Source organism: Ambystoma mexicanum, chromosome 6q (assembly GCF_040938575.1).
Source record: "Ambystoma mexicanum isolate Mex_15411 chromosome 6q, UKY_AmexF1_1, whole genome shotgun sequence".
Lineage (NCBI taxonomy): Eukaryota > Metazoa > Chordata > Amphibia > Caudata > Ambystomatidae > Ambystoma > Ambystoma mexicanum.
Window position 1 is genome coordinate 1,129,381,467 of NC_090937.1, and position 144,179 is coordinate 1,129,525,645.

The following is a 144,179-nucleotide window of genomic DNA, read 5'->3' on the forward strand; positions in this document are numbered from 1 at the left end:
TGACGAATAGTTCATTCGACACGTCATTCCCTGAAATAGTAATTTCCAGAAATTTCAAATTGGCTCTGCTGTAGGTTGATGTGAAGTCAAGAAATGTATCCTGAGTATTGACCCACGTAAGGAACTGTAGTAGATCATTTTCTGTACCCTGCCATATGACATATGTACCACTTCATCAACAGACATGACGTCTATACACACCCGATCCCTGTCTGAAAATAAGTTGGGGCTCAACATCACTAGCATAAAGGATACCTGAGATGCTGCTCCATCTACACAGTGGCTTCCCCTTTAACCACTCCCACCACAACATCCACTCTCACATCCACTCGTCAAAGCCAGTGAGCCAGAGGATCTGTTTTGTTCCGTACTGAACAAAAAAAGTACAGACAACAAAAAGAAAATGAACCTAAAAGACATAAAAATTGCAGAACGATCTTGAGGACCTGGGGGCCGGTTTTCATGAAGCCACCCCTGGCCTGTTTTTTTGCAGGTGTTTTTTTTGTTGAAATTGTTTCCGTGCGGGTGCGTGCAGTGATGGAACTGGGCTGGGCTGGCCCTAGGCACTGCAGCATTCATCAAAGCAAGGTAACCACGTGTGTGCTGGCGCCAGTCAGCAAGGCCATGCGAGCAGAGAGAGACTATAAGTGGCACTTTTGTCAATTTTCTCGAGTCTCGAGACAATTGACAAAAAGTGCAACCTATGTGCAATCTGAATCTGACTGATTTTAACACCGGGGCTAGGGCGGGCTGACTGCTGGGCTAGACTGAGGCCATAACAAAATGTTTGTATAATCAAGGTGGTTGGGAAGAAGGTTATGGGAGGAATAGGGGTTAAGGAAACAAAGGGAAGGTGAAAAAACAACAGTGGTACTTCTCCATTAAATTGCTTTCAACTTTGCAGGAAGTAACAACAGATTTGTTGCATTTGCATGCAAAGTTGAAAGCAACTTGTGCCTGGGCCGGACCCTGGGGCTGGGGGCCGGGGCCACCCGGGAAGGGGACCAATACAAATGCAGGCAGCGCCCACACACAGAGACTCTGCAGCACCAGGAGGAGAGTCAACGTCACGTGAGAGTATATTTGCCTTTTCCTGCACCTGCTGGGCATGATTTTGCACTGAGAGACAGACAGCTTTGCACACACCGAGGCAGCGTTGCAGTGCAGCAGTAGGCAGTGGCACTGGCAGGCAGTCTGTGTGCCTGGAGGTGCAGACAGCCAGGCAAACTGCAGCAGCAGCAGACAGCCAGACACTGAGACTGCAGTAGCACCGGCAGCGCCCCGGCCCGGCCACCGCCCGCCCACGCCACGCCAAGTTCTTGCTTCTTGGGCTGTTGGTGTTGGGCACAGACACCGCTGCACCGCAGTAAGCAGCACCACTGCACCTGCCAGCTGAGCCATCTTGAGCAGCAGGACGGCACCTGCTGTGATCTGTGGATTCTGGACCAGGGACCACCACAAACCAACAAGTAAGTTTACTTGCGCCAGAAACCTCTTAGTTTGTGCCCATATATATGTTTGCTTTCAAGATTCCCTCTGACGTGTTTGGCCTGCATAAAGCACTGTGTAAGACTGGGACTACATCAAAAAATGTAATTGAATAAAATATGGTTTGAGGGCCACTTTTTTGAGGCGAGGGGTGGCCCACTTTTTATTGGGTGTCCGGGCCTATTTCTTGTCCCAATTCGACCCTCGTGGCAGTTCCATGCTGAATTTGACAGGTGCTCTGAGTATCCTCCATTTTGGGATACCCGGGCCTGCCATTGGAATCAGTTGATTCCTGATAGCAGACAAGATGGCCCCTGTGGCCGCTTGTTTTCTCTTGCCTGTTACCTTGATTTCCCAAAGTCCTGGGAATCCCTGACTCTGTCCGTTCCCTTGACTGGCTGTTGGGTGGAAGTTACATATATGGTATTGCGCAGAAGTCCAGCCTTCCCAATGACTGTATGTTGTGGGCACACCCTTGGGGTGGGACCTGGGTGAATGGAGTCTGTGACCAATATACATTTCATGTTATGGGTGTCTGGTTTCAGGTGTGTGACACAATGAATGAGACAGCCCTGGGGTGCTTGCCCCAATCCACATTCCTTTTTGTGTGTGTCTGGATGGAGAAGAATGGCCTGAATGCACTGTGCCCATCTGAATGAATGGATGCTTGAGCCTGGCTCATCAGTGTGAATGAGAGACAGAACAGTATATATCGGGGGACCTCTTACTTACCCGAATTGTTCAGAAGCTGAAGTCAAAAGTTGATGCTTAACCTTGAAGCCCAGCGGGAAGAAGAAGGCTCTGCTGCTGCTTTCCTTCAAAAGAAATCCTAAAGCTGTCGTGTCTCCAAGAACTGATCCAAAGCTAATCTTCTTCAAGGCGCCCTGGACGTCAGTCCTTGAAAGGCTGCCGACCGGAGACGGGGTCTGCCAAGAACCTGAAGTGAAGCACCCGGACATCGAAGTCCATCGTCGTTGACCAGGGTTCGGAGGACTGCTGTAACCGCTGGAAGCCCGTCGAGTCATGTGGCCAGAAGCAGGGACACTTTGAAATCAAGGACTCCCTTGCTATCACCATCGACCGATTTGTCCCGCCAGAGAAAGTTGAGGTCGTCAATGAACCAAGGACAATCTGCTGGTGTGTTTCCCGCCACCCGAAGGCCACAAAGATGCTGATGAAGATTCGAAAGCCAGCCGTAGTCGAGTCCTGATCGTCGACACTGATCCCCGACGACTGAACGCCCTTGCTGGGCCTACTTTATTCATTGATCTGCCTTGTGACAACAAACTCTTGTCATCGAGGTGCACCGCATGCCTCACCTTCACAGGATGTCCATGACCGATCGCTGACGAGCACCGCAAAGTTCGAAGCTGCTCCCTCAACAACAGTGCTCACATTTCTTTGTAGGAATCTCTATGACCCGTGGCTTCTGCTTTAAAGGCAGTCCACTCAAGAGGGATCCGTCGACGAACCATCAAAGAACTCTGCTAAACCATGTACATTGGGGTAGTAGAACATTTTTGGCAGGAAACAAGACTATTTTAAACATATATGGACTGCGCTTGTTAATATACTTTATTTACAGGCTGCCCAGGTGGGGGGATCCACTCACAGAACTGTGTCTTGGGTAGGGACAAAGTATTCTGCAATTGTTTAACTTAACTTGTCTTCCTTCCTATTTCTATTTTTGATTCACTTTACTATTTGATTTGTATGCCATTGTGCCCAGGAGTTAAGGGTTCATGTATTCTTCTGGTTGGGTACATCTGCAAGATGAAGAAATGCAAGAACCACTGATTCCATGGAAGCCTTTCAGGACACTTCACAGGTTGGAGATGGTCTCCACACAAAGGTGATGACAGGTGTCCTTTTAATCACAGTCACAAAGGCTGCTTCAGGACAGGATACTTTGAAGCTGGGATGTTGAAATTTGAGAAGATGATTTGTTTCACAAGCTGTCAACCAACAAAATTCCGGGTTTGAATGCGGAACGGCTTCTGGCGAGGTAGCCCATGACAGAGATGGTCAGTCCACTGGGCAGTACAGGGAAACATCTGAAGGCTCAGAAAGGCAGGATCCTTTATAAGGCATCAAGACTAGTTGGGTCCCAGTCCAAGGGCTAAAGTACTGCTCAGGGTCTTCAAAGATCAGGTAGAGGAGCAGGAGTTTGATGGGCTGGCTACTGGACAGTATGCTGGTACACTTCCGGAGTTATCTTCGATTATTCAGCAGGCTGCTCTATTTTGAGGGATTCTTGGCTGCAGCAATGATTGAAGAAATGGCTGCAGAGGTCCGTTTCTTATCCAAAATCCCAGCTGGAAGCAAGTCGAAGCACACCAGAGGTAAGGATCTGCACCATTCAAACATCCATTAGTTGTCCAATCAGGGAATACTACTGGTTTCACATTGACTCTACACAGACTTTCTGGCACCAAGGATGTGGGGAGTAACTAGTCAGTCCCACCCCCTTCTTGGGCAACACACGCACAAAGGCATCACTAGCCTGTGAAAGCAGCAGCTTTCCAAGGCAAGTGCATGACTTTATAAGGGATTTTCTGACCTGGTAAGGCAGGAAGAAGGCCAGACACCAATATGGCTGAAGAAGCAAGCAAAATCTTGTGACATGCCCATTTTAGGACACTAGCTACCTTTAGTAGCCATACATGGTAATTCTGAATGTGCACACGAAGAATAATGCAAAAATGGTAAAAAATGTATCTGCTGTCATCAGCTTGTCTTTAGACACATACAAATAGCTACAAATCCCATGTGTAAGTAGCTAGGGTGATTCAATATCCCTGTTGCACTGCACTGTAAGGTGATATGTGAAATATTAAGAAGTACATACATTTAAAAGTGGAACAAGATTTCACAGTACTGATAGTCTGAATGACTGATCAGTTTCCGTATAACAATGGGCAAAACGTAAGGCAAGTGAAGCTGAAGGCTATCATTTCCTTAAAAAAGTCAGATCAGGATAAAAACAGAGCAAAAAGAATCAAGAATGGGGTTGCATAGAACAATATGGAGAGGATGTTGCAAAAAGAGAAATATTTCCTAACACCTAGTACAGTTTTATGGGGACAGCCAGACTTGTCTTATTAGGTTTGGAAAGATTACGCTGCTCCCCAGCCAGTGTACAGAGCCTTTGGTGCTGCCAGGGCTACTCTTGTTTGACCTCAGAAAACACCCCTCTGAGTCCCATGTCAAAAAGCTGACATTCCTTTAAATTAACCAACATCCCATTACAGCAAGCTGAAGCAAAACATCTCCCTTCCAAGCCCAGCAAGACACATGATAAACATCCAATACAGAGGATTGATTTTTTTGTCCAATAAAGCCAGGGACGGGCATGTGTGGTGGGGTTATGGGTGGTGATACTGATAGCAGGAGTGTCACTGGTGGTGAAGGAGCATGATAGAAGAACAAAGCTCAGGTTGATGACAGTGACGTTTGGGATGGCTGTATAGTACTCTACACAAGTCTAGCTAGGTCTTGAAGCTCTTCCAATTCAGTTGTCCAATTAATGTTTTCGCCGCTCTCTCACAGAGATGAGCTGCTCCTTCCATTTTCTGGACTGGCCAGCAGAGCCACTCCCTTTTTGTCAACTTCTCTTCCACTTCCTCAGTCTTCATAATTCTCTGATAGAGATGAGCCACTGATGCAATGTACACTCTTCATTCTTGGTGGACTGAAATACTGGCAGCTGATGGGAATTGTGGGAACATGCCTGAACCTGGATTTTCATATGGACTTTAGTGCCCACTTTGCTCCTATGCAACAGAAGGCTGAGTCTCTTCCTGAAGCACAGTAGCTGAGGCACCACTTCCTCCTGAGTCCCTTCAACTCATGAGGATCCTGCTCCAGTGCGTTCTTCTGATCTGCATCATCTTCCTGATTCTCCATATACTCCTCTGCGTCCAGAGTCCTCACCACAACTACCCGAGACACAGATTCCAACTACAAAGACACCTCCTACACTATGGACCTGAGGTTTTCTGGATCCATGTTCACTCCATTCTGATTCATCAAAGCAGTCACAGCTTGTCCCATGAATTGTAGCAGAGACTGCTCCCCTTGAGTCTGACATGCTGTACTATGATAAACACTGTTCTCTGTGCACCTGCCAGACCTGACCCCAGACATCTGATTGGCTGTACCGCTTCGTCATTACACACACAAAGGAAGCGGAGGGAGTGGTACTGCCCACTGCTAACCAGCCCTCATTAAGGTTCTTCACCTTTATCAACAAACATTAAGGTTAGGCAAGCTATTGAAACTGTTTTCACAATGAGGTACCATGAACGAGACCAGAAACCAACATGATCATTTTTTGCTAACTGTATATTAAATTCAGAAGCACACACCGGGTCTAACTTAAAAAAATAAACAATTTTATTAACATATAAAAATAAATACTTAAAAGGTGCCGACGGTCACCATAAAAGATTCAACGCAAAATGGAGATACACAATTGAATCAATAGTGCTAACTGAAATAGGTATAGACAGTGCAAAAGATGTTAAAGACTGTAAAACGTTAGGACAAAGGTAATGATTCACGATGGCCTAAAGGGTCAGTGGTGTAATGAAAGTGTCATGTGCTGTGCGAATTACGCTCGTAAACTTAATCTAACACTCCATTCAAACTCACCATTACTCATTCATCCACATACATACAAGTCATACCAACACGTTTCTTTCCAAAATGTAACAGGTGCAAAGATTGTGCAAGGAAATTCATCAGGGACTGTCAACATCAAGTAACAAACAAAACACTGTTGTACAAATTCAGCTAAAACAAGACAAGGTAAAACTCCTGTAAGTACCAATAACAATATTAGTATGGCATCAACACTCATAAGAGTGTTACTATAAACACATTTCACAAGCCTCAAGATGCTTAATATCGGGTTGGTGATGTGTCCACAATGTGGCAGCTAGTTTCACCACGGATTACCTGAAAACAGTAAGTAAATAGGAAAAGTTACCATTTGTCAAATGCAATCATGTCCAATAATCAACGTAAGATTGCTTTATACGGTCTTAATACCGTGCCTGTAAAAAAGAGGGCAGATAAATGGCCCAAAAGGCTATTGTTGTAAGGAAGGAAGCACGCAGAAACAAAAGAGGGAAATGAGAACCCACAGGCAGGAACAGTAGCAGTGCGGATAGGATGATGTACCAACACCAGCCACAAGTGAATAGGTTCCCTTCGACAAGAGAAAGGGGAGCCCCAGCACCATCCACGTGGGTATTAGTCCAACCACAATGGCATGCTCAGAGGGGACAAGCTGGAGACTATCCAATTTCAAAAGAACCATGTGAAAATGTCCCAAGTGCACCAAAGGTTCAAACCGTTAACGTTATACAATACGGTTTATAGTGATTTTGTCGAATGCCAAAATGTCAAAAAAAAAAATGAAAAAAAAAAAATCGAATGTGTTTTTTTAAATTAATGGGTGGGTTCCCCCCAAGCCCTGTTTATATTTACTAGCTAAACCAAAACAAAACACATACGATTTTTTTTCGCCATTATTTTTTTCAACATTTTTGCATGCAATGAATTTTTTTCGACATTATAACTGGATACCATTCAATTCATGCAAAACTCCTTACCATATGCTGTTCAAAGCGCTATAAGCAGTCAACTTTAAGCTCAGGGGCATTGGTTGTGGTTTGTCATACATTCGGCAATTGAATGCCAATGGGGGAGGTTAATCTAGATCCACACAGGTCAGGCTGCTTGCAAAAGGGAAGAGAGAGAGAGAGAGAACGCTGCGGTCACTGGAATGTTATCAGGGCATGGACTAATTTTTGTCGTCTTGCATCCAGTCAGGGGATAAATAGACTTCAATATCTTCTTTAATTGAAGGAGCTGATGCCTGAGGTTAACGCTTCTGCCTAAGGCACAGGTGTGGCTGCTTCACGAGAGGGTGGGTATGGTGGGGCCGCCCAGTGCAGTCTCAGTGAAAGACTGTGTACGCCTGAAGGCTTGCATGAAAGAACCGTATAAGATGACGGTCTGTATGAGGTGCGAGCCACTGCGAAAGAGGGAAAGATACGCTAATTGAGATACCCATGATTCCGTTAGGGGACAATGTCCAGGAAATGAAAACTACTGGGATCACAGTTCAAACAGTCCTATGTCTGTACGCGGGACCCAAAATCAAACTCTGCGATGCAAAACTTACCCATCACAAGTACGCGGTGCAGCGGAAACGCAGTGCTGCACGGCTGAGACTCCAGTGTGGCTCGGTCTGGAGATATGCGGTCATGTGTCCTTTCAGTTACCTTAAATGCAATAGGAGCGCAAAGAAGTGTACCATTCAATTGGATGACGCATTGGCCAGTGGCTGGACGAAGGGGACAGGTTAGGAGACACCACTCCCACTGACAAATCAGAAGCATAAGCTGTATGCCGTCCTCACGATCTCAGGCAGGGTTTAGTCTCAGCCGGGGTTTAGTAACGAGTCAGAATGTGGCCAACTGCAGGCTGGTACATGCAGCGTTGAGTGGCAATATTAATGAAGATGACAATGAGTGCTTGCCAAATGAGAAAACCAATGGGCACGAAATGGAGGCTTTTTAACTCTTGGCTCCTGCTGCTGGCCAACAGAAGAGTAAATTACACGGGCCAGCAGTAACATAGTAGTAGGGTGTTACGCTGCATAGCTACATAGGTCACTCCCATTAGCTCGCTGGAAGGTATAGTAAGCATGAATTATATTTGGTGCCAGTCAATTTTCTCATTAAGGCCGGTTGATGCACTTTTAGTTCGAAAAATAATTTGTTGCTCTTTGCGAAACACGGTGCGTTTATCTCTGTTGATATTCATAATGGGTAACAGTTTATACAAGACTGTCCATTTGATATCATCTATTGAGTGTTGATTTTCCACCCAGTGGTCTACCAACGGGGCATTGCTAGTTCTCTTTTTCAGGCAACTCCTGTGTTTCCCAATTCTTAGTTTCACTCTTCTTTCTTTTTTTCCAACGTAGATCTTTTGGCATGGGCACCAGATGGCATAAATTACCATTGCGGAGTTACAATTCGTATGTTTGCTCTGTTTCCAGGGGGATGATAAACCAATGCCAACCTCTGTGCTTTTGCTGGTAAATTTGCAGTAAGCACATTGTCCACAGGGGAAATGGCCGATTATGGGAGGCATATTCCAAATTTCAGTGATGGTTCTTTGGCTCTGTTGCCTAATGGTTATGTCATTCCGGGTGACAAGATCTTTAATGTTTTTGCCCCTTTTAAAAGCCACTGTAGGTCTTGGTACTGGCGTCTCACTTTTGTCAAGAACTGTCCAGTTTTTTAAGATGATTTTCTTGATTTGGTTTGACATATTGCTGTAAGTGTTCACAAACACTAATTTGTCCTGTTGACTAGAGGTATTGTGTTCTTTATATTCCAAAAGGGCCTCACGATGATTGTTCTCGGCCCTTTTCAACGCTCTGTTGGTTACTTCCTTTGGGTAACCTCGTCCTGTCAGGTTTTCCTGCATTTTGATGGCATCTGTCAGAAAGTCATTTGTATATGAGCTGTTGTGTTTAAGTCTGAGAAATTGTCCCAGAGGCAGGTTATCCCTCACGTGTTCCGGATGGAAACTATCGTAATGAGGCATAGCATTTCTGTCAGTGGGTTTGTTGTGTGGTCTGACGAATAGTTCATTCGACACATCATTCCCTGAAATAGTAATTTCCAGAAATTTCAAATTGGCTCTGCTGTAGATTGATGTGAAGTCAAGAAATGTATCCTGAGTATTGACCCACGTAAGGAACTGTAGTAGATCATTTTCTGTACCCTGCCATATGACATATGTACCACTTCATCAACAGACATGACGTCTATACACACCCGATCCCTGTCTGAAAATAAGTTGGGGCTCAACATCACTAGCATAAAGGATACCTGAGATGCTGCTCCATCTACACAGTGGCTTCCCCTTTAACCACTCCCACCACAACATCCACTCTCACATCCACTCGTCAAAGCCAGTGAGCCAGAGGATCTGTTTTGTTCCGTACTGAACAAAAAAAGTACAGACAACAAAAAGAAAATGAACCTAAAAGACATAAAAATTGCAGAACGATCTTGAGGACCTGGGGGCCGGTTTTCATGAAGCCACCCCTGGCCTGTTTTTTTGCAGGTGTTTTTTTTGTTGAAATTGTTTCCGTGCGGGTGCGTGCAGTGATGGAACTGGGCTGAGCTGGCCCTAGGCACTGCAGCATTCATCAAAGCAAGGTAACCACGTGTGTGCTGGCGCCAGTCAGCAAGGCCTTGCGAGCAGAGAGAGACTATAAGTGGCACTTTTGTCAATTTTCTCGAGTCTCGAGACAATTGACAAAAAGTGCAACCTATGTGCAATCTGAATCTGACTGATTTTAACACCGGGGCTAGGGCGGGCTGACTGCTGGGCTAGACTGAGGCCATAACAAAATGTTTGTATAATCAAGGTGGTCGGGAAGAAGGTTATGGGAGGAATAGGGGTTAAGGAAACAAAGGGAAGGTGAAAAAACAACAGTGGTACTTCTCCATTAAATTGCTTTCAACTTTGCAGGAAGTAACAACAGATTTGTTGCATTTGCATGCAAAGTTGAAAGCAACTTGTACCTGGGCCGGACCCTGGGGCTGGGGGCCGGGGCCACCCGGGAAGGGGACCAATGAAAATGCAGGCAGCGCCCACACACAGAGACTCTGCAGCACCAGGAGGAGAGTCAACGTCACGTGAGAGTATATTTGCCTTTTCCTGCACCTGCTGGGCATGGTTTTGCACTGAGAGACAGACAGCTTTGCACACACCGAGGCAGCGTTGCAGTGCAGCAGTAGGCAGTGGCACTGGCAGGCAGTCTGTGTGCCTGGAGGTGCAGACAGCCAGGCAAACTGCAGCAGCAGCAGACAGCCAGACACTGAGATTGCAGTAGCACCGGCAGCGCCCCGGCCCGGCCACCGCCCGCGCACGCCACGCCAAGTTCTTGCTTCTTGGGCTGTTGGTGTTGGGCACAGACACCGCTGCACCGCAGTAAGCAGCACCACTGCACCTGCCAGCTGAGCCATCTTGAGCAGCAGGACGGCACCTGCTGTGATCTGTGGATTCTGGACCAGGGACCACCACAAACCAACAAGTAAGTTTACTTGCGCCAGAAACCTCTTAGTTTGTGCCCATATATATGTTTGCTTTCAAGATTCCCTCTGGCGTGTTTGGCCTGCATAAAGCACTGAGTAAGACTGGGACTACATCAAAAAATGTAATTGAATAAAATATGGTTTGAGGGCCACTTTTTTGAGGCGAGGGGTGGCCCACTTTTTATTGGGTGTCCGGGCCTATTTCTTGTCCCAATTCGACCCTCGTGGCAGTTCCATGCTGAATTTGACAGGTGCTCTGAGTATCCTCCATTTTGGGATACCCGGGCCTGCCATTGGAATCAGTTGATTCCTGATAGCAGACAAGATGGCCCCTGTGGCCGCTTGTTTTCTCTTGCCTGTTACCTTGATTTCCCAAAGTCCTGGGAATCCCTGACTCTGTCCGTTCCCTTGACTGGCTGTTGGGTGGAAGTTACATATATGGTATTGCGCGGAAGTCCAGCCTTCCCAATGAAGGCACACCCTTCGGGTGGGACCTGGGTGAATGGAGTCTGTGACCAATATACATTTCATGTTATGGGTGTCTGGTTTCTGGTGTGTGACACAATGAATGAGACAGCCCTGGGGTGCTTGCCCCAATCCACATTCCTTTTTGTGTGTGTCTGGATGGAGAAGAATGGCCTGAATGCACTGTGCCCATCTGAATGAATGGATGCTTGAGCCTGGCTCATCAGTGTGAATGAGAGACAGAACAGTATATATCGGGGGACCTCTTACTTACCCGAATTGTTCAGAAGCTGAAGTCAAAAGTTGATGCTTAACCTTGAAGCCCAGCGGGAAGAAGAAGGCTCTGCTGCTGCTTTCCTTCAAAAGAAATCCTAAAGCTGTCGTGTCTCCAAGAACTGATCCAAAGCTAATCTTCTTCAAGGCGCCCTGGACGTCAGTCCTTGAAAGGCTGCCGACCGGAGACGGGGTCTGCCAAGAACCTAAAGGGAAGCACCCGCACATCGAAGTCCATCGTCGTTGACCAGGGTTCGGAGGACTGCTGTAACCGCTGGAAGCCCGTCGAGTCATGTGGCCAGAAGCAGGGACACTTTGAAATCAAGGACTCCCTTGCTATCACCATCGACCGATTTGTTCCGCCAGAGAAAGTTGAGGTCGTCAACGAACCACGGACAATCTGCTGGTGTGTTTCCCGCCACCCGAAGGCCACAAAGACGCTGATGAAGATCCGAAAGCCAGCCGTAGTCGAGTCCTGATCGTCGACACTGATCCCCGACGACTAAACGCCCTTGCTGGGCCTACTTTATTCATTGATCTGCCTTGTGACAACAAACTCTTGTCATCGAGGTGCACCGCATGCCTCACCTTCACAGGATGTCCATGACCGATCGCTGACGAGCACCGCAAAGTTCGAAGCTGCTCCCTCAACAACAGTGTTCACATTTCTTTGTAGGAATCTCTATGACCCGTGGCTTCTGCTTTAAAGGCAGTCCACTCAAGAGGGATCCGTCGACGAACCATCAAAGAACTCTGCTAAACCATGTACATTGGGGTACTAGAACATTTTTGGCAGGAAACAAGACTATTTTAAAGATATATGGACTGGGTTTGTTAATATACTTTATTTACAGGCTGCCCAGGTGGGGGGATCCACTCACAGAACTGTGTCTTGGGTAGGGACAAAGTATTCTGCAATTGTTTAACTTAACTTGTCTTCCTTCCTATTTCTGTTTTTGATTCACTTTACTATTTGATTTGTATGCCATTGAGACTGTCAGCAGTTGGTGCATTTTAAAGGAGTCAAGAGTGAACGGTGGTACCACATAGACATTGTACATACTTACCATATTAGAATTGCCAAAGTACAATGTGTGTTATTGATTGTATATATTTTTTTATTGAACCTTATTTATATAAAGAACTGTGTTATCACATAACATAGTGTGTGGACATTCTTTTGTGGGGGATTGGGGACTACACTGTACTTAAGAACCAGCCCGTATCACCTCCTGAGAGCTAAGCCTTGATTGCTCATCAATTGCTACCAACAATAGAGAACCTTGGCTGGGGTGCTCTGTGCTTCTACTCTGCCATATGGAGGGCAGGACTCCAGGACTAAGCCGGTCAAGTGGCACAGCGAGTAGAGCGCTCGCTTTGACATCTGTGCAGAGCCTGCTGACGCAGGTTCGAATCCCGGCGGGGCCAAACTCAGCCTTTCATCCTTCCGAGGTCGATAAATGAGCACCACACACCGTGGGTAATAATAAGCAGCGCTCAGATACCTGAAGGTTCGTAGCGCTATATAAATGCTAAATTATTATTATTATTAAGAGAGTGGGATGTGCATGTAGACAGACTCACCATACACCACTTGGCCAGCGACACCTTCCAGGACCAGAAACACAGCAGCCCCACAAGACACATCTTCACATTAACATCGGCAACATATCCCGGGGAGGGGTTGGCGGCAACTTCCAATTCAGGAGTGTGTGACCGCCACCGGCCCATGGAGGCCGGTCCTGGACCCTGGCTTTGCCTTCGAGCACCCACCCAGCACAGGTGGTGGGCGGTCAAGGCGTCCTCACGGCACGGACACAGGCATCCACGTCTTACACAAAACGCATGGCAAATCAATACTGTTTCGGCTCCTACTGTCCATGTAAAAGATGCATTGTACAAAATCAAATCAAAATCTGCACAGAAGGAAGGGTGAGAGGTGCTCCTTTGGCAGTCAGGGAGGGGGGAATTAATAGTAGGCTACCTACTCTCAGGGCACGAATGGACTGCAGGTCATCTGAGGTGTCCTCCCAGTCCTCTCCGCTGCTGCCGGCTGTGCAGGGGGGCCGGGCCAGCTGCCTACTGCACACACTGGCTGCTGCTGCTACAGTGGGAGTGGCCTGAGCGAAGCTATGATGTAGCAGGTGCCCAAGTAAGAACTTGGTGCCACGGGCCGGGCACTATTACTGCAGTCTGCTTCAATGTGCAGACTCAGACTGCCTGCTGCTGCCTTGCCCTCCGTGTGCGGCTGTCTGCTGGCTGTGCACCCAAAATCATGCCCAGGCACAATATCCTCTCCAGATTCGTCATGTCACGGAATTGATCTGGCCTCTCCTGGCGCTGGCGGCACAGAGTTTGTCTGTGTCCTGCATTTTCATTGCCCCACACTGTCATTCCCTGCTGGCCCCCAGGCCCCAGGCACACGTTGCTTTCAACTTTGCAAGTGCAACAAATTTGTTTTTGTTACTTGGCACCTGCAAAGTTGAAAGCAACTTAAATGGAGAGTGTACTGCTTTTGTTGTGGTCCGCATGCCTCGGTGGCTCAGCCCTGCAGGGTGCAGCCCAGACTAGAGTCCAGCCTAGCAGGCAGTGTGATAGGTGTTACAATTCGCACTTGTTGGCTCGCTGCTCACACAGGAGTGCGGCCTGACTGGCACCAGCCATGACGTCGACTGATGCCCAGGCCTGAGGCTGGGCTGAGGAGGCCAGGCCACACTGAGGCAGTTCAGGCAGGCAGAGTGAGCACCGCACGGAGGCCTCTGGAGTGGCAGCCCCTTTATGCATGCTGATGATGATGCATGCATCATAAAAATCATCAAAGCAAGGTAACATTTGATGCCATTTCCAACACCGCTGCTGCTGCTGCTGCTGGAGAGCTGCTTGGGCCGTGGACTGCAGCATCAGCCAGAAAGTAACAACAACAACCATCATTTCATTTGAAAACACCTAAAAAAAACTGGCGCTGGGGTGGCTTGCTTAAAAACCAGCCCCCAGGTCCCAGGCCCCAGTGGCCGAATGACCGATACCCCCAGTCTGACCCTGAATATGATCTTAAGAGCAAAGTTAATTGTCTCATCACAAGTTGAGTACAGTGATTTCCCTGCTGAGACCAGAGTATTTTGGTTGTCCATTGAATTGCTCTACTGGAAAAGGACTGGGGATACTGACAGTCTGACCATAGAGTCTTGCTGTACTGCACTCTCTTCCCTCTGATCTGACAGCTCCACAGCAGCTTGGCATTTTGAAGGGACAGGCAAGGTTAAGCAGCAAGTTATTATCTATTGTTGTCAGGCCAGAGCCATTTGCACTTAATTTGTCACCATGGTCCTCACACGGCTCTTCACTCGTAGCTTTAGCGGTGTCCAGTCAACTGGTCGACGACAAACTGGTCGACTGCAATTTGGTCGACACCATTTGGTCGAATGCCAAATGGTCGAATTTTTTTTTTTTAATATATATATGTGTTTTGTGGGTTTTCGTGTGGGGAAAAAAAATAAAAAAGAAAAAAAAGGGGGTGGGGGGGGACCCCCCCAAAAAAAACCAAAAAATGGGTAAAAAAAAAAAAAAAAAAAATTCGACCATTTGGCATTCGACCAAATGGTGTCGACCAAATTGTCTGTCGACCAAATGTTTTCGACCATTTGACTGGTAACCAGCTTTAGCTTGTCCGAAATAGTTGGTGATTCTCCCCAGTGAGCACATAGCTTGTGCAGGCTCAATAGGGCAAAGGCTTGATGCGGCCACATGAATTCCATGTTGGAAGCTTTTGTTGTTTTCTCCCTGTCAGTCGAATTCCTACTCCACAGGTTATAGTTCTTTCTATCCAAACGTTTTGTCATACTTGGCTCAAGCCTTTTCCCTCTAGTCGATGTCCAAGAAAATAACACAGTAAGGGCCTCATTACGAGTTGGGTGGTATTCTGGTGGTATATTCCACAGAATACCACCAACCTGAATTACTGTTATCGCCTCTTGGTCTGGCAGAATTACTGCTAGATTGCAAGTGGTGGTATGGTGTAAAACCCCATTTTTTATGAGTCCATAGGACTCTATGGGGCTTTTTGGCCGGAATTACTGTGGTGGTAATTCCACTGTGGTAATTCCACCGATTTTGCCAATTTGTCAGTGGAGAGTTGGAGAATTTACCTCCAGCATGATTTTATTCACCCCATAATAAGGCTCCTTCCGCCAGCTCCAGATATGTAGAACTATGGCAGAGATTATTTCTGTTAGTCTATCGGGTGTCATTAGGTAGGGTTTTAATTGGTTGGACTTTTCCAACCTCATCCACCAGCCACAGCCAGCAATTTACAGCCTCTTACAGGCTACAAGCTGCAGACTGCTGCCTATGCACATTGCTGACTGCTCACTCACCCCCTGCATTTAGGGCCTGTGTCTCATTTAGTCAATCTGAACGCTTCCACCTTCCCCCAGCCCTATTTAATACAAATGAATCTACGTATAACGGGAACCTTTCCCTACTTACAAAAAAACAATAGTAAGGAACTCAGTTCAAAGCATCCCTCTAACAGAGGGACCCTGCATTTACTGAGCACTATCCTTACCACCAGTTATGCATGCTTATGTGCTTGTGGCCAATGACGCTGCAACCCTTCAGGCACCAGCCCCCCCCTCGCTTATTGGGGGAGGCATGCCTCACACTACAGAGGACCTCCACACCTGGTGGCATAACCCAGGTCTTCACCAGGATCAGCACCTAAAATGTAATTGAAAGCCGGGCTGTAGCTCTTGCCACACTCAACTCACTGGCATCTTGATGTGATTCCGTGATCCGTGTACCACGAGGAAAGGACCTTGGTGCATCCTCAATACGTCCTGCACATCTGCACACTCGTCAAGCCATACCTTGCTCTGAACATAGGCAGCTTTCAACAAGCTGAACGTAATCAAGTCACATGCACCAGTAGTAAATTAAACAGCCTGCCAGCTTGGAAGTTCACCATATCCCAGCATAGTGTGGTGTAATACTTAACAAACTCCTCCATAATGGCATCTTGATGCCTGTGCTCGACTCCTTACACCACTATCTCACTAACCAGCATGGCTGGGTTATCTGTTTGTATGACCCATGGCAGTAGCCTATCCAGTCTTTCCCCTTCACCATATCTCCAGGACGAGATATTCTACCCCAAAAACCGAAACTCCCTGCTGGCTGCTTCCCTGAACTCGTCCAGCTTGTCCTTCATTTTGGCCATAGCCCATTTGGATTGCTCCCTGGCGTATTGCAACTCCAGTTCCCCAAGGTCCCGCTCTATGTACCTCTCGGAGCCCTGAGCACCCTGTTCTCTTTAAATATGCAGGTATCCCTCAGATAAACTTTATTTGTCTCCCACAACATAGCCATCTTCGCAACCGATCCCTTATTAATCTCTAAGAATCACCACATTTTGTTTAATAGCTCTCACCACATCTCGTAAGGTATCAGGCTTAAATCTCCAGCCTGTTCCCATGTGTCGTACATTAGGAAGATTTAGTCCCATTATAACAGGAGAATGGTCCCAGAACGTACATAGCTGTATATTACACTGCCTCACCTATATGCCCACCTGCATGGAAACCAACCATTTGTCAATTCACGAATGTGAGCCATGCAGAGAAGAGTAGAACGTGTATTCATTGTGATTTCCATGCACCTTCCCCCATACGTCCACCATTTTTCACCCACAGAGACTACAGCGGCCTATTCGACCTGGTCAGCGATCTGCATATATCTTTGGATCTATCTAGGGAGAGATCTGTAACCATGTTCATGTCCCCAGCTGTAATCATGGCATAGTCATCAAATTCAATCAGCTTATTGGAGATGCACTGAAAAAATCTCGGGTCATCAATCTTAGGGGCCTAAAGGTTAACCAATACCATGCGATGTCCCAGCAGCAGACCGCCAGTATTACATATCCCCCCTCCGATATAGCACAGCCTTACGATGCTGGAACTCCATATGGAGTGTGTGGTGTATGTGGAACACCATTTCAGGTGTGTCCTACCTTTCCAGTACTTTCCATGTCCTGCTTGAGATAGATGAGTATCCAGCAGTAGAATGATAGAGCTGACATGTCTGTTCAGGTATGCAAAAACTTTGCTCTGCTTAACAGGGTTAGTCAGCCCTCTCAGATTCTATGTGACCAGTGTTAGCACTGATCACCATTACAGCGTACCCCCTGATTTCACAAACACAGCAAGATATCTTAACATTCTAGCACCGTGTATTACTACACGATAGTAGCAAACGTCGATGGGAGTTACATGAGTACAGTGTACAACGCTACCTGCCCCATATCCCTCTAAGCCCCTCTGTATATATCCCCCTCACCCTCACTAGATAAACCCCAACCTCCAGTGCACCCAACAATCTCCCAAAAAAATGAACCCCTGGTAACTCATTTGAGACTTAATCGATTCTTGATAGGTGGAGGGGGTGGGGGGTGCATCTGGCAAGAGCCCACCGGGGAACCATTCAGAACTCTACTTGACGTTAAGGAGTCCAGATAGCATGAGCTCAGCCTTGCAGACAAAATGGACTACTCATTCGTAAATTAAACATTTACTCAGGGATTTCTTATTTCATAGTGCCAAGAAACTTAGAGGCCTCATCCGTTGGCATAAAAACGTGCGCTCTGTCACCCAAGATTATTTTCAGCCTTGCTGGGAACAGCATCTGGTATTTCACATTCTTAGCATGCAGCCTACGCTTCACATCGAGGACGTATGCCTTGCTGCTTGTACCGCCACACTGAAGTCTGGATATATGGACACCACTATGTTCTCTCAGCTCCCCTCTCTCTCTGGTGGCTTGTAATATTCAATCTCTGTCTCAGTAATTTAGCACCTTAGCAATAAAAGTGTGTGGGGGGCATTCATGAGCCAGTCTGGGGCCAGATGTACAGTGTGCCTTTTCAATTAGAAGATGGCCAGTGAACAGTGGGTGGCAAAGCATTACCAGCAGGTTCTTTTTCAAGAAATATCTCAAGTGGGTCTTTTACCGATGTCTGCGGTAATGCCACAACAAGTATGTTACTACATAGTAATTTGGATTCAAGATCATCATTCTTGTCCTGCACCAAATTCATATCTTTCTCCCATTGTGCCACCTTCCCTTTCAATATGTCCACAGCATCCTCCACAAGTCCAACACGATTCTCAGCCTCGCTCTTGCATCAAAAGAACTGTTTTATCTTGTACTGTCAGCTTTCAAGGCGCCCTGACAGCCCGTCAATCTTCTGATCCAGTTTCTCGCATTTCCATTATGTCACTCTTAAAGTCGACTGTGGTCATCTCTTCCATGGAGCCAGGTTCATCATGTGTCACAATGGACACCGTGGTATGCTTCACCTGGCCCCCCTTTAGATAGGCATCTAGACGTCTCTGCTTCTTGGTAGAGGATCGGGCATCTCTAATACAGTTGTCGCCCCCCCCTTTATCCATATTCAGGGCCTCCACACCTTGCCCTGGCTGACGATTGCTGGAGCACAGGTCCATCAAGTGCTCGTCTCCCTGTTAAGAGCTACAGACCTCGACCTCTGCATGTTCATCAACCCCTCAGCTGGGATTTAGGGTTTGAAATACCACACTGCTGCCCCCAGTTTCTGCTTCGATTGAGTCCCTTGTTCAGGCTCGACCTCACAGCGGCTCTGCCACTATCACTTCCCCACAGGTGGCCAGCTACCCCAGGCTGGATCCTCCAGTTGGCTTAGCCTGGCCTATTGTGCTGCACACAGGGCCTGTATCAATTGTTCAGGCAGGTTAGTACAGGGTAACAGGCCCAAGAGGTACTCCTCCCTCTGGTTACTCTCTCAGGCCTCCTCATGCTCACCATGCTCCATCCAGGGATCTGTGACCTAAATACTGCACCTGTGAGCTATGTCTCATGTTGTTACTGTTTGGGTTACATTCTGTCCACATCGTTTTGTAGACGGTGGAGTTAGGTCGGGAGTGGGACCAAGAGAAAGGGATGCTACGAGGGTTCGGGGAGAAGGCCGTTTTGTTGAATAAAGGAGTTGAGACGGGTTATGCCGGGTGGGCCTCCTCATTATTGTGCTATGTGGGAATACTGACACGCCTGCAAGCCATGTGTGTGGAAGTCCCGCTTCTCCCAATTAATACTATGGTCTCTGCGACTCCTCTGCTCCTCTCACAGGCTCCTCCTCACATCCATCCCCTTACCAGAAGCGGGCCCTGTAGCCATCAGCAGACAACAAGTCATTTAGTTTTGCAGTAGATTATTTTTCCGGTTTGAGGATGACAAATTCAGTCATTTTTTGTTATATCGCGGAAACAGAGCATGATAGGCATGGAAAATGTCATTTTGTAGTACAAAAGTGAAGATACTGTAAAGAACATCAACTCTGACTTTGACCTACTGAACATTAAAAGATCTAAATTAATTGGTCTATACTTTCCGTTTACATTCAATTCCGGCAGGAGGTAGCACAAAAGAGCTCAAAATCGGTCTGTGTTTTCTCTACATAAGAATTCAAGCAAAAGCTTCGGCTCAGATGTTATTGCGATGCCCAATTGATACTAACCATAGAAGGGCAGGGACACATTGTGAGGCACACATCCCTGTGCTTACACCAAGCAATCTTGCGTATCCCCATCCTCATCAAACTGACAGCACATAGAATCTTATATTGCACTGCAGCATTAGCCTAGACGAAAACAATGGTCCTGAGACCATTGAAATAAAATATTTTTTAAAATAATTTAGCAGGCTTTGGGTAGATCATGGAGTCAAAACAAATCCACTGAGCCAAAGGTGTCAATGTCCTCTATGGCAATGACACATTCACCAAATGTCAAATAAACAGATTTCCTTTACCTATGGGTTAAGGCCAGTGCTGATAGCCCAGTCCATATGTACTATACCATCAGATATGTCACTTTTCAGTAACTCAATACTTTCATCTGAACTATGCTTTCGTCTTTACTTACGCTACCCAAAATGCCGCTGGTTACATAAGAAAAACTACTAGCACTCAAGTGCTATCCTGACACTTTTGGTGAGAATGCAATCAGGTGTTCCTACTCGTACTGGTAAATACCTTCCAGGGAATTATGCCTAGCTATCCAGACACAGTCGATGAAAGATATAGGCCATCATTTCCGAGACAGACTGTAATTGTATTTGCTGACTGGAAAACCCCAGCGAAAGTAACAAAAAGCCCCGAAAGGCCATTTTAATATGGTCCTGGCAGTACTAATGTCTGCTGGCAGTCCTAGATGGGTGAAGCCTGCCCAAGATAGATGTAAACATCTTTACGGCTCACATGCCAGGACTGGTGATTTGATCTCTCTTTTTTGGTTGGGGAAGTATTTTTGGCACTGAAGGCACAGTCGAGTAATGAGATCCATTGCACAGTTTACATTCCAATGGATATTTTTTAATTAGATATGGCACTATAGGCTCCTGTTTTACTTTGTGTTTTGAATGCTGTTCATTGGCCAGCAATCATTCTCCATTCACCAAGTCCTTCTGTTATTATTCCACCATTTAAGAAAGGGGCAAGAGGGGAGTCAGCAATGAATGTCCTATTTACCTTCATCATGATAGGGCTGCAACATTGTTTGTTAAATTATTGCTGACCCTCAGTGCGGATGAGAAGGGGCAGGGTTTGGAACTGCATTCTGAACCAGTGACCTCGGTATTAGGATGTCCATGATTGTGGGCAACTATGATGTGGGAAATATGTCACTTAAAGTTTGTCTTCCAAACCCATATATGAATCCATGGGACGCCACTCTCTCTGGAAAGCCCCTGGGAGGACTGCAGAAGGGGCAATGATAAAATACAAAGTCACACTACAACAATAGGTCTGTGTGTGGGTTCGGCGGGTAAAACGGGCCCATGGTATTCCATGCAGGATGATTTAGAAAAGGATTGTGTGCTTGTCTCATTGCTTTTTAACATCTTTTTAAATGCCCTGCCCAGGAGTGAACTGCTAGTCTATGGATTGCGGGGCAATGCATTTGTATTGTCAATAGATGCATCTTGTTGATAATGTCCCTGAATCTTAGATAAGGCTGCTGGGGAAAAGATGTCATTAGAGCAACATGTGCATGATTAATGATAACGCCCTGAAAGTGGTGATGCCCTTCTATGAGCACCTCGTTCTGAATGTTGTGCACTCTCCCTCCCCTGGGTCTCACGACATTAGGCAGTGCTCACCTTTAGTAAGAAATGCAGGGGGTCTGTAGCGGATTATGTAATGTGGGTTCATCACCTTGGTACATGGAGCTGAACTGTGGGGCTCTGCCAAGCTCCATTTCCAAGCTCCCTCTGAGAATAGGTTATTATGCCAATGTAAACACACTGCTTTTGGGAGACCCTTTGCTTCCTTTATGGTGTAAAGTGGAAATTGTCTCTATTGCAGACCATGATATGATATGGCATTTATACATGCCTCCATGAGACCATTTCTTCGCTAGGTCAAAATGTAGGTGAATCTTCATGTGACTATGTACCGAAGTAACCTTAAAGAAATTCTGTCCCTAAAATAAACACCTATATATTCCGCAGCTACTGTATACTCCATCAATCATTTTAATATTGGCAGGTAAAGGATGCCTCTTTTCTGGGTTGTCTCGTCGAGTGACCTCTACTTGATGTTTTAATTTTTTCCAATGATAGCTAAGGAGAAACTAACTTTGCCTGGCTAGTCCTTAGTGTGGCAATAGACAGAAACAGTAATGCACACGGAGAAGGTTTTGACTGAGGCCACAGCATTGTGAAGTCTGAAATAAATAGTTGAAGCCTTGGCCCCACATAACCAACTCTAGCCCCACACCATCCCTGACCACCATTCCTACAGTAGCTGGGAGCAGCCGCCATATGTCTGTTAGGGAGTTGGTTGAAAACCATTGGCAACCACAATGTCTTTGAGAGGTGGGGGGAGCAATGATAGTAATGTTAGCGATTGCTTTCATGGGACGCCATAGGAACACCTAGAGTACCTTTGAATTTTTTCTTTTGGTCAGTATTGCGTGTCGGCGCACCAGTCCTATGGTGATGTTAACTTCCAGCAGCGTGCTTTATACTGCTCCTGACCACTTGCATGATGCTTGCACTGTTTCACAAAGGGCCAGAAGCTGTCAGGTGTGAAGGGCTGAGGAGGAGAGGTAACACTGCTTTGGAACGATGTAGTGGTTTGGTGATCTATCAAAATATGCACTGCACAGTAGATTGTTTCTATGTGTGTGTACAATATGTAATGTAACACATACAAGCATAACCCATGCATTCAATATTTACTGGAACAATAGGAGGGGAAAAATACAATGAATAAACAGAAACCAGTAACAAAAAACAATTTACAGATCAGCCACTACTTATTTCCGATGATTTCCTTAGGCGCTCCAATATAAAACTATATACAAATGCAGTAGATAAATGAACGGCCAAAAAATAAACGAATAATACATTAATGCCATACGTGGAAAAATCATGATTTATTATTTCATTTCGTCAATTGTATAGCGCCTTTCACCATGGCAATGGTCCCAATGCGCTGTCGGTTGAAAGCCCTCGGAGGGACCGAAGTCTGAAGTATGTGAAAGTTAAGAGGTGCTAGTATGCGTCTGTGCATAATGGTCATTAAAGGTTATGAGGGCTTGGCCGAGTCCCTGCTAGCCACGCATGTCTAATTGGCCTGTGAATGTGTGGAGAGATGTACATTAGGGAAAGAAGCTCGGGTGGGTGTTTAAGGAGTATAGTCAGTTATGTGTGTAGCTACAGTTCAAGTTTTTTGGTCCTGAAAGTTAGCTTTGTGTTGTGCAAAGTGTCATTCGAGTTGTATGTGAAAGCAGATGTGTGCGGGAGTGTGGGCTAATTCCAAAAGCGTAGAGTGAGAGAGGAAAAATGAATTGGTAATAATCAAATGAAAGCCTGGAATTGGCACATTTGGCAAAATTCTAAAACATCTGGGTGGATACATTATGGTAGATATATACTACATGCTTCCAGCTATCACCAAGTGGCTACATTCAAGACCCCACTTAACCGTAAAGGCAGCATTCTAACAACACCTGCATTCCCTGTAGTGGAACACATTTTACAATCACCTAGACTCCATAGGCACATTGAAAGTGCCAACCATGGTGTAGATTGAATGTTGGAACCCAGATGATTAATGGGAATCCAGCCAGTTGAAGAGGCCCACAAAAGGTTAAAACCCAATGCCCAGTCTATCAGAGGTGCGATAGGTAGGCATTCAATTCCACAGCTAGCGTTGCTATGTAGATCAATGGACATCTGAGCACCTATGTGCTTGAGTGCATGCCTACATCATACGCCTGTGGCCGCCACTGCATGAGGCTGTAAATGCCTGCACCCCCGTTCAATGGCAAGGAGGCGCCTAGTGATAAAATATAAACAGTGTAATGTGATCCTATCGGCGATGAGTATTGCAGATGCATTGGGGCCAAAATAGTGTGAGCTGTGTGAACAATATTGTAGAGGAGATCCCAGAGACGGCCAGCACCCCAACCCTGTATTTCTAGGTACCTGAAGCATACTCGCCAAGGTATGTGACGTATAAGGAGCAAATAAACCAACAGAGAGCCACAGTAGGGCTCTGTCCAGTACCTATCAGAAGGACCTGTATACCTATTGAAGCACCTATAACCAGACAACCATGGCTGCACAGTATCCATTGAGACAACCATACCATCAGCTGACACGAAATGAAGACTACTTACAGACAGGCCCCGAAGAGGCACACAGAGCCTTAATGGAAGGCAAATGGTGACAACATAAGAGCCAGACTGACGTGACATACAGATAACCATAAACGACGATCAAAAGATGATACACAAGGACGAAATGTAAAGAAAAATGATGTGATAAACGTATAAGGAGATACAACGTTGCAGCACAAAGAACGTAACCAGGATCAAATTGTGCAACTACCAAATGTATGTAAATAGGCTTGGAACGCAAGAAGCTAAGCAAACAGTACTGCTTGCAATGCTTAGTAGAAGAATAGAGCGGCAAGCGCCAATTATATATCTACCTCAATGAAGCACATTATACAAGTGCGACTCCATTTTGTAAAAGCAGAATTAAGCTCAGGCTACAAGGCAAAAACAGGCCAAGATTCATATTCCAGCCAAAGCCGAAGGAAGGAGCGGAATCAGAACTCAGTAAGAAGCAGCTCAATGCCTGGGAATTCGAGGTCAACTCCAGGAAGGGAGGAGAGAGGCAACTCCGGAGAAACGAAACCTAAGAGCATACCAGGCAGCCAGTGAAGGTTGTGATAAGGAGGCCACAGGCAGGTGGCGAGGCTATGAAATAATTAAATACACGAAAAAAGAGAAAATGAAGTAGATTCACGGTGAACAAACACGTGACCAGCCAAGGGCAAAGAGGTACCAACGTCTGATGTCACCCAGAACCCGAGGATGCCATAACTATTCCTGATAAGAGCTACAGTTTCGAGGCCATCCCCAGCCAACTAATTGACACATGGCCCTAAAGGTACTGATTGATGGAAGGGAGGCAGGGCGAAACTTGGGGCACTCTGCATCTGGGTTTCCATTCTGCATGCTGCTAATTAAAGTGGAGGTTTATGCCTAGGGGTGTAACCCACCCAATCACAATGGACCAAATAATCTAGGGTCCTATAGCTTGTAGAACCAATTAGCGTTGTGCATGTAGTGATGCCTATCACAAGTGATGTAGTGGGATGGGCGTAGACACCCAACTGTAGCGCTCACCTGACTCCCACGGAGGTGCTGGTCTAGTCTGGGTTGCTGTGGCATTTTCGAGCGTGATGCGCAGAACTCGGAACACCGACTGAACAGGACCCTCAAATCTTGCTTGTCTGGCCCGTAGGAATATCCTTCTGCAGATGAGAAAGGGGATTAACAGTCTGCAGAATAGTGTGCTTGCTCCCCCCTTCCCCTCTTCGTTCTTCTCTAACTTCCTCCGAAATCCCCGGTTGAAGCTCACCTTATGGTTTGAAAGGATGAACTCTCCATCCTGCTTCTGGTGCAGTGGCGCGTGTTTGTCCAGTTACTTCACTGGTTTTCAGAATGGCGCTGACAAAAGCCACTTGACTTTTCCAAGCGGAACGCTGGAAGTATGAAGATAAGAAAAGTTCAAGTGTAGAGCCTCCTTTTCTGTTGCCTTCCTAACCTGTGATCTGTCCTTTATTTCAGGTGCAGAATGAAGGCGATGCGTTGAGGGATTGAATTGCCGATGGTAAACTCAGGTGAGTTAGCGATGGGGGCGATCCCTCTTAATGTCATTATATTCCTCCAGTAATGTCTTTTGTCCTTTCCCCTTAGGGGCCGGGGTGCGGTACCTGCCAACGAAGTGGCGCCGACCCGAAATGAGGAATGGTCCACCAACAGAAGACCGGTAAGTGTTATGGCGGAAAATTAGGCTTTCCTCATATGTTCCTTCTGCTCACCCCGGTGCAGACAGTCGCGGTGGAGCCAGAAGAACTCCCGAGGACAGGTGAGTGAAGCGCGGCGCTGCAGTGAGCAACGCTGTGCTTTTAAATGAGAGTCTTTTCTCAGGAACGCTGGCGTGAAGGTTCCGGATGCAGGTAAGAAGTTTGATAAAATTCTTGGTTTTCACCTTTCTTTTCTCTTCTTTCCTTACAGGTGTTCTAGGATCGAGGCGGGCGTGGCTGGAGACCAGATGCAGGAGCAGACACAGTGAGCGTTCAGCTGCTTGGATGCAGAACAACGCGAAGCATGAGCTACTATCAGGGCGTGGTTTAAATAGCCCCCAAAGTAGTTCCAGGTAAGTATCCTTCCGCGGCCACGCCCGAGTGGCAAAATAGCCCCAATGAAAAAATAGTCCCTTTCAGGTCTCAGGGAGGCCTGAATCTTGCAGCATGGTCTGCATCAGGTAAGTGCACTAAACACCTTCCTTTATGAGCCTGGCGCCAAAGGCGCCAGGACTGATGTCCAACATGAGCCTGGCGCCAACGGCGCCAGGACAGAGTCCAAAGAGCCCCTATAAGGGGCCCCTGGGCTTTTACCCGGGGGCATGATGCCTGTTCCCGGGGGTGCTGGGCCTGGCCTGGTGCTCCGGGGGTAGGTATCATGACACCAACCGATAAGAATTATCCAATCCTCATGCTTTATTACCATATACAGATATAGCACCTATACTTAAGTTACCTTTTCCAACCAATAGAATTGCATGTCAAAATTATGAGTGTTACACGTCAATGATGACCAATATTTGCTATAACTATTGCTGTCTGAATGAAGAAGTTGGGAGTTGAAGCGAGACAGGCGATCCCAACACTGCTGATTTCCATTTGTTTCCCCATTCCTTGTACTTGTCATTAAACGGACTTCCCTTTGCCAAACCTTTGAGTTGTCCTTATTGATTTGTGTTAGAGTAAGTGAATCCTGCACCCCATCCTCCTCAAGCTGCAGCTATCTTGTTTTAAGGTGCCGGAGGGTGAGCTCTGAATCTCAATGGGCCCGTTCGTAAGTCGCTCCGCCCTCCAGTACACTTGGTAGCGAGGACGACTGTGACCATCAACTATTGATTCATTATTAAGACACCTATTGACCCGTCGACACGAAGCAAATCTAGGTCTTCAGCAATATCACAAGTCCTTCGCCATTCGTCCAAAGTAGACTGAGAAGCTTCCCATGGATAATGATAGTATAAGCCAATAAAAATGCAGTGGGTCTGAAGGAACCTGCCTTACAGAGCATTAACCCTTCTCATTCCTACGGGCAGCCTATCGGACGAAAAGGCTGAAGGAGGTGTAAAAGAGGGGCCACGATCCCGAGGATCCAGAGAGGCAAGATGCGAGCGGTGAGTGCAACAATAAATTCAACATTTTGGCAAATGTTCTGTTAGATATTAGAACAAGTAAGGGAAAAGGTAACGGGGGAAGCGGAAAAAATAAAATAGTCGGAAGTAGAGAAGACTGTATATATATAAGGAGATAATGACTCGAGCACAATAGAGAAAATAGTGGTTACCTGGAGAACACCTGAGAGAAAATAGTGGTTATCGGGAGGACACCCGAGAGAAAATAGTGGTTAACGGGAGGACACCCAAGAGAAAACAGTGGTTACCGGGAGGGGCACCCGAGAGAAAAACAGGGGATACCAGGAAGGACACCTGAGATAAAAAGTAAGAGGATTCGCTTTGTACCTGCGCTTTAATAGAGCGGTCAGAAGAAATGTGAACTCAGACCCCATATAATAGGGGACAATTAGGCTACTGTGACGATTATAGACGTCACAAAAGGAGTTTGTTTAAACTCCATGTCAGGGTATTGATTGGAAGGCAGAGATATATGTGTCCAGCTGGTGTCTGTCTAGTCTGTCAGGTATCTATTGTATGTGTTCTGTTGTATGTCACATATGAATAATTGTGTAAATCATTGATTGTATGAAATGAAGTTGGGTTTTACGCGATTCCGAAGCTGAGAGGGAATCGCACACGGATTGATGTTCTTGAAGTAGATTAACGGTATACAATTTAACAATAAAAGATTGGATTGGAGCTTGCGGTATTGGTGCTCACTCAGACTGTTAGGAGTGGTGAATGTGCGTGAAAATATTGCTAGAATCAGAGTACAAGCATGGAAGAGATAACCCCACACTCCCATCTGTGCAAGCAATTGCCCAAACATGCACCCAAGCTTAAGAAGTATAGTGCAGAGTGGGTTAAGGGTACCGCCCGCAAAATGTTTATGCCATGGCATCAGAACGGGTCTTTATCTAAGGCTGTTTTACAACATATGACAACCTATTTACATGCCACATATACGGGCAAAAAACTAGAGAAATGTCTTGCTGTCCTAGAATTGTGGAAAATGTTCGAACAGCCAAAGGAGGAAGAGCCTCCCGCAGACTGGATATTAAATGTATGCACGGAGGGGGGTGAGACGCCTACCGCGCCACCGGCCTCACATGAGATAGAAATCGAGGAAAGTAAGTCAGAGGGACTCTACCCGCTAAGAGAACTAAAGGCAGCTACGGGATATAGTAACCCTGCGTATGAGTCACTTACGTACAGTAGTGACGAAATCAAAGAGAAGGAGCAGGAAATTAATATTACCTCTGCAGTCCCAAGGTATAAGGAGAGACGCAGTGATGAAAGGAAGGAAAGACAAGTGCACCCCTCAATAAAGAGAGAGAGGGAACGGGATGGAAAGGAAATAAAGATAGAACTGATGAGCTAGCATTCGCAAAAGACAAATGGATGGGGGGACAGACTCTGTTGAAACTTGATGGAAAGGGAAGTGATGATGTGAGACCGAGAAAGAGGTCTGATGAAACACGAGGAAGGGAGAAAGAAAGGGATAAAGTAACAAGGGATGAAAGGAAAAAAGGAGAGCTAGGCTGAGGTGAGAACAGCTATACCACAAAGTGCAAGAAAACCAGCTCAATAGCAAACAGAAGACAGCCTTTGACCAGTACAGACAGAATCAGAAAAGGTTGGAAGAGAGCAAAGAGTACATGAGAAAAGGATAAAGAGGCGAAAGGATGAGGCAAATCAAAGGGCAGATGAACGTAGAAATGAGAGGAGAAGGGAAGAAGATAAGGTCAGAGAAGAGGCAAGGAATTGCAAAGAATTCGACAATGACATTGAACGAAAGCGTAGACAGAGGGCACGCGATCTTGAATATCTGGAGCGGGAAGTTAAAAAACCTGGTCCTGTTGTAGAATGGGAAGACATTGAAGAATTCTTCCCTGCCAACGAGTCAGTGTCAGGCATGGACGGGGCCAATATCGAAGATGACTTCGACACCAGAAGCATCGGAGAAACGATCGATAAGATAATTGATGAGATGGGTTAGAACGAATATCTCAAGGAGAGGGGGAAGACGAGCGCTTGGAGAACACTCAGCTGTATGATATCACTTGAAGTAGTGGGATTGTCAACAAGAGGTGCTATACATAGGCAAGCTAATCTCACATGAAGGTAAAAAGATAACCCCAGAAAGGGCTGAAGCTATCATGAACATGGCAAAGCCGCTCACGATAAAGCAAATGCAGAGCTTCCTCGGCCTGTGCAATTATGTTAGAGCATGGGTCTTCGACTACAGCTCGTATACTAAGCCCTTGCTCCAGGCCCTAAAGAAGGCCCATACAACAAAGGAAAAAATTGAATGGATTGAGGCTATGGACAAAGGGTTTACTGAACTCAAGAGAGCAATTTGCACGGCCCCAGTTCTCAGGATTCCCAATTATGCAGAGGAATTCTACCTGTTCTTGCACACAGATGGCAGAGATATGACGGCAGTGCTCGCCCAAAGAACCTCGTTGGGGTACAAGCCCCTGGCGTACTACAGTGGAAACCTGGACCCACTCATAAGAGGCCAGTTCCTGTGCGAACAAAACTTAGCTGCCGTGGCGTTCGCCATAGAAAATGCAACAACCATTGTAATGGGATGCTCCATGACGTTATACGTCCAGCACTCATTATTTGCCATATTAGAGAAACCTAAAGGTACACTGACATCTCAAAGGGCCTCTGCCTATGAGGTAATTATATCAAATCAATTGATCAAAATAGCTTGATGTAAAACAGTGAACCCAGCCACGTTCATAGCAGAGCCAGTCACTGAAGGAGAGCCGATACATGACTGCGCAAACTATGAAGAATTCTATGATGAAATCCCCAAGGTGAAAGAAAATGCCCTGGCGGGTGGTGAGATCGTTTTCATTGACGGTTCTTCAAGAATCAACCAAGAAGACGGACAAAGATACACAGACGTCGCTGTAATGAAACACATAGCAAACAGAGAATTTCAAATACTCGTTTGTGCACGAATACCATCTCATTATTCAGCACAGGCTGCAGAATTATTGGCGTTGATACTCGCCATTGATAATCATGCAGAACAGGAAGTAACGGTGTACAGTGACTCCGCCTATGTGACGTCCACAGTGCATGCAGGACTAGCGCGCTGGAAGAGGAGGGGCTACCTCCGAGCGACGGCACGCCAGTGCAGCATGCAGCCTTATTGGACGGGCTGATCAAGGCACTACAGCTCCCAGTGGACATAGCGGTCGTGAAATGCGCCACCCATACTCACAGGACAGATTTCGTGTCACGTGGAAATCACACAGCAGACACGGAAGCCAAGCGTATGGCATCCAAAAATGAGACGATCATGGAAGTAGAAGTGGCACGCACCCATGAACGTATGACGATAGCTCGAGCCACAGCAGAGGCTATAGTAATATGGGGCAAACTCAATTGATGGAGCTTCAAGGGGAGGCACCACAGGATGAAAAGAACCTGTGGAAGCATAGAGGGTGTTCTTTAAACCCCTCAGACAGATTGTGGAGGCGAGACAGCAGTGGTAAACCAGTAATGCCTGTAGCCCTACTAAAGATAGCATTGGAACAATTACATTACCCTTTCCATATGACAAAAGAAAATCTAGCTGCAACGCTCGCAGAAGACTGGTTTATACCGAATTTAGCAGAGCATGTTGCATTTTTTATGGTGAACTGCATAATCTGCCAGCAGTTCACCGGGTACAGGTACTTAATTGTAGTGGTGTGTCCATTCTCTAGATGGATAGAAGCAGGTCCCTGTACACACCCAGACTCAACCTGTGCTGCCAAATTCCTGGTGAGGCAAGTGTTCCCTAGATGGGTGGTGTGTGAGGTAATGAAATCAGATAACGGGGCCCACTTTGTAAACTCGATCTTTGAACAGGTCAGCTTGTTGCTTGGTATAAAGCACAAGTTCTCGTCGGCGTATCATCCAGAGGGAAATGGCATATGTGAGAGGCTCAACGGCTTGTTAAAGGAAAGGATAGCCAAGTTGAAGCTTACTCTAAAGAAAGGATGGCTGCACTGTCTACCACTGGCATTGTATGCTCTTTGGAACCAACGAGGCTCTGACCATCATCATACGCCGCACGAGATAGTCACGGGAAGGCGAATGAGGACCCCCTTTACCCCTCGAGATAGAGCTAGATGTGATGCCAAGTCCACTCGAGAGGTCCTGGGAACCGAGTTGTCGGAATATCTGAACTGCATGACATCAAGCCTTGCTGTCATTTCAGACCAACTGCAGCGACGACGAAAAGGTAGCAGCACAACACCAGACCCAGCAGGAGGTGCTGAAACAGACACAGGTCAAGGTCTATGTGCACCAATCATCTTCCCTGGTGATGCAGTGCTGGTAAGAAACCACACAAGGAAAAAGTGGGACCAGCCAAGATTGAAGGGCCCGTTCATCTTAGAGGACTGCGCTCCCTCAGCCGTCAAACTGCAAGGCAGGAGAGCTTGGATCTTCCTAAATGACATTAAACCATATATCAGTTTGATCCCTTTAGCTGCACCCCACCACGAAGAAACCACAGACAACAGGGAAGAACCTCAGCACGTGCAGACAAGATCCATGGCGAGGAAGAAGGACACATAAGCAGCAAAGGCCAAGAAAAGGAACTCCTGTGCAAGTTGTGGCTTAAAAACAGGGACATTTCCGGTGGAAAAAAGGGGGAATAAGGACATAATACGGACACTCTATGCATCATAGTTGTAGGGTGAAGAAGAGAATCGCGCATCTAAGCCACTGCACACTGACAATACGAACTTTTGAATCAAGCCATCCTTAAGCAGTGCTAAAAAACAAGACTCTGATAGACTGTGAGTAAAAGACTTTTCCGGTTATAAGCAAAACAGTGTCCTGAAGCAGCCAATACCAAGACTTTGTTTCACAGAATACATGGTATCTCCCGGCATAAATCTCACATGGGATGTATTGAGCTACTTTCAGTTAGTGGTAATTTCATATCCGTCACTTGTAGGGAGAGTCTCCAGTGTCACAGACTTTATACAAGATCCTGCTAATAAGAAAGTAATCTGGCAACTACTGACTGTCATCGCGGAAGACCTCGCTAAGTTGCTCGAATACAGTAATAAGGACACAAATGCTTCCACCACAAGTGATCATCGATGAACTGGCATACACGCTTTTCTTTCGCATTATAGAGGAGGGCCCAGGACTCATCGGGAGAACCACGGATACACTAACATACATTAGAGATCCAAGAAACAATGAATATCTGAACCAACTGTGGATCAAGCTCAACTACGTGGTCGCAATCCACGCCGCAGGAAGGTGCAAAGACTGTTCACATCAAAAGAAAGACCTGTGACCCACAATCCAGCCAAGCGGGACAAATGTCTCTGTCACCAGAGGACAGCTGGCTGGCACACAATGTCCTGTTCCGTCTAGTCACTGACTATCCAGAAATGGTGGGAAGGCCTGCAGAGGTCGACATCATCACCTTCCTCAGAGATCCAGCTAACACTGCACACATGGGAACACTCCTCCACGGCATCATTCTCCAGGTGGAGCTGTCCAACTTTCAAAAAGAGCACCTAAGGAGATTCCAGTGAAAACCTTCCGTCGAGGGACAGATCGAAACCAGAGCAGTTCTTCATCTTTCTGCCAAGGGACAGATCGAGAGAGCAGAGACGAGGACTCCACCGTCTATTTTATTTTTTATTTATTTTATTTTTCTGACTCTGACTTGAAGTTATTGCTATTCCTTCAATTTTGCATTGAGTAAAACCCGGCATGTCTTCCGGACTAAAGTAAATTCGGGGGGTGGACTGGGAATTGACCGATTTTGACTATGCTCAATGAATGTGACTCACCAAAGAGGATAATCTAATTTTTTTCCATAGTCTAGCAAGGGAACTGCATCCCATAACCAGAGACAATTGTCACCCTCGAGAGGGGGGGACACTTATGAAGCACAAGACACTTTATGTTACAAACCTTCTGAAAGACAATAATGGAGTAAATGAAAAAAAAGAATAGCATTTTATAGAACTTTAACAATTGATATGATTGAAATGGGGGCCCAGAACAGTAACCTAGTCCTCCCACAGATGGAGGAGCGCCCCCACTTCCCTGGAAGGAAATGCTGCAAATTGTCCTATCGAACGATAATGTGCATATGTATAGTGATTATTATTGTTTTTCTGTCACTAACAATCAGAACTGCATTCTTTATTGGTGGACAAAGCGTTCCAATTTCAGTGCACCCACCAGATAATGTACGCATGAATCACACATTAAGTACTCAGATCCTATATAGTCATTCCGGTTCCAAGAAAATCTGATGGTAAGGTGAACAAACTGAAATTGAATGTAATTAGCAGTGATACATACACACTTGAGTTAACGAATGAAGAGAAAAGCTGGAGACAGGGTCAGCAGGGAATAAACGAAAACGTATCACTGACCACTACACACACACACACATTGAATGCACATGGACAAGGGCAAGTGTCAATGGCTGCAGAACCTCGAACAAGGACAGCCGAGAGCACACGGCTGCCTATCGAACTATCAGTTCCCAAAAATATTAAAGGTGACTGAGGAAAAGCAAGCAAAAAACAGACAAAAGAAGATTTAGCAAAAGCTCTCCAGAAGACAGAAGCAGCTACAAGAGAATTCACTGCAAGGACACAAATGTTGATAGACCATTTATTCCCGGTTATAGCTAAAGCAAAGAAGCCAAGAAACAGAGCCCATACTAAGAATCATGTAATCAGGCACGAGAACCCTGGAGTAAAAGGGGCTGGAATTAGATGGGAATTGAATTAGAAGCTAAATGTCCAAGGAAAAACTCCAGAGGAGGCTCTAAGTTGGAAGAACAGAGGCCAAATGCAGATTTTGGGGACAGTGCTTTCACCAGACGGATGGGAGAAAGGAGTGGTGATCTGCAGAGCCTGGATGGTCATAAGTCAATATGAACCTACCATCAACATAGTGCGGAACGGATGTAAGCCATTATGGCCAAAACTTGCAAAATTACTCACATGGGTTGAAGACAGAGGAGGACCCCTGCAGATAGTACCACTGGAGAACCCATAATTATGCTTCAGAAACAATGGTACGAGGAAGATGGGAGAGAATCAGAACTGTGGACGAGTCTTCAACGCTCCAGGAAACGTACATGGAACCACAGTGATTATGGATTATTACTGGGCGCGTGGATCCAAGGCATACATAAAACTGCTGAGAAACTGGGGAGGCATATGCACAATAGTGAATGTCCGCGTTCCTGCACTGGTGATCCCAAAGAGGGACCTGAGTATTGACAGTTTCCCGAAAGCAGATGCTCAACTAAGGAAAAGGAGGTCTGTGGAACTGGTATCCCGAATGCAGAGAGATAACTACTTTTCTGCTAAATCAGAAGAAGCATTTTATGCAATCCCATATGAACACAGGCTGTTTAGCCTCACCTCAACAGTTTTCACAACACTACTCTTGCCGCACATCCAAGTTGGAGTAAACGCTAAATGGTTGCAGATAACCAGATGGGAGTTACTGCAGACCAACACCACCATAAAAGGATTCAACGCAATCAAAGAAGAACTAAGAGCAATCTGATTGATGACCCTCCAGAACAGATATGTACTTGACATGATCACATCGATGGATGGAGGTGTTTGCGCAAAAATCGGAGAATCGTGTTGCACATTTAGACCTTCGCACGATGAAGGAAATGGAACCTTAACAGAAGCCATAAGTATGCTGACAAACTTGAAAAACCAGATGACTGATGAAACTGATTCAGTAGATGATGCTAGCTGGTTCAGAGAATTATTGTCATGGGTCCCAGAATGGATGGCGGACATATTCAAGTTTCTGGGAGCCCTGCTACTGATGATGCTATTAGGATGTTGTGTTATCAAAATAATCATCACACAGTGCCAGAAAACTGCGAAGAAACCATTGGGATGAAGATCATGGTCGATGTAGAACCAGGATGGAAGCCCAGAGATCTGATGGATGAAGAAATAAAAGACCTTGTGAAGGCCAGCGAATTTGCGCCAAAAGGAACAAAGTTTGCGTATCCCAGAAAACAAAGAAAATATGAAGGAAAATGGATCTACTGTAGCCCAAATGGACAATGTCAGCTCATGACCTGGAACAAAGACGAACATGTAAAAGCAGCAGGAAGCTTGAAAGGAGTAATAATGATATGGACCCCAAAGAAAGATATGTTTACACCATTGTGTTCGAACCCACAAGATGATGAACAAGATACAGAAGAGCCAATTAAAACGAACCAAAAGGAGGAAGCAGAAGTGGTCGATGAACCGACCAAGGGGGGAGTGTAGAGGAGGTCCCAGAGACGGCCTTCACCCCAGCCCTGCATTTTGAGGTACCTGAATCATACTCGCCAAGGTATGTGACATATAAGGAGCAAATAAACCGACAGAGAGCCACAGTGGGGCTCTGTCCAGTACCTATCAGAAGGACCTGTATACCTATTGAAGCACCTATAACAAGACAACCATGGGCTGCACAGTATCCATTGTAGACAACCATACCAGCAGCTGACATGAAATGAAGATTACTTACAGACAGTTTCCGAAGAGGCACACAGAGCCTTAATGGAAGGCAAATGGTGACAACATAAGAGCCAGACTGACGTGACGTACTGATAACCATAAACGACAAGCAAAAGATGATACACAAGGATGAAATGTAAAGAATAATGATGTGATAAACGTATATGGAGATACAACGTTGCAGCACAAAGAACGCAACCAGCATCAAATTGTGCAACTGACCGAATGCATGTAAATAGGCTTGGAACGCCAGAAGCTAAGCAAACGGTACTGCTTGCAATGCTTGGTAGAAGAATAGAGCGGCAAGCATCAATTATATATCTACCTCAAAGAAGCACATTATACAAGTGCGACTCCATTTTGTAAAAGCAGAATTAAGCCCAGGCTAAAAGGCAAAAAAAGGCCAAGATTCATATTCCAGCCAAAGCCGAAGGAAGGGGCGGAATCGAACCTCAGTAAGAAGCAGCTCAATGCCTGGGAATTCGAGGTCAACTCCAGGAAGCGAGGAGAGCGGCAAATCCGGAGAAACGAAACCTAAGAGCATACCAGCCAGCCAGTGAAGGTCGTGATAAGGAGGCCCCAGGCAGGTGGCGAGGCTATGAAAGAATTAAATACACGAAAAGAGGAAAATGAAGTAGATTCACAGTGAACAAACACGTGACCAGCCAAGGGCAAAGAGGTACCAACGTCTGATGTCACCCAGAACCCGAGGATGCCATAACTTTTCCTGATAAGAGTTACAGTTTCGAGGCCATCCCCAGCCAACTAATTGACATATAGCCCTAAAGGTACTGATTGATGGAAGGGAGGCAGGGTGAAACTTGGGGCACTCTGCATCTGGGTGTCCATTCTGCATGCCGCTAATTAAAGTGGAGATTTATGCCTAGGGCTGTAACCCACCCAATCACAATGGACCAAATAATTTAGGGTCCTATATCTTGTAGAACCAATTAGAAGTCGTGCATGTAGTGACATCTATCAAGAGTGATGTAGTGGGATGATAAGAATTATCCAATCCTCATGACTTTACTACCATATACAGATATAGCACCTATACTTAAGTTACCTTTTCCATGATGACATACTTTTGCTATAACTATTGATGTCTGAATGAAGATGCTGGGAGTTGAAGCGAGACAGGTGATCGCAACACTGCTGATTTCCATTTGTTTCCCTGTTTCTTGTACTTATCATTAAATAGACTTTCCTTCACCAAACCTTTGAGTTGTCCTTATTGATTTGTCTTGGAGTAAGTCAATCCTGCACCCCGTCCTCCTCAAGGTGCAGCTATCTTGTTTTAAGGTGCCGGAGGGTGAGCTCTGAATCTCAATGGGCCCGTTCAGAAGTCGCTCCACCCTCCAGTACACTATTGCCGATGGACCTGATAAATAAAAGCAATATGTACAAACGTCACCGACTGGTAATATAGCTGATATTAAAGGAGAATATGTGGAATGTTAGATTGTACCTCTTAGTCTAACCCAGAAACATGTGGTAGTAGTGTGTACTAGTCTGTAGGCATGGATGATTCATTTGGCATTGCCAGCTCTTTCTCCTTTTCAGAGGAGGCTCCAGGATCCATTCCATCTGTCAATGTATCCAGCAGACAAGTCTCAATCCTGTCTTTCTGTCTCTCACAGGACAACGTTACCTCTACTTATATCTTTGTATGTTATGTTGAAATTGGGATTCTTCTACTGTCCTCCTCTTCAGCAGCATGAAAGGGTTCCCCCAACTACCTTGGGGCCTGTTATTGTTATCTGGTTACGAAAGAAACTCTTTACTTTTCTGGCCCACCCACCACCACTGCATAAACAAGTGGATAAAGCCCTTCTCTAGCTATTTCAAAATGAACGACTGAAGATCAGTGTTTTTCTTTGCCAGACCACATATCCTCCCTGTATCTGATGAGGCAAAATATCTCGTGGCGACAAGTCAACCCTGCCGGAAACAGTCTGCCAGAAAGGGCCCAGAAAGGCGCCAGACCTTCACCGTGGGCAGAAGTGCTGCTACCGGCAGAGTTCACCCACCGCTGCAGTTTATAACCATTAGCACCCTCAAATAAAAAATACAGACGCAGCAGACTTTGTTTAATCCCAAATAAACTTCTTTTAAACAAAATAAAAGTTAAAAGAAACTTACTTTCGGCATTAGGAACACGGCGGCTCTTGGCTTTGGACCGTTTTTTGTTTTGATTATGCAGACGTAAACAACACAGAAAATGGATTGCAGTCAACTGGAGCAGTGTTCCGATGCCAAAGTTAGGTTTATTTTTCCGTTTTTGGTGTTTGGAATTTGCATGTTCTGATGGAGATTCTGGCAAAGCATGGGATAATGGACATGATGGGCAGGCACAGACATCACTCAGGGTACTTGGAACACCAGCTTGTACTAGTGAATACAGCCCACGTTACATACCTCCAGATTTGCTGTTTAGCTTGCTCAGGGTTCTAATTTGCAACAACACAATTTGTTCATGTGGAATGTTGCATTAGACAGAGATACCTTAGGTTTCTATATCTGTAATGGGTCATCATTCCTTTCTATGGGTGTAGTGTCCAGTAGATAGGCAACTGTGCGGCAGATTGCCCACTGTCTGTTCCTGTTGAGGACCTGTCTGTATTCATTCAAGATGCCCAAGTCACTGATGATAGTCTGTGCCTGCACTGCTCCCAAAGTCTTTAACTGATATCAGTTATGTACTGCCAATTGATGCTGCCCTCATTTGCGAGTTTGCCATGCCTGTTGTTGGCATCATTTTGGGCGGATTGGTGTTCGTCCACCTGTATTCTTGCTCCAATATATGTTGCTCGTACTCCTCCCTGTGATGCATTCAGCAAATGTTATTCTTCCTCCTCCAAGATCTGCAGATGAAAAAAAGACAATGGGCCTCATTACGACCCAGGCGGTAAGTTACCGCCTGGGTCGTACCCTTACCACCATGGTGTAAACTATGTTTACACCATGGTGGATGGCAGATTTACCGCCCCATTCCAAGGTGTGTGGGGCGGTAAATCCCCATTTCCCCTTTTACCCTTCCCCATTCCCATTTTTGCCCCATAGGGCATAATGGGAGTGGGGAAGGCGCTAATTACGCCACCGTAAATTACGGTGGCGTAATTAGCACCATGGTCCCTTAGCGCCATGGATTTTAACGCCTGTAAAAAGCAGGCGTTAAACTCACCATGGCGCTAAGGGACCTTGTAATCAGGCGTTAAGGGTCGGCGCCGTTTACAGCGCCGTTAAACCCTTAACGCCTGACTCGTAATGAGGCCCAGTGTTTACTTTAAAATGTGGGTCCTCAAAGAATGGCAGCAAGTACTCAATGTTACCTTTAAATCAAACTACCCTTGGAACATCAGCTATGGTTGAATGTAGGTCCCACAACAATTGTGCTGCATCAATGTCACCTGCCACGGCACATGTCCTCCCCATGTTGCTCAGTTTGAGCTCAATCATGCAAACCAGAGGGAGAACTTAGATGAATTGAGATAACTTGCACTCTGAGGTCATAATATGCTTTTGTTTCGAATCATTCCTCTTGGTCAAGGACTTTGCTATCCTCGAATTAAACAGCACTAATGGCTGAGCGATGAGAAACATCATTTAAAGTGAGACAAATAAAATATGTTGAAAACAAGATTGAGTAATCTTTGAATGAAAGTGGAAATATTAAGGTCGACCACACCTCTTCATTGAATCATTTTTCAGCCAGTCATTAGTGATAGTCAATCAGATGAAACTGCAGGGAGAACCTTACTCAGGGAGGTGTTGCGGCAGCTTACCTGTTTGGTTGCCACCTCAAAAGATCATAGCACAGAGCAGATATTAGACAGAAGATGTCACCATAGTTTTTCTTAATATAGCTCCCTCTAGAGCTCTGCTGTGAGTGCTTCAATAATCTGTGATGTCATTGCACTGCTCATGTAGCCTATACAGGACGTGCAAAGTGGATTTCCAACTGGTGACCACTGAAGTCTTTAGGTTGGCCGGTCGGAACTTGTGGTGCACTTGTAGTTGGTGCAGTAGATCAATGGCATGTGGAAAGCCCAGCTGTAATGGGAGCTGATCTTCTCAGCCACAGCAACCATGTGTTTCACAGGCTCACACTTGCTGATAAAGCTGAAAGGCAGGTGCAAAGCAGGGGACTTAAATTGTCGTCCAAGTTCATAAGGCAGCAAGTACATATTGTGATGAATCCCAAGGTATCCATGCAGCTTCTGATGGGGGATCCCCTTCCCATGAGGCCAGGCAGGTGAGGCTGCTACCCTGTGAGGGTGGTACTCAGTGGGAGGATTTCATGGGTCGAGGGGAACCCATTGAGAGTAGTGACCACTCTGAGAGAAATTACAGTACCCCTTTACCCCGCCTCACCTTTCCTATAAAGTCCTCTCTTACCCTTCCATCAGCTATCTCAATGTACTTCTGTTGCACATCTCAGGTAGAATCTTCTGAGAAAGAAAGCATCCATTCAGTGATCGTACTGACATGAGAAAGAGGCCAAGAGTATTGCGGTCGATACAAAGAATAAATGCCTGCAGTCTAGTTGTTTCAATCTACCGATTGGCCCACTGTAGCTTAAAACGGAGGAAGTAACTAATCGATGGCATCTTCAACCTGGCAACAAGGATTGGGTGCTCGAGAAGCAACGCGGAGAAGAGCAAATCAAAGAAGTAGGTGGAGACGGGGAGAAGAGAATGGCTGTAGATGTCCCGAGGAGCAGGGAGCTAGCTGCAGAGGAGGAAGTGCTCTCGCCGGGAATGGGGGCTGAGGGAGCACAGAGACCCCCGTCAAGCTGCTGCAGAAACTTGTGGCAGATTGGAGGATGCTCCGAACAGCAGCCGTAGGAGGTTCTGGGAGACCCAGAAGCAAACTGGAGACGAGTGCCAAAATCCTACAGGTATTGGTGTGGCAAAGCCTGGGGTTGGGGAGACCAAGAGATAGCAGGAAACCCTGAATAAAATAAGGACTAAAGTAATTGAACAGTTGCCAATGAGCAACAGCATAGTGAAGGGTGTCGGGGACCCTTACTGGGAAGAAGCATCCCAAACAATACTGAGAAGTGACACAAAAACTATATCTACAGGGGGTGCTTACAGACCTCGGCAGTAAAGTAAACCAAGGCTGAGGCATGAAAAGAACTGTAAAGTGGACAAAGGGAAGAGTGTCTGAGAACCACACTGTGGGTGTGCACCCCTGATAATAATAAAAAAATACAAAGCATATAAACCCGAATAACGGTCAGAGACCTTGGCAGGAGAGTAAAACAAGACTTTGGGTGAGTGCAGGGTCAGAGAGAGGAGGCGCTGGCAGCGAGGACATTGAATACCCAACTTGGCAGGAGAGTGGCACAAGAAGGGGCTATTGAGTAAGGGTAAAGGACCCACAACATAGCTTAGAAAAGGAGTCCATGCCATTCTATCTTTCCACAGGGCCTGGGAGTCAGGCCTAACAAGAAGGTTGGAAAGATTCTGGGGAAAGGGAAGAACCCCCCACCCCGCTCCCGAGTCTCATGGAACTTTTATCTTTCTTTTCTCACTGTTGTGAAGGAAACTGGAACGACTCTGGTGAAAGGGAATCAACCCCTTGAGCCATATGAAACTTTGTTTGCTTTTTGAAACTTTCATTTTTGAACTGCAAAGTGGGGCTGCAGGTCAGCTTTTTTAAACTTTCATTTCTGAACTGCAAAGCGGGGCTGCAGGTCAGCTTTTTGAAACTTTCATTTCTGAACTGCAAAGCGGGTTTGCAGGTCAGCCGCGAAAAGACATTTCCCTTTTTCACCTCATATTTAGTTAAGTTTGTGAGGGACAGGTTAGTATTGTGAGGGGCAGGTTAATATTTGGACACAGGATGGAGAACTTACTTTGTAGATTCTGACACTGACAGTTTCATGAGCTAGTTTTGTTGAGGCAATGCTGCTGCATCTACTTCAATGTGTTAACCCCCTATTCTGCAACCATCCTTGCCCCAACATCGAACTCCTCCTCATCCAAAAGAGATATGCTGTCAAATAGAACCAAAAGCTTGAGTCCTATTCATTGTATTCATTTATTTCATTCATAGTAACATATGGGGGGACTAAGAGAAAGGTTGCCACAAAGGTTTTCATAGTTCTATTTTTTCTTCTTTCCATGAGGGAGGAGGGGTAACGGTAGGGTAATAAAACATCCCACAACGGTGTGCCCAAGAGTTTATTTCTTTATGTTTTCTGTGGAAAAAAGGAGAGTAATAGAAAGGGTTAAAATGCATTCGCAAAGGCATCCACATGTGTTTCTAACAAAACATGCCTTTCTGACAAGGGGTTTCAGAATAGGTTTCTTTTTGTTGTCTCTTTTTTTGTTTTTGTATGAAAGGAGGACAGGGAAGGGAAAGTGATCAAAAACAATAACAACATTTTCTCAAGAGGGAGTAAGAATCTAAATGACTTTAGAAAACGAGCACAATAATAGATAAAATAGCACACAAAGGCAATGAAATGTAAAAAATGACACAACTATTTCTTAATTGCTAAAGCATAAGGTCTGACTGTCCTTGAGCACACAACCTATCGAACCTCTAACAATCACGCACATGCCACAGAAAACCAAGACGTAAGCTGTGACATCCATATGGCCACCAAACCGCCCTAGAGAGTGTAGGGCTCTGATTGGTCAGCTGAATATCTCAGAGAGGTACATTGGTTCTGAATTGCCTGCGAAGCTCGAGCCCACCTGCAAGCGAGTTCAGACGAGATTCCAGCCTGCGCTGAATCTCACTAGAGCCGATTCAAGAGTTCATCGAACAGAAAAGTCACCCAACACTATTATTTCCAATCAATTGTGGCTGCCTAACACCATCCTTGTACCTGTATGATCTACTGACATAGTGGATGCTTTTTAGTTATCTCCCATTTGTTCATATTTAATGGCGATCTGCAAATATGTGGGAATGGCTAGGCTGGCCAAAGTCTGACTGATGGTTGACAATGTTTCTCCATGACTAACATAGACCCCCGCAAATCTCGCCCTGTCAAAAATGTTTACAACCCCATGTGGCATCCTCGCTGACCAGTCTCTAAGCGTCCCCACTTCCATTTCATGTCAGAATTGCCTCTGAAAAAACAAATGTGATTCTGGGTTGAACAGCATAGGCTAAGTGGCTTGGTGTTGTAGCATGCCTTCACCACCCTGGAGTGCAGTCACATTAACAGCATATAGTGTGGTCGTAAGAAGACCCTGGTCGCCCCTGTTTCTCCAAGTATAAGTACAACAGCTGCATCGTAAAGTTTATTTTAAACCACTGGATGAGTGAAATCATTTTGGGTGTACACATCCAGCGTGATGTTTTTCCCTCTCTCTAAATCCGCTGCTCTGCCAAGGAGAGCAGTGCAGTGTTTGCTAAATCGAAAAGGCCTACAGACATTCACGTTATTTTGCCATCCAACCTGAAGGCCAGCTTGAGATTTACAATAAAATGCTGGTTTCAGTCGCTCAGATATTATTCCCTGAGACAGCCTGAATGGCTGCGTACCGTATCCAACAGCAATTGATCGGTAAAATAAAAGTCCAGCTTTTAAAATGTGACATGGTTTAGGAGCAATACATTTCAAAGCAATCTATGAAACGTTTCCTGAAAGACTCATCCTTAATATCCTACAGAGGCAAGAGATATGATCTGAACTTTAGTAGAATAATGAAAAGAAATTGAATCACGGAGCAATGGCTTTAATGGATTCTTGAGTCCCCCCTCTGTCATTCGCTGGTTACAAATAAAATGTGTGGTCACTCACACGAACAGAATAAAGAATGGACATGGAAACATACATCTGGTGTGAAAATTCCAATGGCTTCAACTTTAGAACCAGCCAGAGCTGTTCCAGCAAATCGTTCACACAATGTTCAGCATGTGGTTTCACCAACAGCATATATAAGCGCAAACAAGCTATTGAGAGGACCCCTGATCACAGGTCCATTCAGCAGTTAAGAAGCATTCTCTCGAGCATTATCCTCCATCTCTATTGCATTGTTCTGCTGAGTAGAAAGACCAGCAAGACCCGACAGCTACCAATGCAGTGTGGTGTGGTGGGGAAGCTATGAAACAACAAGGGAGATAGAGACATGTCTGTTAGGTTAGGAAAGACTGAAAGGGGAGTTCACTTCCGGGGGTAAAAACAAATGTAATCATTAAGAATTTCAACATTAAACAGCGTACATTAGATTTCATAAAAATTTTATCAAAACCAACACTAGTATTGGTTTCTCATGGGTTAGACACATTTCCAAATTACCACGTATGTGGCAAGGGTAACTTTACAATATCCATTGTACATTCAATTGTATCATAGTTTTCAAACATATTGAAACAACATAGGCTTATTTTGCAAATGCTTCTGTAGTTATTTGCATCTGTTTGAACACTGTCTTAGAATTAGGCAATACAATTTTTCAACATGTTTCAGTTCACAAAACAGGTGTTAAATCCGGAACATTCATCAGGAGAAAAACCTTGGTTCATGTACAACCGTTTAGACTCTGTTGTGAGCTGGATATTTTGGCCAACGTGAAGTTCCTTATCTTCCTCTCCCTATCGGAAAAAACAGACTAGTGTGAGCTGCTAATTCTCCGAATACTGGTCCAAGGAGTCCACCACCTAAATAGGTAAACAAATTACCTGTGTCTGGGTGTTAAGAGGGCGAGGCCAAGCATCGTTGCTGGAGGTCAAGTCTCTGTGTGTCCTTCCTTATGCCTATTTGATAGAAAAACTGATATTAGGTCAGCCTTTCTTATCGCTAAAAACAATGTCAGGGGTGCCCCCCATATATAAGCTACACAAGACAAAAGGCAACCCAAGGTGTGGGGCTCAGGTTAGTAACTCACCTCTCAGTGGAGGATCAATGGTCCCATTTCTAAATATGAGATGAGCGGGCAGAGCGGACGTCCGTTTAGGACTGTAGACTCAAATCCTTGTGGGCACGGGCCATGGTTCCGGGCTGCATCTATTAAAGGAGGAGGTACAGATGGTCCGTTTGTACGTCCTTTACCCTGTAGTGAAGGCATAGTTTTGAGCTGTACAGAAGTGTAAAATACCTTATTGACTGATGCGTGATGGGGGGAAAGGATCCCCTCGTCTTTCGAGCTGCTCATGGCGAACGTTGCTACTCGCTGTGGGGATAAAACAGGAATACCTGCAATCCCTAATGCTGCCATGCTGTCAGATATACAGTGTAACCAAGTGATGGCGTACTTTGTAAGTTGGTGAAGTTGATGCTGGAGCTAGCAGATAAGATAATACAGGTTTAGACAAGCTTCTTCGCTGCCTCTGAATAATGAGACGTTGTGTGTTTAAGCTCGGAAGTGCAAACAGTCAAAAGGTGGACCACAGACTCAACTTTTCTGCATAGCCTCTGCATGAACAAAAACAAGCTTACCTCCGTTTTTCTCAATTCATTTTCAATCACTGGCAAAAGAATACAGAAAAGCTTAGTAGTTCTTTCTCTGTGCATTAGTTAATTCACACAACAAAACATGTAGGACACTTCAGTTATCGTTATAAAATAGTTTCTGCACTTTTTTCCACTATTCTATTACAATAATTACTGAGCAACAATGTGCTTAGTCTGCAGTGCATGCTTTTTTGACTCAATCCAGCCGGAGAAAGATCCATTTTAACTATGGCATGGTCTGCCAAAATTACAGGTTCTATCATGGGCAAGGAACCAGAGAACATTTTGAAAGTAGAATACAGCCTATTCTTGAGAACAACTTGGGTACACCTGTTAAGGATTTCAATCAGGCACACACCCAGGTCTCGCCTAGCATGTAATGCACAAATGAAATACTTATTTATTATGCCTATAGGTTCAATATTCTGAATGATATACCACTCAAATCACACCCATATCAAAATAGCCCCAGGTCACACTTGACCACAAATCAGGCTAGTTGGTAAAAATAAATATGTAATTATTTATTTAATATTCAAATCAAACACGAAGATGTAAGTAAGCAGCAGGTATTCAGGAATGAAAGAACAATGTCTAGAGTTTGAATGCAATCTTCCCTCCCGTAACAAGAGAGGAAACCATTTTTGGAAATTGACACTTTTTAAACTGATAGTTGAAAATTGATTTTTGAAACAAGGAAAAGTGTGCAAAAATGTTTAAATTGATAGAAATTCTTTTGAGAGCAACACTAAACAGGTCCTAACACACATGAGCTACATGATGAACAACAGTACACACTTTAGATCAGAATGGAAGTTAAGAAACACTTTGGATGGGAAAAGACACATGTAAAACCTTTCACTATGCGATTATTAATGAAAACGGGTCAAATCCACTGTTCGATTTTTAGTTTTGGATGTAGCTACAGGTCGTAGGTTTCAGTGAGAAGAGAGAAATTAAGTCTCTAGCTATAAAATTGAAGAAGGTATGGAAGTTTTAGTGAGAGGCGTTTTTGAAAAAAATAGGCGCAAAAATGAAAACAGAAATCAGTTCTTACAATGACAATTATGCTCTAAACTAGGGTATTCAGGCTGGTTACCAGTTTGAAACACAGTAAGCCCCAGAGTGGTCCACGGAAACCAACCCCAGCACCTCCGTCTCCGCCTTGGAGGACTCAGTCGGATTAACCGTGGGATGATACAAAGGGTTTGGGATTTTCAAAAGACAAAAGGATTTTCAAGAAATTATTACTATTACAAGAAATTAAAGGAAGGTTTCAACCTGGTTGACACTACAATAAGTTTTTAAGTTAAAGAGAGGATGGGTTGAGATTGGGATAGGACAATGCAATATACTATGGGTTACTATTATTCCTGTTGATACTTACAGTCCACTGTAATTAAGATTGGACCGTCAGGGTTCTGGTCATCGGATCGGGTCTAACAGCTGCAGGGCACCTCTGGTGGAATTGGATCAGCTGTGTGGTTCTGATCAATTTGGACTGCACCTCAGACTGGATTTGGATTGACCCTTCTGGTCACTGGACACAGTAGATTAGCAGGATGGCAAGTTCAGACTGGATCAGAATCAATTTCGCTTAAGTTTGAGCCTAGCTGAAATAAGTTCAGCAAATGCTGAGATCTGGGTTTGCGAAGAAGTCTGGAATCAGCTGCAAGATGAAGAGTTCTGGAATAAAGCACTGCGCGGAAATCAGGATGTATCAGGAAGCAGTCTGTGTCTATGTGTGGTGAAGTTCCTATATTTGTCCTACCTAGTGACATCACAAAGTTTATGCTAGGGGCAGAATTGCAAACCGCCTCCCCACGGCTGTGAGTGGTCATAGGCACTTGGCTTGCTCTGGTTGGAAGTCAGAAAAGAGATGTCATCTCTATGATATGATTTGGGAACTCCCACATAGATTTGAACCACAATTTATCTTTTGCACGAATGTACATTTCTAAAAGTATGTCCCCTAATAAAATTGGACATGTACATTACATATTGAATGGGTTATTTTTACATTCAATTCCCATCTCTGTGAGAGCTGTCTTTGTCATTCTGTGGCATTTTATCAATTTTAATCATAACAGTTTGGCCTAATAATTTTTAATTCAGTAAATATCTGGGCAATTATCACTAGACCATGAGTATACAATATTAGACTTGCAGCATTCATAGTTTTGCTACAATTAGGGTTTTCCTGTAACTTTGGTTCCTTATGTAGAACAGGGTTCATTAAAGTCTTCAAAGGGCCTCAAATTAGATTAACAACTACCAATTTTTAGATTTGTCCTCCTTCATTTGAAAAGTTAAAGAGTTTCAAAACTTAATCACAAATAGGCATTTAGACAGCAAATGTTCTGGGCAGTGTTTTTTCTTGGTAACTTTCCTTTCAACAGGCAACAGCTGTCACATTCCTTTGATCAGGGAGGGGTGACCTCTTCCTTGAGAGGGAAACTCCCCTGTAGGGATCAGTAGGCAGATTGTCATTGTCCTTGGCTGTGCCAGAGACAAAAGCTCATTGTTGTCAATATGCGAGAACCTCCAGCATCAATTACCTTCCTGTGGCAGCGGAGTGTCAACCTTTCATCTTTCCCAGGCTGGGCACTGTCAAGTCAGAATTAACCAGTTAACTCCAAACTGGGTTACTTTAAAATTCACTTGAAGGTCGTTCATTTAAAATATATAAAACTGAACACAGTTTATAAGGGAATTGGACATTTAAAGAATTAAGACCTTCACAAAAACATGCTTTTAAATAGGTGAATTTTGCAATTTCTTCAGGGAAAAAGCACATTTAAACTGAGTCTTTTACCTCAGAGTTTCCTTTGCATCATACACATCTATTCAGCGCCATTTCTGTCCTTGAGTGCTGCAATTTGTTTGCAGCCTGGAAATAAGTATTTAGCCTATGCTTGGAGTTTTCCCTGCACAGCTGAAATTGTTGTATGTTGCTACTTTTATCCACATTTTTCCTTTGTAAATGAAAACAAACTAGTGCTGGGCTGGTTTTTCATAAAATACATGTCTTACCTGCTGTCAGTCAGTGAGGCCCAGTTGCTCTCAGCCACCTGGAGGATCTCTGATTTCATTACACTTTTAATTTCAATGGTTCACTTGAAAAATGACTGAATTTAGTGCCAAAACAGCACTTTGAAGGTTGCATTTTTTAGGTGAAGCTGCACTTTAAAGGGCATTTTCAGTTTTTAACCCACTTCTGTGGCCTTGCTTCATGTTACATGTACAGCACCCACTGGTATTCTTCTGCAGTAATTTTTGTTTTTACACCAACTGTGACTGTGTGTGGCAGGGTTGTGCAGCCTTTTGTGATTAATGTACCATGCGTAATTTTCCAGATGTCTGCGCGCACAGGGGTTAGCGCATCCATTTGTGGCAGTTTCTTTCCCCATTGTACAGGGGTGCAGTGGGGCTCATCGGCATGGGTAAAAATATCCCACACACCAAAGACCCTTTTTGTTGGGGTTACCACCCTCCGTATGACCTTCAAATAAAATTCAGACAACATTATCTTAAGTATGTGTCTTGTTGCCAAACACCTACTTTTCTCTGTTATGTTTCTTCCTAATATTTGACAGCGGCAGAGATTAAAGTCTCCCAAAAAAGTCACAAAACATCAATACATTAAAAGTCTTTTTACTTTATGGGAGAATTGTGGCGAGGCAGGGTAAGGACTCTTACTAAGAGGTATCATTATTGGGGCTATAGACATGGATTAATTGAAAAAAAGACAAACCTATCTTTCTCTATTTCGAGAGGGGTTTCCCTGCCTCAACCTAGGGAAACTTGGGTGCCCGTCAGGATGTCAGCCAAAAGTAAAATAAATGCTGTCCCCTGTCTCAAATCCACTACTCTGTCCCTGACACTAAACATCATAAACAATGTTCAGCCAAATGCTTCAAGCAACACCAGGAGACTGGCTCCCTTCACCTGGAGACGTGATCCACTTTTGCGTAGTTTCCACAGCTGTCTCTTGCTTTAGGGTCTGGTTTACCAATGTCTTAAGACCAGGAGAATGACTCCCTTCTCCTGGTCAACATGGAAGAGTTCTTCAAGCTGACCTTTGGCGATTCCTTCTTTGAACCACACAGAGTTTTTTCAGTTCTTCCCACAAACTTCTAAATGTCAATGTTCAGCTTGTATTCCCCTTTTTGTTAGTCTCTAATTCTTCTTGAGGCAATCTATCGTTTGCCAATTCTCTATGAGAGAAAAAAGGGACGCTAGTTCCCAATAGGCACAGGAGCATTGTAAGGTAATATACACTGTCCTACTTTATTCTAGGAGAACTGATTGCATTTCTGTTAGTGTATGATGAAAGACTGGCTGACTTCTGCACAGATAAAGCTTAGTGCTTATAAAATAGAATGTTAAAATCTACCCATGTGCATCCCTAGACTGATTAATCAATGTAGATTATAAATCAAATGTATAGGTGCATAGTCTCATGGAGAGCTAAGGCATGATTTGTCACATGTGGAGGCATATATAATATGAAACGATTTGAAAATGCAAGGGGAGTTTCGATTTGTTTTTTGCCAGTCCATATAAAATGATGTTAAGATGAAATACATCTACGCCTTATCCTGAAGCTGCACAAGGGGACTCGTGAAGTGAAAGAGGGTGCCTGTATCTATTCATTAAAATCAGGAAACATTCTCTTACATTCGGTGGGTAAACCAAGGTTGTGTACACTCCCCGAGAGTCTTGTTTTGCTAATACAAACCTGTAGGAATCAGATGTAATTTTTTCTTGTCTCCATTTAAATCACCTGCACATAGCTAATACATTTGCAACCCCACACATATGTAGGGGGCCAAGTGGGATGAATATGTCTAGCAACTTTTCTCTGATACCATACTTGCCTTGGTATTGGGGATAAATCAAGATGTTTGAGGAATTGTGCAATGGTTAATAAAAGTGGTGTTTGTGATTGCAATATAAATACATGTGGCTGATAAGCAGCAATGTTATCATTGAAGTACATTTCATGAATGACAGTGTATGTATATATTGACAATAGTGGGATTTATGCAGGCAGGTCAATTTTGTTTATTTAGATAGGTTGCCTGTTCTTGAAAGTCATGGAGACATGACATTTTCAATTTTATGCAAAAGCTGTGATTAAGTAGTATTATTCTTTTATTGAATTAGCTGTTTACTAAACTTTACAATATTAATTCATGCAACAAAAATATCACAACCTAAAAACAAAATGTACACTTCTGACTTAGATAGACACACCAAAAGAGGAGCAGAAGACTAATCAAAATGCAAAATATATAACAAAAGGAAAAGAACAGATAAAGTTAATATTAAAGAATTCATTTTCATGCATTTCCTAGTTTTTCACCTGATAAGGTGCAAATACAGCTTCAAAGAAATTTACCACTGCAATACAAATTGAGACACGATTCGAAGAGAAAAATAGGTTCCATATATCATTTTCATCTAATGTAATAGATTATATAGTATTTAAACAAATACAATTCTCTAGCTCCCCTCAGTGCTGGACATTTCAACATGACGTGTGGTGTGGATTCCTCCTGATTAACATTTTCACAGAACCTACAAAAATTCAATGTGCTACTGATTAATTGCCGTTTTATCAAGACCGCTCTCGTTGGCCAAATCTAAATCTGAACCGTATAAAAGCGGACCTGAACGAAAGAGATGGATGTAAGGTCAGGTACGGTTCACACATTCCAAGCTTTTTCCCTAGGAATGGATTGGCTCTGAAGTCTTTGTATTTACAACATTGATACCATGTGTTAATCCAATCATGTGAGTATACCTTTTCTTTTGCTCGATGTGGATTTTCTAGAAGGACCTTCAGAGTAAAGTCAGCAGCTGATATACCTCGACAGGGCATGTTGGCAGTTTTGTAGACCCATTGGCGTTTTTGACATAATCACCAAATCATTGGCGTAAAGAAGGGCTATTATTTTTTTCTGACCCAATTTTGGAGCATCTGAGAATACATTGTCAAATGTATCTGGCTTGTCAGATAACATTTTTTTGATGAGGGCTAAGGCCAGTATACACCCCTGCCTCAGTCCTCTCGTGGTTCCAACTGGGGCTGAAAGCATTCCCTTCATATTTAGCCTGGCTTGTAGTGATGTATCACTATGCAATTCACTTACGATGTCAACAGTTGTTTCCGGGCAAGCGAAGTTTGTTAACAAATATCTGCCTTTAGATCGAATCAAAAGCGAGTGGAAGTCAATATATGCCAAGTATAGTGGTTGTATTGTTACATGGCACTGATGTTTGATAGAGTATAATTTTGCCAAGTTAACCACTGTTCCCATCCCAGATATAACCTGGTCTGGTGAGGGTCACACTTCCGACAACTCATGGTCCATGCTTTAATGTAGGACAAAGCGTGCAAAGATTTTACCTGCTACATCGAGTAGCAAAATAGGTCTATCATTTCCAGCACATGCTCTGTCCCCCTTTTTTGTAGATCGGGATGACCACAGCTTTACGCCATGAGGACGGAATAGATAAGTAGTATTATGGTGGCTTCCCTTGCATTCCCTTGGATTTGACTTTATTTTTCTTGGGGTCGGATTACAGCAATGGGGCTGTCAAATTAACAGTATCACACTATCGTAGAATCTATAATTTAATTTAATTCAAATAATATATCAAATAATATATCTCACACATGTCATGTCATGTCTGGGTGAAAGCCAACATGCACCATTAGTTTCTTCATATATTTGGATATTTTTCTTTCTATCAAGAAAATGTTAGAGGCCATTTACATTGACAAATCCCATTTTCCAAAATTGGTTCTGATTGAGTGGTAGACATTTACACTTTAGAGTATTGCCCAGTTCACCATCATTTACATGCATGTGTGGTCATGAAGTGTTACATGTATTATGTGAGTGACTGGCCAAAGAAAGTAGGAAAAGTAGTAGTATGACCAGGGACATGTGGTGGGACATAAAAACATTCCATCACAATCTTATTATAAAAAAATACATCGTTTTTTAAAAATAAAAAAGTAATTCCTCTGGATAGAAAGATCAAAGGCAGACTATGAAAACCACTTAACTCTAGAAAGCTCATCAATCATGATAGCAATACATTAGGATGTCTAAATTGTCTACCTCACCATTCTTTGTTACATCATGTAATAAACATATCATAATTTGAAACACCTTTAGGGAATTTTTTGTCTTTAGGCCTACACCAGACACTAGACTTTTTGTTATGATGCTTGTTGTTGATGAAGGGGTGTGAGGATAAGGCTATCTCTGACATTGGAGCCACACAGAGCCAGTGGGTATCCATCCCTGGCTAACTCACGATCATGATGACCACTCACTGGCCCTTCACTCATCTGAGTCTGGACTATGGTTCCAGTTTACATGTGATACAGGTTCCAGCATGTGATGCAATGAGCCGTCCCTCTGCATTATGCACTTTACTCAAAGGATGTAAGGAGGAGTCAATGCATTCCATACTTTACTCTGTTTCCTTGCATTCATTCTCCAAGGGGATGCAGTGAAGAACGCAATAAATGTTCACACCTTAGAACATCTATTATCGCATTTTGCAATTTTAAAATTAAATTAATATCAATTTTCCCAAACAGACTTTGATATTTTAACAACTAATTGAAATGTGAACATTACATGTACATCTTTCCCCATAGCTAGCATGTAGAGTAGCCTGCTGTGTCAGGCAGTGCTGTGGAATTTAACAGCCCTGAATGCTGCAGCTCACAGAGCAAAGTTGAAGTTAAAAAATATCTAGTGAATGCCAAGGGATTTTGTCGCGTAGGAGTTGTAAATGCATGCACATTGGACCCCATTCTGACCCTAGCCAGTGTATGATAGATGATACATTAATACATTTTTCTATCCCTGGCAGACCTTTGCACATCCCTGATAGTCACTGTGGTTTTTTCATCACTTCACTGGTCAACTCCTGATACGTAGTAATGTTCTACCTTTTTGTCAACTTTTTATGAATGATTTCCTTAATTGGATATTTAGAGTTCTTGTCTAAAATGGGTCTGGGATCACATCCTTGACAAATCCCTAATCTAATAATGTGTTGAGCCACATCAATTTCAGTAGACCCTCCCTGAAACCCCAGCAATTTGGGTAATTAAATCTGTAAAAAGAGTGTAGTAATACAGCCTTTGAAGTTTTCTGGAAAACCATTCAGTAAACTGTGGCTCCTCCAACTTTGAGGGTCAGTCACAGATGGCATCAGTGTTCTTTGTGAGGATATCATCCTCCTGAAATACTTTCAAACTTGCTTCCACTGATAAGGATCTCTTTCCACTTGTTGTACCATATTTATTTTATCCTGCAGTGATCTACATCTTTTTTGTAGAGTCTTAAAATATTTCCCAGCATTGCCTACTTCCTGTCCTGCAGACTACTGATCAGGAGAACCAAAGTCAATTATCTCCTTGGGACAAGCACATAAATCCTTTTCTTATTCATTAGCTGAATTAAGGCAAAAGCAAGAGTAATTTTCCTTGATATGGTTTAAAAGTCCTGGAATTGTGCATAGGAACCTTTATTAATTTATTTCTTAAAGATCACTCAGGAGCCATCCAGACCATCCTTCTTTGCCTGACAAGCCATTACAGAAAGAGGAAATACTACATGCAAATCAGGCTTGGCCCCACCCACAACGAGGCTGCCCAGCCCAAACTGCTAGGTCACATCCCCTCTGAATGACACCACAAGCAACCCCAGACAGGTTTCGGCCTCATTGGGCATGCATCATTACAGAAAGGGGAAAGACCACATGCAAATCAGCCTTAGTACCACCCCAAAAGGAACAGTCCAGCCCGTTCTGCTAGGTCACATCCCTGCTAATTGAGAACACAAGCAAACTGAGATAAGGGGGACCAAAACATGGCGGAGGATGCATTTACTCTCATGCAGGCAGAAACATGGTCTGGAGGGTTACCCAGAGGTGTGGCAGAAATTGAGATTCATTCTAAACCTTCCAGCAATCACCTTTTGTTTTACCATTCATCTCACAAGCACCACCATCTTCTCAGATGCTTCTGGCCCAAGAGTAGCACTTGGAAACATGTTAACACACAGGAACAAGAGCAGCAACACTACCTTATGGTTAACTCTCCAGCACCCACACTCACACTAACACAGAGCAAGGCTGGCCACCACGCATCTCACTAGCACCACCAACTTGCAAATGTTCCAGGCCGATAGTACCACTTGGAAACAAGTAAACCAACAGTGAAATACACACAGGTGAACCCATAACAAAGCAATCACCTAACTCTAGGCTTCATGGTTATTTCATCACCACAGCCTCCCACACAAACAATAGATGTGCACACAAACACCACATGCAACTAAACAATACGCAAATAGGCGGTTATAATTGCAGCAATAGGTACAGTAGCCATACATTGCTGAGAATCTCACCACATCTTTATCAAGTACTCATACCGAGGATACTGTCACGTCCCCACTGTACTACACAGCCGAAACACAAGGATACTAACCTACCTTCATTGCACTAAAGCAAATGCACCACACTTGCACAGTTAAACTGAGGATACATTTTGTTCTCGCCAGTCATGCACAGTGATGAAGGGGCACAGTTTAAAAGTTCCGGATGCTGTTCAACCAATCCTGATGACACGAAAACAAATGCGTAACACTAGCCCCATTAAACTGAGAATGCATTCCCTCTCAACAGTCATACAGAATATTGAAGGGGCACAGTTTAACGGCACAGAAGGCTATTTTAGTCCACATAGCTCTTGTAACAGCAATATACACCTGTATTATATATGACAGGATTGAGACATGAATCGTTGTGTACCTTACTCATTTTCCTGCTTAAGAGTTTACATTCACATTTTTACCTAGGCTATCATCCATTTCCCTGTGTTCACTTTTTTTACCCAGCAAAAACCATGCAACAAGTAATGCCGGAAAATAATAATTTTACAAGCACAGTCTTTACATGAATGTGACAATTTTAAATTTAGCAAGCTACCTATTCTATGATTATACTCTGTGTAAAATGTGTGTTAGACTGATTACAGCTAGCCTCAGATTTCGGAGCACAGTTTAACCCGGAAATGAAGTCCTTTTTAAAGTAGTAATGGAATACATGAACAGCAATTTAGGGAAAGTCTACATGCGGATTAGTACTTGTGGTAGCACTTAGTAACATGAAGTGTTCAGCACCATGTAAGTACCAAGGTTTATCAACAAAAACAAGATGGTGCATTAAACTCCCTTGTTTTTGACCCCTTTTCTTGTCTTATAGAAACCTATTATTTATTTTACTTTTGCATTTATTTCAGCGCACAAAGCCCTCATGCATATATGCGCTAGTTACTAAAAGTGCATGATACATTGGTGCGGTGCGGGAATGAGCATGGATGGTGTGTGTACACAGACTGGCAAAGCCTCACCTTATGTTACGGGGGCTACATCAGGCAGAATAAGAGATAGCTATGGTTACACGGACTGGCAAAGCCTCACCTCATGTTAAGGGGGGCTACATCAGGCATCATAAGATGCAGATAGGTATCGTTAATAGGGCAGAGGTTCAAATGAAAATGCTAGCACAAATCAAAGAACACTAAAGAACGATTTTATACATAAGGCACCTGTAAAGGAGGAGCCAAGTACCCCCACTCCAATTGCCCCGCCTACATTACCTGAAAGTATGAACCAAAGTATGTGACGTACACAGAGAAGGGCGTGGACTCTGTGCAGTATCCATATGAATACCTATACCTAAAATACCTAAAATAATATGGGAGGTAAGGTACCCATTAAGGAAACCATACCTGCATACAAGACATAATGAGGGCCATTTGAACGAGATTCCTAAAAGGCAAAGATGAATGATGACGTCATACAAAATCGAATTGACACCCATAGAAGAGATAAAAAGACCCGAGGATGCAGATGATTTATAAACCATCAAGAAAGTATCAAGGATAAGTGACATCTTGGGATCAAGATGACAAGACTTATGCCACAGACCTGATGAAAATACTTAGTTTAAACATGCACAGATGCAATGAAACGCAAGCAGCAAAGAAATCATGAAGCTAGCCACATGCTTTTGAATAGTTAGACTGCGGCAAGCGCCAACATATACATATATAGATACATATGGACAAGTAAAGGATGGATGTTTCCACTATGCATATAAGCAGTACTGAACAAAGCAAGAAGGCCTCATTTCAGTGTCGCAGTTAAGAAAAGCAATTGAATTAAACAGAATAAAAGCTCAGATAAGGAGTTTAGTGAGCCAACAAAGCTATGGTCTTATCAAATTGGAATTGGCTGGCATTGGATACAATTAACGTGCAGGAACAGAGGCTCCTGTTCAGAAAGGTCAAGCAAAAACAAAAGACGTCAGAGGACTATTGGAGAATAAAAACAAATACATGAAAAGCTCGATTTCATGGTGTCCTGTCAGGTGATAAAGGGAAGTTGGACGAGCAAGATGGTCACACCTACACATGGACGCCGGCTGTGCCCATGCTCCTTAAACATTCTCAGAACACAATACAGACTCAAGGCCAAACTTCAAACACTAATTGACACTGAACCATTGAGGTGATGATGGATGATATGCTAATTGGTGGAAGCTGGTGCTAAAAGATCACCCACACCTGGTTGTTCAGTCTGAGTGCTGCTAGACATAGGTGGAAAAGTACTGACAGGGTTAGAAGTCAACCAATTGTAGAGGACCACATAATTCTGGGTTCTATAGTTTGTGTAGCCAATGGAACGTCGTACATTTACTGACGTTCATAATGGCAATTTTGAGGGGAGGGCTTAGTTGCCCCACCTGATGTTAAGTATCCTATTACCTTCCTCCACTGCTCTATACAGATATAAAGCTTATACTTAGAAATACACTTAGACCCCATCACACCCTCTGTTAGGTTTTTGTAGTTTGCCACATAGGATGACGTTGGTAATGACGCAGGTCGAAACGTCAATGAAGTACGTAGAGTCAGAGGATCGAGCGATTGCTGATGTTCGTTGTACTCCCTGTTTTAGATACTTGATATTAAAACAGACGAACTTTGCCAAACTATTTGTGTTGTCTTGTTTATTGATGTATGAATAAAATCTGCATCCCCATCCATCTCCAAGGTAAAGCTACTCATCTTAAAGGGCTGTCTGAGAGAAAACCCAGATCACACTCTAGGCACGAGAATGAAATGCTTGCACAGATCAAGGAACACCTAAGTGTGATTTTATACATAAGGCACTCTAGGCACGACAATGAAATGCTTGCACAGATCAAGGAACAGCTAAGTACAATGTTATACATAAGGCGCTCTAAGGCATGCAGTACATGGTGTTGATATAGGTAGTGGATGACCTACAGCTAACAATGGAAAAAGGAGAGAGCAGCAGTAATAGAAACAGAGATGGTGTCCAGGGGTGGATGGAACTTTGTATATTATGGCTACTTACCAGTGTGATGGGCGATCTAATGAAGCCACTGGTGTTGGAAAGTTAATTAAGCATTTTTGCAGGGTGGCGCTCCTTCGTGCTCTGACAGGCTCAGACAGTGGCCTTAGTTTAGGGCCATGACGGGGACCGGCTTCCTTGCCAGCCGGATTCTGTGATTGGCCTTTTCTGGATGCTGCTGGCCAATCAATGCATCAGCTGGAGGGGAGGAGGCAGGCCCAGTGGTGTAACCTTGGCTGGCTGCCATGCTGGAGGGTGCACTTTAAAAACAGGGAGCCTCCACTACCTCCTTTATATATAGGGCTCATTACTCACAGTAACGGGGACTTGATCTGAAAGTTGAGAGAAGGCAAGTCCTTGTCCACACCTCCTAAACAACATGGTGAACAGTTGTTTCTTGCATTCCCTTCTTCCCGAGGCATGGCTGTTATATGATATGATATGATATTTTATTTGTATCGCGCTCGTACACAAGTGTTTCAAGCAAAAAACCTGAAAGAGTTTCAGGTTATAGAACATCCACCTGGTGGACAGATGAGTGTTCCAGAGAGCAGCAGTTGAGTGAGAGGCCTGGCAGGATGATGGATGCATGGAACGTTGACTGGTATTGATGACTACTACTTCTGCCAATATCTACAAGATTGCTTATTAATTGTTAGCTGTCATCAATAAACATCCCTACATTGAAGCCATTGCCTCATGTGTCATCACTGCATGCAGCCTACTGTATCTGTGTCCTCCATGAGCATGTAGTCAGTAATGTACAGAAGTAATCCAAAAAAGGAGCGCACACCAGGCAAGAGGTAACACTGTTTATTATAGCTGGGCAATGACAAATCAAACAGCACAGTGGAACAGAACTGATTGATGAGAGCTGACAAAACCGCCCACTGCGATTGAATCTTTTATACAGTTAGAACATTATTTGCATAGTAAGAGACAGTTGCCATTAGTGTTTCAAGTTATTGAACATCCCACTAAGCTGATTGATGGTGCCACATCAGTCCCCTATAGCTGGGCAAAGGTTAGTTGAAAATGATTGGAGCAAACAGCAAACAGTCTTGACTCCAGCCTTGTTCATTACCTCCTCTGTGGTGCCACATTCTTTCCCGCTCCACCTCATGAGTTAATTCTAATGTGTAATACATAATCATGCTGAAGTCTGGAACTTAATTTTCTGCCATTGGTCAGCACACATAGGAAAAGCGTGAGACATCCTAAACTGGTGGGAAGGAAGACATTCACGCAACATTCAACCAATGAGGGGTGTTGTGGACATCACTGAGGACACAATATACTTGTTGCCTTTTGGGAACACAAAAACTCACCTAATTGGCTCTTCCTGGATCATCCCTTCATCCAACATCCTTCTTCCCAGGCCCACCTGCCAAAGGGCAATTTGAAACTGCTGATTGTGTTTGAGTGCACCTTCCCCCACCTGCCAAAGGGCAATTTGAAACTGCTGATTGTGTTTGAGTGCGCCTTCCTAAACATATTATTGTGCATTTAATTCCTCCTGGTTTCAGCAAGCACCTGTGATCCTGGCTTGCCAACCTTGCATGTATCTGCTGGTTCCATTCCCAGTGACGGCTGTCTCCTGGGAACTGACAGCCTGTGTCATTCTTCCAGCACCCCGCTGCCTTATAGCATTCACACCATTATTTATGTGACCTGCCATGCAGGCCTGTATTAAACCCATGTGATCTACTTACCTGTGTTTTCACCTAACACTGGTGGAGCAGTGACACCCTCGTGTTATGCCACCATGTTTATCTTGTGCCCCTCACACACCCGGAGCTCCTCAGGTCCCTCCTTGAGCACCCGCACCCATTTATGACTCCTACTTCTCGTGCTGTATGTGGGCCCTAGACACCTTTATTACAGCTGTCAATAATATCCTGTCCCATGTATGGGATGCCTCATCCTACTCCGATTATTACTGCAGCTGGTAGGTACACCCCCCTGGACAGCACTGAATCAGGACCGTCACTGCATTCTCACTTCGAATGATCTATCGATTGACACACTTTTCCCCACCATTTCTTTGCTCATTGTTTTGGGTATCCATATTCTTGTTACCCTGTCCATGCCCCCCCTCTTCTTAGTACCCATGAAAGGTGGAACCTATTACCATGCAGTTCCACCCATCTAAGGAACATGCTAACCACAAAGCATCATAATCTTTCGCATTCGGTGATGGCACTGCAAAGACCACCTGCATCTGATCCTCACCACCATTCATTTCAGGGTGCTGGACCTCTTTTTTGCTGCTCTCTTTTCCCCTGTCAATAGCAGACATTATATATCAAACTCTTTTCCAGCAGCATTTACAGTTTTCCAGAATGAACTGTCCTGCACAGAAGGCGACGAGCATGAAGACGAGCGCTGGGACAGTTATTTTGAATATCACAGCCAGCCACTCGGGTACCCAGGCGAACAATGAGTCCATCCAAGAGTGAAATGTAGTATCATGTGTCTCTTTGGTCATTCTTTCGTGTAGGGTGTGGATCTCCTTGACAGTCTCCATGAGTGTCCCATTGGCAGCAGCATTGTTAGGTGTTGCTGTGCAGCAACTGTTGCCTATTTTGTGGCAGACCCCACCCTTCATGGTTATCATCATGTTCAAAACAAATCTGCTTTTCATCTGTTTTTAAGTGCTACCAAGCGTAGAGCATGTAGTTGCTCTCCTACTGGATTTCTTTCTTTCTCAGTTGTATTTGCCAGCTGCAGTACCTCGTATCTGATGTTCTGCAGCCACTTGATATTAGTGGATACTTGCACGGCAGGAAGTAGCAGTGAGGCAAAAAAGACAGATGCTTTGCTGAATAGCCTGAAGTGATGTGGAATGGCATCCGGCTTTGTGAGCATTTTTCTGATACGTAGTTGCTGGTTCTTTTCCTTCTGGTAATCGTTCTCTCCCGTCCTCCCAGTGCCCCCTGCTCTCTCACCTCCTCCTTTGTCGAAATGCAGAGAGGTCATTGAATGCCAACAAATCTGCTCGAGGCACAACCAAAGCAGGGTTGTGGAGCGTGACAAAGGCACACACCCCTCTCCAGTTTGGAGGCAACTGGACATATGCTTTTGATCCACAGTCCAACCTTTGATTCATCACCACCATTGTCCCACTATGCAGTGCCAGGATGCTCATCGTCTTCTCGCAGCCAGTGTTCACCCCACTATGGTTGTCCGTGCTGCTCTGAAACACAAATAAAATTGTGTAAGAGGCTTCATATGATCTGGTTGATGTCTCTCATCTATCCAAGTCAAGGCATGCATATGAGCATTCTCCACTGTCAGACAACTGTCATTTATTTTTTTCAAAACCACTTCCTCAAATCCTACTAACTCCTCTGTGTGACATTGCATCCCCCGTTCCCATTTCCCATCGTGAAGCACCAAACCCCATATTCTCATCAGGGGTCTGGTGTGGCACCATCGGATATCATGCCCTGTAGAATTTTTGGAGTGCACCTTACTGTGGGTCGTACACAACTGCTCTCCTCTCTGTGCCCCCTCCATGACATATTCTAGTATTATGTCCTTTTTTGACATGCTCTCTAGCTGTATATAATTATCAGTGTATACTTCTTCCCCTTGATCTATCCAATGAACCACAACCATTTGTCCCTGAAAAAGCACCTGAGTGTTATATAGTGACAGGTGCATTAGTCATCCCTCCTCACCTGCGGTTGCTTTTTGGGGTAAGAATTGTTTTGGTGTCCCTATAACATGTGGGATCAAGGAGCACAGATAGCAAGTGCCATCAGCCCTATGTCGTCCCACATGTTTCCTCTCATCATACCAAATATTTCCGGATACTGTCTCCTGCCCCCCCCTAATTGTTTCATAAAATGTTTCTAAGCTAAATATAGATCTTTTGTTACATATATGTTTTTCATTCTCTTTAATCATGACGCCATACTCTTCATGGGATAGGAACCAGAAGAGGAAGAGACATTACTGGTTTTCCTGTGCTATTTTGCCTCCACACTAGGTCGGTTGGAGAGAGAGAGCACCCCCTCTGTATCCATAGGTCTTTTTTCTTCCTGGGGAGATTCCATCTTCAGGTCAGTTATCTGTATGAAAGGTAGTGAGCTGAAGAGTTTTGCGTTCTCCGACCCTTTATTCCTTCTTTCCCCTGCGAGCATCAGTATCACCCTCCCCTCTGCACCTGGGAATAGCCTGGTGGTCCTTTTGGGTAGGTAGACTGCTTCTAATTTTGCTTTTTCAGCCATGTCATTTCCTTGGAAGATCAAGTCCTGGGTACCTGTGTGGGTGGCACACTTCATTATGGCTACCTCTACTGGCATTGTTAACGCTTCAAACAGTTCACTCAATAATTCAGCATGTTGTACCGGGGACCCATCGCTTCTCATGAACCCCCTTCTCTCCCAGAGGGCCAATTCTGAATGTATGGTGGGCGTGACAAAAACAGAGTCCAAAAAAATGTTTCCTATGTGTCGTGTGTAGTGATCTTATCATGGCCACTAATTCCACTGCATGTGCTGAGTAATATGATGGTAGCCTCATTTGGGAGGCAATCTAAAATCTCTCATCCTTATGGTACACTACAGCAGCACCAGTGTGTCTTCTTCCTGTATTTGAGTCTACGCTTGAGGACCCATCAATGAAGACCATATCCCCTCCCACTATCACTTCTTCCTTTACCTGATCGTTCCCTTCCATTCTGTCCATATATGCTGCACAATCATGCATGTACTCCCCTGGCTCTGCTGGCTCTCCTATGAAAATTGCCTGCCTCATCGCATAATATCTCACCACCTCAATCGCTGGGTTTGTCAGAATAATCTCATAACCTGAAGCCCTCTGCGTAGTGAGTATAGATTTGGATTCCTCCAAGATTGCAAAAAGAGAGTGCTTCATGTACAGGACCACCGGGCAGCCCATGGTGATTGTCGCTGCCATTTCTATTGCTAACGCTGCAGCTGCAAGTGCCTGCTCACAGGGGAATTGTCCCTGCATCAGTGGATCTAGGAGAGCACTGAAGTAGGCCTGTGGCTTGTGTCTTTGTAATTGGGGGTAGCCAACACTTGGGCATGGGCCAATGCCTTGTTGAGTTTGGCAAAATTCTCGCTCATGTCTGCAGTCCATTTTATTGCTGTTTTCTCCTTCTATGCCTCCTTTGAGTGCCTGAAGGAGAGGAGTTGTGTATGTAGAGTAGACAAACACCCATACCCATGTCCAATCCCTGAAACTGCTGCATCTCTTTCACCATGCAGGGACATGGGTTTTGTGCATTACCTCTACTCTATCTGGGGTTATCTTGCACCCTTCTGTGGATGTTATCTGTCCCAAGTACACTACTTCCTCTTGGCAGTACTGTTACTTGTCCTTGTCCACCTTGTTCCCCTTGTCTGCTAATAATTTTAAGAGGTGGACTGAGTCTGCCCTGCACAGCTTCAGTCTCACTGCACACCAATAGAGCATCTGTGCATTGAATCACCGTACTCAGCATTTGCAAGTTACTCAAGTCCATCTGGATCACTCGGTTAAATATACTTTGGGACTCGCAGGACCTTGTTGTAACGTAGTGTGTTCAAATTGGACCCCCTGGATATGTGAACGCTGTCAGGTACCTGTAATCTGGGTGTAATGTGAAGGAGAAGAAGGCATTATTTAAGGTAGATGACTGTAATATTTTTTGCTTTTGGCAGGATATTACATATTATTAGGGCAGGATTCGGCACAAGTGGAAACACAGCCTCTACAATGTTGTTCAGGGAGTGTAAATCCTTTATGAATCTCCATTATCCCCCCTTTGATTTCTTTATAGGGTTTATGGCCGTATTGCATGGAGACGTTGATTTCTGTATTATGCCCTGCTGCCATAATGCAAGAAGGGTTGTGTATATTCCCTTGTATGCTTCCTGGGACAATGGGTACTGTTTGCTCTTGGTTAATTCCTCCCTCTTTCAATTTTATTCTTACAACCCCAGCTCCTTTTAGCACCCCTACATCATGGAGACCTGTTGTCCACAGTTTCTCAAGGACCTTCTTTAAATCCTCCTGTGTGTACCTGCCCTCCTTTTTCACCATTTGTGTTAGTTGCAGTACTAGCCTCTCGAATACTCTTATAGGGCAGGATATCTCTAGCTGGAACACCATTTCTCAATCTTCCTCTTCATCCCCATCTGGGAAAATCTGTTTGCCAGCTACACCTGTTATTGTCATTGTTGGGTCAATGCATAGCACTGTACGCCATTCTGTGTCATCGTCATCTGTTCCACATAGTGAAAGTACTCACTCCCCACAATACCAATAAAACTCAGAATAAAGGACACATCCCAGTAGGGAATGAGACCACGAGAGGTGATTGCAAGTTGTCAAGGAGTTCATATAAAATTCAGCATCCAGAGAACTCTGCTGCCTTGAGAGCACTCTGGCAAACAATACAATACAATCTGTTTTTAAAAGGTTACAGAGTCGTCAGTGATGCAATCCATACAGCCAGCAAGTAATAATATCATTGGTTAGAAAGCAGGTGCACATATAGTTCTTTAGGGGCCGGCTCCACAGGATTGGCTGATGACTTGGCAGGAGGTTGGACATCACGTGATTCAGCTGGGCCGGTCTGTGCGAGGTGAAGGTTAGGCCAGGTTGGAGAGGCGCCTGGACCTCACTAGCTAACCTATACGCTTATTCTAAACATACAATAAACCATGAACATCAAGATACCTTTGAATAAATCTTAAAGACTTGTAAATTACACACACACACACATGATTATATTGTCATACGTGGGGTCATTCACAAGGTGAAGGGTGTGGGGGTCTTGCCTTCTATGATAACCTTGGGACTGGGTTGGTCTGGCACATCAGGGCAAGGAGGGGAGTGGAGTGACACATGTTAGTTCAAAACAGGATATACTGTGACAGGGGTCTGGGTTTATTGGGGCACTCTAGGGTGGTCAGCACAGTGGGGGCTCACTTCTGGTACATCATCCGAATACCTTAGGAGGGCATAGGGTTATACAAGCAGTCATTTTCCAACAGAGAAGGTGAGGGGGCAAGAGCAGGTTTGTGGAGATGGATGAGCTACAAGTCATGGTTCGGACCGGTTCACACCCAGGACAGTGATCTTAGAGGAAGAATGATATGATAAATAGTTTTAATTGTTACAGTTAGCTTCAACGCATCCTTGAGAAAGGGACTTGAGCTGCGCAGAAAAGGTGGGGGCGGTTTGTGCTCGCTGGGCGTGGCGCTGCAGAGAGGAGACTTCGTATTGCAGAGTCGAGGGCACACAAAATGGAGTTCAAGTGTATCTTGCAATAGCCCCACCTCTGCTCCAACCGAGACCTTATTGCTCATGGTAGCAGAAGGGCGATTGAAGCGTCCCCCACTAGTGCAAGAGCAAGCGGTTCATTTAGCGTAGAATGTATGAGGGGTCTAATGCGCCCCTTCCTTCTTTACATTAGCATCACCATGTCTTTTCAAATGACCACTTCTTCAAGCTCTAACAACATTAGGGTACTCCCGGTGTTAGGCAGAATCATATGCAGTACCCTTTGGGAACACCACACAAAATTAAGACTACAATTGACAGTACAAATTAATCTTTGGTACAAGCCTGTACTACACAGTAAAGTGGTTGCGATGGCTGAGCAGCCAGACTTATCTCAAAAGTGAGCAGTATCAGAAGTTACACAAAGGACAGCAATTACTATGGTTCAAACAAACACTGACTCAAGGTTTCTGAATAAAAGAATGTACATTTATTTACACATTCATTTGTAAAACAGATCACTAAAGTAAAGCAGTAGAAAATCACAATCTTAATATACTACACAACACCCACTCAATTCTGGACAAGTTAAACTCACAATGAAGTGAGAGCAAAATAGCACTCCAGCAATTTAAAAAGGGAGGGAAAGACAAGGTTATCCAAAATTAAGCAGCACCAATGAGTAAGTAGGCAGGGCAATCTAGAGAAGGCTTGCTACGATGAGGATTCAAATCAATAGGCCTGGGCCAATGTAGTTTGCGGTTAAGTCTTTGCCAAGTGTTCGAAACAAAGTTGGTCAGAAGAAAAGTTATTTAAAAGTATAGAGAAGGACAAGCCCTCGGATTGGCGAAAGATTTAAAACAGTTTCACCGCGGTTTGAATGGAATAACAAACAACCAGGTTTGTACAGTACCTTTAGGGCAGAAGAATGCAGTAGCTGAAGCAGAAAATCCTGGCAGATACTGCAGGCTCACGGTTCCTGAAGTGACTATTGGACTGACACAAAGAAGGAAGACTGAGGGTCCTGCACTGCCCAGGGAAGAAACCAGCAGCAGAGCAAAGCAACAAATAAAAGGTGCACTCCTTAAAGCCCAAACAGGGCCCAGTCCTCCTGGCTATCCGGTTCACTGCAGCTGTGCACAGCAAATTCGACCAGAGGAGGGAGGCCTTGCTTGGTGTTTGGCGAACTGGTTGGACCCACAAGCTCAAGAGGAGAAGATTCCTTGCAGATCTTCTCTGTCGTCGAAGTTTGGAGATTCAGACCCGCAGCAGGGCTTCACCGGGAGGTTCAGCTGTGGTAGTGGTCCTCTTCCTTCACCTTCTCTTCGGTTCTCTCGATCCAGTGGCGACTCTGCCTTCCAAGTCCCAGAGACCTGTTTTTATGCAGGTTTCCCCTATTTACACAGCCTGGCTGTCATTCACACAGCAGGGTGGCTGTCCTGGCGGGACAGTCACCACAGCCAATCATACAGAGTGTGACATGGGTCTCCAAGGAGACCCTGTGCAGGGAGTCTCAAACCCCTCCCTCACATCCTGCCTCCTCAGACATTCAGGTGCCTTAGTAGGGCTTCTGTGCAGATGCCCGCCAAAGGACGGCAAACAAAGGAACCAAATCTGGTTTGGCGCGCAGTGTAAAACACGAGAAAGACCTTTACAAAAAGAAATGGTGAATAACCCCAGCCGGAACCAAATAAAGTAAATGGGGTCCAGCGGATTTAAGTTCGAGGCTACTAACTTAGCCTAAAACAGTACCAAGGCTATTTTCATAGACCGCGGTAGGAAAAATATGGTAGATACCACTGCCAGCAGCCAAATCTTAAAGAAAGGGGAACAAAATAATGTTCCATGAGAAACAGACAAGATGGAATAACTATTAACCCTTTCCAGTACTCTGTGGGAGATAGTTTGTACTGGGTCTGTGAATTTAAAAAGACTAATAAAGTCAATGTCAACTTTACATGTTCTGGGAGACAGTAGTCAGTCCAGAAAATGTAGTTTAAAGTGGGAAGTCTGAAAAAGACACCCTGGGTCACTGCACTAAAGGTGCTGTGTCACACACAGTAAAAAGATGATGCCTATAGAGTAGGTGAGTCTCCACAGTCTATGAACACAAAAAGATGTAAAACACACAGCAAAACACATATAAGAGTGGGAAAAAAGGCTCACACTCTTACCAGGTGAAACAAATAAATCCTAGAAATCCAGCAAACCTGCTGAGGGACTCATTAGATAAGGGAAATTAGCCATTCTTTAGAATTCTCCCTAACACCCGGCATCTTCCTTGTGGCACTGAAGCTGAAACAGAAATTTGGATCCTTGTCAAAATGTCTTCCCTTGTATCCCCGGCACCCACCCCAGCAGTAACTCAACCCCATACAGGAACAACTCGGGGTATGTGGGCTGTCCTCGCAAGGTGCTGGGGGCACATACTGCCTTGAGGAGCACTGCGACTGTAGTGGGGTACACGACCAGTGTTTAGCGAACCATGCCCTTGTCTGCGAAAGATATTGTTGCATTCACCTTGCTCAGTAAGTCCTTCCCCAGTATGTTTATGGGGGTGTCCTTTTAGTACAATAAGGGTGCTACAACATATTGGGCCTCATTACGACCGTGGCGGAAATCGCGGTGCTAAATGCACCGCGGAGCACGGCGGAAAGCTGCCGATAGCGCCATGGGGGTTGGCGGATTTTCCGCCCCATGCCGACCTTGGCGGGGCGGTAAATCCCCATTCCCCATTTTACCCTTCCCCATTCCCATTTTTGCCCCATAGGGTATAATGGGAGTGGGGAAGGCGTTAATTGCGCCACCGTAAAATACGGTGGCGTAATTAACAACAAGGTCCCGTAGCGCCATGGATTTCTCCGCCCGGAAAAACCAGGCGGAAAACGTTCCATGGCGCTACGGGAACTCGTAGTAGGGCGGACGGGTCCGCCGCGAATAACGCTGGCGTAAACCCACTCCGCCAGGGTCGTAATGAGGCCCATTGTGTCTCTTTCATTAAAAGGTATAAAGTACCAATGATAAAGACTTTTATGTGACACACCGATAACTTCCATACATTTTTGATGTTTAAACTTTTCGATTTATACAAAACAACACTCTTTAAAAAAACAAATCATACATACACATTCTGGGACAAATATTTGAGCATTCATACAAATGTATATAAGAAATATATCATTTTATTCTCAGACACAAAAATCCCTGGTTGTACAAAATTGAGATCTTTGAGTAACATAAATCTCCCCTCTCAGGGCAGCCGTCGACCATCCGTGTCCGAAAGGTAAGAAAGGTGCCGGTAGGGGGATCAGCCATGTCTGCTTTCTCCTAAACTTCCTGGCCTTTGCGCATACCTTCACCTAACTGTCTGACATAACGTACTCTGTCCCTGCGCAATCCTAGGCTCTACCGTTCCAGCGGTTAGCGATACATTGTGTTCTCTCTCTTTTCTCTAGGTCCACTAATTTGCAAGTACTATTGTACTATGATCTTGTCTCTTTTTAGGCACTCTCACACTCTCTACCCCCCTAACTGTGGTTACTGTTATACTGTGATCTGTGTCATGTTAGGCTCTCTCTTGGTCCATCCCCCTAACTGTGGATACTGTTGCGCTGTGATCTGTGTCCTTTAGGCTCTCTCCCTCTCTCTATGACCCCACTCCACTGAGGGTACCATTTGTACTGTTGAGTATACTTGTCTGCCCCTTCTGTGTGTTCCCTACTGTGTGATCCGTCCCACACCCCATCTACGCATCTTCATTGCACGGCACAGGCTGTGTATCTCTCCTCTCTCTCTTTTGCTCCTTCCTCCTCCTAATTCCTCCTTGCACCCTCTGTTGTGCTTTCTGTCTCCCCTATCTTCTCTAACTGCTACTATATCCCCTACCTCCTATCTCATATCATATTCCTCTCTCTAAGTCAGGAAGGAAGAAGTTCAAGAGGGACATCCCGGTCTCTAACCCAGGCCCCCTATCACTTATACCTACATCAGTGATTCCTCCAGACAGATTCTTACCAACATCCTCTTTGTTATTTTCTCTCCAGACCTATTGACCCCTCATTGGGTCTCTGTTCTCTCTCCTTTTTTTCTCCTCTCCCATTAATGGTGGCACTTGGTGGGAGCTTCTCTTGGCTCCCTGCCACTCCTCCAAGACCATCAGTAATATCTATCTGAATGGCACCGTCTTGGTCCAGGGCCTTGAGCCCAATCTCCTCCTTTTTGATAGGCGTTGACCGCATCTTATCAACTTCTTTCCTTCTCCTGCTACTCCTACCAGCACCTCTCTGGCTCCTCAGCCACCTCCTTCAGCAGCCACCTCTCTGGCCCCCTCTGAACCCTCTCTGGCTACTTTCCCATCTTCTTCTACCTCACCTGCCCTCTTTTGGGCCCCTCTACCACCTCTGCACAGCATACCTCAAGCCTTACCCTTCCACAGAAGTATTTCAAATGTGGCTACCTGTTCCAGGTTGCTACTCTCAACTCTCGCTGTCAAGCACTCCTCTGACATCTGCCACCTCCTTGAAGAACTTGACCTGGATGTCCTCGCTCTTACAGAGACAAGAGACATGATTCACGGCCAGCTATGTCACAAGTTTTGACACTCTACTCCCTGAAGGCTACAAGTGTAACGCTCACCTGACTCCCACGGAGGCGCTGGCCTGGTTCGCGCTGCTGTGACCTCTTCTAAGGTGATGCGCAGGGTTCGGAAGACGGACTGGACCGGGCCCCCAAATCTGGCTTGTCTGGCTCGCAGAAGTATCCTTCTGTAGGCGAAAATAGGGGATTAACTGTCTGCGGGGTAATGCAATCAGCCTCCCACTTTCCCTTCTCACCCTCCTCGAAACCCTTCTGTGATTCCTCGTAGCGTCTCACCTTAGGGTCTGGAAGGACGAGCTCTCCATCCTGCTTCTGATGCAGGGGCGCGTTGGTATCCAGTTACTTCACTGGATTTTTGGATTGGTGAGAACCAAACTTGCTTGGCTTCCAGGTACGTTTTTTTTGATAAGAGGTTCCCCTTGTGTCCATGCATTAATGTACTAATGCTAGTGTCTTTTTCCCCATAGGGGCCGGGGTACGGAATGCCGGGGAACAGGCACCGACCCGAGATGAGAGGTGAAATCCTTGTAGAAATCAGGTAAGTCTTTAATGAGCGTTTTTTGGTAATGTCTTTTCATTCGCTCATTAACGCTGATGTCTCTTTTTCCTCTTAGGGGCCGGGGTCCGGAAATGCCAGGATGCGGCGCGGACCCGAAATGAAGAGGGAATGAATCAACAGGTAAGTCTTAACATGGAGATTTAGCTTTCCTTATTCCCTTCTCTCACTCACCTTTTGTTCTGGTCTTTTTCTCCCTAGGCGCTGGGGCGTGACTGCGAATCCGAATGATCGTTGCTGAACATGGAGGCGCCCAGTAAAGGTGAGTGGAGTGCGGCGCTGCAGCGATCGACGCGATGAGCTTTTAAATAAAAGTCTTTCTTTTCAGGATTGTCGGCGAGATGTCTCCGGGATGCGGATTTAGAAGGTAAGGACTTTTCCTTCTTCTGTTCTCTTCTTCTCTTCCTTTGCAGGTGATCCAGGATGCTGGCAGGCGTGGCAGAAGTCAGGATGCAGGAGCAGACACGGTGAGCGTCCAGCTGCTAGATGCAGAACAACGCGAAGCACGTGGGCTGTTCGGGTGGGGTTTAAATAGCCTTGGAAGAAGTTCCAGGTATGTATCCTTCCTCCAATCAGGTATGTATCCTTCCCCGACCACGCCCGGATGGTAAATTAGTCCCACAGGTAAAGTAGTTCCTTTCAGGCCTCAAGGAGGCCGGGATCCTGCAGCATGGTCTGCATCAGGTAAGTGCACCCAAGCACATCCATAATGAGCCTGGCACCTTTGGCGCCAGGACTGATGTCTTTTATGAGCCTGGCGCCATAGGCGCCAGGACACTGTCCAAAGGGCCCCTATATGGGGTTGCTGGGTCCTTCCTTGGGGACTGGATGTCCACTTTCGGGGACGCAGGGCTTGAACCGGCTCCCCGGGAGCGGGCATCATGACAGCACTCCCCCCCAAGGCCCCTCCCAAGGTTGTTCCCTCCGGGGGTTTTGGTTTGTCTGGGAAGAGTCGGTGGAATTTCCTGACTAATCGAGGTGCATGCACATGGTCGCTGGGTTCCCACGACCTCTCCTGAGGTCCGTACCCCTTCCAATCAATTAGGTAGAACAGTTTTGACCTAAACATTTTTGAGTCTAAAATGTTCTTCACTTCAAATTCGGGCTCCCCATCTATTAGAATAGGTTTTGGAGGTTTGAGTAGTCGGGTTCCGGGTAACACTGGTTTCAGAAGTGACACATGAAAAACAGGGTGAATTCGCATACTAGCTGGTAAATCAAGTTTAACAGCCACTGGGTTAATTATTGCCGTAATAGAATAAGGTCCCAGATATTTTGGGTTAAAAGTTCGAGGCCCTTTGAGTGGTAAATGTCTGGTAGCTAACTGTAACGCCCACCTGGTTCCCACGGGGGCGCTGATCTAGTCTGGATTACTGCAGTCTCTTCTAGCGTGATGCGCAGGACCTGGAACACCGATTGGACAGGACCTCCAAATCGTGCTTCCTTGGTCCGTAGGAATATCCTTCTGCAGATGAGAAAGGGGATTAACAGTCTGCAGAATGGTGTGCTAGCTCTCCCCTTCCCCCCTCCGTTCCTCTCTATTCCTCCAAACCCGGTTTAAGCTCAGTTTATGGTTTGGAAGGTTGAACTCTCCATCCTGCTTCTGGTGCAGGGGCGCGCGTTCCTCCAGTTACTTCACTGGTTTTCAGAATGGCGCTGGCAAAATCCACTTGACTTTCCTGAGCGATGCGCCGTAAGTATGAAAGTTCAAAGTTCAAGTGAGGCCCCCTTTATGCTGTCTTTCTCACCTGTGATCTGTCCTTTATTTCAGGTGCAGAATGAAGGCGATGCGTCGAGGGGTTAACCTGCCGCGGTGAGTAGTAATGAGGGCGATCCCTCTAGATGTCCTTCTCATTCCTCTGAAATGTCTCTAGTCCTTTCCCCATAGGGGCCGGGGTACGGTACCTGCCAACGGGGCAGCGCCGACCCGAAATGTGGAAGAAAAGCCGGTAAGTATTATGGCTGTTAATCAGGCTTTCCTTCTGTGTGTCCTTCGGCTCACCTTTTGTTTCTTCCTCTCTCCCCTAGGTGCAGAGATGTGGCGTCTGATGCTGACAGCCGCGATGGAGCCGGGTGATGTCTCGAGGACAGGACAGGTGAGTGAAGCGTGGCGCTGCAGCGAGCAACATGATGCTTTTAAATTGAAGTCTTCCTTCAGGGATGCTGGCGAGAAGATTCCGGATGCAGGTAAGAAGCTTGAAATAATCCTTGGTTTTCACCTTTCTCTTCTCTTCCTTCCTTGCAGGTCTTCCAGGTTCAAGACGGGCGTGGCTGTAGTCCAGGAGCAGGAGCAGACACGGTGAGCGTTAAGCTGCAGGAAGCAGAACAACGCGAAGCATGAGCTGCTGTCTGGGCGTGGCTTAAATAGCCTCCAAAGAAGTCCCAGGTATGTATCCTTCCCCAATTAGGAATGTATCCTTCCCTGGCCACGCCCGAGTGAAAAAATAGTCCCTATGAAAAAATAGTCCCTTTCAGGTCTCAGGGAGGCCTGAAGCGTGCAGCATGGTCTGCATCAGGTAAGTGCACAAAACACCTCCCTTTATGAGCCTGGCGCCTATGGCGCCAGGAATGATGTCCAACATTAGCCTGGCGCCAAAGGCACCAGGACTGAGTCCAAAGAGTCCCTATAAGGGGCAGCTGGGCTTTTACCCGAGGGCATGATGCCTGCTTCCGGGGGTGCTGGGCCTGGCCTGATGCTCCGGGGGTAGGCATCATGACAGCACTCCCCCCCCAAGGCCCCTCCCAAGGTCGTTCCTTCTGGAGGTTTCGGTTTGTTTGGGAAATTCTGATGGAACCTTTTTACCAGCCGAGGTGCATGTACGTGATCACTGGGTTCCCAAGACCTTTCCTGAGGCCCGTACCCTTTCCAATCAATTAGATAGAAAAGCTTTGATTTTAAGATTTTGGAATCCAAAATGTTCTTTACTTCGAATTCTGGCTCTCCATCTATCAGGATTGGGTCTGGTGGCTTTATTAATCTGGTTCCTGGTTGTACTGGTTTCAAAAGTGACACATGAAAAACGGGGTGAATCCGCATGTTGGCTGGTAGATCGAGCTTGACTGCTACTGGGTTAATTATAGCTTTGATTGAGTAAGGGCCTAAATACCTTGGATTAAAACTTCTAGGTCCCTTGAGCGATAAGTGTTTGGTAGCCAACCATACTTGATCCCCAATTTGGTATGGAGGCGCCTCCTTTCGATGTAGATCCGCATTCTTTTTGTATTTCTTCCATTCCAATTCGGGATAGAGCGTCCGCCTTACCATTCTTAGAACCGGGGCGGTAGGTGATTACAAAATCGAACTCAGCAAAGAACAAAGCCCATCGGAGCTGTCGAGACGATTGGGCCTTGGCAGTTTTTAAATATTGTAAATTTCGGTGATCAGTGATCACAGTGATGGTATGCCGGGTGCAGAGGAGATAATGCCGCCAAGCATTAAAGGCGGACTTAATGGCTAATAGTTCCTTATCGGTAATCGCATAATTTATCTCCGGCGGTGAGAACTTTCTGGACCAAAATGCTACGGGGTGCAGTTGGTTGGTTTCAGGGTCTCTCTGAGACAGGACAGCTCCCATGGCTAAGTTGGACGCGTCGGTTTCGACTATATATGGGAGATCAGGACGCGGGTGCTTCAAAATAGGTGCGGACGTGAACTTAGCTTTCAACTCCTGAAAGGCCTGTTCGGCTTCCTCGGTCCATTCAAAACGTTTATTTTTTCGCAAGAGTGCAGTGATGGGTTGCACCACACATGATAACTCCGGGATAAACCTGCGATAAAAGTTGGCAAAACCAAGAATGCTATGGACACCTTTCACTGAACTAGGTGATGGCCATTTGAGGATGGCATCCACTTTCCGTGAATCCATTCGGACCCCTTTAGGTGTCAGGATGAATCCGAGAAACTCAACCTCGGTGGTATGGAAAACGCATTTTTCCAGCTTGGCAAACAGTTTGTGCTGGCGCAGTTTCTCTAGGACGGCCCTGACATGTTTTCTGTGATCAGATTCCGAAGAGGAGTACACAAGAATGTCATCGATATACACGATAACACAGACATCGATGAGTTCCCGAAGGACATCATTCATGAAGAATTGGAAGGCAGCAGGCGCGTTGCACAACCCGAAAGGCATCACCTGGTATTCGAATAGTCCATATTTTGTACGGAAGGCCGTTTTCCATTCGTCGCCTTCTTTTACTCGTACCAGATGATAAGCCCCCCGGAGATCTAACTTGGTGTATACGCAAGCGTCCTTCACCTGGTCAAGGAGTTCAGGGATCAGAGGCAGAGGGTAACGATTTTTAACAGTTATCTGGTTCAATGCGCGGTAATCGATACAAGTCCTAAGGTCACCCTCTTTTTTAGGCACGAAGAACAAAGCTGAAGATGCCGGGGACTTTGACGGGCGAATGAAACCATTGGCGAGGTATTGATCTAAATATTGTCTCAAATGCAGATTCTCAGGTTCAGTAAGGGCATAAATCCTGCTACAAGGGGGTTGTGCACCGGGCACCAGATCGATTTGGCAATCGTACGATCTGTGGGGAGGTAACGTGTTGGCCTGTTCCTTTTGGAAGACGTCCTGAAAGTCTTGGTACTCTGGAGGTAGTTACACGGGGACAGAGGTTACTGATGCTAGATTAATCTTTGGATTTTCTGGGTAGCAGGTTTGTGCACAATCCGGGAAGGTTATTCTCTTCGCTCGCCAATCAATTCGAGGATTATGTGTCTCTAACCAAGGGACTCCGAGAATAAGCTGAAACTGTGGAGCCTTGATCACATCAAACACAACTGCCTCCCGATGGCCATCCGGACCTACAAGTGTCACCTCAGCTGTGGAATGTGTTACCGGTCCAGAGGCAATTTCGGTTCCATCTACAGTGGTGATGACATCTTTGCTGGTTTTAGGACGCAGAGGGAGGTTTATCCTAGAGACCAATTCTCGATCCACATAGTTTCCTATAGCCCCGCTATCGATGTATGCCTTTATAGCATGCAACCCTTTTGGCTGTTCCGGATCTATGAGGACCATTGGCACAATGAAATGCGAGGTCTGAGAGTTAGTTTTCAAGCTTGGCAAGTGGACCCCTACGCTTGCCGGGCGTGGTCGTTTCCCGATACAGAGTTTCCATGGATTTTATCAGCGGCTCCTACCACCTTCTTGGGCGGCTTAACCGGGCAATCTCGTAGAAAGTGTCCTGAGGACCCACAATAAAGGCATAATTGCATCTGTCGTCTTCTTTCCCGTTCTTTTTGAGTTAGGGGTCCTTTAACTCCTCCGATTTGCATAGGCTCCGAGGCAACAGCCCCCTTGGGGTTAGCGTGGGTTTTGGCCCACACCCGGGTTTCAAATTTGGACCGATCTGCTTTTCTGTTTTGCAGCCTGTGATCCAACTGGACCACTAAGTCTATATATTCAGTGCATTCTTGGGGCGGATTTACAACTTGTGCCAGGACTTCTTTAAGTTCTCCGCGTAGACCTCGATAGAATAACGTGATTCTTTTATCCTCTGGCCAACCAGTTTTCACAATTAGTCTATTGAAGGTTGCAATGTAGGATAGAAGGTCTTGATTGCCCTGTCGCAGAGATAGAAGTTCGTCATCCAGAGCCTGTCCCTGGGAATGTCGAGCAAATAACCTTTCCATGCTTGTTTGAAATCCTTGAAAATCACGAAGAATCAGGTCATCTTGAGTTACCAGTGGGACTGACCAATCGGCAGCACAGCCGCTGAGATATGACAACACAAAGGCTACCTTGGTCTGATCATTAGGGAAGGCCCCGGGTCTGCATAGGAAGTGCAAACGACACTGATTCATGAATACGGCAAATCGTTTGGGGTCCCCAGCAAAGCGTTCGGGTGGGGCCAGCGGCATGTTTGCAGGTAGATTAATCAGCACAGGGTTACTGGAAACCACAGGAGTGGGGTTCCCCCCGGAACCGGGTAAAGGAGTTTGTCCAGCTTGACCTTGCAAAAGCTGTCTAGCCAGGTCATCAGTCCTTTCCCTTGTTACAATCACTTCTCTTCTGAGGGCATTAGTCTCTTGACGAGCGGCGTGTACCTCGGCCCGTAATTCCCCCAGTAGTTGGGCCAGTTGGTCAGTCTCAGAAGTTTCCATAGCGCCTGGGTGGGAATTTGTAGGGAGGCTTCGCGTTCTGTAACGCCCACCTGGTTCCCACGGGGGCGCTGATCTAGTCTGGATTACTGCGGTCTCTTCTAGCGTGATGCGCAGGACCCGGAACACCGATTGGACAGGACCTCCAAATCGTGCTTCCTTGGCCCGTAGGAATATCCTTCTGCAGATGAGAAAGGGGATTAACAGTCTGCAGAATGGTGTGCTAGCTCCCCCCTCCCCCCCTCCGTTCCTCTCTATTCCTCCAAACCCGGTTTAAGCTCACCTTATGGTTTGGAAGGTTGAACACTCCATCCTGCTTCTGGTGCAGGGGCGCGCGTTCGTCCAGTTACTTCACTGGTTTTCAGAATGGCGCTGGCAAAATCCACTTGACTTTCCTGAGCGATGCGCCGTAAGTATGAAAGTTCAAAGTTCAAGTGAGGCCCCCTTTATGCTGTCTTTCTCACCTGTGATCTGTCCTTTATTTCAGGTGCAGAATGAAGGCGATGCGTCGAGGGGTTAACCTGCCGAGGTGAGTAGTAATGAGGGCGATCCCTCTAGATGCCCTTATCATTCCTCTGAAATGTCTCTAGTCCTTTCCCCATAGGGGCCGGGGTACGGTACCTGTCAACGGGGCGGCGCCGACCCGAAATGTGGAAGAAAAGCCGGTAAGTATTATGGCTGTTAATCAGGCTTTCCTTCTGTGTGTCCTTCTGCTCACCTTTTGTTTCTTCCTCTCTCCCCTAGGTGCAAAGATGTGGCGTCCGATGCTGACAGCCGCGATGGAGCCGGGAGATGTCTCGAGGACAGGACAGGTGAGTGAAGTGTGGCACTGCAGCGAGCAACGTGATGCTTTTAAATTGAAGTCTTCCTTCAGGGATGCTGGCGAGAAGATTCCGGATGCAGGTAAGAAGCTTGAAATAATCCTTGGTTTTCACCTTTCTCTTCTCTTCCTTCCTTGCAGGTCTTCCAGGTTCAAGACGGGCGTGGCTGTAGTCCAGGAGCAGGAGCAGACACGGTGAGCGTTAAGCTGCAGGAAGCAGAACAACGCGAAGCATGAGCTGCTGTCTGGGCATGGCTTAAATAGCCTCCAAAGAAGTCCCAGGTATGTATCCTTCCCCAACTAGGTATGTATTCTTCCCTGGCCACGCCCGAATGAAAAAATAGTCCCTATGAAAAAATAGTCCCTTTCAGGTCTCAGGGAGGCCTGAAGCGTGCAGCATGGTCTGCATCAGGTAAGTGCACAAAACACCTCCCTTTATGAGCCTGGCGCCTATGGCGCCAGGACTGTTGTCCATCATGAACCCGGCGCCAAAGGCGCCAGGACTGAGTCCAAAGAGTCCCTATAAGGGGCCGCTGGGCTTTTACCCGAGGGCATGATGCCTGCTTCCGGGGGTGCTGGGCCTGGCCTGATGCTCCGGGGGTAGGCATCATGACACTAACCACACTTGATCCCCAATCTGATACGGAGGTGCTTCACTCCGATGTAGATCAGCATTCTCCTTGTATTTTCTCTTGGCTTGTTGTAAATGCGTAGTTGCCTCTTTGAAGGCTTGGGTAATTGTAGAATGCAGATGTTCTACTGCAGGCATTCCGAGGTTCTGAGGTGAGTCAAGGTTTGAGGTTCGAGGGTGATGCCCAAACAAAGTATAAAAAGGACTGTGGCCAGTTCCAGAGTGTACCGAATTATTATATGCGTATTCGGCTATCCAAAGAATGTCTTTCCAGTTGCTTTCAGATTGCTGTAACATACACCGTAAGTATTGCTCAAGGGTCTGATTTGCCCTCTCGATCTGACCATCGGTCTGAGGGTGGTGACTGGTCGATAATCTTACGTCGATCTGCGCCATTTGACAACATTTGCGCCAGAAGTGGGAAATGAATTGGCTTCCCCGGTCAGAGATTAGTATAGATGGGAATCCATGTAGCCGAACAATATTTTCGAGGAATTCTTTGGCTAGGACAGAGGCTGAAGGTAAACCTTTCAAAGGAATAAAGTGGGCCATTTTGGAAAACAAATCCACAATTACCAGAATAGTATTGTACCCCGAACAAGGCGGCAGGTCCGTAATAAAATCCATTGATAGGGTGTGCCAGGGTGCTGGCGGTATGTCTAGAGGTTGAAGGAGACCGACTGGTCTTTTCTTTTGACTTTTATTTTGGGAGCAAACACCACAGGACATCACAAAAGATTTAACATCTTTTCGCCAAGAGGGCCACCAAAATTGTCGTTTCACCTTTTCCTCTGTCTTGGCAATACCGGGGTGTCCCTCTATTAATACATCATGATAACCGGAAATAACTAGTTTGTGTAATTCCTTATGTGGCAGGAATAAGCGTCCTTGAAAATAAGGTAAACCATTATCTATGGTAAAGTCAGATCCCTTTTGTATCCAATTCTGTAAGGTTGTAGGGTCCAGGAGATGTTTCACTCTGGCTTGAATGTCTTCAAGCGTCTGTAACAAAGTCATGCCTAGAATCCTCTGTTCGGGAATTATTGGTACTGGTTCTGAGTTTGTATCAGATTCTCCCATTCCAATTCGGGATAAGGCGTCTGCTTTGCCATACTTGCAGCCAGGTCGATAGGTAATCACGAAATCAAATTCAGCGAAAAACAAAGCCCATCGGAGCTGTCGTGATGACTGAGCCTTGGCGGTTTTCAAATACTGTAAATTCCGGTGATCGCCAAGCAGATAATGCCTCCAGGCTTTAAAAGCGGACTTAATGGCTAACAGTTCTTTGTCCGTGATTGCATAATTAACCTTGGGTGGCGAGAATTTTCTGGACCGAAATGCTACGGGATGCAGTTGGTTGGTTTCGGGATCTCTTTGGGACAGGACAGCTCCCATGGCTAGGCTGGATGCGTCAGTCTCGACGACATAAGGGAGATCTGGACGCGGTGTTTCAATATAGGTGCAGAGGTAAACTTAGCTTTTAAATCCTGAAAGGCCTGCTCGGCTTCTTCAGACCATTCAAAACGTTTATTTTTCCTCAAGAGTGCAGTAATGGGTTGTACCACGCGTGAAAATTCCGGGATAAACCTGCAATAGAAATTGGCAAAGCCGAGCATGCTTTGAACCCCTTTTACAGAGCTAGGTGATGGCCATTTGAGGATGGCATCCACTTTTCTTGAGTCCATTCGGACTCCTTTGGGTGTCAGGATGAAACCTAGAAACTCGACTTCTGCGGTATGGAAAACACATTTCTCCAATTTAGCAAATAGATTGTGTTGGTGCAGTTTTTCAAGTACTGCCCTGACGTGTTTTCTGTGATCAGATTCCAAAGAGGAGTACACCAGAATGTCATCGATATATACGACAACACAAACATCGATGAGTTCCTGAAGGACATCATTCATGAAGTATTGGAAGGCAGCCGGCGCGTTACACAATCCGAAAGGCATCACCTGGTACTCGAATAATCCGTATTTAGTACGGAAGGCAGTTTTCCATTCGTCGCCTTCTTTAACTCGTACCAGATGATAAGCCCCCCGGAGATCTAACTTGGTGTATATGCAAGCGTCCTTCACCTGGTCAAGGAGTTCAGGGATCAGAGGCAGAGTATAACGGTTTTTAACCGTTATCTGGTTCAATGCGCGGTAATCCATACAAGTTCTAAGGTCGCCTTCTTTTTTGGGCACGAAGAACAAAGCCGAGGATTCCGGGGACTTTGACGGGCGAATAAAACCATTAGCTAGGTATTGATCCAAATATTGTCTCAAATGCAGATTCTCAGGTTCGGTAAGGGCATAAATCCTGCTACAAGGGGGTTGTGCACCGGGCACCAGATCGATTTGGCAATTGTACGATCTGTGAGGAGGTATCGTGTTGGCCTGTTCCTTTTGGAAGACGTCCTGAAAGTCTTGGTATTCCGGAGGTAGTTGCAGGGAGGCAGACGTTACAGATGCTACATTAATCTTCAGGTTTTCTGGGTAGCAGGTTTGTGTACAATCCGGGAAGGTTATTCTCTTAGCTCGCCAATCAATTTGAGGATTATGTGTCTCTAACCAAGGGATTCCAAGAAATACCTGAAACTGTGGAGCCTTGATTACATCAAACACAACACCCTCCCGATGGCCGTCGGGACCAATAAGAGTCACCTCAGTAGTGGAATGTGTTACCGGTCCAGAGGCAATTTCAGTTCCATCGACTGTGGTGATGACATCTTTGCTGGTTTTAGGACGGAGAGGGAGGTTAATCCTAGAGAGTTCATCCTAGAGACCAATTCACGATCCACATAGTTTCCAATAGCCCCACTATCGATGTATGCCTTTATTGCATGCAACCACTTAGGCTGTTCTGGATCTACGAGAACCATTGGCACAATGAAATGTGAGGTCTAAGAGTTAGTTTTCAAGCTCGGCAAGCGGACCCCTACACTTGTCGGGCAGAGTCGTTTCCCGAAACAGAGTCTTCATGGTTTTTATCAGCGGCTCCTACCGCCTTTCAGGGTGGTTTTGCCGGGCAATCTCGTAGAAAGTGTCCAGAATTCCCACAATAAAGACATAATTTTAACTGCCGCCTCCTTTCACGTTACTTTTGAGTTAAGGGTCCTTTAACCCCTCCAATTTGCATAGGCTCAGAGACATCAACTCCCTTGGGATTATCATGGGTCTTGACCAACACCCGGGTCTCAAACCTGGACCGATCTGCTTTTCTGTTTTGAAGTCTGTGATCCAATTGGACCACTAAGTCTATATACTCTGTGCATTCTTGGGGCGGATTTACAACTTGGGCCAAGACATCTTTAAGTTCTCCGCGTAGGCCTCGATAAAACAACGTGACTCTTTTATCCTCTGGCCATCCCATTTCCACAATTAGTCTATTAAAGGTTGCAATATAGGATAGGAGGTCCTGATTGCCCTGTCGCAGGGATAGAAGTTCGTCATCCAGAGCCTGCCCCTGAGAGTGTCGAGCAAATAACCTTTCCATGCTTGCTTGAAACCTTTGAAAATCACGGAGAATCGGGTCATCTTGAGTAACCAGTGGAACTGACCAATCGGCAGCGCAGCCGCTGAGATATGACAATACAAAGGCTACCTTGGTCTGATCATTAGGGAAGGCCCCAGGTCTGCATAGGAAGTGCAAACGGCACTGATTCATGAATACAGCGAATCGTTAGGGGTCCCCAGCAAAGCGTTCGGGTGGGGCCAGTGGCATGTTTCCAGGTAGATTAATCTGCACAGGGTTACTGGAAACCACAGGAGCGGGGTTCCTTCCGGAACCGGGTAGAGGAGTTTGCCCAGCTTGACCTTGCAAAAGCTGTCTGGCCAGGTCATCAGTTCTTTCTTTTGATATTATTAATTCCCTCCTGAGGGCATTAGTCTCTTGACGAGCGGCATGTACTTCGGCCCGTAATTTCCCCAGTAATTGGGCCAACTGATCAGTCTCAGAACTTTCCATAGCGCCTGGGTGGGAATTTGTAGGAAGGCTTCGCGTTCTGTAACGCTCACCTGACTCCCACGGAGGCGCTGGCCTTGTTCGCGCTGCTGTGACCTCTTCTAAAGTGATGCGCAGGGTTCGGAAGACGGACTGGACCGGGCCCCCAAATCTGGCTTGTCTGGCTCGCAGAAGTATCCTTCTGTAGGTGAAAATAGGGGATTAACTGTCTGCGGGGTAATGCAATCAGCCTCCCACTTTCCCCTCTCACTCTCCTCGAAACCCTTCTGTGATTCCTCGTAGCATCTCACCTTAGGGTCTGGAAGGACGAGCTCTCCATCCTGCTTCTGATGCAGGGGCGCGTTGGTATCCAGTTACTTCACTGGATTTTCGGATTGGTGAGAACCAAATTTGCTTGGCTTCCAGGTAAGTTTTTTTTGATAAGAGGTTCCCCTTGTGTCCATGCATTAATGTTCTAATGCTAGTGTCTTTTTCCCCATAGGGGCCGGGGTACGGAATGCTGGGGAACAGGCACCGACCCGAGATGAGAGGTGAAATCCTTGTAGAAATCAGGTAAGTCTTTAATGAGCATTTTTGGTAATGTCTTTTCATTCGCTCATTAACGCTGATGTCTCTTTTTCCCCTTAGGGGCCGGGGTCCGGAAATGCCAGGATGCGGTGCGGACCCGAAATGAAGAGGGAATGAATCAACAGGTAAGTCTTAACATGGAGATTTAGCTTTCCTTATTCCCTTCTCTCTCTCACCTTTTGTTCTGGTCTTTTTCTCCCTAGGCGCTGGGGCGTGACTGCGAATCCGGATGATCAGTAAAGGTGAGTGGAATGCGGCGCTGCAGCGATCGACGCAATGAGCTTTTAAATAAAAGTCTTCCTTTTCAGGATTGTCGGCGAGATGTCTCCGGGATGCCGATTTAGCAGGTAAGGACTTTTCCTTCTTCTGTTTTCTTCTTCTCTTCCTTTGCAGGTGATCCAGGATGCTGGCAGGCGTGGCAGAAGTCAGGATGCAGGAGCAGACACGGTGAGCGTCCAGCTGCTAGATGCAGAACAACGCGAAGCACGTGTGGCTGTTCGGGTGGGGTTTAAATAGCCTCGGAAGAAGTTCCAGGTATGTATCCTTCATCCAATCAGGTATGTATCCTTCCCCGACCACGCCCGGATGGTAAATTAGTCCCACAGGTAAAGTAGTTCCTTTCAGGCCCCAAGGAGGCCGGGATCCTGCAGCATGGTCTGCATCAGGTAAGTGCACCCAAGCACGTCCATAATGAGCCTGGCGCCTATGGCGCCAGGACTGATGCCTTTTATGAGCCTGGCCCCATAGGCACCAGGACACTGTCCAAAGGGCCCCTATATGGGGTTGCTGGGTCCTTCCTTGGGGACTGGATGTCCGCTTTCGGGGACGCAGGGCTTGAACCAGCTCCCCGGGAGCGGGCATCATGACAACAAGATCCTCTCCGAACCCAGAACCAACTGTGCTGGAGGTGGAGTAGCTCTCATCTTTCCGGAATGGGTCCCTGCCTCTGTCATTCCTACGCAGGTCGGATCTATGTGATCACTGCGCCCCCGTAACTGCGACGGCCTGGATCCTTGTGCCTGCTTCCCTCGGACTACATTACCCCTCCCAACCACCCTACTCCACTCACCTTTAAAGCGGCACACACAGAAGTGTGCCGCCCACCCCCTGCGATCCCTGCAGCGTCAGCTCTTCCCACTAACATGGGTTAGAGCTGACGCTGCAGGGTGCTTTTTTTTTCTTTTTTTTTCTTACGTGCCCCCCGCTTTCCAAAATGGTAAGCGGGAGACACCCCCACAACCCCTGACCCCGTTACTTTGCCCAGGTAGAGCGGGGGACACCACCGCAACCCCCGCTCTGCTTGGGTGCAGTAAATGTCACCCTCATTTTGTGCGCCTCCAAAGTCGCAGTGACTGCGGGGGTGCACAAATGAGGGCGACATTTTTGTACAATACCCGCAGGTCTGCTCCTCATTTGAATGTCTGGTCTGCAGGCTCTATCTCCTGGCCTTTCTCTGAATGTGGCCACCATCTACAGGCCACCTGGCCAGGTCGCCCACTTCCTCTCAGAGTGCGCTGGCCTCTCCTCTTCTTTCCTTCTCTCTACCTCTCAACTTCTCCTCCTTGGAAACCTCAAACCTTCAAATGGATGAGCTCTCCGAGGAGATGCAACACTCTCTCTCTCTTTCCTTTCTACCCGCTGGTCTGACACACTCTGCTGGGCACACCTTGGATGTTCGCATCTCCTCAGACATCCCCCTCTCGAACCTTTTCACCACTCCCCTCTCTTAGACTGACCCCTTTCTGCTCTCCTCTCACCTGAAGTTTTCTGTCCCCAACACGACCACCTACATTCTCAATCATCTGGCCCATGAAGCGTGTGTCAGTGGAGGCCTTTGCCGCTACTTTCCCTGCTCCTCCTATGCCTGCGGCTGACTCACACTCTGACACAGCCCTCTGTAACCTGTATTTTTCAATTTTTCATCTCCAACACTGTGGATATCCCTGCCCCTGTCATGAGAATCCGCCTGAAGCCTTTCTCCAAGTGATACTCTTGGTATGACTCTGATCTCGCCACCCTGATCTCGCCACTCTGAAATGCAAGTGTCGGGTGGCTCAGATGAAGTGGAAGGCATCGGGCGCATCATCTGACAAACTGGCTTGCCGCCTGCTTCAAAGGCAATGCAGACTCTCTGTCCTGTCCAAGAAGAGAGCCCACGTCCAAGTCCGCGTTTCTGCAGCCTCTAACAACATGACCAAACTCTTTAAAATTTGCAAGGAGCTGGCCAACCCTTCTGCAGTCTCCACCTCTCCTATTCCCTCCCTGGCCCTCTGTATGGCTCTGGCTTCTCCCTTCACCACTAAAAATCAGGAAATCCTGTCCTCTCTCTCTATTTCCTCTCCCTCTAGCTCTCTTGGCCCCCTCTGGCCACCTCTCCCTCTCATCCTTTATCCTCTTCCACTCTGACCACTCCGGATGATGTTTCTAGACAAGTAAGATCTATATATAATAATATAATTGGCTATTTATAATGCGCTTAATACCCAGAGGTTTCTAAGCGCAGAGCATAGGATCGAACCTTTGTTGCTCAGTGTCATCTTGCTTCCAAGGCGAGGGTGTTGCCCCTGAGCTATCATCCCAAGTCAAAAGTGTTGAAAGTGTTGCCTATGCAGGCGCTCCCCTGCCCCCTCAGAACCATCAAGGACCTCATTTAAACCCTCACTTCAGCGTTGCCCGATTTCTGCATCACTCTTTTGCCACTGGAACTTCCCCTCTCTCCTCAAGCACTCCTGTGTGAACCCCCTCTTGAAAAAGCCTTCTGCCGATCCTTCCTGTCTGGCAAACTACCACCCGATCCCTATCACTCCTTTCCTGGGCAAACTCTTGGAAAAGCTGCCCATCTCCCAGTTTACTCTACACACTGAATCTGTTGGTTGTCTCTGTGACCATCAGTCTGGCTTCAGAGCAGCCAGAGGCACGGAAATTGCTCTTCTGAACACCTGTGAAGATCTGCTCACTAATCTCGGTTATAGCCTGACTTCTGTCCTCATCCTCCTTGATCTTTCCTCTGCTTTTGACATGATCAATCATGCCATCCTGATCAATCATCTCCATGAGAAGCAGGGCATCATGGATAAGGCTCTGGCTTGGTTGACCTCCTTCCTTCTGGACCAACCCTGTCAGGTCCAACTTGGGTCCTTTCTCTCCACCACCTCTCTCTCCACATGTGGTGTTCCCCAGGGCTCTAACGTCTCGCCCAGGCTCTTCAATGTCTACTTGGCCCCTTTGTCCTACCTTATCTCTACCTTCTCTAACCTTTGGTGTTATGTGGATGATACTCAGCTCTCCTTCAGGCCCGCCCAGCCTTCTCTCCTCTCTTGCTCATTCCTGACTGTGTATCAGCAATTCAGCAGTGGTGCACCTCTAAAAATGTCTGCCTTAATGCCAATAAGACTGAGATCCTTCTCAATTGGACCCCTGCTACTGCTTTTCCTCTCTCACTCTGGCCGCGCTCCTTGGTCCCTCTTCCTTCACCTTCCTGTGAGGCTAAAAACCTTGGTGTCATTTTTGACTCCACTCTATCCTTCTCTCCTCACTCACATCACAGACCTTGCCAAGAATGCCCACTACCATCTGCACCTCCTCACATGTAATCTTCCTTTTCTCACTTTCCCCAGAAGCTCACTGTCTCCAGAGCCCCGGTTGTCTCTAGGCTGGACTACTGCATCAGCCTCTTTCTCAATATGCCTTTCTCTACTCTTAGCCCTCTCCAATTAATCCAGAACAGGACTACAAACTTGTCCTTGGCCTCAAGCCTAGAGACTGTATCCCTCCAGGCTTCGAATCTCCCCACTGGCACCCCGTGGCTGCAAGGATCAAGTTGAAGACTCTCTGTATCGTCCACTAGGCTTTCTGGGACTGGGGCTAACACTACATCCAACTTTATCTTCCTAAACAGCTTCCTTCTCAAGCCCTTTACTCAGCCACCTCCAACACTCTGAGGGACAGATGCAGGTGCCTCGATCTGGAATGGCCTCCCTGCCCTTTTCAAGCTTCAGCTTGACCATCTTTAGTTCCAGAAGCAGCTCAAGGACTTCCTTTTCGCTTCTGTGTTCTCTCTCTCTCTCCTCTGCTGACCGACCTGTCTGCTGTGCTGACTGGTTGCCTGGCTACCCTCAGAATCTCACTGGTACCCGGCTCCCCCATGACCAAGAGCCCTGAATTGCCTTTGGGACTATCGCTCACTTAGAGGCTATATCTGGAACCCTACAGTCCCCTGCCTCCTTGCACTTACCATGAGCTGCGCTGTCCTAATTGCACATCCCCCTTCACTCCCCTTGGCCCTTCCCCTATCGCCCCGCCCCCTTGCACTTTTGTGTATCACACTTGCCCAATCTGAATGACACAAGGCCTAGTAAGATAATTTCTTTTGTCCTCTTTCTTCTCCACCTTGTCTTGTCACACATAGAAAAACGTGTGTACAGGTGCATTATAAATGAAATATATCATATCATATCATGTGTCTCCCCCTTTGCGGTTCCGTGCTTTTCTTTTTTGCCTTTTCCCCCTTCCTCTCAGTCTGGGGACACTTACTGTGGGTTCGAATAACCGGCTGCTGGTCTTAATGGTGGGTATGCTCCGTATGGTGGAGGTGGGGCACTAGGTTGTTCCCTTACATAATCTGTTTAAATGCTGTGCTTAGGAGACTCGTCCTTTTTCTCTTCATACAGTTTTAGAGCCCTATTATATTTTGTCTATTTTTTAATTTAGAGCCTTTGTACTTAGTTAATAGATATGAGAAAATATGTTCTATTATTTTTCTATCAACGTTCCCTCCCATGGCTACCCTGCATGGAAACACTGTCCCACATTGTTCTGAACCCAATGAAAATTATATTTAGTTATTGTATCGTGATTTTAGGGCAACTTTTCACATATGTGGTTAAGGGAACTATCCAGAAAAGCCATTGTCCAGCCCTCTCTCTTCTCTCCCCTGTTGTGTCCTACTGATCCCCTCCCGTTTCTCTATTCTCCCCTGTCCCCCATTTACTCTTTTTCATTTTCACACCTTCACATTCATTCACCTCTAAAACAATCCTACTTGTCTCATCCTCCTTACGCCCTATTCACACTCTCTCTGGCGCTCTCCAGTAGCCCTATCAATGCACACCCACCATGCACGCTAGCCCCCTCCACATGCCCGTCCACTCACTCCGTGATTGTCATTCGCAGGCCCTCTCCACAAGCCCACCTTTACCTATATTAGTGTAAATGGATTGGATGCCAGTAACGCCCTTCCTCCAGGCTGGCGTCCACCGCTACTATGCCAAGCGCAATACTATACACCCGGTACCTTTGGCGTCGACCCTTCCACTTCTGTCTAGGCCACAAGACAAACGAACACTACTTGCCGACAATTAATCACCATGAACATTCTGACATGCAAACGAACATCGCTTCAACAAGTAAATAGAAATGACACCCTTCTCCCCAAATGACGCAACTATACAATCCTCTGCACTAAACTCAACTCCTGTCTAATGGGGTCCGCCTCTCACTACGCACCTCTCTGCTGCAATGCAGATGTGCCCCACACACATCCACTCCCTATGGGGTGGAGTGTACTAAAATCTCTGACTACTATGGCCGATCATCCTCCCACCTTGAAGATGCGTCCTAAACACCATTAAAGAAAATTCCTCCCCCCTCGTGGGCACGCATCCACGATACAGTGCATTTATGCTTGGGTACACTCATGTGTCCTAGAGATCCTCAAGCCCTATCGGCACTGAGCCTTCCTGGTTGGCTCGCTCCTCCTCCTGGACCAGGCAGATCTTTGTGAATTTAGCATCTGCAGGGCATCCTCAGTGGTGCGCGTAGGACTGGTCTGTGCTACCGAACCCGTGCCCCAGAGGATGGTGGCCCGGAATACCCCCACTTGGCTGAGGGAAGTAAGGATCGTGTTGGGGCATCTAAAAATTTATCAGAGGTCTTCCACAAGCACGTAGTCAGTAATGTACCAGAAGTAATCCAACAAAGGAGCATACACGAGGCAAGAAGTAACACTGTTTATTACAGCTGGGCAAGCACAAGTCAAACAGCACAGTGGAACAGAACTGATTGATGAGAACTGACAAAACCACCCACTGTGGTTGAATCTTTTATAAAGTTAGAACATTATTTGCAGAGTGAGAAACAGTTGCCATTAGTGTTTCAAGTTATTGAACATCCTACTAAGCTGATTGGCAGGACCATGTCAGTCCCCTATAGCTGGACATAGGTTAGTTGAAGAGCATTGGAGCAAACAGTGTTGACTCTCCCCTCGTGCGTCACCTCCCCTGTGGCGCCACATTCCTTCCCGCTCCACACCATTAGTTAATGTGTAATATGTAATCGTGCTGACCTTTGGGACTTTATTTATCTGTCATTGGTCAACATACATAGGAAATACACTAGACACCCCAAGCTGGTTGGGAAGTGAGTCATGGCATCCGACCAATGAGGGGCCTCATGGACATCATTAAGGACACAATATGCTTTTTGCCTTTTGGGAACACCAACATTCACCTTCTGATTGGCTCTTCCTGGATCGTCCCTTCATCCCAAATCCTTCTTTCCAGGCCCACCTGCTAAAGGGAAATTTGAAACCGCTGATTCTGTTGTGAGTCTGTCTCCCCAAACATTTTCTTGTGAATTTAATTCCCTGTGGTTTCAGTGAGTGCCTATGAGCCTGGCTTGCCGACTTGCATCAGCTGTTTTCATTCTCAGTGACTGCTGTCTTCCAGGAAAGGCCAGCCTGCATCATTCTTCCAGCACTCTGCTGCTTTAGAGGGTTCATAAAATGTGTTATGCGGCCTGCCATGCAGGGCCTGTCTTTATTGTGATCTACTTACCTGCGGTTTTCACCTAACACTGGTGGCACAGCGACATCCCTTGTGTTATGCCACCATGTCTATTTTGAGCCCCTCAGGTCCCCCGCCCTTGAGCATCCCCACCCCAGTCTTGCTGCTAGCTTCTTGAGCTGCATGTGTTCCCTAGACACCTTTATTACAGCCGTTGGCGATATCCTGTACAGCTTTTGGTGAGCCCCCCTCCTACTCCCATTATTCCGACAGCCGGTAGGTACCCCCCCTGGACAGCCCTGAATCAGCACCTTCACTGCACTAGGGTGCAATATTTTGGCAATGAGGTAAAAAGGTGCTGTGGGGGGGGGGCACCCGGGACTACAGTCAAAGCCCACAGGAGTATGATGATCATCCACCCACCCTGGAGTGCAACACATTAGAAGAAGAGGAAGAAGTATCCCACTTGTACAGGGTAAGAAGACGGACGGGAAAGGTGTCATGAGGAAACACCATTGGAAATAACTGAAATGCTCTCCGAATGAAAGAAGCACAAGAAGTGAGGTGGCCGATAAAGCAGAGCGCATTACAGAGCACTGCGCATTACAGAGAGAGCGCATTACAGAGCAGAGCGCATTGCACATCATTACATATTGTTCAGATTTTGCTATTAGAAAAAAAAAAGAAACTGCCCATTAACTTGCCAATATGATTTTTACATGTACAACGTCTGTCATGTTATTTTTTAAAAGCTCTCTGCAACTTTGAGTTACAAACAAAGGACATTTAATGAGCTGAAGAAAAACTGATATATCAGGACAGGAAATAAAGAACTAAAGGATCGTACTGGGAACTGCTCTTGTTAAATATACTCTGGCTAAGGAAGTAGTGATGTAAATTGTAGAAAGTCTGTGAGGTGGCACAGGGTGGCAATAGAAGAAGAAATTCAACAATGTCTGCATCTGATTGATGTACATTAAGAAAAGAGCACACATACCCCGTGCTTTGTTTACTTTTAACTTGCTCATGTTGGACGGAATTCAGCCTGTGCCTTGTTTACCTTCAAGGATGTTTGTCTGACGCAGGCTTGAAGAAGGGAGCCTGTCACTGTGTAAAACGTGCTTATGATGACGTGTGCCAAAAGAAAGGTTGCCTAGCAACGCTGAGGCCAAGCTCTAATGTTTATTCGGAACACAAACAGGATGACAATGTGTTATAAATCCCCATGTTGTCATTGTAGTTGGGCTCAGCATTCAAACACAGTCCAGCTGTGGAGCCATAGGTTTAGTCCAGGTGGAACTTTATTGTACATAGATAAAAATGTACAAGAACCAGTTTCTTTTGGGTATATACAGTGATACAGCAGATAGGACAGGAACAGGGATAGGTGGTTTACAAGACAGAAAGACCCAGCAGACGCACCGGCCATCCTTGCATACCCAGCTCAGTGTTATATATTAACTGGCCAATTCATGGAATAATTAGCGCGGCGCAAGTGGGCAAAAACGTGCGAATCGCAGTGGAATAGCGAAAATCGCAGTGCAAGTGCGAAAATCGCACGAAAAGCAGCGCACGTCGATTCATGGAAGTCCGTGCGTGAGAAAACCAGAGGATGTGCGATAAAAAAGTGCGCCGCGCACGTTGGCGCACAGGCCATCTAACAGCGTGCGCCAGGTCACAGCGAAAATCGCACAGGCCACAGCGAAATTCGCACATAGCGCGGCGCACGCAACAAAAGTAGGCGGAACACAGGCATAACACTCGGAATGGGGAACAACTTGCAAAAACGTGGGCGTCACGGGGGAAGTACAGGGCACAAGTGCGCGGAACGCCCACACGCTCGCCTACAACACGTATTCATGGAATAGAATAGGGCAAAAAAGCGCACGCTCAAACCAGCGCACAGGCACAAACACAACCGCCACAAGAAAGCAGGCGGTAGCGTCTCTGCGGCTGTAAGAAATGTGCGCCAAAAGGTGCGCCAAGAAATTGCACCTATATACTGCCATGATGAATGTCCTATACTGTGGCCCTCCAGGACAAATGACGTGCAAAGGGGTACCCACAAACACGGACACCCGCTGACAAAAAATATGTGTGCGTGTATACCGGGGTGCGCGGGAAGTCTCACACGCGATTTCAGCAGGGTACATGTATTACAGGGGTTCGCGTGAAGTTTTTCACACGATCGGGCCTGGGGGGGTGGGCTATGTGTATTACAGGGGTTCGCGTGAAGTTCCTCACGCGATCGGGCCTTGGGGAGCTGGCTACGTGTATTACAGGGGTTCGCGTAAAGTTTTTCACGCGATCGGGCCTGGGGGAGCGGGCTACGTGTATTACAGGGGTTCGCGTGAAGTTCCTCACGCGATCGGGCCTGGGGGAGCGGGCTACGTGTATTACAGGGGTTCGCGTGAAGTTTTTCACGCGATCGGGCCTGGGGGAGCGGGCTACGTGTATTACAGGGGTTTGCGTGAAGTTCCTCACGCGATCGGGCCTGGGGGAGCGGGCTACGTGTATTACAGGGGTTCGCGTGAAGTTTTTCACGCGATCGGGCCTGGGGGAGCGGGCTACGTGTATTACAGGGGTTCGCATGAAGTTCCTCACGCGATCGGGCCTGGGGGAGAGGGCTACGTGTATTACAGGGGTTCGTGTGAAGTTCCTCACGCGATCGGGCCTGGGGGAGCAGGCTACGTGTATTACAGGGGTTCGCGTGAAGTTTTTCACGCGATCGGGCCTGGGGGAGCGGGCTACGTGTATTACAGGGGTTCGCGTGAAGTTCCTCACGCGATCGGGCCTGGGGGAGCGGGCTACGTGTATTACAGGGGTTCGCGTGAAGTTTTTCACGCGATCGGGCCTGGGGGAGCGGGCTACGTGTATTTCAGGGGTTCGCGTGAAGTTTTTCACGCGATCGGGCCTGGGGGAGCGGGCTACGTGTATTACAGGGGTTCGCGTGAAGTTTTTCACGCGATTAGCCAGGGTACGTGTATTTCAGGGGTGCTCGGGAAGTTCCACACGCGAATAGCCTGGGCGCGTGTATTTCAGGGGTGCGTGGGAAGTTCCACACGCGATTAGGCTGGGTGGGTCACAGGTGTTCCCTGTACACCCTCGATGGCCCCTGCAGGCAGCTCACAAAACAGGGGACTACCCTGCACACCTGCTCATGTCCCCCTGCACCCCCACCCCCCATCAGTGCCGGGGCAGCCTCCACCAGGCCCCCACCCATGTCTCCCACCACCCCCACCCCCCAGCAGTGCAGGGGCACCCTCCACCAGGCCCCCACTCATGTCTCCCACCACCCCCACCCCCCAGCAGTGCAGGGGCACCCTCCACCAGGCCCCCACTCATGTCTCCCACCACCCCCACCCCCCAGCATCCAGGGGCACTCTCCACCAGGCCCCCACTCATGTCTCCCACCACCCCCACCCCCCAGCAGTGCAGGGGCACCCTCCACCAGGCCCCCACCCATGTCTCCCACCACCCCCACCCCCCAGCCACCAGGGGCAGCCTCCACCAGGCCCCCACTCATGTCTCCCACCACCCCCACCCCCCACCATCCAGGGGCACCACCCACCAGGCCCCCACTCATGTCTCCCACCACCCCCACCCCCCACCATCAAGGGGCACCCTCCACCAGGCCCCCACTCATGTCTCCCAGCGTGCTACGTGTATTTCAGGAGTGCGCAGGAAGTTCCACACGCGAATAGCCTCGGCGCGTGTATTTCAGGGGTTCGCGTGAAGTTATTCACGCGATCGGGCCTGGGGGAGCGGGGTACCACTCACCGTCTGCCTTGCGTGTAGAAGAACACGTAGCCAACACCCGCTGTGAAGTAATAGCGTGTGAACCCCAACGGATGGAAAACACACGCACCGCACGAAAAGCACGTACAGAACATAAAGGCACGCGGGATCACCAAGCCCTGCCAGGGCAACGCCCGTGCGCAAAACGTCACGGACGCGCTTACGCTGTAAGGGCCTTTGGTCCAATGAAATCGCGTACGGGCAACGCCCGTGCGCAAAACGTCACAGAAGCGCTTACGCTGTAAGGGCCTTTGGTCCAATGAAATCGCGTACGCGTGCTGACGCGCTTACGCGCTAAGGGCCTTTCCTCGATTTTCACGCGGACGTGCAGGATTTTCACGTGCCAAATCACTCCGTATCAAGCTGGCCACGCGAAAACACACGGAAGACCACGCTCCTGCCCAGAAGGCCGAATTACTGCCCCCCAGTGCCCCGAGCAGCCTCCCACGTGCCATCTGCTGCTGCCTGCCTGCCTGCCTGCCTGCTGCCACCGTGCCCTGCCATTTGGTGCCTGCACATCAGCCATCTGCAGGTGTCCAGTTGCTGTGTCCACCCCTGCTGGAACAGAAGACTCCCGACTCGGATAACATCGCTCCACAGCCCAGCCCCAGGACCCAGTTGCCCACCCACTCCTGCCCCTGGGGTTGCCATGTCGGGCACATCAACATCTGGCACCAGTGGCAACCCCCAGCCAGAGGGGGAGAGGGGTACCAGCTTCACTGCCACCGAAGTTGGTGTCCTGGTGGAGCAAGTCCTGGGGCAGTATGATGCCCTCTTCGGATCGTCCCGCGCCAACAAGGAAGGACGGGACAGGATCTGGGCCGACTGTGTGGTTGCCATCAACGCGGAGGGGGTGGCAACCCGCACCATCCAGAAGGTCAAGAAGCGCTGGGAAGACTTGAGGTCCAGGACCCTCATGAAGGCCCGGCGCCTCGTGGAGGGGGGCCGGGGCCGCATGAGTTCCATCCAGTTGAGGGTCCTGGAACGCGCACACCCAGCGCTCCACGCCCAGGTCCTTGAGAGGGAGACCCGTCTGGAGTTGAGCGGTAGGTGGCCAAGCATTGCTGTGTGAGACAGGGCATGTTGCAGTGTGCTGGTTGTCTGATACTTGCCTGCATGTGTGACATAGGCCATGTACGCATGTATGTGTGCAGGGACATCATGGGAATGCATGTGCGACCTGTAATGTGTGAACCGCACGGTTGTTGCATGTGTTTGAATGCAACATGGGGAGCCCTGTGCAGATTGCACACATGAGAGCATGGCAGTCTCTGTTCCTGGACATGGGTGGGGGCGAGGGATGGGTGCTGATGCCAGATACATATGTGGTATCCATGTCTGTGTGCCTGACCTGCGTGTCTGTGACTTGTGAGTGCCATGGATGCATGACACATGTCTGTGACAATGTACAGATTCACTGATGTAGCGTAGTCATCCTTGTATGCACTGTGATTGGGGTGTACGGGGCCAGATGGATGTGACTGAGGTGAAGTGTGTGCATGTGATAGGCATGACCCATGATGCATGTGAGTCCCATTACATTGTATGATTCGAGAGTCCATTGGACATGCATTGAAATGTCCATGGCACGCACCATGACTGTCACTGTGTGTGTTTTGCCTGGACTGACACATGTGTTGTGGTGTGACATGATGGAAGTGTACTTTGACAGTGGCACTCATCTGCTATTGCTTCCTGTCTAGGGGACCATTGTACAGTACCCTGATGCTTGTGTTCTATGTCTCCCTCTACGCAGCGGCTAGTGAAGGAGAGGGCGGAGACGGCGCTGTGGAGCAAGGCGGCGGGGATGCCCCCACGGCTGCAGCGGAAGGGGTGGGTGAGCCCCCACAGGGGCCTGCTACGGCGGTAGACGGCGAGGAGCCATCCAGGTTGGTGGTTTCCACAGAGGAGGAGGAGGCTGCCACTGAGGCGCATATGGGGCCTGGTGGGGGCATCCCTGCTGGTGCAAGTGGTGCAGTCCAGGGGCAGGGGCAGGAGGCAGCACAGGTCACCGTGGAGGGGCCTGTGCATGTCGCTGTCCCTGAACCTGTGGGTGCACCACCTTGCACCAGCAGGGATGCCCCGTCCCAGGCCCGTCCGCAGGTAGAGGGGATGTCCATGTCATCTGACTCCCCTCCACCTGCGGACGAGGGGACCCCTGGCCGTGTGGAAAAGGTCCTGATTGGGGTCGCGATGCGCACGGCTGTGATTCGTGATGCCGTGCGTGCTTCCCAGGAGGAGCACGCACGTCATCACGAAGAGCACCGTGCCGACGTGGCCCAATTGGGATCGTCCATGTTCGGGGGTTTCCTGCATGTGTCGGCCAATCTGGCGGCCCTCTCCTCCTCTGTGGAGACTATACGCCAGTCGTTCTCCTTGCCGTCTTCCGGCCCAGATGCCAACAGGGCCCCCTGTGGACCTGCCCTGACCAATGCAGCCAGCTCGGTGGGGATCCCATCCCTGCCACAGTCGGGAGTCAGAGGTCCAGCAGGGGTGGACAACACAGCAACTGGACCCCAGCAGATGGAGGATGTGACGGCATCACCGGGCAGGGCACGTGCACGACGGCGTCGGTGGTTTCCATCATCCTGGATGCCGTCGTGCTGGCAGAGGCAGTGGCGTCGGAGGCAGCAGCAGGCTCGACGTGGGAGGCATCATGGCTCGGGGCCATCAAGATCAGAGGGGCAGGCATCGGCCGGAGGGCAGGAGAACCCTGGGATGGTAGTGTCTTCCGTGTGGGAGCAGTTGGTCGAGCGGATAGGTGCGGAGCGGCAGCGGGCGGAAGAGGAGCGGCTCACCATGGTCAGGGCGGAGTTCTCCATGCGTCCGGCGTTGAGGCGGGCTGAGTGCCTCGAGGAAGCTCGCAGGGAGTTTGAGGTGAACATGGGGTTATCCCTGCGAGACCTCGGAGCCAGGACAGAGTCCCGCCTCCAGGACATCGACATGGAGTTCGATGATGCCCTGGCCGGCAACATCACAGAGTGAGCCGCAGGACTTGCCCGCTGCCATTGTATATAGTTATATAGTTAGTGGTAGGTTTCCTTTAAATTTTTTTTTTTTTTTATTTGGTTGCGATTGGACAATGCGCCACTTTTTTGTATATAGTTCAGTTTTTAGTTAGTTGACATAGTTAGGTTTCATTTGGTTGGGCTCATGGACCCGGGATTGTCTTGTAAATAGTTATTCTATGGATTTTTTGATTTCTTGGATTTTTTTCATGGACATTCATCTTCTTTTTGTTGTTTTGCTTTGTGGTTTTTCTAATTTCATTTCCATTCAAGTTGATTTTCAATACATTTTTATTTTCATCCTTCAATGTGTCGTATCATCTCATTGCTTTCATGCATGTCATGTTGGGTGTTTTAACATTCACTTGCAGCCATTGTGTGTGACAGACATGTGTTCATTTGCATTATTTACATTGGGTGTGTAACATGTAATTGCCTTTGATATGTGGGTGGATGTGATAGTTGGTTGGGCCTTTTGGCAGGGGAGGATGGCCATTACGGACATGATTGGGGATTGTTGGGACCCAGGTGCAGGGGGGCATGGATGGGACATGGGCGGGGGCCTGCTGGCAGGTGCCCCACAGTGCTGGGGGGTGGGGGTGGTGGGAGACATGAGTGGGGGCCTGGTGGAGAGTGCCCCTGGATGGTGGGGGGTGGGGGTGGTGGGAGACATGAGTGGGGGCCTGGTGGAGGGTGCCCCTGGATGGTGGGGGGTGGGGGTGGTGGGAGACATGAGTGGGGGCCTGGTGGAGGGTGCCCCACAGTGCTGGGGGGTGGGGGTGGTGGGGGACATGAGTTGGACATGGGTGGGGGCCTGCTGGCAGGTGCCCCACAGTGCTGGGGGGTGGGGGTGGTGGGGGACATGAGTTGGACATGGGTGGGGGCCTGCTGGCAGGTGCCCCACAGTGCTGGGGGGTGGGGGTGGTGGGGGACATGAGTTGGACATGGGCGAGGGCCTGCTGGCAGGTGCCCCACAGTGCTGGGGGGTGGGGGTGGTGGGGGACATGAGTTGGACATGGGTGGGGGCCTGCTGGCAGGTGCCCCACAGTGCTGGGGCGTGGGGGTGGTGGGGGACATGAGTTGGACATGGGTGGGGGCCTGCTGGCAGGTGCCCCACAGTGCTGGGGGGTGGGGGTGGTGGGAGACATGAGTGGGGGCCTGGTGGAGGCTGCCCCTGGTGGCTGGGGGGTGGGCGTGGTGGGAGACATGGGTGGGGGCCTGGTGGAGGGTGCCCCTGCACTGCTGGGGGGTGGGGGTGGTGGGAGACATGAGTGGGGGCCTGGTGGAGAGTGCCCCTGGATGCTGGAGGGTGGGGGTGGTGGGAGACATGAGTGGGGGCCTGGTGGAGGGTGCCCCTGCACTGCTGGGGGGTGGGGGTGGTGGGAGACATGAGTGGGGGCCTGGTGGAGGGTGCCCCTGCACTGCTGGGGGGTGGGGGTGGTGGGAGACATGGGTGGGGGCCTGGTGGAGGCTGCCCCTGCACTGCTGGGGGGTGGGGGTGCAGGGGGACATGAGCAGGTGTGCAGGGTAGTCCCCTGTTTTGTGGGCTGCCTGCAGGGGCCGTCAAGGGTGTACAGGGAACACCTGTGACCCACCCAGCCTAATCGCGTGTGGAACTTCCCACGCACCCCTGAAATACACGCGCCCAGGCTATTCGCGTGTGGAACTTCCCGCGCACCCCTAAAATACACGTACCCTGGCTAATCGTGTGAAAAACTTCACGCGAACCCCTGAAATACACGTAGCCCGCTCCCCCAGGCCCGATCGCGTGAAAAACTTCCCGCGCACCCCTAAAATACACGCGCCCAGGCTATTCGCGTGTGGAACTTCCCGCGCACCCCTGAAATACACGCGCCCAGGCTATTCGCGTGTGGAACTTCCCGCGCACCCCTGAAATACACGTACCCTGCTGAAATCGCGTGTAAAACTTCCCGCGCACCCCTGAAATACACGCGCCCAGGCTATTCGCGTGTGGAACTTCCTGCGCACCCCTGAAATACACGTACCCTGGCTAATCGCGTGTATAACTTCACGCGTACCCCTGATATGCACGTTACCCGCTTTGCGTTCCTTGTTTGGCAGCCCTGTAAACTGGTCCAGGGTTAGCGCAGCCCTTTGCGATGATTTAGTGATTTTGATGGCTTTTCCTTGCGCGAGGGCGTTCTTGGGGGCGTTACTGGCGCTGCTGCAGGGTCGCTGCGATACTCTGCGCCACGGCTGGTTTGGGAGCCTAAAATCCATGAATACGCTGTGCGCGGAAATCGGTTTTAGCGCACGTGCCTGGCGCAGACAATCGCACGCGGACACTCTGCGCCAGCCGCTTGCGACACTTTTCTGCGAAATTCTATGAATTACCCTGTAAATCGCTTGCCACGCAGTTTGGTTCAGATTTATCTTATACGTTTATTCATTAATAAGGAGTCCCCAGGTGGATGGGACCTTCATTTGTATTATACCACTCAGGCCCCCGACTGACACTCATTGAACATTCACTCACAGACGCATTCAAGATTCTCCTGAGCTGCCCATCATTCATGCATCAACATTCTACTAGCAAGCACTCCTGGCCAGTGACAATACGAGTCTTACAATACAACATGTCCCTTTCATACCGAAACACAACACACAACATGTCCCTTTCATACCGAAGCATTCCATCCACAACAAACAAACTCTGTCTGGACCCGCCACATCCAGAAACAGAGCCTGCTACACTCTTGCACTAACGAAACAACCAAAGGGATTAAACACACATACAGGTGGGGAACAGGAAGGGGGTGACGACGGATTGAGTCACAACGAACCCGGATGCTAAACACAACAGTGCTGCATAGCCAAACGGGACATTGACCGTGAGAGTTGAAACAAACTAATAAACAGGGAAAGTGGTGTCGCCCATTCCCAGAACGGCATACAGAGGGGCAATTCGTCCACCATCTTCCACTCTCACATTCACATCCCAAACAACTACAATCCGCTCCCACTCATCACCCAACAAACATCCCACAGAATTTCAACCAAAACATTGCAAGTCAACCTCCAACCAAATCTTCAAACCAGCACAGCATACACCGAATGCAAAATCCTCCCACAGCAGGTGAGCACAATACATACCCACCCGTGCCACGTACATCCATGTTACCCATACACTGATGCATGCGTCACACACCCAGGCACTACCGCAATCATGCATATAAAACAACATATAATACATAATGTGCTCCTGGTAGCACTGAGATAATCTTCAAAATTAAACTAAAACCATAACAATATTTAAAACTATCCGGAAAAAACATTTACAACCTATAGGTATTTTGATTGTTTATATACTCTTACATAACTATTCCCTTTTCCTTTAACATTGACTAATATTTATTCATTTTACTTTAAAAACTATCACCATGGGCATCACAACTCATGCTAGCTATGCAATTCTGCTACTTTCACTTCTATATCAATATATGCAAACAACCATTTAAGTTGCTGCAGCATCCAACCCCTACTGGTTGAATGCCTATACCACAAATAAAGCATGACACCTAACCAACACCAACAGCTCATGCGGTGTGGTTACTTATTTCATCCTATTGTAAGCTATCAACCGTTTCTAGTTGATGCAGTGTCCAAGTTGTATTCACCTATACCATAAGTCATCTATAATTTCCATTTTCCATTTTTATGTAGCCAAACATTTTTTAGTTGACACATCATCAATATTGCCCACTTTAAAACAGTCAACCATTTTAGTTGACATATATAGCAGTCAACCATTTTAGTTGACACATATACAATTTAACTGGATACACATTCTCAGTACCTAATGTACCCTGGTACCATAACCGAAACCAACAATGTATGCGGTATGGTTATCACTATCATTGTTATCACCTTATTTCTATGCTGAAACAAAATTTTGGACCACGACACATTGATATGCCACAAGACAACAGACCACACACACTTAGGTAATAACTATGACTAATCATTATTCAAAAATGAATTTTAAACACCTGGATATTTCACAAACCCACAATTGAATTTTCAAATTGACCTCAATACTAAAAACTGGGTACTCCTATAACCCAAATCTGAATTAGACATTTAACTTCAACACCGGAAACATTATTAAATGACACCTTTAAATTTCATGACATTCATTATTTTGTAAAATGCGAAATATTTTGTATCGTTTCACTATAACTTTGATTCACACTGCTAGTCATTAGAATTGTCTTTGTTACTTCCTGATTCTGACTGAACAATATTACATCACATGTATACCCGGTACAAGAAAGATAAACACGCCTTTATAACTTGTAATGGTAATCTCCAGTCAACAACTGCAGCTCCGTGTGCATCGCCGCATATATATATGTGCTCTGTAAATAAAACATTGTTCCTCGTGCACTGCATGACTTTACTCATTGATCCATGCCCGTTTGATTCTTTAAATCCAGCTACAATTGTGCACAGCATTATCCGTATTATCACTTATTCATTACAAGCAGAATGAATATACCTGTCAAACTACTGCGATCGTTAACAGAATATACGTGCTGCGGCTGCTACTGCAGGGCACCTCTTATCCGATTTCCCAAAGTTCTCGCTGAGCATACGATTGAAAGCCTGTAAAACTGTCTTTCTTCTTTCCTTTTCATTTCCTAAGTCGAAAACAATGTGTAGACTTAACACCCTCCACACGTTAGGGTGCACTTTTTGAATGTCACCAGTGATGTATTAATGAAAACCCCAACGCACTTGCAACTCTCGCTTTGGCCCTAGGCAACCAACGCCATACCCCACTAACATTCCATAGAAGTCATCATTTTCCCGACGGCGTCTGGGAAGTTGGACCTTGCTAGGCCTCCCTGACCAACTGCCATTACTGTTCAGCGCTGCCAAGCTTTACCCAGGGGAGCCTCTCCACGTTGCTACAGGCCTGGGCTCACTGCCACAGCGCACCTCGCTTTCCTCTTTATTATTGGATGGCAGCAGTGTGGCATTTACTAGAAACACTGTGGGGACACTCATTTAGATCTCCACGTGGACTCACTGTCTCTCCTAGTGCTCATCACTAAGCACCATGCACCAGTAAGTTATGTTTATGATACGTGCCCGCTATCAATTGGCAATGTCCTGTTTTCCTCTTGAATGTAGGCAGCAGGGCTCTTTCTGTTTAGGATCTATGGGGACTTTCTTAATGATGGAGGCATCCCTCCCAGAGAGCCCTATGCCATTTCCATACTTTTCTGTAACTGGGCATGATGGTTTTACTCACTCAGCAGCTCCCCCCTCCCACAGCTCTCCTTACTTTATTTCCCAGTTGCTGCAGTCACATGCTAGCTGCATCCTTGCTCTGTTCTGTCCATCTCTCAGCTGTTATCCTTCACTTCAGGGTTCTTTCAGCTCGTCTTGAGCATCCTCATCGCCAATGTTATAAATCCCCATGTTGTCATTGTAGTTGGGCTCAGCATTCAAACACAGACCATTTGTGGAGCCGACAGCAACAGGGATAGGCGGTTTACAAGACAGATAGAAGGAGCAGACCCTCTGGCCATCCTTGCATACACAGCTCAGGCCCCCAACTGACAGTGATGGAACATTCACTCACAGACCCACTCAGCATTCTCCCTGAGCTGCTCATCATTCATGCATCAACATTCTAATAGCAAGCACTCCTGGCCAGTGACAATACAAGACTTACAATACAACACAATGATGACAATATATTTAAAGTTTATGTGGAGAAGAATCATGTTTTTATTTTATTTTTATTTTGCGACACAGTTTATTCAACTTTGCACAATTGTACAAAAATAAAGTGATAAAAATATTAAAAGGAAAACGCAATATCACAACATTCCACATGTGTTCCCTACAAGGAGAGGGATCATTACAATAAAATCATAAAAATCGACTCAACTTTTCTCCAGAGAAGGGTTAGATAAATGGTGCAAGCATGATTATTGCCACTCATAAATTTACACCATAAAGAATCTTCAGAAATGCTGCTGATCATCCCAGCTGATCTCCTTGCTTCCAGCCTTAGTTTGTTCAGAGAGTGGCAATCACACAGCAAGTGTCTTACTGTTTCAAGTACATTTGTCCCACATGAGCGACAGTCCCTGTTGGCCCAGGAGGACCAATGCCAGGCACCCTGGATTTCCCCAGATTTAGTTGTGTTTAATTTTAGTTGCAAATACTCCCAACTAAGTAGTTGCCGACAAATTGCTCAATGTAGGCGGGTAGTTTATTTCTAAGGGCAATGTATCTCACTAATTCAATGGCCGTTTTTTTTAAAAAACATTTATTTAACATGCTTGACTTTACAATAAGGCACAACGGTTTTACTTAAACCCTCCATATGTGCCATCAACAAGTTAGAGACAGACAGTGCGGCACCGCAGGGTCCATAACGTACAGGTGACATATTTTACTACATGAGGGTTAAAACCAAAACATAGTTAAAAGTTCACTGAAACTATTAATGATCAGGGGGTGCCAGGATGTCGCTGTCTCCCCCATCCGCTGTAGTGAAAGTATGCAGATAGGACCGAAAGAGAGTCCAAATTTATACAGATTGATCATAGCCTGCTCAGAATCATGCTTTGCTAAAATACCCTTCATGTTTTTTTTAATAAGGGCGAAGGCAGAATTTAATGTGCCCAAGTTAACCATTTCCTGACCCAATAACAAATTCTCCCCACTTTACTGGTTTTCATCAGGGTTTCACATGAGGGGAAGGCATTGGCTGTCATTGCCAACAAGGTGTCTGCTGGTGTGTTACATAGTTTCCAGCAAGCTATTCAACAGCACATTAGAACCCTAGAAATTATGGGAGAGATGTTGAATTCAAGGACGATCATCTCATACGCTGTATACCTAGGAAGCCTAAGCTAACTTTTTAGCAGAGATCTTTCCAGTTTGCCAAGAACTTCCAGCATAGAGGGCACCCACATTTCAGTGCCATATAGTACCAACGAGGTGATCTTCGACTGGTATAGTTGTATCATAGAGCCAATCAAGTGCCTCCCTCCCTTCTGTACAAAAGAACGAATTGCCCCTGAGGTGGCGTTGCTTTTAAGACTGATTTCCTCAAAGTGGTTGGTGCTACTTAACCTATCATTCAAATGCAGGCCTAGGTATTTATAAGAGTGGACCACACTAAGCGGCTTTCCATCAAGCTCCATAATTCTAGACCTCTGTTTTCTTTTCCCTGAGTCAAATATCATTATCTTGGTTTTAGCGATATTTATCACCAAGGAATTATCCTCAGCGTAGGCCACTAGTATGTTAAGCGTAGCCTGAAGGCCTCCTGGGGTCAGATCAAGGATTACAAGGTCGGCTGCATATCCCAACCACTGGATCGAAACAGATCCAAGCTTGGGAGGGATAGTGGACAAATTACTCAATGCCTCATCCAGGTTCAACAGATATAGGTTGAAGCATATGGGGGCAACCCTGTTTCTGGGCCTTAGTTGTAGGTATCCAAGCCATTGTACTACCATGACGATCCAACCTGATTTTAACCCTGGTTTGGGAATATTGTTGGCTGAGCATTTTAAGTAGTCCCGGCGGAATAGATCTACTTTCCAGTTTGCGCCACAGCCTAGTGCAGTATTCTGTGTCAAATGTGGTGCTAAAATCAATAAACGCCGCATAGACCAATTACTTCCTGATTTCCGCATGCTGGATGATCATAGATAAGCCAAGAATATTGGATTTCATATTCGATTGTTTTGGGAAAACAGTTTGATTTAGGGGTATGATGTTGTCCCACTCTGCCCACTCATCAAGTTATTTTAATAATATCCAAGCAAATATTTTCGCTGGCACGTCTAGCATTGCCAGAAGGCGATAATTATTAGGGTCCTCATGGATTCCTTTTTTTAGTACAGGCACAATTATACTTTCTCGCCAAGACGTAGGTACCATCTGGAGCATCTCTATGCTTTTGAACAGGCAGTGTAATGTGAGGGACCCGAGGTCTGGATCAGATTTTACTACATATCCCGTCTGGGCCAGGCACTCTGGAAGCCTTAAGAATTATTTTAAAATGTAGGGCAGAGTGAAAATATTTGTTAAATGGGGTACATTCAGTGCTTAATTTGTAAAAAAAATAAGTGCCAGGGCCCAAAAAATATTGGCCCCATAATGCCAGTTGCGGCGCTGCCCGCAGAGCGGGCGCGCGGCCCTGGCCAGTTCAGTGCTAGACCTAGATCGGCCCACCACCAGCCCATCACACTGTTGCTGCTCCATGTCACACGTTTGGCGCTGCAGCAACTGGTGGCACAGGCTAGTAGTGGGATGGATGGTGAAGGGCACACATGGGTTGAGGAAGTATAATGCTTTAAAGTTGGAAAACACTTGTTATGGTAGGTGTATAAGAACAAACACATATAATGGTGCACACATGGAATGCGCTTTCCATTAGAGCCGGGCTAATAAATCCTAATGTGCACACGTTTGACTTGTCCTGGATGAAGAGAACATTGCAAAAAGAAATCTAACAACAAATACCATGTGGGTGGTTTGTAAATGGCTGCAAAGTGCCAGTTTCCTCCTTTTATCCCTCAACACACCACACTGAACCATACAATTTTGCGACTTTTGAAATGTCGCTCTGTAGTGTAGTAACCATGCCCGTCTGCATTTTTAAAAAACGCCCACTTTCCTTGAGTCAGTAAAACAATTACATCCCACTTATGCTTGGTCTTTCTTACCTTGTTTTCAGGGACGAGGATGCAGCATACACACAGCAGCCTGCAACTCTCATACTCTGACTACTACCACGATGAACGAACCTCTGATGAAGTCGCTCACTGCAAACCGAAGGGGGCAAAGGCACTAAGTCAGTTAAATTGAAAACCACTGGCATGATACCTGTATGCTCAATAGGAAATTCAACTGCTGGAGGCAGAATTGGGATATTTGACTTCACACAAAAGGCATGACCATTGCCCCCTGAACGGTATGGCCCAAGATGAGGGTGGGAAAAAGAAAGCCTCATAGGACACAGTGGGGCAAATCTGTAGGTATTGCAAGTGAGACATTTTACTAACAGGGCAAACTTTCTATGGCAGGTTGGACTTAACATCACAGGACGTTAGACTGTACAATATTTTACTGAGCTATATCACAGCACCCGCAGACATATGTTTGACTTGCCTTCAACAATGCACAGGGGAAGAAGGGGGCAGATGCTGTGTTTCTTTTGATTACTTCTATATGGTACCTGTCCCACCGAAACGTGACTGCATTACAGCAGCAAGAGAGTGGACCCTGATCTCCAGGCACGGAAATGCTGCTGTCACTCTGGGTCCTGGGTCCCGCAGGGAAGCTCGTTTTAGTTTGGGTTATTCGGTGTCTCTTGCGACACCTATAAGCCGGAGCTATTGCATTGGATTACAGATAGGGACGAATGACATATGAGGTGGGACACATAGTTTCGAGGTGTTGTTTGGTTATATGCGCAGTGACTGCCCGTGGCCATGCTAATCCCTATGGCCATTCCCACCCATTCATGCCTCTGCCCGCCCAATACACCTCCTCATGGGAACTCTTTGAGCTCTCATTACCATTAAACTTTGCACTGGAATTGCCTGCAAGTCTTTGTTTAAAGCAATCTTCGTAGAGCTAATGACTTAAAATTGGAGTTGTAAACACGCTACAGGTATAGTAAACATTTCTTACCATGCTGTACCTTCAGCCATTCGATTTATAAACACACTGCATGTCTTTCACTGAAGTCCTCTTTAAAACAAGCACTGGCAAAGCCAACATTCCTGGCTTATGCATAAGTTTTAAGCTTTAGCCAGTCGGTGCTATTAGATACCAAGGTACCATTTTGCACCTGGCTGTTACCAACAAACGGCTGTGCCTGGCAAGTGACTTTCCCATGCCTACACAAAAGCCCAAACTGTTGGCATTGTCAATACTTGTTTTTGTTAGGTGCAGAAGCACAGTGCTTCCTTCTTTGTGTCAGATGCATTTGTGTACTCTTGCACACCTAGCACCCCCACCCACACCTTATGGCCTTTTCTCTCGTCACTCAGTGTTTGCACGCAGGCAACAGGGAGTTATTTTTATTGTTGATGGTTGGGGTGCTAATGCTGCACAAAGTGCTGCTATGGCATTGTGCGCGAGAGCTTGTTGGCCTGAGAAGCACAGGACTCATGCTTTAGTCTCACTCGCCTACCCTGAGGATGTGTCAAGACCTGTGTTTCTTTATTTCATACAGGAATTCGGATGGCTTGGATGTGTCGTCCGCTCTAATGTTGCGCTCCACTAGGCTTTCTGGGGCACCGCAAGGAGAGACCCAGTTGTGGATCATGTCAGGATTTAGGGACATCCAGTTGTGCACCTCACTAATCACACCTACAAGAAAGAACCCGGTGCATGGATTTGGGTGCACTATTAAGGCATTTGGGTGCTAGACTGCCCTTGTGGTAAAGGCAGGTGCATGCAAATTGCTATCTCGGCCATGGCAGAGGAGGTGACGGTCCATTTTATGGAGTAGCAACATGCAAAAGAACAGGAGTGTGGGCCTGGTTTTTACTACTCAGTGGGGCTCTCGGAATTCTGGAACACGTTTGATTATATATTTTACCCCATCTCAATTTCATATAAAAAAAAACATCAGAAAACACTTCCATTTCATATTTTTACTGCACCTGGAGAGGTCGTTAACGAAAACAGTGAGGACACCATGAACTTCTGTACCAAGTCCAACACCTTAGTCGGAACAGTTTAGTATCTCCCACTTGGAGATCCTAAAATATCATCAAGCCACCATCCTCTCAGGCTCGGCTGAAAATGTGTTGGGGCCCATTTCAACATGAAAACAGTCTGAGAAACCTGTGGAGTGCCATCATTACAATGGCCACAAAGATGAGGTTAATAGCTGCCGATTATCATAAGGCCAGCCAGCAGGGAGCTCCAAACACTAAATGTTGACTGAAGAGCTCTGAACGTTCTTTGTCAACAAGTGGCTGATGTGTAGGAACCAGTGGTATAAAGCAATGAGGTGACGAGGGCGCTTTCAAAGCGCACTGCTGACTAGCAACATGGGGGCAGTTGCTGTCCCCATCCCCTTTCATTTGAAAAAATGTAAAGGCCCCAACGCCGTCCCTGCACTTACTTCTGACATCTGTGTGCAGCCACCACGGCAGGTTTGTTTCTCAGGAGGCCTGGCTCATCATTCTATGGTCAAGAAATCGAGCGCCATTACATTATGTGAGGACAACACCTACTATAAAGTGGCAAGACATTTTAGTTTGTGGCATGTCTTATAAAAAATGATACATGCTAGCTGCACCCACTTGATAAACGTCCATGCAATTCCCTCGTGTGTACCAAAATGGTCTGAAGTAAAAATTCAGGACCATCAACTGAACTTGTGCATTGCAAGTGGAGAGTCCAATTAGCGCAAACTCGGCCCATACTTGTTTCATGCCTTACAGTGACTGAAGACTGTAAGTTGCCTTACATTATTATTGCGCCAGCTGCAGCGCCGCCAGCATTGGCCACAATAATAATGTAAGGTAAGCGGCAGCCTTGGTCCGACCCACCGGCTAAATTCTAACACCGGCACAAATTAAGCACTATGTAAGGTAAGCGGCAGCATTGGTCGGACGACCGGGGCTGCCTAGGTCATCTGACCAAGGCTGCCGCGGGGCGCTTCGTGCTTAATGTTATTGCGGGCGGCTGCACTGGCTATGGGATCATCTGCATCATCATCACACAGCCGCTCGCATTGCCTCGTGGCCTGCGGCCTGCTGCCAGCTCAGGCCAAATCCTGCCCTGCAGTGGCCGCGGGCACACAAGAAGCTGCATGCATGCCACACCGCGGCTGTGGTCAAAGTTGGGGCCGGGCCGGGGAGGAGCTCTCTGGAGTACGACGATACTTCGCACCATTATTATGGCACCGTCCGCCACCATGGATGTCACGACAACTACTTCACGGCAGCGGCGGACGCAATAACAATGTAAGCTAGCCTTAGCCGAATCCGGACAGAAAGTTAAGTTAAAGATAAGTGACTTACTGCGTTATTGACGAAGCAGTGGCCTGCCCCAGAGAAACTTAAGCTGCAAGTTACTAGGCCACCGCACACGGAACAATACGTGCAGTGCAGGCTCTCTCACGAGTCACTCATGCCACGCCTCAACAAGTGTGCTCGTGAAGTGAAGGTGGCCTGCCTCTGCAACAACAGACCCATGACTCACCTACCCCCACACATACGTGCGTCATCATGTCATTTCACTGGCTGGAGTCCAACAGCCAATAAAAACTGTACATTCTGGGTTACTATACAGAATGTATCAAATACTGCATAGTAACAACAGAATGTTGATTTTCATTGGCTGTTGTTGTGCTGTAGGCCCAGCAAGTCAGCCATGGCCTGCAACTGCAAGGAGAGCAGCAGAATGATTTATGATCATGGAAACTAGTCAAAGTTGGAACAAACAAACAAATGACACGTGCGCCAGCTGCCCAATGATTTTCCGGTCCCCAAAAAAGAATGCCGGTGTTGCCCACCGGCTAACACCGGCACAAACTAAGAACTGGGTACATTTTGGAACTTACATAAGTTATTACAAGTTTGTAGTTTAAGGACTGCATTTAGGGACAACATGAGTGCACTTCTATTGGGACTTTTACAATAAAATAATGAGTTATATGGTTTTGAAAACAGCTAGGTGAAATTAAAATGTGTGTTGTGACTTAAAAATAATAAGGAATATATTCATATTAAGGAATATATATAAATGTGAGAATACCTATTGTTTATTGATGACAAAGATTACAAAAATGCATTACGTATACAAAGTGATATTATGAATTAAGTTAAACAATAATTTGAAATGGCGCATGCTAAAAATTCGTTTTGAAATGATTGAAAATGAGTTTCAAAGATTATGATTATGGTATTGATAAAAAGTGCAAGTTAAATGTTGCACTTTTGGGTAACATCTTTGATGTATTTCATAGTTGTGCTTTTAGCACGTTATTTAAGGTGGCACGTAATATCCACTTGTGCGTTACAATGCACTGATGTTCACTCAGCATATACACCATTAGTTGTGCCTCAATCACGTTTTTACGGTAACATAACATGCCCAACCGTGCATCGTGATGTACCCTTGAGAGAATAGTGCACAAGTACTTGATATTACATTTATTTAAACATTGTGCTCTGTGCATGGCCACAAATTTATTTTGCAAGGTGACACTATGGGTGCAACAGTGCAGGTAAAATTGCCTCGGTTAGAAAATGGTGCTGTGGGTGTGGCCACGGATTTGTTTTACAAGGTGACACCACGGCTGCACCAGTGCATATACAACTGCACTGTTAAATAAATTGTGTTCTGGGCGTGGGCAGATTTGTTTTACAAGGTGACACTACGGGTGGATCAGTGTATATTATTTTTCACGTTGGTTGTGGTACTGCAAGCATTAATGGAAGGTGATAATGCTTAAATTTATGGAAGGAAGTGGCAGTAGCTGGTTTTGGAGGAAGTTTCCAGTGTGGATTGCAGAATCTGCATGGTGGAATTTTTTCACATATCGAGTTCTGTGTTTCACTGGCTGTGGGAAGTTCTGCTCAGGTCATATTGTTTTAACAAAGTAACATTTTAATGGGTTGCATTACCCTGTTCTGCTTTTGCTGTAAAGTGAGAGGATTTGCTGTGTCTTGCATTCCCCTTCCTCCTGAGGCATGGCTGTGACATCAAAGAACATCCATCTGATGGACAGATGAGTGTTCCAGAGAGCAGCAGTTGAGTGAGAGGCCTGGCAGTGTAATGGATGGATGGAATGGTGACTTTTATTTATGACTATCACTGTTACTGATATCTACAAGTTGACTTATTCATTGTTTGCTGTAATCAATAAACAGCCCTACATTGAAGCCACTGCCTCATTCGTCATCACTCCGTGCAGCCTAGGATGCAATATACACCAACCACACACACAGATTGCCAGTTACCTCCATTAAAGTAAATCATTCAGGAGATGGACACCTGGCACAGACTACCAAGGTTGTGCAGTCCCAAACGACGCTCACTGAACCTTGGGTGGTAAAACATCCGGCTCTGCCATCACACTCACTCCACCCATGCAATCACCACACGCACATACATGGGTTGACAATGTAGGTTACCCTGCTAACTGCGCAGGGAGTATTAATTCTATTAAAGACTAGGAGGTGAGCATTATGTTTCAAATTCTTTTATTCACTCTTCAGCAGTTTCAACTATTAACATAAGAAAAACTGAAAATGTAACTTTCCCTTAAGTACATTTCTTGCTTAAAACTAAAAGTCCCATAGTCTCTGTAGTCCCTCTAGCACTAGTCCATGCTATGACCACATCCTCTCCTTAGGCTCCTCCTCTTCTTTTGATACTCTGAGCTGCATCCTTCCGAACTTGAAATAACAAACAGTCCATCAAACGTGCTGAACCCTTCCAACTGATCCCTGGTTTTGCTGCGAATGTCGCTGCATGGCAAATGCCTCCCCTGCCTGCTCACTTGGGCATCTCATCTTCAATTATTCTTCTGGTCCTCTCTTGGGGAACATATAAACAAAAATATTAGGGAGGTGTTCATGTACTGTCCTTCATCATAATACAAGTGTATACATTTGTACAGTACGTATGAGGGCGGGAAATTAATGCTCGCCTCCTAGGCTTTAATAGAATCAGTACTCCCTGCACAGTTAGCAGGGGTAATCTCCATTCTGTGGCGAGACTGGAGGCGAGCATTATGCTTGTTTAAAGCTTCCCTAGCACAGTTGTTGCTATCCCTCTAATCGGTTTAAAATAAAACTCTTTAAATGTACAATCGCTAGACCAGTCTGCTGCTTGCATGATATCCTAGTTACTCCTGCTGTAAATGTTTTGGACGTCATGGCCCCTCTCACTGAATGTGCCCCGTATTCTCTGAGATTGATGCCTGCTAAGTGCATCACTTTGCGCACCCATCTAGCTATGTTGGCTGTAGCCACTGCCTGAAATGGTTTCCTGTGCGCTATTAGTAATTGTATGGTGCCAGCTGCTCTGCACTCTGCTCTTCTGCTCTCGTACTCTTTGATACATCTAGCGACACACCATTTGGAATTGTCAGGGAAATAAGGGTAGTGTACTGAGGTGGATCCCATCTTTGTTCTCCTCACCATCGAGAAGGTCACTCCTTCGGGTCCAAAAATCTTGCTATGAATCTCTAAGGCTTTAACATCTGCTACTCGCTTACAGGATACTAGACACAAGAGCCTTGCTAGTTTGCCTGACAGTTGTTTTAGCTATAGAAATCTGACTGCTGGCCAGCTGTCTTTTAATCTGAGCACTACTGTCACGTCCCACAGCTGTTTATATCTCGGCTCGGGAGGCTCTTTGCATCATGCTCCCTTTATGAGCCTGCCACTGCCGGGTGCTCTCCCGCCAGCATACCTCTACTGGCAAGTGGCCTGCGGAGATGGCTGACCTGTAAACTCTGACTGTCTTGAAGGCTTTGCCATCCTCCAGGATGTGTGCCAGAAAATTTAGGATCGCTACTATAGGCACTCAAATGGGATGAAAAAGTCTCCCTCTGCACCAGCTTGTCCACTTGGCCCAAGCCGCGTTGTAACTCCTCCTAGTGGAGGGGGCACAGGATTCCGCGACAAGCTCAGCAACCTGTGACGAAATGCTTGTCAACTCCCAGCGTCTCCTGATATTCTGCACGCTATCAGTGCCAGCATCCCCCTCACTCTCAGAGGGTGAAATGATCCAGCTAGGTCAGTGATTAAGTGCTGCCCTTCCGGGAGCAACTGTGGTGTTCCCGCTGTCATCTTCATCAGCGTTGGGAACCACACTTGGTATTTCACATCAGTGTTATCAGAATTAGTTCCACCATTCCCTGACGGCACTTCGCTAGCACTCTGCTCAGCATCGTGAAGGGGGGAAATGCATAATGTATCTCACCTGGCCGTGCGTGTAGGAATGCGCCTGTGCCTGAGCGGCTGGGTCCAGCCTCCAGCTGAAAAAGCTGTTCCCCTGCGTTTTGAGACGCGACGCAGAGAGATTGTAGTGCACTGGACCCCAATTCTGGTTCAGCTGCTGGAACGTCTCCGGCTTCAGCTTCCAGTCGCTGGAATCTGTCAGATAACCGAAGTTCCAATCGGCTATCACGTTGAGTTCTCGAGGCAGGTATTCTGCTGTGACTGACGATCTCGACTGGAGGCAGGAGTGCTTCGCCAGTTCTGCTAGCAGTTTGGATCTTGTACCGCCTAAGTGATTTATGTATCTCACGGCTGATATGTTGCCCATTTGAGGAGTATGCAGGAGCTCACTCTCTCTCTCATGAATGCTCTGATGGAAAATGACCCTGCCATTAGCTACAGGCAGTTTATGTGCAGATGGAGTTCCTCTTCGCTCCACTTTCCTCTGGTCTCTAGAGACCCGCATCTCGCTCCCTAACCTAGTCGGCTTGTGTCCTACTCTATCACTAGGTCTGGCCTGTCTCCAAAGATGACAGGCCCATTCCAGGCATCCACATTCTTCAACCACCACTCCAGCTCTGTGATACAATCCTGGTCTAGGGGCACTCTCTGATGGTATCTTAGACCCTGTTGCAGGTGTCTGATCTTCAGCCTCTGCAGGGTATAGTAATGTAGGGGTCCTGGAAATATAGCTTAGAATGAAGAGGTTAGCATCATCCTATCCTTGCTAGTCTCCTGATCGAGATCTTCTGGTCCCTCAAGCAGTCTCTGATCTCCTTCTTTATGTCTTTGATTTTTCTGCTCAGTAGTTCTAGGGTTGCCTTTCTGGTGTCTAGTACAATCCCAGAAAGTCCAGTTTTTGTGCTGGTTTTGTATGTGACTTTTCTCTGTTCAATAGGAACCCCAGAATTTTAGGAGCTCCTGCACCCAAGAGGTCTGGTGCTCCAGAGTTTGCTGATCCTGTATCTAGGATTAGTAGGTCATCCATGTATATGATCATCTGGATCCCCTTCTCCTGGATCGCTGCTGCTACTGGCTTCATCAGCTTGGTGAAAGCCCAAGGTGCTGAGGCTATCCCGAAGGGCATTGTGCTGAAACGCCACAGCTGTCCATTCCAGCGGAATGCTAGAAAGTTCCTGAACCCTGCCTGTACTGGTACCGTGAGTTAGGCAGCCTTCAAATCTATCCTGGCTAGCCAGTCTCCTAGTCTCAGGGTATCCCGGAGCTGGTGTATGCCTTCCATCTTGAAATTACGGTATACTACCCAGCTGTTCGGCTCCTTTAAGTTTATAATTGGTTGCGCCTTTTCTTTCCTGTGTACCAGGAATATAGGGCTGATAAAGCTAGGATTTGTTCTGCATATTTCTATGGCTCCTTTCAGCTGGGGCTGTTGGAGTTCGTGATGCAGACTGGCTAAATCTGTTTGTTGCATGTGAATCTCTGGAGGCCGGGTCACCTGCACTGGCTTCTGTATAAAAAATCTATGTGCAGCCCTCTTACTGTTTGCAACACCCATGCATCACTGGATAGCTTGTGCCAGCTCTCCCAACAAAGCTGAGTTCTCTCCACTCACTGGAGGATAGTGCCCTTCTCTCACCTGGTGTAAAGCCCTGCCCACGGCCGGCCCCTCTTCACTGCAACCTCTAGGGAAGTGACCTCTTGTCGGGAAGAAGGTGTCCTTTTGTTTGGACTCCCAGTACTGTGCTCTTGGGTTATGGGGTCTTCTTCCTCCTCGGTGGTGACTGGCCGATCGACCCCGATGGTGGCCGGTTCTGGCAAAAACTCTGCCTGGAAATATTCGGCAAATAGACACCTTGGCTTTTTCTAAGGCGGTATAGGTGGTGACGAACTTGCCCATTTCTTTCTCAAAAGTGTCTCCGAATAGGAGTCCCTGGGCTGACTCTCCTGCTTCATGGTTAGCTAAGTCACTTAGTTTACGGTCTATTTTGAGTAAGAGACCTCGCCTTCTCTCAAACGAGATGGCGCAATTGGCGTTTCCAAGAAGGCACACTGCCCTCTGGGACCAGTTCACAAGTGCCTCGGGGTCAATCTCCTCCCCTGTGCCCCTGGCCCCCTCGGCTAGGTCCAACATTTTCGCCAGAGGTCCTGCAATATCCAGGACCTTCTCTTGGCAGCTCCACCAAGATCTATCTATTCCCTTCCTTGGTCTTTGCTGGTTTTAGCCACAAAGGCCAGCATATTCGGGTCTAAATCTGGTGCCTCTGCTGCCTGGCCTGGCAGGTCCGGGCGAGGGAATTCCGCCCGAAGGCATTGCCTCGCCTCTTTGTCCAGGGCTTTTCTCAGCCTGGTGGTCATGTACTTTGTTACACTCGGAGAGGGTTGCCAATCGGAGGTTTTCCGGTTCCGAATGTTGTCGGGGTTGAACATTGTCGGAATCTTCTTCTGGCTCTTCATCCAGCTGTTTTTCCTTGCAGGCTCTTTTACCATTGGGTTTCACCCATTCTTCCTCATCCTTCTCGTCTTCTTCTAGCGAGGACCGATCGTCCTCTGCTGGATCTTCCTCTGAGCCTTGGTCATCAGTGCCCATATTCTCTTCCCCTGGGTTGGGGGTCTCGAGGCCTGGCACAGCTGATCGGTGCATGAAAGCTTCTTTAAGCTTGGGGAACACGTCGGCAGCCTCAAAGCCTTGTCAGGTACCCCGTATGGTCAACCCGGTGGGGGGTCATAAGAGGCCTTCCTTTTACGGGTCTGTTTACTCCTCTTAGGTTCTTTGGGCGTGCTGCTCTATTTTAAGGTGCTTTCTCTGGGCTGGCTCAGCATGGACTCTAGGGTCTCCAGCCTCTTGTGTAGGGGTTTCACCCCTTGCACCATTGTATCTGCCAATGATCTCCCCAGCACTTGCTTGAAGCTGGAGGCGAGGTATAGGGGCTGCTCCTCCTTGCTCCATTTAAACTCGGACAGGATGACAGTGCTGTGTGCCTTATACCTTTGCGGTGTCAAGTGCATGCCCACTGCTACGTTGGCTCAGAGTTTGAGCTAGGCCCTCTATTGCCAAATAAATTATTATTCTTCTTTATTTATTTTTTAATTAAAAACAAATGTGTGGTTTGAATCACTGTTATTCTGATTCTCTGTGCTTCTTAGCCTTAAGCTGCTGTGGGAGCTTCTCAGCTGACAGGGTGTGAAGTTGTCACTGTGTAGAGCTCCTGCTCTGCTCGTTTATCTAGCGCGATGTCCAGCGCTGGCCCCCCTGATGAGAGGGCAGACGGAATGCTGATTTTTCACTTCGTTAACGCGGAGCATAATATAACATTTGTATTAACAGTGCCTGGCTCTGTTTACTGTCCGCAACGTACACTGACAGAGTGCGACACGGCTCTAAGGCTCGGTCTCCCAGTTGAAGGGAACCAACATGCCGCTCTCCCTCCTAGCTCTGCCCCGCGAAGGTGGGGGCTGCTGTGTTCTGGCTAACAGGGAGGACATATTGGGAATGCAACACGGGGCTCGCCTCCCTCAGCCTTGATAATGGCGAACGTCCAGCCGCAACAAAAGAGTTATTGTAGTCCATCCTACGAAGTCAATTTACTCTGTTCTCTCGCGCGCTGCTGCATGGTGGCAATTATTAGTTCTGCTAGTCGTACGGTCCATCTAAATGACGGCGCATCTGACATTCACTGCTTGCACATTTCTGAGAATGCTGGTCTAACCTGCATACATATATCTCTACTTCTAGATCTGACAGCTTATCCTTTCTAGCTTGTTTGGTCTAACACTTGGGTTTCAACAGAGTAGTTATTTTCATTTTTTATTTTATTGTGCAATAGCCAACATTTGACTTTTAACATATTTACAGAGTTAGAAAAAGTGAATAAAAGTTAAATTCTTCAAACAATTTACAAAATCCACATCAATAAAATCTTCATCTTAAAAAATTATAGAAAAAACAAACAACAGCTCAGAAAAAGCAAACGTTTCTCCCAGATAAATTAATCAATCAATAGATCCAAATTTCACAAAAGAAAAACCCCCAGATAAAAAAAAGCAGTTTAGTTACACAAAGTCCATTAAAGACCCTCCACAGCAGATTTGACCAGGATGACACTAGTTACTAAGAACTTAATCCATACGTAGCCGAAACTGGATCACGGATTAAATTGATTTCTCTCAGAGCTCTAACAAGTTCCATTGAGAGAGCAGATTCATGGCAGGAGGATAATCTCCCCCATAAGGCATCAGAATCAAGCCAGGATAACTGATGAACGAACCTGCTAAATCTTCTGACCGTCATATTCCAGGTACCCTGACAGTTAGATAGTAGATGAGGACTGGAAAACCTTGATACAACGCTTATCACAAAAAATGGATCAATTTTCCCTTCTCTATCTCTAGAGGCCAAAATCTCTTGAGTGGGAAGTAGATTTAAACGAAATCTAAGAAGAGATAATCCCAAACTCAGATCAGGTGTCTTTTTTAGATAAGCAGGAACCAGAGAGAGAGGCTCATCAACTACAGAAAACGTGGCATATCTTTTCGTCCTCTTCATGCTGTCAATCGTATCAATCCAGTCTCTTTGTTACAGCTTTTGTTTTACTCTATCTGGATTTTGGAGCAGTAGGGTGGAATAGGTTTTTACCATGATACAGCTCACCTGTAATTTCCTCAAAAAGTGAATTCTTAGGAGCATCCAATGCTGATCTATATAGAATCAGCCACTTCCATTGGAGCCATGATCTAAGAGACAGCAAGCCCAATTCATAACGAAGAGAGACTATTGGAACACAGTCCGGCAGTCCCAGTGTTCGTTTCCATAACTTGGCTTCCCAGGAATCCCACGCAAGGTCCATTGCTAAGGGTGTTATAGTCAAGACCAAACAGAAGAATCAGGATTACTTTCCCGATATAGAATTTCACCAAGGTGAGAATAGAAAATTTGCAGAACTGGAATTTGATTTTTTTCATTTGTGCTCCCATATTTACAACTTTTAACTCCAACAAGCGCACCAAGTTGCCTTTCGTTGGGAAGGAGCTAATCGAAGCTCCCAAGTATGTCAGCTCCAAGACTACCTCAATTGGAAGTTGATCCAGGGTCCAGACATATTGCTTAATTATCTTTTTCGGATGTTTAAATCTCACTATCTTGGACTTGACTGCATTAATAATGAGGTTATTATTTTGGGCATCATTTTCTAAGGCAAACAGAAGGCGCTGGAACCCTACTTGGGAATGATCAAGGACTACGACATCGTCCGCATATGCCAACCAGTTAATTTTTGTTTTTCCCATTATCGGAAACCAATTCCCTTCATCGCCTCAGCCAGATCTGCCATAAACAAGATGAACAAAAGGGGAGCTAGGAGACAGCCTTGACGGACCCCTCTCTTTACACCAATCGGATTTGTCAAAAGGCCTGATCAAAAAAGCCTCACCTGCATGGAATTATTATGATGTAATTCTCTCAATACTGACAAGAGAGTAGGAGGCAAACCCCATTCATCTAATTTTTTCCAAAGACGATCCCTGTCTATCGTATCAAAAGCTTTGGAGAGATCTAACCAAGCACCAAAGAGGAGTGAACCCCTTCCTTGGACAGACGGAGAGATCAGGGCACTCAAAACCAGTCCATTTAAAGAAGTAGATAAACCCTTCCTGAAACCCGATTGCTGTCTTGGGATGACACCCATTTTATTGCCCATGATTCCAATTCCCCTAACATGAGCCCTGTGAAAATTTTACTGTCTGCATCTAAAAGGGAAATTGGACGGTAATTGGCAGCTAGCAATCTATCCCCCTTTTTATATATTGGTATCACTAGGGAGTTTTTCCATAAATCCGGAAAGGTCTTCCGATAGATTATATTATCAAAACGTTTCTTTAGGATCTCAGCCCATAGGGAGGGGTCCTTTTTAAGGATTGAAATACTCAACCCATTCGGTCCCCCTGCTCTGGAAGTTTATGATTTCCTTATCAGTATTTCCAGATCCATAACTGTAAAGTCCAGGGACCACTTAATCAATTTGTTCCTCTCACCGATTGTGACATTAGGTGAGTCATAAAGACTGGCAAAATGCTCAGACCAGGCTTGTTCTTGAATAACCACATCCATTTCTTGATTCCTGTTTACCTCACCTCCCCCTACCATTGTCCAAAAATGTCTTGTAATTCCCCTCTAGAGAGCAGATAACATTCTCTCTCCATCTTGTTGTCATATAAGGTACCTATGAGCCCTATACCAATTTCTATAGTTGTTCCTAAGAATTCTCATACCCTCCTTGAGTTGGACCAAATCTATACAGGAACTCTTTAGCTTCATTCTTTGCTGCCTAAGCTCTTTCTTCCTTTTCACTATTTCAGCATTAGAAGTATGCTTGTGAATCCTATGAGGTCTTTGCAAGTTGGAATCGACGGGAGCCGAGTTAGAAAGAGAGAAAAATCATCAGGATTACAGAAATTTGAAAGTTGTTGATCTGATAATTGATTCACCCGGCCCCTCCATTCAGAATTTAGATCACGCCCCCCCATGAAACCTCCTAACAACATTTCCTACTCTATTCGTTGTAAGGGCCTGCTCATAGAATAATACATCCCAAACCCCTTCAAACAGCAAAAGTGCTCTCAGGATTTGATGGTCATCTATATTCCCTTCCCCCACTTGAAAACTTGAGCAAGATTCAAAAATACATTGCGAGGCAAAGAGATAATCGATGGCCGAGAAGGCAGGATCTCTACGCCATGATGGGGTTTTGGGATGTACCCCCTTACATTACCATTGAACATCTTGAGGCCCCATTCATGCATAAAGTCTCTCCAAGTCTTCCCATTTGAGGTCTTCTCGCAGGTTTTTCCTGAAATAGGGTCAGTTGTGGAGACACATTGGGAGTTAAAATCACCAGCAATAATAAGATCATCGGAAGGGTATTGCTGCAAACAGTCTACCAAAGCATTCGAGAGATTAAGCAAAAAATCTGGGAGGGAGGTAGCATTGGGGTTCCAATAGACATTTACAACGAGCCAAGTATTCCCCTTAATAATCCCTCTACTCGTCACTCTTACCACAAGAATGCCTTCTCTAGCATTCCAGACAATCTTTGAATTCTCAAAAATCTTATTACTACATGTCACAAGCAAACCCCTTATTGGCCTACCCCCTACTGACCCTCGAGCCAGTTGCTGAAAAATGGAAAAACCACACAACCCAACTACACCAGTTAACCAAGTCTCTTGAAATGGTATTAGTTCAGATGATTTAAATATTAGCAATTTCCTTGGTTCCTGGGAAAAAGATGCATATCCTCTTGTGTTCCATGACAGTACATTAATTTCAGTCTTCCCTAGAGTCTCTGCTGGGGAACACCCATTTTACGGAATACCTCAGAGATTATCTCTGGAACCATTTCCCACATATTCAGTGAATTAGAGAATATTCTCTCTTTATTATTGGTTTCAGTCTTCTGCTTTTGGGTGTCTAAAAGATCTTGACTCGTATTTATTAAAGTTGGGCATATCTGGGAGATCCTAAGACCTTTCTGGTCCCATGCCATTGACTCACCCAAGATTAAATTGACACCCAATCTTGATTTCAGGTTAACCTCTGCGGTATTTGTGTCAGGCCCAAAGGGAAAGCTCACCACATCAATGTCAGCAGTTGTAAAATATTTGAGGACTGGAATCATATTCATTTCCCGTAAAATTGTAGATCGGTTCAAGGGGATTGTATTTTGGTGTCAACATAGGAAAGGCTCTGCAAACCTCTTATCTTCTTAATGAGATCATATGTGCCGTCTATGGAATTATTTCCATTCTCCCTTACTGAATTCACCGTTCCCTGATCCACAACGGGGGTATTTCAAGATGTTTATTCTGCGGTCCTGCATCCTGAAGACTTATATCTGTCCCTCTGATTTCAGCCCCTCCTCCAGTGTTCATGCCCTGATTCCCCACTGTGTTTGCGGAGGGACCACTTTTTACTTTTTTCAGAAAAATCGGAGCAATTTTTAGCGACCGATCAGTAAGCTTAATTTTACGTTTTGCCAGAAGGAATATAGGAGCAATTTTCTTTGCCGGCTCAATTTTATCTGTTTGGATCCCCACCGTTAATTTTTCCAGTTATATTTTTGTCCACCGAAACCTTAGTGTCTTGGCTCTTTGATTTATTAGTCTTCTTCAACTTTTTTCCTTTACCCCTTTTGGGGAAACTTTCCTTCTGCTTGATATCATCTTTGTTCAGACCATCTTTTATGTTTTTCAGAAATTGGCTAGCCCTTGATGCCTTACGGTTCTTTTTACTATTTCCTTGAGTAATTGCCACCGATGGAACTTCAAGTATGGCTCTTGCTTGCCTTTTTCTTTTCCGCTTTGTTCTTCCATTTGCTTTCTTCTTCCTGGGAGCAGCACAATCAGAGTCAGCTGAAGATATATTAATCGGCTGGTCATGGTCGGCTTGCACAAGATCTTTGTCCAACACAACTGCCAGCCTCAAAAACTCTTCCATAACCGATGCTGATAATGGGGTATCTTGCAAAACGGATTCTGTACTCATTTTAGAACAAGCATCTTTCTCTTAGTTTTCAGGGATTCTGTCACTAGGATCCCGTTTCTCTGAACTGATCATTGACACCCTGGGTAAATCTGGTAAATCTGCACAAGCTGCTGTTACCTGTTCCATTTTTAGAGATTGCTCCTTAACTTCTTTTTGGATCTCCTTCACAGTTAGCCCCATTGACTCATTAATTGCTGATTTCAGGGCAGTCATGGTTGAGTTCTTTATCTCCAATTATTTAATGACCTCCAAGAGAATGCCCATATGCTGCTGAACTTCCATCTTAAGATCTTCAAAAACTTTTACTAATGAAGTTAGAACAAAGTTTAAGGCCATTATCGTCGGCTGAGCCAACTCCTGAGATTTATTACCTTGTTCCATATTAGAAATTGCTTGTGGAATTTTTATAGAGTTAGCAAACTTACATAGAACAGGATTCTTAGTGGGCGGTTGCCCTTGATCTTCATCATCTGCATTTAACTCTACAAAGCCTTTCGGTGATTCCACCACTTCTAACTCCAGGAGATCGTCGTCTCTTAGTTCACTGAGATTGTCGGTTAACGGCAGTTGAGAATCCCCATACTGCGTTCAACTACTTCTTCAGTAGGTGATACATTCATTAAAGTATTCATAGAATGTTCTGTTGTTTTTGAGAGCTGGTTCGAAATCACCTTTCTCATTGTCGTTGCTCTTAGTGTATAATCCAGGGTGCCTTGAAAGAGTGCCCGAATAGGATGACTTGAAGGAGTTGACTCCATTCCCTTGAAACTTGATTCAGCAGAGGCTTGTTGAATCCCTGATCCTGTAGGTGATTGATTATCAGCTGGATAGGTGCCAGGAGGAGGTCCAAAGATACTTCCTCCTGTTTTATAGGGTTTGAAAATTATTGAAACCCTCTTATCAGAACACTCTGATGATTTTGAGGCTACCATAGTCTTAGAATGGCCGTCCCGATTAATTTAGGGACCTTGGGTTGAGCTACGCAGATCATACATTAGGGCCCCTACTTCCACCGTCCCCTTAATATGATGGTAATTCTAAGGTCCAACTTTTGGAACCTAGAACTGGTGGTAGAATACTTGTCCAGTAAAAGCCAAGATCCAAGCTTGTAATAAGTAGATAGATGACAGCACACTTCTCCAATGGCAAGTATCGGCAATAGTTATACACCTCAAAAGAGTGGCTCAAAGGACTAAATCCTGCAGTCACCACTTCCTTTAGTACGCCTATTAAACCACCCCTCCCCAGTGCTCCTTTTAATTAGGGGATGATTTGTTCAACAGTAGTACGGGCAGCCCCCAAATCAATAATTCACTGGATACTCAAACACAGCCTGTAAAGAAGACTGCTTCCCCATACAGCTTTTATACTTTTGAGCTCTTCCCAAACGATGGACTTTATAGAGGAAAATGCCCCCAGGTATATATGTGTGTGTGTGCCGTTTAGAATTAGGGCCAATCAACAGAAGACACAGCAATCACACAACCATACCTTTAGTATACCTTTAGCATAACAACCACACCATTAGTATGGTGACCTCACTTCTCCTGAGGCTCAACCTCCTCCTCCTGCAAGTTGCTGCTGCGGTCCTCCTCCAGCCAATCGAGCAGCCATGGGAGGACTTCACAGCCAAGCCTTTTTCTGGCCGAATTTTTGCTCACACAACAAAAAACAAGGGGAGGCTGAATTCTTCGGGGGGAGGCTCTTAAAGCTCTGATGCCGGACCGCTGCTCAGGCACCAAAGAGCCGCCGCTGCTCAGGCTGCTCAGGCACCCCGATCAAGCATTCACACTTGCGGATACACACAGCAGATATTACCGCCGCCGCGTCGGGCTCAACACAGTCACAGCTCAGCTCGAGCTTGAATTCGAGAAAAGGACCCTACAGGCTCAAGGATCGTCAAGCCGCACTGGCACTGGCAATGCTACGGCAATGCTACGTCAGCTGCTTTCCGTCAGCCGCTTCCGACAATCCTGCTTTCTTGGCAATCATACTGTATCATAGACGGAGTAGTTATGAAAGTGTACTTATCTGCTTGAAGAGCAGGAAAAGAAGAGGAGGAGCATAAGGAGCATAAGGAGCATAAGGAGCATAAGGAGCATAAGGAGAGGATGTGGTCATAGCATGGACTAGTGGTAGAGGGACCACAGAGACTATGGGACTTGTAGTTTTAAGCAAGAAAAAGAGAAGTGCTTAAGGCAAAGTCACATTTTCAGGTTTTCTTATGTTTATAGTTGAAACTGCTGAAGAGTGAATAAAAGAAGTTGAAGCATAATGCTCACCTCTAGTCTTGCCGTAGAATGGGGAAATTCACCTGCTGTCCTGGGACCCTATCCATCATCCGAAAATAAATGGGGCCTGATTTACAAAGATTTGCATTGGAACAAATACCCGATCCACAAAGCCTTAACACTGGAGGAAATCTGGAGCAAATCCAAAGATGCCTGGAGCATCTCTCAGACACCCTTGAGCGAACCTATGTGAATTATATTTGCACATCAGCATCGCACAACTGTTCTTGTCAACTACAGATTTGCTCCAGTGTTAGCCTATGTGAATTAGTTACAAAGTAGCAAGTGCACATCAGAAATTCTTATGTGCATCTCCCATTTGCACCAGTACAGATATTTGAGAATCAGGAGTACTGTGTCAAAATGGATAACAGTTTCCATCAAAATCCCCTTTTTACTGAATAAAACAGTCCTAGTTGAGTCTGTCAAATCAAAATGGCCTACACTAACAAAACCTAATCCCTGCCCTATCTCTCGTATAAAAAGTTAGTAAAGGGGAATATGTATGCAAAGAAAAATCAGTGTTAGAATATAAAGAATACATTTGGCTGAGTCAGCCCCCCCCCACATTAGACAGCACAGAGTAAAGCGGTACCTGTAGACAGGATGACACACTCTGGCTCAGGTTCTCAAAACTAAGGAAGTTCTCAAAACTAAGGAAGTTCAAAACGTGGATCAAAGCCTGCCTGACCTTCCATGTTAAAGTCTCTCTTTCCAGCTTTCAAAACACAGATAAACAAAAAGTTCACGCTGTTCTCCCTCAGTCGGGCTCGGACCTTTCAAAGCAAAAATTTCACGTAGGTCACCCTCAGTCGGGCACGGAACTTTCAAATGCAACACTTGCAGGGATCCGCTTCCCCAAGCTTAATTCACATCATTTAGGGGTTCCCTTCCCCTAACTTATCACACTTTCGGTCTTCCTTCAGTTTGGCTCAGACCTTTTCTTTTTTTTTCGAAGACTTTCCAATGTGGTGGCTTTCACTAAAGACCCCCACAGGACTATTTCGACTTTTCCTTCAGCTCACACTCTCACGTTATTTTCCCCAGTGTCTCTTGGTTTGGGTAGTTCGATGTCACAAGCACAAAAGTTCAACGTTCACCTTTTACCCCCCACCCTTTTGCCGGGGTTAATTTGATCACTTCACTTTTTATAGTTTATTCACTTTATCGCTTCATAACAAAAACATTTCACCTTTCACAGAGACTTTTGAATGGGCTAATTCCTTTCGCCGGATCACTCCGCTACTCAGTATCGCTAGTTTCACAGCTACCACTAATTTAAAGTTCATCATAGGTCTGCCTTCCTTCGCGTCTCACCCACGCACATGCTTCCTTCAATTGTACTATTTACTGTTGCAATTTCAATATTTCCTTAACAAACACCAGTCTTTCATGTTGCTTGACAACTCACCAGCAGTGTGCATTTCTTTTTTGTCTTTGCAGTTTTTAATTCACGAGTCCAAGTTAATACCAAAGGCTTGGTCTCACCTCCCCAATTCTGCCGTTCACCCGGGAGGGTCGCTGGCAACCTTGAAACACAATGCAGTCTTCTTGTCTGGAATCTGTCCTTCTCCATGTGTCTTTCAGTGCCTTTTGGAGATAACAACCTTCTGTAGGGAACTCCTGGGGTTCTCTACCCTTTGCTCTTGTCCCTCGGTCCGTCGCTCTGCTCCAGTCGGTTTGCTTTCGACCCAGAAGTTCTGCTCTTACTCATTTTCCAGATTGCTCAAAGTGTGTCTCTATGTTCAGCCTTTTTATCCGTGTAAGGAAACCTAATTGGTATCAGATGTATTCACTTAAAGTCAAGTGCCTGACTTTGCCTCACCCCATTAGCGGGACATGCCCAATGAAATATTTAATGGTTAGCCTCTTTACTCTCAATCGCTCTCTTCCTCAGCCCAGTGTTTGTGTGAAAAGGATGGGTGAGGTTGGGACATTGGAGGATCCTAGAAAATATGATGGGTCATAGATACGGGAAAGGGGGAAAACCGCATTTCACCATTGATCGCCTCACCCCCACTCCCGAAGACCCCTCACCCAGGTGATCCTCCCGCACTGTTCCATCCCCAGGAACTGCATCCCAACGTGACGGCCATGTCCTGCCCATCTGGATGACAAGTCCCTGAGGACTAGCAGGTGAGATACCCTTTGGTTTCTCACATCAAAAAGAATACAATATAAACATCAGAAGTGGCTAAAAGCTCTATGAATAGGCAGAAATTAATTCTCCAACATGGTCCCTGAACAAGTGATCAAAACATGAAAAAACACTGGCTATTTCATTATGAGCCAGATACAGATATGACACCTGCTGAACTCCCTAACATGTACACAGACAGGAGATGATACAAAAGGCCAAAATAAAAGGAATATATAGGCTGCATGGCCTGGGAATGATGGGGAGTACTTTTAATTGGAATTGGTACAGCATATTGACTTCCTTCTTCCCCTACCCTATATGTCTCTCATATCTTTGCATCTCGTCAAAATGTCCAAGGTTGGTGAGTAAATGGCAAACCAATAGACATCCCGCTTATCGCACCATCAATAATTAACAGAGCCAATAAATCAAGCATGATTGAAATAATGTAATGAAAGTAATATCTGCAATGGGCTGGGACCGGGAGAATGAACTAACACGTAGATATCCTATATGTAGCTTGGGATAATAACCAATCCTAACCACTTATACATTTTGTAATTGATATCATATTATAACATCATTGCTTATGTATTTTTAGTATACAATCTGCTCACACTCATTGTATGTCGAGAGCTATCCTGGCTGGTATTCCATGCTTTGAATAAACATGGATTTTGTGTGCATTTTGAGTCCTCTATTATTGAGTCTTGATTTGTATGTCATTGTGAATTTGGGCCCATCTGTACAAGGTGCTGCAATTGTGGACATACAATACATATATGAAAGAGGGTTTCGAAAACATAATTTTTGCCACAAAAATTACATTTACAAAGTTCTTTCCTCATCCCAGTTTTAGGTCCCTGAACATCTTGTTTAGGATATAAGTTCAGTCTGAAGTGCATAAAAGACGGGCTTTCTTGTCTAGCAGAGACATCAGAGACATGTCTAGCGGAGACCTCAGAGACATAAGGCTGCATTTCATGCACTCCGATACTAAACTATTTTGTTGTACTTGATCGAGACTTACCTGCCAATCTCCCAGAAGAATTATTTTCTTAAGTGAGACTACATGGTGTTATTTAATAAGGTGGGTGAGAATCCAAGTAGCTTCCACAAATTATTCCATGCTAACTCATAGTCACTTGAAAAGATGCAATTCCTGTTCTCAATAATCCATTTTATTTGATAACAAAGGGAATCAGTGGGTGCTGTCAGAATCTTGACATACACTTTCCGGAACCTTAGAAAGGCCCTTGAATACAAGGAGGTCATTCCCAATTCAGCTGTAATCACTTTAATGGGGGTTGATTGGGGAGAAGCAGAAGACATTTCCAAAATATCTCTTCCCATCTATCTAAGTGATGAGCTGAATACACTTCTAGAATTTCGATCCAATACAAAAACAATGATATCATTTTTTGTGTGTATAACTTAATCAAAGGAAGATACGAGAACCATCCATACCTCAGATTAAATATTTTAACCAAACTCACTAATGGGGCAGTTAGTAAATCCTTGTCTAGGTAAAAAAGGTTATTAGCAAAATAATTGTTGATGTTAAAAGCCAAATACCCAAAGCAATGTACTTCCTCCAAAGGATGAACTTGCACGTGCCAAATGTAATTTTTTTTTTTTAATTAACAAGTTTTAGGAAATTGCATCACATACAACTTTTCCCTTATTAATGATGAGACTGTGATCCAAGGAATACAAATAGATTTCAGTAATGGCTCTTTGTAGACCAATAGGGGTTCTATCAATTAGGAAGAGATTGGACCTCATTACGAGGTCAGCGGTAACCCGCTGGTGCTTCCGGCCGGTTGCTGCCGACCTCGTAACACTGTTCACGCTTATTGATATCGCTATGCCACTGGGATATTACTACTCCCGGCAACCCGGGATGTCAGGTGGCGCGAACTGCAAGTCCCCATTCCCGTGAAGGACAGAACTAGGGACACAGAAGCACCGGCACCATTGCTAACGGTGCCTCCATGAAAACCATGCCTGCAGAGGCCGGTGCTCCTGGCAGGACAGCCTGCCGGGTGCCCCGCCCCTGCAGGCTTTCTCGTTGTCTGACAATTCGGAAAGGGTGCAGGTAAGTTGCTACCGTCATCCTTATTTTGAGACTGCCAGAATTGTAATGAGGCACATTCTCAGCATATGCCAACCACATAAAATTAAAGGCCCTAATTCTTGTGGGAAATGTCTGAATTGTTTTAAGTGCTTTCCCAATATCCATGTTATATGAATTAAATTATAAAGAAGTGGGAACAAGACATATGCCTGTTTAAGTCATCTGGAGGTAGAAATGGGATTGAAAGGAACGCCCTCATATCGAGCCTGACTTGAACTGTCTTGTCTATATGCAGGATGATCACTAATTTCCACAGGTTCTCCTGGGTTCCCCAGCTGGATAGTTTTAACCAGAGCTAAGGCCACCCTTAGTCTAAAAAGGCTACATAGAGATGTTGGTATTTGTGTTTGTGAACCTGTTTAAACATGTTTAAGATAATCATGTTTTCATTGGTACCAAGTCATTTTCTAAAACCTGTTTGGTAGACTGGGAGAGTAGTTCCCCTTTCATGATGGAGACATCTGACACAGTCTGAACATGTGATACATAGTGATAAGATAAAACAAAGTTAAAACGTGTATATTTGATAAATATAAACTGTTTAATTTATACCCCATTTGAGAAGTACAGAAAACAAAGAGCAGGCACAACTACTGCTGGTATTGATCCCGAAAAGGCCTTTGAAAGAGTGCGCTGAGTTAATTTGAGAGAGCTTTTATTCAAGATAAATTGTAGTCCAACCTTTCTGAAACGCTTCACACCTTTATATAGTTTAGTGAAATAGAAAGTGACAGTGAATGGACTCACTGATCCCCATGGAAGATGTGCTCATGCAAATTGTCCCCCTCTGATTTATGTTGGTACTGTAAAAAGGAAATTGGGAAAACTCTTTATATGTTTGGTCTTGTCAGAATATTGAGACTATTTGGGAAGATATCCTCCAACACATTGATCCTTCCGAAGGTCATCAATTGTGTGCATGTTAGGTCTGCTTTTTGCACTTAATAAGCCTAACCAGGTACGGTTCTCCATTTGCTTTGCAAATCTGATCAGGAAAATGTGCACATTGTAGCAATTTGATTGTAAAAGTCTCTGGCCATGGGAGCCAGAGTTGGACTTGGAATCAAAAGTGGCCCTGGAAATGTTTTTCAAAGTGGACCTTTATTTCACTCTGAAAGCAAGTACAACATCTCTAAATAAGGTTTGATGGGGTTCTCCCACAAGAATATTTGGAAGAATTAATCAAAATAGAGAATTTTAAAGGAAGATAGTTAAACATAACAAACAATTTACATATAGCATAGGGCAATAGTGAGGAACAACATACTTGAAGCTCAGTAATTCATACTTTACTTCAAAGGGATGTGTGTGATTAGGAGAGGTGGAAGGAAGGTTGTGGGGTGTTGGAAAATAGGGCAATACGATCAGAAAACTAGGCTACCCACACAAAAGAGGTCCATTGTGCATAGGCCCACCGGGAAATATCCAAAGTTCCCTGTAGTTCCCTGTAGGCAAGTCTGGTAGCCATCAGCAGGTTTAACAATAGTTCTGACACTCAATAACCGGTAGCTATATTTAAAATATACTGCAACCTAATGAAGTCCTTGACTTCCAGGCTCCTGTTTTTGGACTTTTTTTGTTTTTCCTGAATTTAAAATATTCTAAAAGAGATGTATTCAAGCACTAGTGTGGCTCCCACTACAATTACTTTTCTTTGGTTAGTTTACATATTGCATGGCGCCTGCTCCAAGCGGAAGTACCTGCAAAGTACCTCTTGGCCTCGCATGCTCGTGGACTCCTAAGAGACTCATTATTGTTACTGTGGAAAGCGCTTAATAACACTGCAAAACGCTGTTTTGGCCAGTTAAACAGCGTCATCTATTGAAGCCACGTCCCCTCATCTGTAAGTGTATATAATCATCTGTATGCGCGCACAAGCATGTGCGCACCAAGCGGAAGTACCTGCGAATTACCTCTTGGCCTTGCATGCTCGTGTACTCCTAAGAGTCTCATTATTGTTACTGTGGAAGTACATGCTATTAACGTTGCTTCAAAGCACTTTGAACGGATACTACAGTATTTTATACAACCTGTGTTAATTCCATTCTATTCTGTTTTCTTTAGAACGCTCAATGATACTGCAAAAGGCTGTTTTGGGCAGTTGAAAAGCGTCATCTATTGAAGCCACGCCCCCTCATCTGAGAGTGTATATAATCATATGTGCGCGTGCACCAGCACGCACGCACCACGTGGAAGTAACTGCAAAGTACCTCTTGGCCTCTTTGCCGTGTCTGTCGCGGTGTCGAGGCAGAGGAGTTCTTCGCAGTACTTCCGACTTGGCTTTGCAAGCAAAGATGCAGACACGCACTTTAAAAACAGACATACCGTTAACACTAGGCACCGGAGCAGTGTGGGGCGAAATGATCCTTGTAACCCCCGTAGAGCGACAACGTGCATCTAGTATGGTGTGCTCCACTCCACGCACGCGAAATTCATCTTCCAAAAAGACAGCCCCTTCCCTGAATGCAGGTAAATGTAAAGACATTCGGGCGTTCTGAAAAGACGCCTGTGATAGAAATGCCTTACACACTGGTGCTTTTTTTGGGGTAGGGCAAACCAAAGCTGGTTAAAGAAATTGAACTTCCGCCATTTCAAATGAAGGTCATTCAGCTAAGGAAGATTCGAAATAATTATGTCAATTGGATAAAACAACATCGTGCTCAAATGTATCAAAATGATGGAGCAAATATGTTGAGCACCCTTGCTACCAAAAATACAGCAGAAATGTGCACAATTATGAATCAGTTAGTAGTGGGCTCTCAGACCTCCATCCAATCTAATGCGGTCAATGAACAAAGTTGGATACAATACTTCACGCTATTGACCCATCTCATTGCAAGACAATGGGAGATTATTGTTAAAAGAATTGAATCTATGGATCACCGAGAACCACCTAAAAGACCTTTTTTAAAAAAAAATACATTTAATTTGTTTTGGCTCACTGAGCCTTTACAAAAAAAACAGATAAAAAAAACATATTACATATCTGAAAGAAAAAAGGAAAAAGAAAAGAAAAAATAAAACATTGTTTTCCCTTTTTTCTTTTTCTATGTATGTTAAATGACTATTTCACAGTTGGTTAACACCTGAATGGCTGCTGACGTCAACTCGGCGTCGGTGCCAGATATAAGTCTGTCCCACAGGAAGTCTGATATAATATCCTCCTCTCTGCACACAAAGTTCCTGAAGAGTCTTGACCGATGTATCCATGAGCCTTCACAGTCCATTAATAAATGCCTTTATGTTTGTTTGGCAGGGCTTATGCAGGTTGAACACAGTTTTTTTCGCCTTATCTCCTTGGTTCCGCTTTTCCAGGACCACCCCGCAATGGACAAGATTTAGTCTCATTCCAAGGAAATTTGAGCGCAGATTTCTATTTGGGAATTTCGTTAGATAGCGTGAGAGACACCCAAGTTCCTTTTCCCCCTCAAAAATGCACTTTGGATTGGATCTGATCGTACTTTCTCTATTGTTTCGATCCAATCTGAGAGTTCTAGCTTTTTTTAACTTTGAGTGGGTTTAGGACCAGAGTTTCCTCATCCAGATCTATTCTTTTGAGAGCCTTCGTTACCCTTTCCCCGAGTGAGGTCAAAAGGGATGATTTGCCCTGCAGCCTCTGAGTCCTAAGGTCTCCATAAAGTGAAGTATCTTTCCCTGTAATTATTTATCGGAACAGGGAGATGAGTTTCCAATCTGCCATAGACTTCAATGACTTTAGGCCCAGCTCGAATCTTAGACCCTTTTCAGTCAGGTTTTGTTACATGAATGGGGACAGTTCCAAACATACTATGTCTAAACATGATCAAAAATCAGTATGCTGCCCAAGGTCAAACACTATATTTAGCGTTTATAGACTTTCGAGCAGCGTGCAATTCAATTGATCGGGTCATGTTATACAATAAACTAAAAAAACATAACTGCCCACCATCTGTATTAGCTCTAGTCATGCTCTAGAACCCAGATCTTCCCGGTCCGGTGGGGGTAGCTCTGATCTTTCCTGAGTGGATTCCTGCCTCTATCATTCCCACTCAGACCCACTCCTCTTTTGAATGCCTTGTCTCTAGGCTTTCTCTCTCGCCTACCCATTCTCTTACTGTGGTTACCATCTACTGGCCTCCTGGTCAAATCACCTAATTTCTCTCTGAGTGGGCAGACCTCTCCTCCTCCCTCCTGGCCTCTACCACTCAACTCCTCCTCCTCAGTGACCTAAATATACATTTAGACTCTCCTTGCTCCTCCTCTGTACTCTTCCGTGACCTCTGCAACTCCCTCTACCTGTCCATCCTGCCCTCTGGCCTGACTCACTCTGCAGGGCACACACTTGATGTCTTGATCTCCTCTGACCACTCCTCTCTCCTAGAGCAATCACTCCCTCCTCTCATCTCATCTCTCCCTCTCTTCCCCCCAAGCAAAGCCTACCCTAACACTGCCACCTACCTTCTCGGACATCCGGCCCATTAAGCGTGTCTTAGTTGAGGCTTTTGCCGCCACTTTCTCTCCCTGCCCTCCACCTTTGGTTGTCTCGCATCCTGACACAGCCCTGTCTCTGCTCTACTCTTCAATTTCTGATACGCTTGATGCTCTTGCCCCTGTCATGAGGATACGTTTGAAGTCCAAAGTCAGGTGCAATTCCGTGTATGACTCTGACCAAGCTACACTTAAACAAACGTAAGTGTAGGGCAGCTGAGAGGAAATGGAGGACTTCCTGTTCATCCTTTGACAAACTGGCCTGTCACCTGCTACAAAGGCAATACCGACTCTCTGTCCTCACCAAGAAGAGAGTCCACATTCAAGCTTGTGTTTCTGCGGCATCTAACAACTCGGCCAATTTCTTTAAAATCTGCAGGGAGCTGGCCAACCCTGCTGCAGTCTCTACCCCTCCTGTTGCCTCCAAGGCTCTTTGCAATGTCCTTGCCTCTCACTTCAAAAACCCAGGACTTCCTGTCCACCATCTCCACCCACACCACTCCTCTCCCCTCTCCATCTGTGATTGCTGACCCTCCTTTAGCCATCCTCCCACCAATCTTCTCGTCCTTTCCTCTTTTCACCCCTGACAAGGTCGCTAGACAAGTCTGATCTATGAAAACCTCATCAAAACAGGTTCATCCCTGTTCCTTTAAAACCATCAAGGACCACATTGACACCCTCGCTCCGGCCCTTGCTGATTTTTGCAACCACTCCTTTGCCTCAGGATCCTTCCCCTCCCCTCTGAAGCACTCCTTTGTGTATCCTCTTCTCAAGAAACCCACAGCTGATCCTTCTTGTCCAGCTAACTATCGCCCAATTTCCATTACTCCCTTTCTTGGCAAATTCCTGGTAACGTTGGCCATCTCTCAGTTTAACTTTCATTCCAATTCTGTTGGTTGTCTCCATGACCACCAGTCTGGCTTCAGAGCTGCCAGAAGCACAGACACTGCTCTCCTGAACATCTGTGAAGATCTGCTCTCCAACCTGGACTCTAACATTCCCTCTGTTCTCATCCTCCTTGATCTCTCTTCTGCCTTCGACACGGTCAACCATACCATCCTGCTCAACCGTCTCCGTGAAAACCTGGGTATCTCTGATCAGACTCTGGCCTGGCAGACTTCTTTCCTCTCAGATCGACCCTCCCAGGTCCAACTTGGGTCCTTCCTTTAATCTATCTTCCTCTCTACCTGTGGTGTTCCCCAGGCGTCTAGCCTCTCGCCCTAGCTTTTTAACCAATACCTGGCAACTCTCGCCCACTGCATTGCCACTTTCTGCTCACATTTCCAGTGCTACACTGATGACACTCAACTCATTTTCAGGCTGCCCTCTGCCACCTCCTCTCCCTCTCTCATCTCTGATTGCCTAACTGCCATTCAAGATTGGTGTTACGCCAATGATCTTTGTCTGAATGCCATCAAGACGGAGATCCTCCTCATTGGCACACCTTCACCATCCTTTCCCCTCACTCTCTGGCCGGCCTCCCTTGGCCCTCCTCCTACCCCCACCTGCGAGGCTAAGAACCTCAGGGTCATCTTTGACTCCACCCTTTCCTTCTCCGCCCACATCTCTGAGGTCTCTAAAAAGTCAAATTTCCGACTGCACCTCCTCAGAGGTACTCTGACTTTCCTCTCCTTCCCCCAGAAGCTCATGGTATCCTAGGCTCTGGTTCTCTCTAGCTTGGTCTATTGTAACAGACTCTTTCTAAATCTACCTACGTCTACTCTCTGCCCTCTGCAACTAATCCAGAACAGGACTACGAGACTTGTTCTTGGCCTCAAGCCCTGGGATCGTATCTCTCCAGCTCTGAAATCTCTCCACTGGGTCCCAGTGGATGCAAGGATTAAATTCAAAACCCTCTGCATTGTCCACAAGGCTTTCTGGGGCCTGAGTCCAAAATATCTTCAGCTATCCCTCCGCAAATACCTCCCCTCTCGAGCTCTTCGCTCCTCTACCTCCAACTCCCTCAGGGTCATTCGTTTTTCAAAGAAACAAGCTGGGGTAGATCTCTGTCTTCGGCTGGAGCCTCCCTCTGGAACAGCCTCCCTGCCACTCTAAAACTTGAGGAGAACCATCTTCGGTTCCAGAAGCACCTCCAGACCTTCCTCTTTTCTTCTGCCTTCGCTCCCCCTCTCCCCTGCTGATCTTTTCTCTCTTGGCACTGTGCACCTGGCCACCCTCTGTTCTTCGGGCCCAGGTACCTGCTCACCCTGCCATCCTCTCGCACTGCCTCCGGGCCACCCCTTGCACTGGGGTCTGTATCTGTACCCATACAGCCCCCCCTTTTTCTTCCTGCACTTATGAAACCTACCCTGTCTGCTGCCTCAAACCCAGCACTTGCAAATTGCTCGCTGCATTACCACTGTTTGTTGCCTTTATTATTTATTTACTATTATTTATCTGTTTCCCCTCTGCTTCGCACTTTCCACTTCTCCCTCCTACCATGCACTTTTCCCCTCCCCCTCTCCCATGCACCTGAGCATTCTCAATGTCACTGGGCCTAGTAAGATCGCTGTTTTGTTCTCTCCTGTTCCCCTCCCTTGGCTTGTCGTGCTCTGAAACACTTGCGTACGAGCGTGATAGAAATAAAATAACAATCAATCAATCAATATTACTCCATTCAAAACCGCCATGCAAGTGCAATTGACATACGAGGGTGCCCTATCGACCCCAATATCAACCGAGAGGGGCCTGAAACAGGGGTGCACATCAGCATCATTCTTATTTAATTTTTTCATATTTGACATGGGTGAGATTTTTGTCAACACCATCTGTGATGTGCCTAGACTAGGACAGCAGAAAATAAGACATCTTCTATATGTGGATGATCTGGTGATTTTATCCCAGACTCTGAGTGGTTTACAAAATATGTTGCATACCCTGGACACATATGTCGAAAACAATAACATGGTGATAAATATTAGTAAATCACAAGTGGTAGTGTGTAAGAACAGTACAAAATGCAGGAAAAATACATTTAGTTGGAGGTTACAAAACATAGAGTTCACAGTCGTATCCCCATATAAATATCTAGGGATCAGATATTCAAACGTCAATAACTCTGAGGCTCACAAACGGGAATTGTAATGTAAGTTGCAGGCGCTAACTTTGCACATAGATTTGGTAAATATTCATTCAAACATGTACTTACATTCTACCAAATGAAAGTTACACCAATATTGACTTATGGTATGGAAGCTTTTGGCCCCGAGAAGCGAGAGGAACGGGATAAACTGGAGTCCAAATTTTGGAAACTAGTCCTACACCTACCTAAATGTACTCCGCTATCCATGATACACTACGAGTTCGGATCACTATCCCTATACTCACATGTTTTGTGGAAGATGTGCTCACTACTCAGTAAATGCTTACTGGGAGTACATATGCCTAACATCTTGAGCACAGTAGCCCAAAATCTTGTGGTGAATACCAGTACATCCTCCATCAATTGGTGCAAAATTGTGTTTAATGCTATGGCGGAGGCTTCTATAGATCTGGATCTATTCATCAACAATCCCGGTCGAGCTAAAATTAAACTTTTCCAATTTGATTGGATAGTTAATTTAACAGCATGTGAACTTTATATGGATTTTGATCTGGCCCATTTTGGGGGAAAAAGATATAGGACAATGGCGGAATATTTGATCAAATGCCTGTCACCTCATATTAGAAGCCAATGCATGCGCTTTAGGTTTAATTTGTGGCCCACTCGAGATATATTATTTAGGAGGAAACTAATCCCTAAGAATCAAAGGAATTGGCGATATTGTTCGGATGAACAAGAGTCTGAATCACTACAACTTCTAGTGGTTGCATGTACCAGCTTATTCCTAACTCACCCAAAAAAATTTCCAGCATGTATTTGACATGAAAACTCAGTTAAACTATGATGAAATTTGGCAATGACTTATTTCATGGCCACGATTGGCGGTAAAAGTGGCTATAGCCCATTTTCTTGAAGCAATAATGCCTGATATAAGAATGGACAAGAAGTGACATAATTGATATCAATAATTGAAGCAAAAATAGCCAGACATGACTTGAAACTGTACTTTTTAGTTGTTTATTGTAATATTTTAAGGGTTTAATGTGGTATTTGTCTTGTTAATCTTAATTTCTTCTAATGACGTAATGTCTTAATTGTGTTATACACTTTTTCTTTTCCTTCTGTTTTTTGTATTTATGATATTTGAAAAGTTGTGTTTAACAACTAAACAAATAAAAATAACATATTGCACGTCTAAGAGATGTGCAATCCCCATTATACAATATCCCAGCTCCAAACCCTACCACATCAAGGCCCTGTCTATGTTCCAACCTTGATACAGGAAATATGGGAAATGTTGGATTCAGGCAACTTTATTTGTAATTTACTGTTACCACCCTAAGAGGTAAGACAAATGCTATCATGTTAGCAAATCAAACAGTTACTCTTTAAACCATGAGGGAATGTAATGTGTTATGCCACCAGGATCCTTGCATTGTTCAATTCATATATGTGGATACTTTTGGTTCTAACTATTGTTATTGCGTCTTGGTGAATACATTTGTCAGAAACCCAAATCATCCGAACTCTCACTGTATTCAGGTGATTTGGTTTCAGCCAATCTTGTAAGAGGTTTGGGTAACAAATTCGTATTAATTTCTTGCCAATGTCATGCTAGTACACATGGGTTTGAAGAGCTGTTCCTACCAGCACACATTAAAAGGAATACATCATAATGTTAATGGAATAGGTCTGAACTGGCTAAGAATATTCAAAGAATGAAAAGTGGCTAAAGGACTAATGGCTTTTTCTTTAATATAGAAACCAATATTAGCATTTAATTTGCAGCTGACAAAAAGGTGTGAACATATAAAAAAAAACCTCTTACTGCCAAATTTACAAGAAGTTATGGAAAAAAAGGATGTATTGTTTTTATTTTTATTACTTTGATAAATGTGCAGGTAACCTTCCTTACAAAGGTTGTCTGCACATTTGCTAGGGGCTATGTTGCAGTACAAAATCTGGAGAATGTATGGCACGCTGCACCCGGGTGGAGTGCATTTAATCACGATGCTAAAGCAGTGAAGGTTCTGTTTCAGCGCTGTCATGGGGAACATACCTACCAGCTTTGGGAATGATGGTAGCAGGTCAGGGTACCCCTAGAAGGGACAGATAATCATTGACACCTCTACTAACAGTGTCTAAGGCGCACATGTAGCTCGAACTTGTCCCGGGACAAGTTTGGGGTGGGGATGCTCACGCAGGGACATGAGGGGGCATCGGGAGTGCGGGGTATGAGAAAGAGATAACTAGGGCATACTTAAAATGAGGGGGAACCACTTAGCTGCCGGTATGAGATGTGAGCCACAGGTAAGTAGATCATTTAGGTTTAACACTGACAGGCCCTTCAGCCGACTGTTCCCAGGAGATAGTAGTCACTAAGAACAAGAACCAGCAGATACATATAAGGTCGATGAGCTAGGCCTTCGGGTGCTCACTGTCAATGGGGAGAATTAAACTCATACAAATGTGTTCTGGCAGGCACAGCTGCAAAAAGGTCTGCGGTTTTCAATTTCCCCTTTGGAGGGTCCTGGGAAGAATGATGTGGGACATGGGGTTGACACAGGAAGGAGCCAATCAGATGGTGAGTTTTGGTGTCCTTGAAAGGTAACAAGTATATTGTGTTCTCGCTGATGTCCACGATGCTTCTAATGGTCGGATGGCAAGTGAATGTCTCCCTTCCCACAGACTTAGGATGTCTTGTGTTTTTCTATGTGTGCTAACTAATGGCAGAATAACAAAGTCTCGGGGGTCAGAACGTTGTCGTATCATCAATAATAAAGAAAAAATGCAATTCTTTGGACGGAGTGTGAAGAAATGTGGTGCCACAGGGGATATGATGAAGAGAGGGGTTGAGAATATTGCTCCAATCATCGTTGACTAACATATGTCTACCAATAGGGTACTGACATAGTCCTGTCAATCAGCTCAGTGGGATGTCTAACATTTTGCAACATTAACCACAACTGTTTTGGACTATGCAAATAACCTTTTACCATATAAAACATCTGACTGCAGTGAGTGGTGTTGTCATCTCCTATCAACCAGTTCTGTTCAACTGTGCAGTTTGATTTGTGCTTGCCCAGCTGTAATAAACAGGGTTACCTCTTGCCTGTTGTATGTTCCTTTTTGGATTACTTCTGACATCTTATTGACTATGTGCTCGTGGAGGACCCTTGATACACTAACTTGAAGGGCGTGTCATAGTGAAATGTGTAAAAAAAGTATAATGCCTTTCTATCCCTGTTTGAGGGATAGTAATGTCAGTGGGACAACAGTGGTTCTTGCCACTTCTGTTCCTCACTAAAGAAAATGTATTAGCGGGTTAGAAACTACCTTGTCATGTCCAGTGCAATTCCCCTGCAGCTGTTCCTCAGATGCAAAAGGGAATGATTTTGTTTTGTGCACATTGTAATGTGCATCCCATGCCTGAATTTGGGATGTGCATTAAAATGTGCAGAAATACCCCCTTCTTTTTGCAAATTTGAAAAGGGGATGCCAAAGGAAATCTGAATCTATGATGTTCACATTCAAAAGAACGTTCGGGTATATCTTTAGTGGGTGCAAATGATAGGGTACATATATTTTGCGTGCAAGTGATAAGTGGCACTAGCCAATCACATCACTTGCCCCCAACAAAAGATTTGAAAATGGGCCTCTTACTGTAGATACATGTTGTGTGATGTGTACCAGGTACAGAGCTCATAACATGTCAATCCTACCTGACTAAAGCTATTCCTTTGAGGAACATCAGAATCTACGTCAAATCTACGTCCTGAATGCTTGACATGTGACTCCGCCCTATTGTGCTTTCTGAGGTCATTGACCTGCAGCATGGACTCTCCCGTTTATTTAATCAATAGCCTCAGTAGTCCTCATGAGAAAACTCAGCAGAATGAAACTTAATGCACCTCTAATGCATAACTGACTCTTCTCAGCCCTACAGGCTTTTCAAAAGGTCCATGCCTGTTATGAATTAATTATATTTCAATATTATAGTCCTCAATAATAGTTGTGTCAACCTCTGAATGTTAAAGAGAAGGCCCAGGCATGCCTTACATGTGATTGACTGTGATGGTCTGACATGCAATCTTGCAATTACCCGCTAAGTTGAGCAACTTCAGAAGGATGAAAAGCTGTGTCCCTCTTACCCACACTGAAAACTGGAACCTGCACACACAAATCTACGCAGTAGGTGCATTACTCTACTGAGGTATATTACTGCATAGAGTAATGTACTGTCATACTTGGATAATATTCACAGATAAACAGGACTCCATTTTCTTTTGCTACCCACCGACCCAGCCTTACCCGATCCAAACCCTTCCCCTAACCTTTCGTTCCCTCTTTATCTAGTTTTCTTCCAAGAATCAGCCCGAACATAGTTTGTGTGGTGATACTCCCAAACTTCCCAGATGATGTATGGCGCTTAATTGAGAATCAGGGAGATTTGGGCTGGAAGACAAATCTGCAGGAACCCCTGATCCTACCTGAATGTCACCAGGAGATTAACAAAGCCCACAGGTCACTTTTGAGAAAGTTCACCCAGGCTTAATCTTTACCACTGACCTTATCTTTTTAATCTATTGGTGCCTCAAAGACAAGTTTCATATATATATGGAGCGAATGCTCCTCATGTTTGTAGCATAGAAATTGTGTTAGTCGGTGAAGTTGAAGATGATAAAACACAATATGGTGATATTCTAAAGATGATGACAATCAATTAATTTTGATGGAAAAGTTTAATGCATACATTTACACTACCTAAGACTGAAAGGATTGGGGAGAACATATTTGCACTAGACACAGGGTATAAGACAAAAAGAATCACGAAAGAGAAACAAAATACATACAATTTTCAAAAAGGTTGGCACAAAAGGGGGGAACTGTCAAAGCCAACAGTATTTTATTTCTCATAGGTCCCTGGATATGCACCAGCCACAGGCAGAGCAAAACTATAGCCATAGTTGGGGAGGTAAGGCAGTGAAGGATTGGATTGGTTGGCATGCATACCAGACCCCATAATGCTGTGATCTAGGCAAAGGGTGTGGGGGCACCAGTGACACAGGACACATCACCAAAGAAGGTGTTTTTTTTCTTGCGAACTGGAACAATCCTAATGTGGGTCTCCATCACAAAATCCGGTTTTGGTTAGTGTAATGGAAAGTCCACTGGAGATAGGATTGTATCACATGGGTTGGTTGAGCCGAATCATACAGGTCTCACATGGTGATGTAAAGCCATGCACGCCCAAAGCTCAGGGAAGTCCTTCAGGAAGTTCATTGTTGAGTTTTGTAAGCGCAGGAGCCACACGTTTGGGCTGGGGATACTCTGCCAGTTTTATGTCCATTTCTGCACAAAACTGTGTTAATATTATTCATATTATATATTTATAATGCACAGAGCTAGTTCGGGAGAAACAGAGCACTTCACAGGTCAACGAGCAAAAGATTGTTAGAGAGAATTTAACAAGACATCATGAAAACATTAGTAATACATATCACAGTCAGTACACTATACAAATCGGGGTGTGCACAAGACAGCTGGCATCTAGGTTACAAAAAGTTGTTGTTGGAAGAGCCAGGTGTTCAGTTCTTTACTAAACTTGCCGAAAACTTAGAACCATATGGATTGACACAGCGATTGAATTCCAGAGAACCTCAATGTAGCATAAGGTCTGTTTTCTAGTTTTTTGATGTTCTTGTTGTGAGATTACTGGGTAATGGAAATCAATCCTGACTCTACCTTTGCTGCCCAGTTGCTTATATAATTATTCGCTAACTGGCTTACTGCCCACAAAAACAAAATACTTTTTCAAGGACACATATACACATGAACAATTATGAAAAAGTTATTTTAATATCAAAAATAGAATAATATACACATAAATAAATCATTAATAAGCCCATGAGAAAATTGAAACTTGTTGAAACATGTATTGCATATACAAAATAGTGAAATGCTGAGTCATATCATAATTAACTGACCACATACTGGACAGATTAATCATTTATTTCCATATGCAAACATCTAACACATAGAAAGACGTATGTGTTTATGTGAGCATCCTAAATTGATTACACACGGTCAACAACGTTTTTGTTCCTGCAAGGGGTAGTCGGATACCTGAGGAATTCACTTGATACTATTGAAGATTAGATGGAGAAACACAAGCACCAGACAGAGAGGAAACCTTGGAATATTTGGGAAGGACATGTTTACTCGAATTGGGAGATCAAGATAGGGAGGAACTAAACATGGTGATATCTGTTGAGGACGTGCAGGAGGTTATGACACAAATGCAAACAGGAAAGACCCCGGCTGAACAGGTTTCCCTAGGATTGTTGGAAGAGTTTGGGGGAGTGGTAATGAAATAGATGTTGGAAATGTTCCTAGAAAGCAGGACATAGGGATATTGCCAGATCTGAGAATGGTGAATATTGTGGTTAAAAAAGTATGCTCCTCATACCGGCCGATATTGTTGCTTGCTGAATGGAGAAAAGGAACTTCTGGCAAAAATGTTGGCAAATAGGTTATTCAAGGTGATTGATCCATTTTGAGCAGTGCAGTTTTGTCCCCATCAGTGCCACGCGAATGACCATTCGGAGGCTCCCCAGTCTGATTTCCATGAACAAGAGAGGAAAGGTTTAGAAAATATTTTAGTATCCAGATTAATTAGGGATATAGACCTATAAGAGGCACAATCCGTTGGGTCTTTGCCAGATTTCAATATCAAGGATATAACTGCCTAAGGCATTGTGGGAGGTAGCACCCCCACCTGGAATGTCTCCTGCCACACTTGGTATACTTTTTCTGCCACTTTAGGGCCAAACTAATACCATCTGAACCCAGGGCCTTCGACATCGGCAAACCCTTGATTGCTAACAAAATCTTATCCACCAAAATCAGGGCACCCAGAGTTTCCTTAGCCAACTCATCAGACATGCTATGTTATTTTCCGCAACAACCGACTGCATAGTTTCAACTGCCGGTTGGCCCCGATCTGCATATAAATCTTGACGAAAGTCCCGAAATGCACCAAGGATTGCATCAGGCTCTGAAACCAATACTCCATGCACCCTCCCTAATCACTGGGATCTCCACGTGGCCTTGCTGCTTGCGCACCAACCTAGCCAAATATCTCCTGGGCCTCCCTTCCTCCCCATACCACAGTGCCTTTTTGTGGGGCTGCCAGGAACCGCCTTGGTCCGCCTCCTTCTAGTTTGCCACCAGATTGCCTGTTCTATACCACCGGACAGAAGCGCTCTAAGCTCAGATTCCAACCCCAAAATCCTCCACCAAATCTCCATAAGCACCCCATTCTCCAATGAAACACGGTGTCCTCTTAAAACCACCTTGCAGGATTCCCACAAAACTCCAACAGACTCGATGGACCCTTCATTTGTAGCAAAAAAGGATGTAATAACCTCCAAATCCTCCCAGCAAAATTGCCATCTGATCGGGGAATGATCAGACAGCATCCTCGGCAGACGTCTAAAGCTGTATGTGTTATGAACCAGATCCTGCCCCACAGTTACATAATCAATGCACAACCTCATGTCGTGGACTGATATATAAAAGGAGAACTCCCTATCATCCGGGTGCAGGGTTCTCTAAAGGTCCAACAACCCAAATTCCACCAACCTCACATGTATTGCCTTGGGCCCCTGCCGACAAGGATCAGGCACCCAGAGTCAACCTATCAAGATCAGCATGCAATATAGTATTAAAATCAACCACCACCAGTGGAGTAACTTTGCTGAGAATGTTGGGGGGGACAGTGGTGGGGTGGAGGGAGGGCGGATGGTGGCTCTTAGGGATCGTTTCTGCCAAATTGTTTGAAAAAATTTGGTCGAATGGTAGATTTGACTGAATTAGGTCTCCACCATTAGTTCGAAGCCAAACCTACTAAACATTAAGAGCTAGGGTTGCAGGGGTTTCCCCCGCTCCCCATGTTCGGTATTTTTGGCTTTGGCGGTTGCGGGTGTGTGCTCAGCATTGGTGGCAGAGGACCCAACAAAAAAAAATAAGAAATTTGGACCCTGCAGCGTCAGATCTGACCCGTGTGAGATGGGTGGATCTGACGCTGCAGGGTACAGGAGAGGCGGTGGATGGAGAAAAGGGAAATAGGGGGGGTTATGGGTGTACTGGTGGTTTGGGGGGGCATGGTTTTGGTTTTTTGTACCAAGGTTAAAACGTATTCACAGTGAAAATGACTACGGTCAAGTCCGCCTTGATTTTGTACCTCGTTCAAACAACCTAAATCCCTGATGGATAACACTAGACTACTACACCACAAGAGTCCATTGCTGACGCTCTGTCATAACTTTCATAAAACGGGTGGCGTATTTTAAAAATTCAATTGGGACCCCCACACATCTTTAGCCGTCCTGCCATGCACCCAGTGACACAACATAACATTCACAAACTTAATTCAATAGAACATACAAACAATGAATTATTTATCATTCATTCAGACACAAAGGTCAACACACATATGCTTGCATACACTCTCACTCACACATAAATGCACCCAGCACATCCATTGACATACACTGTGTGCACACAACATGTATATGTACATATACAATAACACATGGAAACAGTGGCGTACCGTCCATTAACCAGACCAGACTTTATCACCCCCTGATCCCTGAAATTTTGGGCTAAGTTGACTTGACCTAGCTGAACTATAAAGCTGTGGCCGAAAAGGAACAGATTCACTGCAATGTCAGCAATCCAATCTCAAAGAGGGCGCACAACGGCAAAGGTGTCCCGCTGGTAGGACAATGTGTGCGGAGCAATTCCTGCTCAGAACGCTCATTGTCCTGGCAGCAGGACACCTTACCCGTTCCGAATGGTAGATGTGACCCACTGCCAGGACAATGTCCCAAGGAGCTCCGGGCAGCAGAGTGTCGTCACGTTGATCTGTATCAAAAGAGCATTGCAATGTGAGCCATTAGGCACTGTAGGGGTCGAGGGGAGTTATTATTAGTAGAGACTTTTGTCCCTTTAGAAATGTGAATGGGAGGGAGTGATCAGAAGTGATAAGGGTGCATAATGTTGCATGCTTTATGAAATAATAACTATGGCTTTAAAACAAAAGGGGGATTTGTTGGGCTCACATTAATCTACATGATGCTATTGTGACTTTGCATGCAGAAGTAGACCAAAAAAGTAGATTGGGGCAGGGGTGGGCGGTTTGGTGGCACCAATGAGACCATGTTAGATTCCACACACTGCATTTTGTTGCTGACCCCCCAACCCCCACACACACACTCTTGCAATGCTGGATACTCCCCTGCTTAGTTTGGTAAGTGAAGCAGTTTTTGGTGGCCTGTAACCTGAACCATGACACCCATTTACTAATTTGCACCAAGCCATCCAGAAAAAGTGTCTGCAAAACTCGAAATACTTTTTTCCAGTTTGGTGAAGATTATTTTTGGCAGCAGGGGGAAAAGTTATACAGGGCTCCTAAAAGTGTGCTTTTAACACAAAATCCCATACGGTTCCTTCTGCGCACCCCGAGCAAAAACTACTTAACAAAAGTCCACTGTGTTTGGAAGGCGTATAGCACTCCGTTCATTTCATAGAATTTGCAGAGTGCAACAGTTTTGGGTCACAGGTTTTCTCAGCTTGACTCTTTCCACTCTAATTGGGGAAGCCGCACCTTCCGCCAACTATCCTTTTGAAATTAGAATGGTGGTGCTTTAGTAGCATCTGAAAAGTGGCCTTAATGTGTACTGTGAGCTCTGCTCACATTTTCCAAATGTGACACTCCTCCTCACTAGGGTCAGCCAGCAGCCCAGCCCCCCACAAACATACACAAACATAATAAAAAATTTGTTTTAAAAAAAGTACCTCTGCTCTGCTTTCAAATGCTGCCCGGACCATGTCTCATGTTACACCGACTTAACCTCTTTGCACTCACGCATCACCAGGCAGAAACCAGCAAGATGAATG